The sequence below is a fragment of the Phoenix dactylifera genome, chromosome 4 (assembly GCF_009389715.1).
Source record: "Phoenix dactylifera cultivar Barhee BC4 chromosome 4, palm_55x_up_171113_PBpolish2nd_filt_p, whole genome shotgun sequence".
NCBI lineage: Eukaryota > Viridiplantae > Streptophyta > Magnoliopsida > Arecales > Arecaceae > Phoenix > Phoenix dactylifera.
Genome location: NC_052395.1, coordinates 4,150,245 through 4,294,118, shown reverse-complemented (window position 1 = coordinate 4,294,118; position 143,874 = coordinate 4,150,245). Strand labels below are relative to the sequence as shown.

Genomic DNA, 143,874 nt, shown 5'->3' with positions numbered 1-143,874 from the left:
TTAGTTCTGTTCCCCTTATGAGCATAGATCGTCATCAGCCGACAGTTCTTCATCGGACTCTTCCAAAACTATTCTTAGATAATGGTTGAAAAAAAAGGAGATTTACATTTTTGTCTGGCTGAAGACATAAAACTTAGCGCTCTTGGGAGGCAACTCAACATATGAATATCTTCTATAAAAAAAAAAAATTACTAACATGCAGGTTTGGGAGATTTTGCCCCAATTTTCAATTTACCTATCCATATCAGGTAACTTCTCCTCTGTCCTCTTACTGCTTTAATTTTTCTTTAACATTGAGGACAATGTTAGATTTAGGTTTGGGGGTATTTTTAAGCATTTGGAATTTTATATAAATTTTTTTTTTTTTGGAAATTAAAAAAAAATTAAAAAAAAAATAAATAAATACAACACACAAGGTATATAAAATCTAAGAGCCCGATGACTAGTTGGAAGTAGTGCAAAGTGAGTTCTTTTTATTAAGTTTCTTTTAGTGAGTTGTAAGCTAATTAGTGCTTTGAATTTCACAACACATCTGACCTGCATTTTCTAAGGTATAGGTTCGACATTGTGTTGAGAATATGGTAGCAACCTCGAATCCTGATGAACCATCTTTTTCTGATCCAAAAAAAAAAAAAAATAATTGGTGGATTTAGTCAGGTACATCGAAAAGGGCTACCTATTGTAAAAAGGCCAGCGGGCTTGTGATGAGGAACCCGAGCATAGGTCCGTAGGGGAGTCTTGATGCCCGACACCTCATGCCAACTGGTGTGAGAATTGTCGACTAATTGCTCGCTACATGGAGGAATCATCACAGGAGTACAAGTGCACAATATATACATTATCATTTCCCTTTAATGCAAAAAAAAAAAACACAAAAAAAAAAATTGAAAAAAAAGATGTATATTGACCTTAAGAAAGACAATAGTGTGAAAGCCGTCGTTGTAAAAATTCGAGTAAACTGGAATATTACAGATAAAGCCCATGAGGTATTAAAGTAAACATCCACAGCTCTCGAAATCCTGCAGAAAAGATGATTTTGAATCAGCAAATAGGTCTTGTTCGACCAATTCTTGGAAACTACTAATATTAGCGATATTTTGGAGATCCAAAACCTTAGCTTGTGCATGGTCCAAACTTCACTGAGCACTCAAGTATAAATAAGTCTTACAACTTCCTAACGGAAAACCTAATAACTTCAACTTAAATTGCATACTAACCTAGAAATTGGGCTACTTAGTAATTAAAACCTTGTGTGCTTTTTATCAGTTATGTACTTGAAATTAGACTTTCATTTCATAAAACAAATTTTATTTTGGGATTGAAGTTTGTGGGTAACTTCACTGCAAACCCTCACGAGACAACACTCGTCCACTAGGGTAACCTAGGGGTTTAACGGCTTGTTGCACGTGCTAAGTGCAATCGTAATGCTCTACGAAAGTGAGTATTTATCTTAGGATATTTATATAATAAATAACACTTTTGCTCTCTCATTTTATCATTTCCGCACTGAATTGCTAGAGACTAGCAATAAGCTAGTTGGGGGGTGTGATGAGAGCACAAAAGTGCGACCTATATGTCACCTAAATTAGTATTATTGCTAACCGATAATGATAAATTTACTAGATTAATATTATATTTGGGTTTGGCACAGATTTTCATAAATTAGAGATAAAATACACATTGAGTACAAATTTGACTAAAGAAGGACCCCTTCCCAGATCCGACCCGGTTAAAGATCGGGTCGGGTCCGAGTCGGGTTCGGATCCGAATCGGGTCCATTTTGTTTGTGCTCTTGGGAAAGAATTTTGGAAAAATCCAATTTGGCCATATCATATCTATGAGGTGCCGGGTGACCCATAACTTGAAAGACTTGCAATTAACCTCCATTGAGATTAGATGACCCGTGACGAATTAAGTCCGTCCGTCTGCAATTCAAATTTCATATCACACTATTTTTTTTATCTATATGACTGATTAGATGGAACTTGGTGTCTTCCAGCTCCCATCCACATCAGCGATCCGGCGTCCCCCTCTCCCGAATTCGAGATCCCCGCGACCCAATCCCAGCCGTGCGCCCATTCCGTGATCCCAGCGCCCCGTATCCATCTTCCACGGCATCCTCCAAGTCACCCCGTGCGAAGAACAGGGGAGAAGAGGGAATCCCTCGCCCGTCCGCCTCTTGCGCGTCCCCACCTTCCGCTTCCGTGCTTCCATGAATGGCGTCCTCCATGCGTTCCCCTCTTCCCAATCCGCAGTGCCCCAGCTGTTCACCGTCCGTGATCTTCTTCTTCAGCGTGCCAGCAATGATCGCATCCCAGAGATCTCGCCAAAAACGCGTCTTCAGCGCGTCCCCATCGCGTCTCTAGCCCGTCCGCATCTCAAGCTCTTCCGGCTTCAGCCCTTCCACTGCATCGCATCTCCTTCCGTTTGTGATCAAGGAACCGCATCTCACCGCTTCCCGAATCAGCATCCACCGCATCCGTGTCAATCTCCTCCACGGATCACGCCAAGATCGCTCCTCCTCCGCCCAGCAGCCGTCCACGAAGCTTCCGCCCGTGATCACCGCATCCAGCTCCTCACAGCGCCCGGATCACGCCAAGATCGACTCCTCCCCGCGATCTCGCACCGCGTCTGCCATCTCCCTTCCGCATCAGGCATCCGTCCGCGGCTATAAGAGGAGAAGGAGGAAGAGGGAAGGGGGTGTGCTCGGTTGGGGTGGGAACCAAAGGAGGTGGGAGCTCGGCTGGTTCAAAGAAGAAGAAACAGAGCAATGCTCTGTTCTTGGGAAGAAGAAAGAAAAAAAAACGGTGTTTTATGTTGAAAGTTCACCGTGGGAGAGAAAGGGAGAGGAAATAAGGTTTCTTGTTTTTATTTTATTTGCAAAATAGGAGAGTATTAAGCCTTCTAATCTCCACTTTTATTTGTAATCAGTTTTCTTTTTATGAAATCCATCAATTTTCTTTTATGCAATCTATGTTCTAAGTTTCAGTTTAATTCCTGCAATTTATTTTATTTGTACTGAAAATCTTATTTAAATATTTTTCTTTGCTGCTTGACCGCTACTCTGCATTACATTCTCAATTACAAAGTTTTTTTTTTCTTTCTTTTGTTTATTTTTCAAGTAGAAAACATTCTCTAGTAGACCAGAGAATCATTCAAACATCCCCGACGTAATGTTTTCCTTTGATCATTCAAAAATCAATTTTGAATCCGAGTGAACGTTTTTATTTTTAAGCAACTCCAATCGCCTCCCTGTGGATCGACCTCTTACAACCACTATTCTTCGAGTAGGAAAGGTAAGAGTAGAAATTTAAATTTAACTTCTGTTCGTCGGTTCTAACAACGATCTGTCTAGCATATTTTTAGGTAGACAGGAATCGGACGAACAAAACCTTTGCTCCAGTAGCTAGACTTGAGGCCATTAGATTATTATTAGCGTATGCATGCTCTAAGGACTTCAAACTATTTCAAATGGATGTAAAAAGTGCATTTTTAAATGGGTATATTAATGAGGAGGTATATGTAGAACAACCTCCTGGTTTTAAAAATCATCAATACCCTAATCATGTATATAAACTGAACAAAGCACTTTATGGTTTAAAACAAGCACCTAGAGCATGGTATGAGAGGCTTAGCAAATTTCTATTAGAACATAAATTCTCTAGGGGAAATGTAGATACAACACTGTTTCTGAAAAAGCAAAACAAAGATATGTTATTAGTACAGATTTATGTTGATGATATCATTTTCGGTGCTACTAACAATCGCCTCTGCGAAGAATTTGCTGATTTAATGCAAAGTGAATTTGAGATGAGCATGATGGGAGAGCTGAACTACTTCCTCGGGCTTCAAATCAAACAGTCTGAAGGAGGCATCTTCATCAATCAAGCCAAATATATCAAGGAGATGCTCAAGAAGTTTGATATGGAGGGAAACAAGTCAATCAGCACCCCCATGAGCTCATCATGCAAATTAGACCAAGATGAATCAGGTAAATCTGTAGATCAGAAACTGTATAGAGGTATGATAGGATCCTTATTGTATCTTACTGCAAGTAGACCTGATATTATGTTTAGCGTTTGCATGTGTGCTAGATATCAGGCTAATCCTAAAGAATCACATCTAGTTGCAGTTAAGAGAATTTTTAAATACTTAATAGGAACTAAGAATATAGGATTATGGTACTCTAAAGAATCTAGCCTAAACTTAATAGGATACACAGATTCAGACTTCGCTGGATGTAAGCTTGATAGAAAAAGTACCAGCGGGTCTTGTCAATTTCTAGGAGAAAACCTTATCTCATGGTTTAGCAAGAAACAAAACTCGGTTGCATTGTCTACTGCTGAAGCTGAATATGTTGCAGCCGGGAGTTGTTGTGCTCAAATCTTGTGGATTAAACAACAACTAGAAGATTATGGCATTAAACAAGATAAAATTCCCATTAATTGTGATAATACAAGTGCCATTAATCTAACTAAAAATCCAATTCAGCATTCAAGAACTAAACACATTGAGATAAGACATCACTTCATAAGAGATCATGTATTGAATGGTGATGTGACACTCCAATTTGTTTGTACTGATGATCAATTAGCAGATATTTTTACAAAACCCCTAAGTGAAGAGAGGTTTAGTGTGCTTAGGAGGGGATTAGGAGTGATTGATCCATCCTAGTGGTAGTTTCCACTAGATTCATTGATTTTGATGATTAGATTGTGGTTAAAATAGAGTTTCTTTTCACTGATCATCAAATCAGATCATACTGTAGTGTTTTTTCCTCATTTGGCACGAATGTAGCATGATTTTTAGGTGCGTGCCAAAGTTAGAGACGACTCGAGTAAGTTTCAGAGTCGGCTCCTGAGGGAGAGTCGACTCGCGCATTTGCGGGAGTCGACTCGCAGAGATGGCAGCTGAGGGGGAGTCGACTCACATATAGTCGGGAGTCGACTCGAGGTCTACAGGCGCATAAGGAGAGTCGACTCGCGCATATTCTGGAGTCGACTCGAGGTCGAGTCGACTCGCGACTCAGTGGAGTCGACTCGCAGTCGGGATCCGACTTTTTAACCCTAACTTTGTCGTTTCGAAAACACTTCTTTCTCAAGCCGCCACTGTTCACAAGCCCTAGAGCCGACTCCTAGGTCGTCCCCAAGGTTTTTTCCGTCGACCCTTCACCGTCCCCTAGGGTTTTCCTCCCTTTCTAGGTCGTCCCCGGTCGTCCCCAAGACTTTCCCGTCGGTTCTTCACCGTTCATTAGGTTTTCCTCCCATTTTAGGTCATTATGCCGCGTAAGACCATAGTCCGGAAGAGGTCCCGACCCGAGGCCGGTCCCGAGCGGCGCTCCAAGGCTCGGCACGATCCCGCGAGGCCACAACCTCCGGCTCGTTCCCCGCCTAGGGCGGTTCCCGCGAGGCCATTAGCCGGGAAGGCCGTCACCACCGGGAGATATGTCGACTTCGACTATCTCTCCCGGGAAGGGTTCACTATAGGTGATAGACTCAGGGCCCAGGGCTTAGAGTACTTCCTCACCTTAGATCTCCCCACATATCCAGGGCTCATTAGGGAGTTCTACGGTACCGTCCATCGGAGAGATGGGGGTATCGAGGGCACAGTAGCCGGTGTCCCTCTGTTCGTTACGGAGGATCTTATTGCCCACATCCTCCACCTTCCACTAGTAGGGGTGGCTCCCACACACCCTGAGGACAGGGTTGAGGCCCTTACGGCCGTTCTAGGGCATCCACCCCAGTCACCCATAGACGAGGTATCCGCTAGCTCACTACCGATTGAGATGCGGATCCTCTTGAGTATATTGTCTAGGTCCATCTTCCCTAAGACCGGGAGATTTGACTTTGTATCTGAGAGAGACCTAGCTCTCATGTTCTATATGCTTCATGACACCCCAATCAACTTCCCCAAACCCATATATCGATACATGTGTGAGCCACTAGACAGACCTAGGCTCACCCTACCCTACGGCATGGTCTTCACATTATTATTTAGGGAGTACGAGATTCCTATCCCTGAGGGGGAACCCTTTCGCGCATTGCGATGGACTGATCGCACGCGTGCAGGGACCCTACACAGGATGGGGTTTCGGAAGAGAGAGGGGATTTGGGTTAGGAAGTCATCCATCACCACACAGACCACCAGACCTTCCCCCAGTCCTGAGCCCGATTCTGACTTTCCTGATGTACCAGACTTTCCACCCACTTCTGCTCCTACCACTTCCGCCGGACCCTCCTCCTCGGCTCCACCACCCATGGAGGTCCGCATTGATCCTGAGCAGCTCCGGGAGCTGCGGCAGGAGATAGTCCGAGATCTGAGGGATGAGTTGCTTCGGGAGCTCCGAGGTTCGTTGCCTACTCCCTCTCCTGCGCCCACATCTTCCGCGTTGGTTCCTTCCCTGACAGCCGTGACTGACATGACGGCTGAGGTGCGGCAAGAGATATACAACATGAGGACCTTGATGCAGGCCCAGTTCCATAGCATCGGTGAGGTCACGAGCACCACTCGACAGATGCGGGATGACATCGGCCGTGACATGTCCACCACTACCGCGGGGGCCGAGCGCTTGTCGAATGTGCTCATCGACAAGCTGGACGGACTGCAGAAGTTGGTGCTCGAGCTGGATACGACACAGAGCAGGGCCATCCAGGCCATCATTCGCCAGCTCGAGAACGTCACCAATGCGGTCCAATCACTCGTGGAGCGCATGCCTCGAGGAGACACATCCTCGAGAGGAGGAGCCACATCCTCGAGAGGAGGAGCCACATCCTCGAGAGGAGGAGATACATCCTCGAGAGGAGGAGCTACATCCTCGAGGAGACCATAGCTACTTTTTGTGTTTTGTTTTGACATGTATTGTTTTGCTTTACTTATTGTATTCTGAAATGTACTTACATACAAATTAATACAATGAGTAGCCGCATTTTTCTTCAATACTGTGCCTTTTGATCTATGTTTGATTGTGTGTTCTGATTACCTCCTTTTTGATATGATGACAAAAAGGGGGAGAAATATGTATAAAATATGTAAAAGGGGGAGAAATATGCATAAAATATGTAAAAGGAATCAATGGAAATCAATAAAAAGATAAACTCTTAAAACACACAAATTTGTTCTAAGTGGATTCGGTACCTCGAGGCTCATTATCTCTCTTTTGGGGCTCCTAATGGAGTAATCTCCAGAATCTATTCAAGGGATATTCGGAGATTAGCTGAATCCTACTCAAGAACAAATTGACAGATTTTCCCTCTAAAAACCAAAATTTCAGTTTAAAAACTTCAAAGCATTAAAAGAAAATTCAAAGAATCAAAACAAAGTAGAATGCATATGTTGAGGGGGAGAATCTGAAATTTTAACAAAGCTAAATCATTAAAGATATATAAGCCAAACAATTGATTGCATAATATGAAGGCTTATATAATTCCAAATAAAAGGGGGAGCTTTAACTCCGAAATTTACTGTTTCACTCCTTTCAAGCTTGGATAAATTGAATTACCAGACATTTGAATTCATTTATGGATTTTATTTCATTGTTTATTGTGCAATTCACTTTACATATACTCAATGTTTTGTCATCATCAAAAAGGGGGAGATTGTGGAGTGATTGATTAAAACCCTATTTGATTTTGATGAGCTCAAAGCATTTGAGTATATTTCTTGTTTACTAATGAATTCAATTAAGTGTTTTCAGTGAAAATCTTCTCTAAGTGTCTCTAGACTTGGTTCATAGTATTTTGGATAAGTCAAGAAGTCAGCTTGAACCAAAGTCTGAGACTCGAGTCGACTCCAGAGTATCACGAGTCGACTCCAAGCGTATCAAGTTCACTGGCACGGGCTCGAGTCGACTCCGGATCGGTACGAGTCGACTCCGACTGAGAACAGACAGACGAACAGAAAGCTTCAATTCAAAACCTGTCAGCGAGTCGACTCCCGAAGTGCGCGAGTCGACTCCAATGTTTACCGAGTCGACTCCGGAGAAGTATGAGTCGACTCCAAGGAGTCACAGGCAGAAAAGTCAGAGAGCAGTTTTCGGGTCTGAGATTCGAGTCGACTCCAGTGGAACACGAGTCGACTCCGATGGTTGGCAAGTCGACTCCAAAGAAAGTGAGAGTCGACTCTCAGAGGAACACAAGGAAAAAGACAGAAAGCATTTTTCGGACTCTGAGATTCGAGTCGACTCCCGCAATACGCGAGTCGACTCCGAGACTCCGCGACCACAAAGAAGACAGAAGACCAAGTTACTGCCTCTGAGATTCGAGTCGACTCCTAGACAGCTAGAGTCGACTCCAAGGTAGCTTCACATCAAAAAGGCAGAAGACCAAGTTTCGGAAACTGAGAGCCGAGTCGACTCCGAGGAAGTTCGAGTCGACTCCAAGACTGGACGAGCCAAAAAGACAGAAGATAGGGAGTTCGGGCTCTGAGCGCCGAGTCGACTCCCAGGATTGACGAGTCGACTCGAGTGGACCAAATTCAAAAATAAATCTACGGACTCCATGGGATGAGCCGACTCCGAGAAAGCCAAGTCAGCTCCAGAAGTTGGCGAGTCGACTCTGGGTCAAGACGAGTCGACTCCCAGTCGCGAAGGCAACTTTAATTCAAATCTGGAACAGTTGCCGAGTCGACTCCGGAAAAGTATGAGTCGACTCCCGCTACAGACGAGTCGACTTCTGATCGCGCGAGTCGACTCCAACCCACCAACGAACACATTGTCAGGCTGTGCAGAGTGTGCAGAACGGGCAGAAAAAGGTGTCTAACGGCTAGTTTCCGTGGGGGTTGGTTTAAATAGCCACAGAAGACTGTAGCAAAGGAGAGAACAACCATTCCACTCCAAGTATTCAAGCATTCAATCTCTGCAACCTGTTCTTCAACGAAAAAAGAGGGAAGAGCTGCATTAACTGCATCCACCTACATCTTCCCAGCAATTAAAGAATCCTCCTCCTGCATTCAAGTCGACTACACATTCAAGAGGAGACCCGAAGTTTAAGAAGCCATTCCTCTTCTCCAACTTAAAAGCGTTTGAGGGCTTCTAAACTCTTTTCAGATTATATTGTTTTCCATCTGCTTTTGAGAAGCTTAGTTTTCTGTTTGTCTATTTTATTTACAACTTGTATCTGCTTGGTTCAATCGGGGGATTGAATCAAGGGTATTGAGGTTGGTTGGTGAGCCGAGTGTAAAACCAACGTGTGTAAGGGTTCGATTGTGATCCCGAGAAAACAATCGGGGTGGTTCTAGTCAGTGAGCCTGGAAAAACCGACCGAGTTCGTTGTGAGCTCGTAAAACAACAAGTTTGGTTGTGAGCTTGGAAAACAACCGGCTGCAATCCAAGGGGGTTATAGTGAATTCCCAAGTGAGACTTGGGGAGTGGACGTAGGAGCAAGGGTTAGCTCCGAACCACTATAAAACTTGGTGTTTGTGATTGATTGTCTCTCTTCTTCTTCCTCTCATATCACTCACAGCACATAGCAATTAATTAAACAACTTGCGATAGTTTTAATTAGTTCTTCACAACGTCTTAAATAGCTAAATTATTTTAAAACCTAATTCACCCCCCCTCTTGGGTTGTCTATCTGGGCAACAAGCTTCTTGACATTGAGGGGCAGGAAAGAGGCCGCACCCTCATCAGTCCGGGTCTGACAACCCGAGATGTAAGCTACAACCCTCCGGATGGGACTTTAGCCCCTCCAGATCAGGATTTTTAAATTTCAGAATGTGTCAATTAATAAAGTTACCCATTGGAATTTCTCCAAAGCATCTCTGAAACACCCTAATGGGCTCGACGCACTCCGGTCGCTCCCACAACATGAGTTTTGTATCGATAAATCTGTAAAGTCTTCCCTCGAGCTCGGCTCGGGACGCCCTGCAGTTTCGCTCGAGAGCCAAAGGGCCTCGCGACTGCAGGATCTGTCTACAAAGTCATTCCTCAAGCTCGGCTCGGGACGCCCTGCAGTTTCGCTCGAGAGCCCAAGGGCCTCGCGACTGCAGGATCTATCTACAAAGCTTCCCTCGAGCTCGGCTTAGGACGCCCTGCAGTTTTGCCCGAGAGCTAAAGGGCCTCTCAACTGCAAGATCTATCTATAAAGTTATCTCTCGAGCTCGACTCGGGATGCTCTGCAGTTTCGCCCGAGAGCCAAAGGGCCTCGCGACTGCAAAATCTGTCTACAAAGTCATCTCTCGAGCTCCACTCAGGATGCCCTGCAGTTTTGCCCGAGAGCCAAAGGGCCTCATGGCTGCAGGATCTGTATACAAAGTCGTCCCTCGAGCTCGGCTCGGGACGTCCTACAGTTTCGCCCGAGAGCCAAAGGGCCTCACAACTGCAGGATTTGTCTACAAAATCGTCCCTCAAGCTCGGCTCGGGACGCCCTGCAATTTCACCTGAGAGCCAAAGGGCCTCGCGACTGCAGGATCTATCTACAAAGTCGTCCCTCGAGCTTGACTCGGGGTGCCCTGCGGCGTCAACGGGGAGCCATTGAAGAGCTCCCCCAACTACAGTCTTCTACAAGTACGCCCTCGATCTGAGTGGGGGGTGCCCTATAGTGTCAACGGGGAGCTGCTAAAAAGCTCCTCCGACCGCAATATTCTACAAGTACGCTCCAATCTGAGTGGGGGGCATCCTGCGGCGTCAACAGGGAGCCGTTGAAGAGCTCCCCCGACCGCAATATTCTACAAGTATGCCTCCGATTTGAGTGGGGGGGGGGGGGGGGCGTCGTGCGACGCCAATGGAAAGCCGTCGAAGAGCTCCCCCGACCACAGTATTTAAGTATGCCCCGATTCGAGTGGTGTGCACCTTGCGTATCTACTGTGACGTCCCTTGAGCTGGGCTCGGGGCGCCCTGCATTGTGTTGATCGCAAGCTAAAAAGCTTCCGCGACCGCAGGTATCTACAATGACATCCCTTGAGCTGAGCTCGGGGCGCCCTGCATTGTGTCGATCGCAAACAAAAAAGCTTCCGCAAGTATCTACAACGACGCCCCTTGAGCTGAGTTCGAGGCGCTCAACGTTATACCAGTCGCGAGCCCCAGAACCTCCCATGGCTGTTGCCACATTGAGGGACGTATCATCCGAGCCCGGCCCGAAAAGCTCGGCAAACTCTTCGCCAACTTTGTGGGAGTTGCATGGCAACATGGAGATCGAGCTAATCCCTAAGCTACGCAATGCAGGTCTTACTAGTTAGGCACAAAGCCTCGAGCGAAGCAAGTTTAAGACATTATGCTAGATTCCAAGGTGGTGAAGAAAATCAACTTCATTCTCGTTGAAAGGCTAGGGCCCGATTACAAAAATGGCCAACCCTAAGGCCAGGCTAAATACAAAAAGGCCTAGATAGCCTATGTTGCCCAAGGTGACAAGCCAAGAGGGGGGGGGGGGGGGAATTGGTTTTTTTTAATTTTAACTATCTTACTTGTGTTAAATGATGAGTTAGTGAGCTTAAACAAATCACAATACAAACAACAAGAAGTATAGTGGTTCGGTGCTCTCCTTAGCACCTACGTCCACTCCCCAAGCGACCCCTTGGGAATTCACTATAATCCCGCGGATTACAGTTGGATTGTTTTCCGGGCTCACAATCCAAAAACCTTTACACTTTGATTTTCCGGGTTCACCAAAAACCTATGTTGGTTTTACGGGCTCACCAACGAACCTATACAATTGGTTTTACGGGTTCACCAACAACCTACGTTGGTTTTACGGGCTTACCAACAACCTATGTTGGTTTTACGGGCTCACCAACGAACCTTTACAATTGGTTTTCCGGGTTCACCAATCAACCTATTCCGTTGGTTTTGCGGGCTAACCAACCAACCTTTACAAGTAGTTTAATAAACAAAGGAAGAAGATTTAAACTCCTAGATGAGCAAATATAACAATATAATCTACAAAGAAGAGTTTAGAGAATATTTATCGCTTGATGTGACTTCTCTCTTCTTTGTCAAGGATGCTTCACTCTTCAAGGGTGGATGGAGCTCTTGATGACTCTTTGAATCTGCTCAACCACTTTCTTTTGATTCTTGAATGAAGCACTTGGATGAAGCTTGCCTTGCTAGGGTTCTCTCTTGAATGCACTTGATGTATTTTCCAAAGCTTGCTTCCTCTGATGAATACTCCCTCTTAAATACTTCTCCAACCTCCAAATAGTCCTTCCTGACCGTTGGATTGAAGAAACTAGCCGTTTATAGCCGTTGGGAGTCCAAAAAGCACTTCTGCACAACTAGCCGTTATGCTTCTGCCCGTGCTTGGGTCGACCCAAACTTTTCTTGGGTCGACCCAAACCTTGGGTCAGCTCAAACTTTTTCTTGGGTCGACCCAACCTTCAGAAACACAGAAACTTGGAATTCAGCTTTCTTTCACTTGGGTCGACTCATGCTTTCCTTGGGTCGACTCAAGGTTCAGTTGGGTCGACTCAACTTCTTCTTGGGTCGACCCTAACAGGGTTTCCAGAGAACCTTTTCTGTCTTCTGTTCTGTCTTGCCTTTGGGTCGACCCACACAGGGTTTGGGTCGACTCAAGCTTGGGTCGACTCAACTTCATCTTGGGTCGACCCTCTCAGTAAATCCAGAGAACCATTTTCTGAGTTGTTTTGAGGATCTTGATGTTTGGGTCGACTCATGCTTTCCTTGGGTCGACCCAACACACTGTTCATCTGTGCCATTTTTGCAGAAGTGTGCCAAATGATTTCTTGATGTGCCGGGGTCGACCCAATCATCCTTTGGGTCGACTCAATCCACACTTTGCTGCATCTCAAGGTTAGATTCATTCGAATAAACAATGAAATGTATCTATATCAATTTAAACAAATATACTGAGAGTAACAGACTTAAGAATGTAGTATCGATTTAACTTATAACATACTCTAGATAATTGCTTGTTAATCATCAAAATAACACTATCATCCTCAATCTCCCCCTTTTTGATGATTACAAAATAAAGAGTATGAGCCTATTGATACTTGTCTTTAAAATCAGTTTTTGAAAGGGCTTAACTTGCTGAATTTCAGCTTTTCATATATAAGAGTGAAGTCTCCCCCTATATCATTCAAATGTTGCCAATTTGACTTTTTAAATTACTCCCCCTTTCATTTATAATTTATTAAAGATGAAACTCCAAAAATTTGAGATAAAATATGAGTTTCAGGTTATGTATCGAGGTGTGAAAGGTGCGTGCCAAATTCTGAAATTATATGTGCCAAATTCTGAAATTTGATATAAATTTTTGACTTGATCATTTTCATTGTTGCAAATTGCTCCCCCTTGGATGTATATGCTTTCCTATATGATTTTCAATTTGTTTTACAAATTATTTCTCTTTCTTTCTTTACTTCTCCTCTTATTACTCTATCTTTACTTCTCCCCTATTACTCTTTCTTTACTTCTCCCCCTTTTTGTTATTCTATTTACTCTATCTTTACTTCTCCCCTATTACTCTTTCTTTACTTCTCCCCCTTTTTGTTATCATCAAATAGGTACATGGGAAAGGACACAATAAATAACAAACATTCAAACTTCATTGATCAAAATAGGAACATTTTAGTACAATCATGCCAAAAACAAAAGCAAATACAATGTTCCTCAATCAAGGTTCAAAATACATGATCAACACAAAATACATATGAGAACTAGATACATATCCTAGGCTCTAAACAAGATCGTGAGACTCTCCCGGATCGCTTGGCTACGGCTCTCCTGGGTTCCATTTCTCCAAGATCTTGAAGTAATCTACTGTTTGGAGATGATTGGAGAAGATTTGAGAGTGGGGAATAGGGTTTTCGGAAGAGGACAAAGGGTAAACAGTGCCCTAGATAGCTCACGGGTCCCCCTTTTAACAGTGGGGTCCCGATGTTGGGTCGACTCAAAAATTTTCTTGGGTCGACTCAACGTCGGGTCGACCCTATTCTGGGTTGGGTCGACCCAAGTTCAGAAATTTTTCCTTTCTCTTCCTTTTCGCTTCTAAAAAAAATTTTCCTTGTTTCCAATCCTTACAAATTCTTTCTGGGACAATGATACATGAGTAAGAAATCTATAGATTACAAGTTTGACTCATGTTTCATGGGTTTTTAGAAATGGGAGGAATGTATCATGAGACTGCTTGCTCCCTTTTATATCTCTTTTGGATGTCCCGTTTGACGATTCTGCTGCTAGTTTAGAAAAATAAAGGAGAAGGACAGGGGTCGCTAGGTCAGAAAAGCTCTAACTCAAAATTCGAATTCAGAAAACTCAAAATCTCTCCAATCACATATGCCTAATTCCCTCCTTAGCGTGCAGAATCTATCTTCACTCAAGGGTTTTGTGAATATGTCGGCTAATTGTTTTTCAGTGCATATATGCTCAATACATATGTTTCTATTTTGCACATGATCCCTAATAAAATGATATCTTATTTCTATGTGTTTGGCTTTAGGAATGAGATATTTAGGATGTAAGCCAGAAGTGATCTCTAAATGTAGATTCCAAAGATAGTTTTGAAATCAAGTGTAGATGGAATCCTTTTCAAGTTATTTCAAGGAGTATCAAGAATAATATTCAAAGAAAGCACGAATGAAAATCCAATACCCTTTTTTTTTAATATATTAAGTATATAGCAACATGAGAGCAATCTAATTAATTTTTAGAGTATAGTATAAGAGCAGATAAAGATCAAAATTTATATACTCGAAAAACATAAGATTATGTTGAATCTTTAATTCTTAATGACTTCAAAGTTCTTTCATGATATAAAAGTATTGGAGCATAGATACCAAAATATGAATTTATGCAATGTAGGATACATAAAATTCAGGACTTTGGAAGTTCTTTTAAAGCTCTCTTAAAGACTTTTTTTTACTCCTTTAAAGATCCTAGCATCAAAATCAATTAAAATGAATTGGCTCAGGATTGAAACACTAAAGTGCAAGCCAATAAGAACTCATAAGTAGATTCCAAGATAAATTTTCGAAACTAATACAGATGGAATCCTTTTCAATTAAATTTTTAGAAATAAATGATTTACCGATGAATACAGATGGAAATCCAACTTTCAAAAGATATTCAATGAAGCACAAAGTTTAATACCACTTTACATTTAGTATTCTTTGTCTCATCTTTAGATGCGAATTTATACGATTAAGTTCTATATGATCTCTCACTCTGAAATTTTCTTTCTTCCTCTTAATTAATCATTCCATTTGAGAGTTTAGAGTTTGAAGATAATTTTCAATAAAGAGATTGAGTATTTAAAGCTCCCCCTCAAAAGATGCATTTTCTTTCAAACCTTTTTTTTTGTTCTTTTATAATATCAAGAATGTAGAGTGATCTAGAATTTTTCAAAATTTATAGCAATCACTCTTTTTAATCTTTCAAGAATAAATTATATTTCCTCTTATTTTTTTTTGAATATATATGGAGATATTAATCAGAAAATAATTCTTTTGAAGCTCAAATTTCTTTCAAAAGTAATTACATTTTCTTTCCTATAAGAATTATTGAAGTGAGTTGAAATATTCTAAGCTTTAGGATCATTAACTCTCTTCTTAAAAATAGCTTTTCTTTTTAATGATAGAAGCATTTAATTATGTAGGAGTGTATATTCAAAATATTAATTTTTTAGTCATAGTTTTTCAGCAATGTATATATGAAGCACCATAAATCTTTTTAATATCAAAATAATATCATATGTTTAGAACCATTTATTTACAATCAAGATCATTGAAAAACACATCATTTAGACCAATTTCAGTACACTTATAAGATAAAAAATGATATGTTTCATATGCATATCGGAGCAAACAACCAAGGTATCCAAAGTAATTCTATTTTTCTTAAACCGTAGTTTTCATCTAGAAATCATATTGAGTTATTTCCCAAAATGATGCAATCATTGAAGCATATAATGAAAGTTACAAAAATGCAATGATAGAAGCATTTTTAAATTAAGTTTAAGCTTTTATACAAAATCAGATTCTGAATTTCATAAAAATTTTCAAGGAGGCTTTCAGGATTATAATTTGAGATATGCATCTTCTACATTGTAGCTTATCTTAAATTATTAAGATTGAAAACACATATTTCAAGAACATTAGAGCACATCCAGAATCTTTGTAATTCATATTAAATTTTGGTATAAATTGGAGGACATTATGTACTAATGTTAGGCAAGATAAAAGATAAATCGGAATCAATTTATTTTGCCTAATTTGCAAATTCAAATTATTCTTTTTTTTTATTTTTCAAAATATATTCATTAAAACAAAATAATGTTGTTGTTGGTAATAACATGTTTCAATCAAATTTTATAGGCATGAAGCATTATAAGTTATATTTAGGAAAGATCTTTGTTATTTGAATATTGAAAACATATAATTCAAAACATCATGTGACATGCAAAATATATTATGCATTAAAATATTAAGAACAAGCATGTCAAGGATCAAAATCAATTCTTTTCAAATAAACTCCCCCTATTTAAATATAATCTTGTACTGATTTCATCCTTAAAGTGTGTTTTCAAGTGATTAAAAAATTTGACTTGATTCTTCTTATATACTTTCATTTACTTTGTCTTTCATTTTTACCTTCTTATGCTCTATACTCTATTTGCTCCCTATCCGGTGGAGTTGGAAGGGGCACGAGGTACTACCACTAGCCTTCCTCTTGTGCCGTCCCTAATATACCCTACACCGAATAGTTGGGTCAAATAGTGCCGGTACTACCACTAGCCTCCCCATTGGCACCATCCCTATGATGAGCAAAATAGAAATGTTAAAATGTTCACTTCAAACTCTTCCTGTTTAAGTGTAATTAATTACGGATTTTATCCCTTTCACAAGTCTCACAAATGTGCCGAATATATTATGCTTGTTTTTCTTTTCCTTAAGATTGAAGTATTTGCCTTTACTTAGATTTTACTTCTCTTGAATAAGATCCATTTTCTTTTCTTTATCTCTCTCTCTTTTTGTTATTCTCAAGTAATTTACATGAAAGAGCAGAATAAAGAAATAATCTTATATATCATATAGATGTATATCATGCAAACAACATTTTCATTATGCTCAAGAATTCATAGCTTCTCACAAGTCAATTCAAATCAGCATTTTAAGCATATACTTGTGTATTTGATGGTTATGATATAGGCAAAGGAACATTTTAGTTTGAGCAAACCATGAATCAATTTCTAAAAGCATAAGTCAATTAATACATATACAGACATGATATCAAGAAATTAATAATTAAAGATTTTAACCATGCCACAATAAGATTTAAGTTATAGACTTTGCTCAGCTAATTTATGAGAGAGGTATCTAAAATTGCCGATTCATTCTATATTCTTCAAGTCAAACTAGATTTCTTATGTGTGAACGTTTGGCTGAAGAAGGTCCTCTCTCTTGTTTGCATGTGAATGTTTATTGTATCTTATGTGGAGGTGTCCTTCAAGTTGAAATCTCTCATTTTCTTGCTCAAGGATCCTGCATTATTAACAAACTTCTTTTCTTTCTTGAAAGAAAGTCATTAGTTGCTTCAAGATACAAAACATTCATACAACATATTTCTTAACTAGATGACTCAACATAAGATATGACAATAATTGAATGTTGAGTCACTTTACTCAAGAGATTGCCTAAATATAAGCAAGCACATGTCACTTGAACTAAAGAGATAGTTTCATTAACCAAGATGGTTCAAGAACAAGCATGTAAGGCAATAGGAAGATTCATCAAGGTCAAATCAATTTTTTATTTTCAGAATTTTAGATTCTATTTGCTTAAGATAACTATCAATAAGACGTGCTAGCTAAGTTTTAATCAAATTATCTTAAACAGTTGTTTCTATCAAAATTCAGATTGTTACATAGAATCAAAATGATAAACTATATTCTCAATAAAGGATCTAGTTTTAATAAGAATAGTATGAATTGATATCTCTACAACTAGTATCTTTTCATTGAATATTCTATATGCATTGCTTGAAGAGTAATATCCAAAGAAATATCTGTTTTATCAGATTTGACATTATTTTCATAAGAACATATCAAGCATGACATGTATGACTGAAAAATATAAAAAATATACAATATATCATTTTCTATTTTTCAGAAAATCAAAAGGAGTTTTCTAATAGAAATCATATGTATGACAAGCAATGATGATAGCTTTTAACAGAAATCATTTAAGTAGATGACTATCATACAACATTGTCTTTTTCATTTCTTCAAGGATTCTATCAACTCTATTTTATTTCTGGTGTTCTTGGTGTAGAAACAATTGTATTCAATATTATTTTCTGTGCACAACTCAATAAGAAATTGGTTTTCAAAACTATGCCATGATACAATTTTATTTTCATAGTTTGCAAACCTTTTTCATTTGAACCCTTTTTGTGAGTTTGTGCCAATGCAGAAAATATTTTAATTTAAGTGCCAAGAACAAAACCAATATTAGCTTTGAGAAATTTTCCACAATTACAAAATCATAAAGCTTATCTTCTAGGTTCACAATCCTAGAGATCCAAATAAGTTCTTATGAAGAATTTTCAAAGGCTAAAGGTGAAAACAATATTTTCAGATTTAGAAATGATTCTAGTTTATTTTTCTAGATGACATACATAGCAAACTTTGACCTTGCAAAAATTAATCTAAGTGAACCAATGACAAGGTCTTTTGAGATTAAGTCCATACTAGTATGAGTTGATTTTATATGCCAAAACTAGACTCTTTAATCTTGGTATTCTTAATGCATATATTTAAAAAAAATATACCAAGTAGACATTCTTATGTTTATAATCAATAGAAGATAATGCCATGGATAAGAACTCTCAATCAAGCATATAGAGAATTCAAAGAGTTATTCTAAGAGTATTGATTAAGCAAATTATCCATCAATAACTGAAGCATAATATAGAAAGATGGAGTGATTTGGATATATTTTCTTTTCATACCAAAAGTATCACTTATATCACAGAAATGATTAATACTAGCTACAATTTCAATATGAGAGGATGCAAGGATTACTAATTTCATTATTTCTTCCATTTTAGTCACTCTTCTTAATTATATTTTAAGTCTCATTCTTTAATATATGTCTAGAACACCCAATGTCTAAATTAACATTTTTTTGTTGGAGCCTTGAGTGCTAGACACACCTGCAGAAAATATTCAGATTTTCAACTTAGGAACCCAAGCTCTTTTGGGTCCTTGTAGGTTAGCTATAATTGTTTCTTTTGGAACCCATATTCTCTTAATAGCTATTTTGTTTATTAGTTTGCAGGTTTTAGGATTACAAGAAATGTATTTCTGCATACTCTTATTAAATTTAACAAACATAGATTTAACATGAGTAGTAGATAAACTTACAATTTTCTGTTTTTGCCTTTTAGGTTCATCAAATTTGTAATGTATAGATTTAGAAACAACAGAAGAGATTTTGCTTAGCTTTTGTTCCTGTTTATCAACATTATAAGAATCTGTTTTAAAATAATTAGAAACTGTTTTAACAAATATATTCTTGAAAGATTTTTGGGTGTACCAAGGTTGATATCCCAATCCAACTTTATCAAATTCAACTATTTGATTATTTATCATTAGGTTTAATTTTTCAGAGCTGAAAGTAAATCTTTCAACAACAGGTTTCAATTTGTCAACTTCTTTAGTTAATCTTCTATTATCTTCTGAAAGCAATTCATTATTTTTCTTAAGTTTATCATAGCTTTCAGTGAGAAGTTGGTTTTTCTGATTTAGTTCTTTATTTTTCTCAATTAAGATTTTAGTTTCATTAGTATGTTTCTTAATTAATGTTTCATAATAATTAGACAATTTCAGTTTTTCATTTACTAGGGTTTTCTTTTCATTCGTCAGGTTCTTATTTTTACAAATGAGTTTCTTATGTTCTTTCATTAGATCAAGAAATGCATCATATAACTTATCAAGTGTAAAATCATTTTCAATTTTATCATATACTTCATATTCAGAAGAGGAGACACTTTGTGTTTCAATACATACCTCGTCCTTGTGTGCCACAAGGCTTAGGTTCTCAATATCAGCTTGCCTCTCATCTTCTTCAGAGCTAATTTCAGATTCACTAAAAATGTTAGTACTTTCATATTTAGCCTCTAGCATATTCCATATGTCTTTAGCAGTTATGCAAGAAGATATGCAATTAAACTCATTCTCATCTAATGCACAATATAACAGCTTCATGGCTTTTGAATTTTGTTGAGCCATTTCCTTATCATGATTAGTGCTTGTGTGTAGCCCATTGACTATAATACTCCATAGATCATAATTATGTGCTTGAATGAAAATGCGCATGCGTGCTTTCCAATGTGTGTAGTTTATGCCATTAAATAGTGGAGGTCTATCAATTAATTGTCCCTCACTCATAGAACATCCCACTTGGGTTGTCATGATCTTTAACTCTTGATTGTGAGATCAATAATTACTATTGGAGCACCTTGCTCTGATATCACTTGTTGCCCAAGGTGACAAGCCAAGAGGGGGGGGTGAATTGGTTTCTTTTAATTTTAACTATCTTACTTGTGTTAAATGATGAGTTAGTGAACTTAAACAAATCACAATACAAACAACAAGAAGTATAGTGGTTCGGTGCTCTCCTTAGCACCTACGTCCACTCCCCAAGCGACTCCTTGGGAATTCACTATAATCCCGCGGATTACAGTTGGATTGTTTTCCGGGCTCACAATCCAAAAACCTTTACACTTTGGTTTTCCGGGTTCACCAAAAACCTATGTTGGTTTTACGGGCTCACCAACGAACCTATACAATTGGTTTTACGAGTTCACCAACAACCTACGTTGGTTTTACGGGCTTACCAACAACCTATGTTGGTTTTACGGGCTCACCAACGAACCTTTACAATTGGTTTTCCGGGTTCACCAATCAACCTATTCCGTTGGTTTTGCGGGCTAACCAACCAACCTTTACAAGTAGTTTAATAAACAAAGGAAGAAGATTTAAACTCCTAGATGAGCAAATATAACAATATAATCTACAAAGAAGAGTTTAGAGAATATTTATCGCTTGATGTGACTTCTCTCTTCTTTGTCAAGGATGCTTCACTCTTCAAGGGTGGATGGAGCTCTTGATGACTCTTTGAATCTGCTCAACCACTTTCTTTTGATTCTTGAATGAAGCACTTGGATGAAGCTTGCCTTGCTAGGGTTCTCTCTTGAATGCACTTGATGTATTTTCCAAAGCTTGCTTCCTCTGATGAATACTCCCTCTTAAATACTTCTCCAACCTCCAAATAGTCCTTCCTGACCGTTGGATTGAAGAAACTAGCCGTTTATAGCCGTTGGGAGTCCAAAAAGCACTTCTGCACAACTAGCCATTATGCTTCTGCCCGTGCTTGGGTCGACCCAAACTTTTCTTGGGTCGACCCAAACCTTGGGTCAGCTCAAACTTTTTCTTGGGTCGACCCAACCTTCAGAAACACAGAAACTTGGAATTCAGCTTTCCTTCACTTGGGTCGACTAATGCTTTCCTTGGGTCGACTCAAGGTTCAGTTGGGTCGACTCAACTTCTTCTTGGGTCGACCCTAACAGGGTTTCCAGAGAACCTTTTCTGTCTTCTGTTCTGTCTTGCCTTTGGGTCGACCCACACAGGGTTTGGGTCGACTCAAGCTTGGGTCGACTCAACTTCATCTTGGGTCGACCCTCTCAGTAAATCCAGAGAACCATTTTCTGAGTTGTTTTGAGGATCTTGATGTTTGGGTCGACTCATGCTTTCCTTGGGTCGACCCAACACACTGTTCATCTGTGCCATTTTTGCAGAAGTGTGCCAAATGATTTCTTGATGTGCCGGGGTCGACCCAATTATCCTTTGGGTCGACTCAATCCACACTTTGCTGCATCTCAAGGTTAGATTCATTCGAATAAACAATGAAATGTATCTATATCAATTTAAACAAATATACTGAGAGTAACAGACTTAAGAATGTAGTATCGATTTAACTTATAACATACTCTAGATAATTGCTTGTTAATCATCAAAATAACACTATCATCCTCAGCCTATTTAGAAAAAGCAAAAAGAGAAAAGGGAACTCGAAAAGAATCATCGGCTTGAACAAACTCCCGACCTGGCCGCAGCAACAGCTTCTGCAGCATCCCAGACCATCACCCTCTCCGTGAGCTCGCCCGACTCGGCGAGCCTGCTCCTTCCAGATGTCATTCTCCCTGACGCCCGTGGGCATAAACAAAGCGCATCCTGTAGCGGAAGCCCTTCGTCACGCCGGTGATGAGGTTCTTCAACCTCTCCTTAGACCGAGCTCTATCCGATGCAACCACCTCATTATGTCAGGCCATCAGGGTCTTATTGCTGAAGACCATCCCTGTAATTTCTCACAGCAAGAATGGTAGCCAGGAAAGGAGATAAAAGTAAGAGGAATCGAGTGAAGGCTCCGAGACTTCCTCCCTCAAGGTCTTATATAGCCTACTTCAATGGCTCAGATTGGGTTAACTAAATGCCTAATAGTTGGATCTCACCGCGTGGCATGCCTAGAGGCTCCCTTGGCGAACCTAGGTCATAACATTGAAGACCGGAGTAATTATGAGAGCCACTTCGGGGGACGGGCCACTGATGCCTGACTCTTCGCCTTTCACTCAGGGACGCCTTGAAAAAGAGCACCCACATAACTCTCGAAAAAATTCCTACGGCCGCTTCTGCTCGACCAACATGGCAGCTTAACTCACTTCTATTCTCGAGCTGGTGCCAACCCTCGAGCGGGCTTCTAATCTCAAGCTGGTGCCAACCCTCGAGCGGCTTTCTATTCTCGAGTTGGTGCCAACCCTCAAGCGGCCTTCTATTCATGAGCTGGTGCCAACCCTCGAGCGGACTTCTATTCTCGAACTGGTCTCAAATCGGTTTCTCTTGTTCACCAGCATCGCCCTTCGAGCCGGGCTCAAAGTGACCTGCGATATGAAATGAAGACTTCAAGCTTGTTCGACTACAGGGTTATCTCCAAGCTGAAAGTAAATTCCGAGCATAAGTACTTCGGCAAACACCGAACGCAGCTCCTGCTATGCAAGATAGGCCCAGACCTAAGCTATGCAGTTTGGATTTTGATAACCGGACACAAAGCAGGACGAGCTCAAATGCCCAGCCAGGTTTCTAAAGCAGGGTAAAACGAGCTCAAATACTTGGTCTATGGTATAATATGCTGAAAGAAATGCATACTTTATTGATATCAAAAAGAGCCAAGGGCCAAATACAAGAGAGCCCGACCTCAAGGTTGGGCTGAATACAAAAAGCCCAGGCGGCCGACTTTATAGAAATAAACACAAAAGCTAGTCGACCTGGACAACCTCTACACCGACATCAGGAGTAGCTTTTGTTTCGATAGCAGCCTCAGGAGTGGTTTCCATGCTAACCTCGAGGGCAGCTTTAGTTTTGACACCAGCCTCGAGAACAACTTTTGATTCCATCCCAGTGGCGACTTTGGAGACGATCTCTGGCCTAGCTTCGGTAATGGCCTCTACGGCACCCCCGATCACTTCAACAGGTTTGTCCAGATTCGGCTTAAGGCCACTAAGGTCGACTCCAGGGCAGAATCATTGGGCTTGACCATGACAATTCTCGAGGCCCTGAATTATGGAAGTGGTAGCCCCCTCCGCCAGCTCATCAAGGTACTCCTCCGACTGGCGGAATCTCCTAACGGCCTCACGGGCAGACTCCTCCATGAAACTTTCGAGTTGCCTGACCTTTAGTCTCAGGGCCTCGGCCTCACCCCGCAAGCCGACCGGGGCAGCTTCGAGCTCGAAGATATGGCCTGCGGCGGACGAGCAAGCCCAAAAGTGCTCGGCATATCTTAAATCTGGGCGAGCCTATCTTTAATCAAGACTTTGGCTGTCCGTACCTACTTCCTGGCCCTTTGAAGCCGTTGTGCGGCAACTATGGACTTCTCCTCGGCCTCGCGCCACTGTTGCTCAACAACCGCCGCCCGCTCCTCGGCCTCTTGCTGTCACTGCGTGGCAGTTATCGCGCGAGCCTCAGCCTTCTGCCTCCGAAGCTCAGCATGCTTCATCCTCGGCCCGAGCGCCCTCATATCCTCCCGGCAGGTGAGCATGCCAGACACTAGCATGTCAACTATATGGAGGGACTGGCACAAAAGATAAAATATCAGTGGAGGTCGAGCACTCGCAAAAGAAAATGAATGAGGAACAGGAGGGCTGCATCACTCACATGGACACTGGTTGAATAAACATGATGAACGAAGTCGTCAAAGTCCTCTTCCATTAGAGCTCGATCGCGTGGGAGCATAATACTGTGCACGAGATCGTGAGCAACTTCGCTGGATTCAAGGGCCATGTCGTCCTCGGACATGCGATACTGATGCTGCAATCGCCTCCTCCCGAAATCGGAAGGAATGGAGTCGACCCCAGCTGAGGTCAGAGCCTCAGGGGGAGCCAAAACCCCGGTTGAGGTCGGAGCCTCAGGGAAAGCCACAGCCCCAGCAGGAGTCAGGGCCACGGAGGGAGTTGGGAGCTCGGGCCTTCTCCCCATCTCAAGACTCGATTCGGGTAACTGGACGGCTTCTCTAGCCTCTTGAACTCGGCCGACGGACACGACTGTCACTTAGTCATAAGGGCTTCCTTCTGCCGCCAATGGGGGCACCTCGGCCTCCACTACAAGAACCTAATCAGATCTAGCTCAAGCAGGGGCAGCAACCTCAATCGGGGCAAGCTCACCCCGCTCAATTCCAAAGCCAGAGGTAGCTCTGGCTTTCTTTGGCCTCCTTTCAGACTGAGCCCCCTCCGAGGCGGCCACCCTCTTCTTATACCTGTCCATTAATGTCTCAGCGCTGAAGATCATCCCTGCAATATTTGGCGACAAAAGATCTTATTAAAATTCGACATGGAAAGAGAAAAGGAGCAACTATGCTGCCCTCACCCTCGGGGCAAGCCAGGCTCAGGCCAACATTTACTAAGGCCTCCTTGCTGAGCAGGACGGAAAGCCGTGAAGTTCCTTCCAGTTCGAGCAAACTGTCTATAATGCTCTGCTCGGACTGTGATAACTGTGGGAGCCTGTTATTCACCGAGGCCAGCGAAAAGCTTCAGGTTGGATTAAACCCTCACGATCGCTCGGAGGAAATAAAGAAAAATTTATCCTTCCACTTATGAATGGAGGAAGGAATGCCCTCGAAGAGCTTGCGACCTCTCCATGGGGAGAAATACCACCACATTTATCTGCGGGGTTGTTTTTTAATATAAAGCAACTCTGAAAGACACTCATCAAGGAGGACATACCATATGTAAGGCAGAAGGCGAGGAAGCCGATTATCATTCTCTACGAGTTTGGGGCGAGCTGTGCGGGCACAAGACGGTAAGCCGTCAGAAGCTCGTCCACGAACCCGTGTAGAGGGAACCTCAGCCCTGCTCGGAGCGTCTCTACGTACACCCCGATCCAACCTCTAGGCGGGTTGGTGACTCGCCCTCCGAGGTCTGGGAGCTCGAGGACAAACTTAGGAGGAAAGAAGAACCGAGCTCAATCCGAGCCCAGATCTTCATCACTCATGAGTGAGCCGGTCCCATATGGACCTGGGCCCACCTTAAGCTTAGCCTCCTCCACATCGGAAGAAGCCTAGGCTCGCGATGAACCTGCACAGAGCATCAGGGCCCTCGTAGGTGAACTCATTGCCTTGGTCACAGAATTATAAAAGGAGAAGACAAGAAACTCTCCGAGTGACCGAGAGGGGGATAAAACGCCTACCCGAAAGTTCACCAAAGAAGATGACCGAGAAAAAGAAGAATGATCGCCGGGGATCGAAAATAACGCTCGACGCAAAGGTCGACGGAAAGCTCCCCAAAATACCCAAGGAGAAGCTCGAACACCCCGACGATGGTGGCCGGAAAGAAAGGAGGTAGAGGCAGGAAGGACCAAATAACGACCCTAGGGTCCCCTCCAGGCCTTATATAGCCCACTACGACGGCTCTGATCGGATAGCCTAAGCAATCAGGCAAGCTAAACTCCGCTGCGTGGCAGACCCCGAAATGACCTCAACAAATCTTTTCGGATCGCAGCACTAAATGCCGATCATTATGGCGAGGTATTCCAAAGAGCAGAACATTAATACCCGGCCTCTCGCGTTCCATCAGGCAAGGCGCTTCGAGGGACGAAGCATTAATAATCGCCCCCTCGCGTTCCATCCGGCAACCCCTTGAAAAGGAGCGCGCACGTGGAACATTAAGAAGCTCCCACGACGGTTTCTGCTTGGGGTAACGTGGTAACCTAAGCCACCTAAGCCCGGCTCCAAAAGCCCGACTCAAAGCTCTCAGCTATAAGATACATCAAGTGTCCCCTACTCGGCGTACGCCGCTTCGCAGGCGCTTGGCGACATCGCAGGACAACCAACAATCCGACTACTTCCTTCGCCCGACCCATAAAGCAATCCGACCTTGGAAGTCGAGGGACAAATGATGGGGGGCAAAATGGATCGTCCCGCTCGCAACGATGGGACCACTCACTTTTAGCCAAATGGGCCCAGCACCGAGTGAGTCGGATATCGGCCCTGCCAAGAGCCAGTCTGAGCCCAGACTCCGTCGAAGGCATAGTTGACCTTGACCGAATCTCTCTGCTGCCACGACCTGCAGTAACCTTCTGATGCTCATGATGACGTCCCAAGCCCGAGCTTCGGACACCCCAGAAGCTTCTTCGACTTTGGGGTGCCTTCTGTATTCGCCAACCCACCCCAACCAAGCTCGGAGCGCCTTTTGTATTTGCCGATCTACCCCGACCAAGCTCGGGGTGCCTCCTGTATTCGACAACCCGCTCCAACCAAGCTCGAGGCGCCTCCTGTATTCGCCGACCCGCCTTGAGCCTCGAGCTCGGGGCACTTTATTGAGGAAGCTAAGCGGACCTCATCAAATATGTGATGCGACCTCTCACCGAGCCCAACCTCACCAACAGCCGCATCTACTTGCGTGTCTACACTCGCCTGTGTGGCCGTATACTGCGACACCATCACGCCATGCTTTGCTTCCTAGCACACGACAGTCAAGGATAGCACCATGCTACTCCAGCCATATCCTGCTACGATTGTCGATGCCTTACCACTCACAAGGACGGATCGTGCCATGCGCCACAAGCAAACTCTGGCTGCGCGCCATCCCCACTCATGATGGAAACGGGCCATACCTTCGCCACCTGGGACTTTTTGGCTGGACCAACTGAGTACCACACTAACTTGATCGTCAGAGGGCCCTCACCGAAAGCACCGATGAGGTTTTGTGCAGGTACACTGCCGATCGCGGGAGGTGGCTCTCATCCTCTTCCTTCACACTCCGGCAGCTCCCACGACTCCTCCGGCGTAGTCACCCTCAGGCCAAATTTGAACCACAATAGGAGGAATCTTGGAGATAACACCACGTCATTATATCACTCTAATTCCAAAAAAATATGGCTAGTATGTTGCCACAGATGCAAGGTAGCATTCATACATGTCACCACTTAAATAGGATGGGCCCATGGCACCATGATTCTCATCAGTTCACCTTGAAAGAGTCATACCACATGTGATAGAGTTATGCCTATCGAGTAATCAATTGATTCCAAAAACTCAAAGATCATAGATGGATGGCCGATGTATATTTCAGTATCAAGAGACGACATGAGGATCAAAGCAGAGGATCAAAGCAAAGCGACGATCGGGCAAAAATGGTCATGCACTCTAAAATGATGCTAAGTAACTAATTGATCCCTAAAGCTTAAGCTAATAAATGGATAAACTCATGAGTACGTAAGTATCATTAAGTTTTTTTTCCTGTCTAATGCAGGATTATTATCACTTTTTATGGTAATACGATCATGTTGTTCTCTAATCTAGGCCCATAGCACTATACCATTATAACATTTCTATATTTTTTCTTGGATGCAACTTTTTTCTTTCTTTCTTTCTTTCTTTTTTTTTTTAAGTACAACGACGGTTCACACCCTATAGGTATGGATGCGGTTAAGAAAATCAAAAAACAACAAAGCAAATAAAAAACCCGGTATTCTGTCCCGCTCTTCCACACAATCCACCAGAATGGTGGCCGTATAGGATACAACCTAATCAGCTGCTCTATTCGCTTTTCTATCGGTATGTGTGGTCTGATGAGCACCACCAACTTTTTTCTTAATGGAAAGGCAGATGTTCCAATTAGCCAAACGCACTGTGCACTGACCAAATCAAGACCGTATCTACTAGAAACACTTTTTTCTACAGAGCTTGTGACGCGGACTGTCCGCGGCAAGGCACATCTTATGCTGACAAAGAGCTTCCTACGCGGACTATGGGCACCAAGATTTTGCCTTCTAGCTTCCTCTTCCAGAAGTGCACCAAATGATAAGAGGCAATTGAACACAAGACTCAGAACTTTGAATGGTCGTCAGATGCTGCTCCTCCCTTTCCACCGTTGTTTTTTCCCCGGTCAGGAGGATGACTTGGTCAATTACTCCCATCTCCATGATTGATGCTTCGTGAAAGTATAAACGACATACTCGCAACCGCGTGAGAAATTGCTCACCGCGCGGCATTGCATCCAGTGTTCAATTGGAGATCTCTTTCGTGCCACGTGAATACTCTTTTTCAATCGTCCTCACGTTCGAGTTAGTAACAATTATGTGGTGCCTGCATGGGAGTTTCTTCGGCGTGGGTCGTGGGAGGGCAAGAAAATGTCAGTAAAAGTAGTCTCAATCGTGTGCATTTTGGAGGTCCGGATTGTACCTTTCGCATTCCTTCATGGTTGGATCGTGCGCATCCATCATTGGATCATCCGCCGATCGCCTTGACATCTGTGCAGATAGCTAAATGATAGAGTTCCGAGCGCTTTGAGATATGCATGGTGGTTGATCTAATAGTAGATTCATGCGAGGGAAGGTGCAAAAGATAAGACCCGATCCCTCTTTTCAAGGGGAGGAATGGTTCAATCTGCTGACTTGTTCAATATTCTATTGGCAATTGATATGAGACTTGCAAGTTACCCTGCGTGGTGGTTTAACTCATGTCTTTATGTGTTTCTCCAACATGAGTGGCTTGACACATCAGCTCAAATTGTTGGTTGATGTTTGCTATTGGATAATATGTAAAGGTCAAGGAACATAGCCTTGGAGTTTTCATATTTATAATTGCTATATTTCATGAAATGCTATGTTCAATATTGAATTGACTGAAGCATCAAAATAGTACTGGTTGGATTGTTGATGCTTAGCCGATTGGATAAGACAATTTTAACCCTATTATCTCGAAAATATTGTAAGGTTCGATATTTTGTATGGCAAATTTTACATGTCCAACAGATACGAAAAATGTATTTACAATAGAAAATTTAGTCCATTGCCAAATTAAATTGATCAGTCTCAATCAACTAGTATTAAATAACTATTGGGACTTGTTCCCCAATTTTGATTTTCATGTTTTAATGATGGATGATCGAATGTATAGAAATTGTCTGCTATTAACTAGAACAAATTTAAGCTTGGGTTTTTTCCTTTTTTCAGGGGTGGGGCCGTGGGGGTGTTGGGGCAATTGTGCCAATTTTGTCCAACATAAACTAAGGTTCCATAACAAGGGTATGAATGTAATAAATAGTTTCAATACTGTCAAAAAGATGAATTTTTTTAGTTGGACTAGATCTATCGCTATGCTCGTGGACCCATCCAACTACGAACCAACACACACAAAACGCACATGTATCGCTCCATTTTCTCTCGTCTCTACTTTCTCGTATTTGCATATGTTGGTTCATGGTAAGACTGGCCGCCAAGTTGGTGAACGTGGTCCATCCAATAATCTCTCCTCAAAATCAATGTCTAAGGTTTCATTGAAAGAACCAAGCTCAAATTTTGACAGTCAAACACAAATAAGATAATAAGAAAAAAAAATACTTTTGGAAGAGCATATACTAACAAAGCTAATTATGGGCTGAACCTGGGAACAACAAAATATCAAATTTTAAATAAGCCTAACCGAAAGCCTAAATAAAAATGAATATATTTTAAACTTGAGGCCCAACCAACGATTAGCCCTATCCACCAACATATCACCAAAATGACATGTCCAATGCGAATAGTATATTTTCTAAAAGATTCAAAGAGATGGGGGGGCAAAGGATCAATCATAAGAAAAGAGATCATGATCAATGTAAATTTATCCTATTGATTAACATGTGGCATATCCATAATTTTATTTTTATTTTTATTTTTTGGTTAAAGATAGGAGGGGAGGAGAGGGGCAGAACCTCAACCGCGTAGCGGCCCCTACTGACCCCTTCTTCCATCAGAGAATGTTTGATGTGGATCGCAAGTTTCCGTGTGCCCTCCCCAACCCGCGGAAAATCCTACCACGTATGAGGTTGTCACTCCGGCATCACCTCAGTACTGATGGAAGGAAAGCATATCTATACTTTTGAACACCACCAAGAACGACAATGTCCAAGTGGACCCTCTTCAAATAGAAAATTCTCATTTCTGAGGGAAACCGCGTCCCTTTATTCCCCATCAATCAAGAGAGACACCCATCACTGGCGAGTTCACCCCCCTCCCCCGGTTCTGGCATCTCTTGCCGCATGTGTGGTTGTGCTTGTGAATCTCCAACCTCTCCCAAGCGTAAGCAGAGGGGCATATTGTGATGTCACTATCCTCTCTTTTTTATCTCTCTCTCTCTCTCTCTCTCCTCTGCGGGTCAGTAGGTTGGAAGATTCTTCTTGGTCAGTTCGAAGCACCTTCCCTCTGTGACCTGCCCTTTATCGCCACTCGTCTATGACTAGAAGAACTGGAGACAAGACAGGAAGGGAGGAAATGGTCAGCAGTGGGCTCTCTCTAATCTCTTATCTAATCCCCCATTGCCACTATGACCAAAGACCGGTCTTTGGGAGACAAGGAATAGAAAACAGAGCGAGGAGCACGCTTTTCTAAGTCAAGCCCCCCTCTAATTTACGAGCGAGCCAAAGCCTTCCATCCGAACGCGTTATCTCCCGCTCACTTCCGCGTTTATAAGCCACGCCCTTGGTTCATTCGCCTCCCCATCACTCTACCAGCAAACGCTCCTTCCTCTCTGCTTCTCTTGCCTACTAACTCAAATTAAAAACAGGGGAAGTTTTGAGATTCCCCATCGAGGTTCTCTTCTTAAGAGAGCGCGGTTGATGGTAATACTCCTAGTGGATCCAAACAACGCCATCTGTTGTTGCTCTGGATTTCTTTTCTCCTATAACCACTGCCAAAGATAGCTTCTTTTTGGTTTGAACACCATTCCTCTGCTTTCCATACTTCCTGGTTCTATTTTTTTTCTAGCTTTATCTAATACCTTTTCCACTTATTTTATCCAAATTTTGCTTCTTTCTAGTTTCGAAAGTACTCTTATTACTACTTATTAGTGTATCTGTGCAATTTTCTACTATTCTCCTCCCAATTCAGCTGGCTCCTGCACTACCACTGCTCTTCTTGTGCAGTAATCTTCACTCGCATCCAATATAAATACGATCCTTTAGTCATATTATTTTAAGACTAGGTACACGAGGAAGACGTTACTTCATAGCCATTGCTTTACTCTAATTCAGAACATAATTCCAATCTCCCACGCATTTGCTCTGCGTTCTTTGCCTGGTGCCTTTTTGTACTCCCAGTGTTTCTTCTTCAGCACTTACTAGAGGCCAGAATGGAGAATGGAGCAGGGAGTGATCGAAGTCTGCTAGTTGCTGAACTGACTCAAATTCGGGAGCTAGCGAGGCAAATGGAGGCGCATCTCGATCAGCCCTGTCCGATCGAATTCTGCAAACCTTTAGCAGAAAAGATACTGTCTTCCATTGACAAGTCCATTTGTATGGCCAAAAAGAGTGATTCAGAGGGCCAGCAGCAGCAGCAGCAGCTTGCCGGCACTGATTCCCCACGCTCTGCCACCGAGAGCCCGCACAGCGAGAATTCCAATCAAGCCTTCAGGGATTATGACCGCAAAGAGATGTCCAAGAAGAGGTACAAAGAAATTCCCCTGCTTCTTATCCAGATAGATTGAGATTTAAGGCTTGAAATCAGAACTATAAGCCAGCCTCGCTAACATGGCTTCCCCATTCTGTGCAAACTGTAGGAAGACACTGCCAAGGTGGACAAGCCAGATCAAGGTGTGCCCAGGGGAAGGAGTTGAAGGGCCTTTGGACGATGGCCATAGCTGGAGGAAATATGGGCAGAAAGATATACTTGGAGCCACATATCCAAGGTTAATAAATAATGATACTTATCTAATTATTTTCCACCTCTTAAGTCCCAAACTCTTATCCTTTTCATAAAAAAATACTACTACTGTTTCAGCATGCCTCAATCAATGACATGTAGCTAAGGATAAATGCAAAAATACAAGTATATTCGCATTTCATGCTATAAAACAGGAGAGAAAAGTATTTACAATCATGGGCTATATTGATGGCCAGTCTTAAACATCCTTCCCTTCCCTCTAACCAGACATTGTTGCACCTCTTTGCAGAGGCTACTACAGATGCACACATCGCAACACTCAGGGCTGCCTAGCAACAAAACAAGTGCAGAGATCCGATGAGAACCCGTCGGTCTTTGATGTCACCTACCATGGGACTCACACATGCCACCAGAGGTCCCAATCAGTCCCAAAATCAGCATCCCGGGAACGAGAGCTGAAACAAAACAAACCTAATTCCCAGGAGCATTCCCAGCAGCAGCAGGACCAAAACCTGCTTCTAACCTTCCAAAGAGACCTCAAAGTAATAACCCAAGGCTTGGGCTCGGAAGCTCAGGACAAGAGCTCTTTATCCTTCTCCTTCCCCTCCACTCCAGTCAGTGGCGTAAAGGCTGAGGACCTTTTCTTTTCCTCCCCTTCAGCACTGGATAATGGTTTCACGGGCAGCTTCTCTCCATCATTCCTCTCGCAAACATCAGCGTCCAACTATTTCTCAGTATCCCCTTGCAGAATGAGTTACCATGGTGGGGGGTTCAATCTTCAGACAGCCGAGTCCGACCTCATTGAAATAATGTCTGCTGCAACCTCAGACACAAATTCTCCTCTGATGGACTTGGATTTCATGCTTGAACCAGTGGAGTTCGATCCAAAATTTCAACTTGATGTTTCCAGCTTCTTCTCATAAGGCTCCAAGAGAGAATACAATGGACATAGGTTATTAGATACGTCCTTAGCCTGAAATCCTGGCTACCAAAGGAGGAAGTGCCAGAAGTAGCTCAGCCTGCAGTAAGTCACCTCCATCAGGGGCCAAGTGATTTTATTTTCTGGCTAATGTAGTAGAAATAGAAGAACTCTTTCTTTCTGTCTCTCTTTTTTGGATTCTGTAGCTGTGGCTGTTATTACTTTAATTAATGAAGATCAATAAAGCTCCTTTGATCATAAATTCAGCATGAATTCTTTTTGATACTGCTTAGCCAACTTTTTATGGTTGCTCTGTTTCCCTCTTCAGTCTGCTCGGAAGAGATGCTAAATATTGGCAACCCTAATGTAGTTAAAGGTTTTAAAAAAAAAAAATTCTCCGAATGCTTAGACCCTTAATTTTACCTGAATTCCTTTCCAAATATAAACTTCCACTGATTCTGTACTAATTCATAGGCTTTATGTTACAATAATAAAATGATAGAGAGGAGGAGAAGGTTTAAGACATGAGGCAAAACTGCGGAGTTTTAGTTTGCTCAACATGAGCAGATCTCAAGGTCCTATTTAGAATCAGACAGCATTCTTCTATAGACTTTCTTGTTCTGAATGACCACAAGTTATGTGCATTAAGTATATACATAATGCAAATCAACAATTGCTAGGTGATAAACTACGAGCAATACTATACCTTGCTAAAGTAGAGACATCATCAGAGAGTCTGCTGACTGGATCACAATCTTTACCATTGAAAAACCTGCAACAACTGAATAACACTCAAAGGAAGTGTGTTATTCCTAATAAAATTCTCTTCAGACACAAAATTGGTGTTATATGGGGGGTTGCATTTCATGCTCTGAATCTTTAATAGGATTACCAAAACCATCGCCAGAAAGGTTTGTCACACATTTACATGGAACTGAAACTATAATTTACAGTGAATCATTTATGCAAATCAAAGGCAAAAGATTGTCGGAATATGGATAAAAGATCACTTAAGAAGTTCCGTTATGTACTTTATACATGTTCAGTTTATTGGAGGTCATTGCTGCTTTCCTTCATTATGCATGCACAAAACACGCGGAGCTTTCTAGTAATGCAATAATAAAACAAATCAGCCAATTAATGACAATTTCACTAACTAAATTGTTAAGGAGGTATGACGCAAGCTTAAAAAAAATTACCGGTCTGCTCGCTTGCAAGGATTATATTCAGACACTTTACATTTCATAAAGTTCTGTGGTGCTGCAGACATGTAGTCACGTCATGTAACAAATGGCTTACCTGCAATATTTTGGCCTAACCCAGCTGAAATCAAAGTAAAGAAATAAGAAGAGAAAGATAACTACTTGTTCTCAGCTCTAAGGTCCCAAAATTCAGCAGAACCAATTCTGAGAACCTCAAAGTACTTTCTGCATCTATTTCAGTCTAATGCAGACCATATAGAATCTCCACATTCTATGAATCATCAAAATAGCACATGGATATATTTGTTTGCAGTCGCGTGATTCGTATGAAGCTCAAAATCTGGGGAAAGAAAGAAATTGTTTTTCATTGTTGAGATGTCATTAGTTCACGAGCATTTCCATGACAGCAGGTGGCAAGCCATGCCAAGAGATCAATCAAGCAAGAAAGCACGGTTATATTGATTCCATATAAAACAGGGGAAGAGCAAAAAAAACAAGAGATGGGCAGATGAAGAGACATACTTGTGGACCCAACAAAAGCGAGCAAGAAATAGAACCCGAAGAGGGTAAGTTTTGGCGCGGTCTAGGATCCGGCGATGAAGTACAAGAACCCTAGGTGGGGAAAGAGGGAGGCAGCGAAGGCCACGCTCTGGCAATCAACGTTCGGTGCCCAGGGATGATGACATTTTTGCCCCGTTAGAAGAGCTCCTCCTCTTGCTGCTGTTGAAGCCGCCGGGGGTCTTGTGGTTGGAGGACTTAAGAGAGGTGGGAGTCCCGTGAAAGCGTCGGAGGTGGAAGGGGTTTGCTGTGGAAGAAGAGCAGCTGGACGCGGCTGGCGATCACTCTGGCTTTGGGTGCGGGAATCAGGCGGGGCTGACGCGCCTTTCTAGGACGCAGCTGCCTGCGGTCGCAGGCGGGATGATGTAATAAATGGATAGGTGTAGAAGGCAGTAGATAAGGCGTGGACCTTTTTCTCATTAATAATAATAGCACATCAAAATGGGACTTGAAATAGTTGATATGCTGTCATGCTGACATTGACAATGAGATGTCCCATGTAAGTATCTATTTAATTCACAAGAAAAAACATTTTGGGGTGGCTATCATGCGCACATGGTGCACCAAATATATCGGACCCATATCAATTGATTTGGCAATTCAAAAAGTAACCCTTTATCCAGCAATAAATCTCACAAGTTGCACCGGCCTCTTTTTGCCGTATGGCTAAAATTTGTTCGTGTGCAACGGCCTGTAGAAAAGCAATTGGATTACGAAAAGTTAAAGCAAATTGTAGATGAAAAATGTTTATTTTTTTCTTAAAGAGAAAAAAAGAATGGAGCAATCCAACCTTAATCCACTATGGACAAAAATCAATAAATCACCATGTATATTTTACAAGATAGACGGATGAATGCATCACTATAAAAAAAATAATTTCATACATATAAAAAATAAAAAAATAAAAATAAATTAAAAATATTTTAATATGAAGCAGCAAAAAAGTTAATATTTTTTTTAAAAGAATTAGAAAGTATAGCTCCTAACGAATAAAATGAAAGAAAAGGATTCAAGTTATCAAGCCCAATTAGATTGGGTTAAAAGTTTAATTGAGTTTGATATACAATGACGAGTTGCCTAGAGTTGTGTCACTTGTCATAGCATAAAGAAGTAAATAAACCATTGATATAACAACTCTTGTCCACAATAGAAAATATATCTTGTAATCGCAATCTTAGAGAGAAAACAAAGTAAGAAAAAATTGGACTTAGAGAAACTACTAATGCAATGGTTACATTACCCACTAAATTTGCCTTACCAGCATCCGTATCCATTTAAAATTTTGCTATCTAAATCCTTTCCAAACCCAATTAAAAATTAAAAAAAAAAACCTCAAACCCATCCTATCAAACAAATGATAAATCCATCAGATGCCCAATTAATCAAAGTTATTCGGATCAAGTATCCAACCTGAAATTACAAAAAATGGATAATAATATTAACTAAAAATGGATATAAATATCTTGGCAACAATCTAAATATAAATAAATTTTCAAGCTATACATATATATATATATTGGATTCGAGGCAAATTTCAAACCCATTCCAAATCGTAATGTATTTTAAATTTAAATCCCGCAAGGCCCAATGAAGTCCATTGTTTTTTCTTTTATTTTTTGTGCTTTTTTCTTCTTTTTTGTGAGAAGAAGATGGCAAGGCCCAATAAGTACCCTCACAAAAGAAATCAAGAGCGATTTGCTAGGCTTTAATCCAGATGTCTGGCACTGTCAGAAACGGACTTTATAATTAACCCTTATAGGATTTTGTTAAATAAATTCTATAGGGTTTGGAATGGATCGAATATCTAAAAAATTCTGCTCTGGTTGAATTATGGTAATTTATAAAACAACGATTTGCACAAATATGAAGCCTGGCATCCAGAAGCTTCAAGAACCTGTTATACGCACTATGTTTCATCTCCCACATGGCAACATTTCGAAAACTCAAGCAACTGATTTGTGTTTTTTCCCCTTTCTTTTGACAAGAGAAAGTAACCCAAAATTTAAATGAAACATACCTTCCGCTACTAAGTTACATCGGCACATCACCTCTCGGAAGAATGGGGTTTAGATGCAAGTGATACATAGGACCATACAGTTGCGACCATTATGCAAGAAGGCTGCAGCTTTTCTATCTTAATCAAAGTAGGCGACGTTCGAGAGAAATAAAGTACAGCAAGACAGCGAATAGCCTGACTGGTCTTCCTATTGCTGCATCCCGTTGCATTCAAGAGCTGCCTGTTCATGCCATACACCATTTAAATTACACTGCCATAGCCTAACCATGCCATCAGCTCCTGTCGATGCTAACGTCATACCACTCATATCCCACTCCAATTGCCATACCTACAATGGAAACCACAAAAAAAGAAAATAGACAGATAGATTATCCCACTCCAATTGCCATACCTACAATGGAAACCAAAAAAAAAAAAATGGAGCATGTGTTATACACACACACACAAACAGATAGATAGATAGATAGACAGACAGACAGAGAGAATGTTCATGTACATCAGCATCATGGTATCAATAGAACATAAAACAGTGTCTCAAGATATGAAAGATTGAAATTTAATGAACTCTAAAAGGTACAGAAACACTTAGCGAAGGTAAAAAGAGGCAAATTGAGTAGAGATTGGTGGTATTAATAACTTGCAAGAGTATGAACAAGATATTCTGTGCAGCAACTAACGCCAATAAAGAAAGGTTGGGATTTTAGAGTACATGTTTGCACAAGAGAAAGGTATACATGAAAACGTTAGTGCTAGAAGACGGAGATGGCTTTCACATGAGGAGAGAGTTAAGAGCATGAAGTCAAGAAGTCCATACATAAGTTGCAGCATCCAGACTACCAATCATATAACAGAGGCAGCTTTGGCAGGGATGCAGAGAAAAAAACAGCTAAGTACAAAAATAATGAAAAAGTTTACCTTCCTGGCATATACAGTTAGGGGAAAAAATTGTTAAGAGAACACAGGTTGAAATTATTTGAAGGTGCCGCTTAGGCAAATTTTTAAACCACCGCCAGTAAGTTAAAGATTGGGGAGAAAGAACCTATGCATATAATCAATATACCAATAAAATGTATTTAGCGAGTGATGAGGAGAATCAGGGATATTGGATGCACATATCATCCATGTAAAAAGACATGAGGAAACTAGCATACTGGCCATGGAGGTTCTAGCAGCAAAGGCTTACCGAGTCAACTTCAGGCAACTACATTCACAGATCCACAAATTAATGGTATCTAATAATGGGAAGACCCTCTGGTGCATTTTATGTGCAAACAATATAATGTTAATCATGAGAAACAGAAAGGCTGAACAACCAACTGATGGAAGTAAAATAAGGATAAAATATTGGTCAAACCATCATGCCGTGTGCAGCTTTAGTGGTTTCTAGAAAGGATTCAACATTCTCAAATAATGTAAGATCATTCTAAAAGTGAACATTTTCATACCTCGCCGTCATGGCCAGATAGTAAGGCAACCTTCTCCTTTGAGAGTCTCCCATCAGACTCAGGATTCAATCCTACATGCCATATTGCAATCCCCTTGCAAGTTGCAACAGCTATAACTTCGTAAGGTCTACAAGACATTCATAATCTCTCATCAACAAATGGGTCAACAATTTATTGCAGCTATAAAACTGAGAGACAATGTGCACTCAAGAACAGGAATGTGGTAATAAAGTGAAAGAGCAGAAAAAATGTCCTGGAGAAAATTTTGGTGAATAAAAACATCTAAGTTGGTAAAATGCAATCCAATTTGAGCATAGTTGGGTTCAATCCATGAATGGGAAAACTGGATTTCACAAATTCTTGCTTAGGTCTCTTAACTTGGAATATGGAACTTCCTAAGTAGAAGCATGAATATTTTGACCCATATAATACCACAGATAACATCACGTTTGTAGCTACAAAGAATTGTCTTCATATTAGACTGTCAAAATAATGTAACTCGTGTACAATAACCATTTCTCAGTTCAATTCACATTGGTATTATGTGCAAAGCTATGTAGCATGATTCACTGTCAAAATAATATTAATGATGCTAGAGGGATTGATCCTTTATCATTTCCTTTTCAGGGTTTGTTGAGGATGAGTTAGAAAACATAGAGATAAATCATGACAAATGAACTAAATTAGTTTAACATGCTAAGAATTAGTGACTGCAGGGAGTTTCTCCTGTGATACTGAATTTCAGTTAACAACTCGCGATATTTGTGTACTTCAAGCATACAAATATTCTCACTGCAACATTTTCTAGTTATTATAATAGGTAAGTCAAAACTATGCATTTTCAAAGTCTTCAGTCATTATTGATGACAACGATTTGCATTTAAGTGGTTATCTTTAGTATCTTTGCCCCGCCCAAGAAAGAAGGATAAGCATGTGCAGATTAATTTAAGGTGTTGGTCCCTTGAAATTTAATAAGATGGATACAACGACACAGCTATCTTCAGCAAGAACAGATGATGGCATTGGTGCATGTTAAGCTTCTGGGTTATTTAGTACAGTGGACATAAGGACATCAGTAGGAGGGCAATGGTGACAACATAATGGTTGTTTCTAATGTCCTTTCACAAACATAAAAACCAAATTATTATCTATGCAGCACTATAGGCAATACAAGGATTAAAAAACTGATCTGTGCCAACTCTGCTGGACTGGTGCCAAAACAAGACATGCATGTCTGCCATCGTACCTTGGAGTATCATAGGGTATCAAACATGTTGGCCCTGTCACCTTGTATCGAGACATGCTGGTCACTCTGTAATGAGCGCCTTTGTGTGTTTGTGAGTGCTTCTCATGGCATCACATATGCCATGAAGCCATTCACCAGCACATCCACCAACACTAGCATTTAAATCCTTGTAATCACTTATAAACCTGACAGAAATAACTTGGCACTACATGAAAAAACAATAAAACATAACAACCTCCTCAGCATTATAACACATTTTCTAATATTCAAACCTTAAATTACGAGACAAACAAAATATCCTATTCATTGCTTCTCCATTTAATAAGGAATGTCCTATTAAAGATGTAAAAATCAATAAAACAGAGCTAATCTGCAAGGTTGCCAATCTAGCCAGTGTCATATGGCTATGAAATATTCTCGATATTGGCAAAAGAAAATCAGAAGAAAAATATTAATTGACATGCATGTATATAAATTTGATTATCTGCCATAATCAAAATTTTGAGCCAATCCTGTAACAAGAACATATGCAGGCTATATCAGCTTGCTTGTGAAGATGTACCTGCCAATGTTAGGAGCCCAAGCTACAGCATGTACCCTATCGCCCTTGTCACCTGGTAAAGCCAGCTCTGCAACTGGCAGCCAACGCTGATGAGCCTCTTCAAACTCCCAAATCTGTTTGAAGTTACAATGCATGAGAGGAAGCACATTTCCATTTTATGAGCAACTTACTCATACAGCGTGTAAATAGATACTTTAATAAGAAAATTAACATTAGAGAGAAATGGTGCTCACGCACAGGCAGAGAAGAAGCTTGTAATCATGGTTAACTTATCAACCTAAAAGAGTAATCATTAGTTCATAGATTTTCAAAAAAAAAAAAAAATCATATTAAGATTTCAAAACTTTATTCAATGAAAGCATCTTCCTGCGAATGGATATCTGTTACCACCCAATACAACAATAATTTGAAAGACCTGGTTGGTAAATAAGCAGATATATTATTGTAATGACTGTAGTGACATTTATAAAAACAACACACCAAGCAACTAGACAAACACGTAGATGCAAATGCACACAAAGCCACATGTGCATATATGTGAACACCGTTATGCATGCATACATCATCACGGGGACATGCAGCAAGCTGACATACTATAATAATTGACAAAGTTTTTCACATCTCCTTATGTTTAGCTTTATGAATATTTCTTTATAATTTATTCCTATCATGAAATAAATTCTTGATCAACACAAGCTTCTTCAAATCCATTGTCAACAAAACGAAGCAATAGATGAATATGCATATAATTATAATCAAACCCATTAAGCTTTGATCCCGTTATATGGGGCCAACTTAGTAAGTGCTGAGTACTTATATATTACTTGTTACATCCAAAATCATCACAGGGTTTTCCGTATCCAAACACCTCTGCTAATTAGGGCCTTTTCACATTTTTTTTTCTTTTAACTATACATGTTTCCACCAATGAAGAGTTGAAATTTATTAGCGGACAGCCTCCATAGTTCTTCACCCATGTCAAAAAGTATAAAATCAAAAAATGCATCATAAGTAATCACATGCTCTCTTATAGGCACTTTCACGCAATTTCATCCACCTCTATGCATAATTATATATAAGGGAACAGACTTCAGCATGGCCAACAAAAGCATGCAGTGCATGTGTGCATGAACTCTTAAAACACAACCTATATAATAATTTAGTCACCCATCCAAAGCATTGATGCATCATAAGTAATCATGTGCTCTCTTATAGGCACTTTCATGCATTTCATCTAGCTCTATGCATAATCATATATAATGGAACACATTTCAGCATGTCCAACAAAAGAATGCTTTGCTGCATGTGTGCATAAACATTTAATATACCGCCCATATAATAATTTAGTCACCCATCCAACGCATTAAACCAATCTACAAGCCATTTTGCTGGACAAGCAAGAGTTATATATTCGTAGTAGCTAACTCAGTTGGGACCATTATTATCAAAAGAACAAATAACAAAGAGTTGCATTGACTGGTCACTCACAATCATCAGATAGTGAATAAATCATTATGACCTACAATATATTGAAAAAGCAGCCAATGATCCAAGCTATCCTAATAAATTAAAAATCCAACTGCACATCCACGCAGAAAGTGCATGCTACCATTCCACAAACCTTAGAGGAATTGAATTGAGGCAGATCTGAATTAAATCCCAGGACGAAACTTGACTGCTGGCTTTCACCCCTGCGTGGATTCCATGCAATGGATACGTTCGCACACGATGGCTTTCCAAATCTTGAAACTGAATCAATCACATTCTGAAACTCTGCCTGCCAGCAAAAGAATTGCAGGGTAAACATTACTCAGTTCCTCAAAAAGAAGAACAGATACCACCAAAAAAAAATCAGCTATAATTATTTATGACACTATTTTAACAAATATTTCCAGTACTGTAAGTGTGACCAGTGAAATGCATTGAAATACTTGTCAATCAAAAAGTTATATAATTGAGGCAAATCTATGTGCCCAGCAATTCCAAATTTTCCTCCCTGAAAATGAAGCCATTAGCCAAAATTGCTATAAATACTGTAGGCTTCAACAAAGAATGCACAATGAAAGACACCAGCTTATGTATCATCAAAGATAATGAAGACAATTTTTCACTGATAGATAAACTTATAGCCAGTGTTTCAAATTCTTTTTTAGGAGAGTTACTGTTTCAAAATTCAAGCAGCCATTTGAATGCTGGCTAAGCAACATTTCAGGTGTATGATGCAAGAGGGGAAATTAATTTAAATATATATAAATATAATTAAAGAGAAAGTGATTAAAAATGAAAGAAATCTTCAAGGAAGGATGATTATTGCAGTTTGTGCTTGAATGATATGTTGAATAAGTAATAGAGAATATCAAAGAATACAGACTATGCATATGATCAGGCAACTGTGAACATGGAACAAATGTGTCAGAGAGAGATTAGGTTCTCTTGATGAACAAAGAGATAGATATGCAAATGTTGGAAGAGTGAGACAAACATAAGGTAGTGGTTATAAATGTAAAAAACAAGGAGCCAGGAAACCATAGGCAAAGGAAAAACTTGAAAGGGGTGAATTCAACCTTTAGAAATAAATTGTTGCTGACTAAAATTAGAATTAGAAAATTATGCCATTATGAACACCGGATTTGATGACAGATCTTCATCTAGAAATATTTCAGGAGATTTTAAGGTACTCAATATGTGCATAATACCTGGTTCTAGAATGTTGAGATTCAAAATGTAACTGAAGGAAAGAAGTTCCTTTCAGGGGCATGCACATAATCTTAGAAATTAATTTCAAAAGAAAAACCTAAAATAGAAGATATGAAACCTAAGGAGAGAGCACCAATTAATTGATAAAACCAAATCCCGGCTTATAATCTATTGCCTTGTACTGAATTGGCAAAGTAGTATGGCTTTCTAGATTCCTTCATGATTCCCTCAATCAAGTTTTACCCAGCTGAGTAAGACAAACTGTACGGTACTATACTACCCACCTTGCAGCCACACTCATGACCTCAGCATGACTTCATGGAGAGCATATCTTGTGTAACTAATATAACTCTTGATGTAATGATTTAAAAGAAATATCTTGTTCTTTAAATTGTTCAGAGAAGGATGGTAAAATCACTTCTTACATTTCTCATGACTCACAAAGAATGTGAGATCATGACCATATTTGTGGCAATAACAAGCAACAGCAACTGAGGTCTTTTTTTATCACTTTTCAACCCATTGTGTTGTGAAAATCTCTATTTTCACCTGTTACCCATTTTGACTTCTGTAGTCACCATGGAACCACATAGCAACAGCATGCTATGTTAACCTTTAATGTTAGTATATTTTCATGTATTTATTGTTTTTCATTTTAAGTGAATAGAATGAAGAATAGATAAACCTGAAGTTGCCACTTGTTTAATTCCAAAGGGTCCAAGAGCTCATACACCTTCACATGTCCATCTGAATATGCTGCAACCTACATAAGATCACCTATAAATTAGTAATAATATCAGAGAGAATTGCAGCCTTAGAATAAGCCCAGATTCAGAAGCTTTTATATAAAAGTGAACAACAATTAAAGACAACTATGATTCAGTACAAACATAAATAACAAGCTTTATATCACCTATTTAGGTCTCTTATAGGCCATCCAGTGTAACATTTACAAACCCAGAGATCAATCCTGCATTATAGAATGCCAAAAGGGGAATATTTCACTTTAAGCAAATAGCTCTGCAAACCACTATCAATCATTCTTATATACAGTAATTGAGTATCGTAATTAAATTTTGTGACCATCATATCATGCTATACATAACCAAGAAGACTCGTCCCAACCTTTTTCAGAGTGTTTATGGATCCTTGTTCTCCGCTTATTCCTGTTAGCGTTTATATCCTTGGTCGAGCATTCTTCAATTGATGGTAGCAACTTCCATCCATGCACAAGTCTCTGGTCTTCCCCACTTCCACGACCCTTCAACACAAAATTCAAATCACTCCTCATTGTTACCACCTCAGAATTTCTATTGCATGTGTACATATAGGCTAACCACATTCCCTCTTCAAGAGGTGCAACTCCGTTGTTTTCTACATTAAGTCCTTTTTAAACCTATAGTCCTAACATTACCATGTATTCTCATCATTGTGGTAATAATCTTATGTGCATGGGCCAATTTTTCCACTAATATTTGAAACCATATAGCACTACAAGCCTTACCAAGTTATAGTTTTCTCAAAGAATTCTCTTAAGCTTGTATACTTTATCTGCTCAGCTCCTTTACATTAGGCATGTCTTATCAAGTCCTAGGTGAATACATTATTATAGATAGAATAAACACATTTTAGTTTGATCATCAAATTTGACTGAGTGGATTCATCTACTTGAATTGCACTCCAAGTACCATGTTTTAGTTTTCTAGTCAAGATCCATATCTTTCTATTTTATATTTAACCCTGTTTATATCCCAACGAGTAACATTATATCATTTTTTTTATTAATTAGGATGGTGGCTAGCTGCCCTACGTCTATTAACTGAACCTTTGTTGTATTTCCCTTTATAAGAAAATCAATATTCCAAATTCAGAGCATAATGAACACTCATGAGATGCACAGCCACCACCAGTCCTTTAACCTTTCAAGCTGCCGACAAATAATGGGGCTGAAAAAAGATGATCACAAATTTACCCAGCCTTGGCCCATCTTTACTAGTTTCAAATGAAAACTCACATGTTCTAGTAAACATACGATTTCAGAATCAACCAAGTTTCGTTTGGAATTAAGTAGTTCATTATATAATTATATTCGTAATAATCAAAAAAAAATTTATAATTCCAATGTTTTGCATTAATTACCCCTTTTATTTTTATTCTATGACTGTCTGAACTCAAATACAAAGTACATAGTGAAGTATTAGAATATACATAACTGAAGGGGATCACAACAAATCATGGTGAACATGCAAGGTCAAGGTGACACGAAGGGGCATGACAACCCAATTATAAGAAGACTGATGTGTTGGAGGAGATGCCTCAAGTGATTAGCTTCCTAATTTTGTTCATGTCAGAATTAGGTAACTGCAAGCCCCAGCAGTTCCTTTCTCCATACTTCCCACCACACTGTAGGAAAAAGTTAGTCATTTCTTTTGGTTTTTGTTGCGAATGCACGGGTGGTTTCCACATAAACAAGCACTCCACAAAGTAGGTTTCAAAAGTTACAGCATATCTAGCCTACATGCTTAAGTGATTTTATCAACAAATCAGCCACTAACATCACACCATGAATGTTCACGATGCAGGTTCGAGAAGATAATAGCATTTAATAGAAACATTTTCCAATAATCAGATGTCTAAGTCTAACATTACTGAGAGATTTTTTTTTTTTTTTGTGCTCAACAACGAGAAACAATTCAAATGACAGACTAAGCAATGTCACATACATCTCTTTGAATTAGATCTACTACAAGCTTGCTTGACTGCTTCATCTACTAGATTATTTGGACACACCAAACTCATAAATTAAATGAAGCTAACATTTATTATTGCAGTTTGAGATCAATTATACAAAGGTTTGAATGTGCAAAAAACAAATAGAATGAAGTTTAAATCTGTTCTTAATCAGAACTCTAATATTTTAAACTTTTTTCTAAGAAATTACAACTGCAAAGTTCTGCAAGATTACTTATTTTATCTTCACAATTCATTTGAGAAGCAAATCATAATAAACTACTTTTAACTAGAACTCACCATCTTCAAACTTGTTGAATATACGCCAAATTGAAGGTCAAGTACAATAGCATTGCTGCTTTCAAAGGTCTTGCACATCTTCCATTTAAGAGGTTGAGTATCTAACAGAAATTGAGAAATGAGCGATCAGCTACCATAGATAAAAATTTGATTTTTAATGGACTTACATTATGAAAAAAAATAAATAATCATTATTAACAATAAAAAACAAAGTTGAGTGAAAGAACAACACTAGACTTAAAAAAAGAAAAAATGATTCAAGAGAAGAATTATTATCGCCATCATCCAATTAAGTGGGTCCAGCTATGGAGAAGAACTCTAAGGCAGCAAGGCTTCATCGAAGGAAAAGGCAGGTATTATAATTGGCTACCAACTTGACATCAAACCTTTACAATCCTAGCCAAAGCAACGGGCCATAGAGTGACCCACCATGAAATCAAAATGAATAATTGCAAGAAGGAGGACTTACCTTATCGGCATAGTTTAAGCTTATAGAAGAAAAGGCAAATTCTCCAAATTATTCTATAAACTTGGAAAAAATATAGGTGAAGGTGAAAAATTATAAAGTTTGTCGTGAGTAATTGTACCAATCTCTAAGGTACAAAAGACAGTTAAACCAAAACACAGATTTGAATATATATATGAAACATTTCATAAGAGCCTAAGGCGTAAAAATCCAATTTGAGAGAAGAAGGTTTTCATATCACCTTGATAAGTAGGAGTTTCAGGAAGATACACATCCTCCATGCCCATCTAAAATCCATATATACTCATGAGCAAATACATCAACATGGTCTTTTGGCCAGTCCCCAACTCAGAAATATCTTATTGCACAGTTAGGGAAGACCTTACTTTCAGTTTAGAACTTATGCCTTAATGCCCAGTCAAGTTATTAAGATATTGTTGTAATATTCTCTTCTATATTATATTCCGGAAAGAAAAGTTGAAAAGCATGCAAGATCAAAAAGACGTTGATGATATAAAATTGCAGGCAAAGAATTTAAAAAACCAAGGAATATGACATCAAAGCAAAAATTTAATATTCAACTATGTTTACTTCCACAAGTAGGACTGCTTATCAGCCTCAAGTTTGTAAAGATCTCTATCGACTGATTTACAGGTCCAGAGTAGAAGAAGAAATCATGTGCACAGTCTAAATACTTGATATGTTCTCATGTTATCAAGCCACTAATATAATGCAATAAATGTCAACCTACGATTACAAAATAATATGGCAAGGTGAGTGTTCAAGTATCAGAAAAACAAATAAAATAACAAACAGCACACAGGGATGACCACAGGATGATAGCTCAAACTCCAAAGAAATGCTAAAAGAATATCAGCAAAGATTAAATTGCAAACCGTCTTCTACTTCCTCCCACAAAGACAATGAAGCATCAGCAGAAATGCAAGCAATAGCATCACCAAATTCTGGAGGAAGCCAAACAATATTCTTAATGCTGCTCGCATGCGCCTGTAGGAAATATAATGAAGAAAAGCATCAATTTTTGTTTGAAGGCAGCCAAACATAGGACCCATCTATAACTAATCGCCTTTGAGAGGAGGTAAGAAAACTTTATAAAGCAACCTATATTTGCATAGTTTATTGGAATTTCGGGTTTTTGCGTACATATCCTCCTAAATATTGAAATTTGCATGAATACCCTCCTAAAATTGATATTTGCATATATACCCTTATAAAATACTTATTTTGCGTGTGCACCCTTTTTTTTTCTTTTTCTTGCACATATGCCCACACCATCTAACGCCGTCAAGAAATTAACGGTTTAAAATTAAAAATAACTGAAATATCCTTAGTGGATAGATATGCAAAAAGAAACATTTAGAAGTGTATGCATGCAAATAACAACTTTGCGAGGGTATTCGTGCAATTTTATATATTTAGGAGGGTTTACATGCAAAAAAATTCCAACTTTATTTTTTTTCATTTCAACTTATTTTAACACTTGAATTTGTCTAATACCTACTCCTAAATATTTCTATAAAATTATTGCTCAAGAAAAGTATTGATTTGACAATTAGATAACAAAAAGAATTATAGAAGTTTTTTCACTAATTATGGAATTATTCTCCTTTATTCTTCTTCATTTATAACAACCATTATATCTTATTTCATCAAAACACAGCTTGTAATATTTATTATTATAGATTCATATACAAAGGCATATATTAGAATATAAAAAAGGATTAGAATCTCTTAAAGGCGCACGATAGATTGCAATGATTAAGCTTCCTTGCTATTGCTATGCTTATGGGTGGAAAAACAACATCAATCATCTCCAAGCAATATTGTTGAGAGATTTTGAACCAAGGTACGTTGAACCGGTACCGGTAGGCATACCGGTCACCTACCAGATAGGTTCGTACCGGAATCGGTCCGGTACAAACTGGTTTTCTTGTTCTTTTTCGGTTCTCGTCCGCGCGCAGATGCGGGGGCAGCACGCGAGCGAGCGCCCGCGCAAGCGTGCTACCCCGCGTGGCTGGGGAACCGCACCCGAGGTGATTCCCAGCACAGGGAATCGCGCCCGCGCGCGTGATATCGCACCGCACGCGAGTGGGAACCGCGCGAGGCCCCGCGCCCACGCGGGGCTCTTTGCCCCACGTGCGGGACGCTCTGCCTTCAGGCCACGCGCTGCACCATAGCGCGCACTGTAGTTAAAAAAAATGGTACCGATGCGAATCGGCCGGTTTGCACCGATATGGACCGGTACGAGATTGGTACGCAATCGGTACGCATGCGTATCGGCCGGTATCAGCCCGAAAATAGTTAGAATCGGTATTCACGCTGTCCAGATACCGATTCCAGGCCGAACCGATCTGTACGGACCGGTTCGGCAGACCATGCTTTGAACCCTTCAGACTTATTAACAACCTCCGCGGCCATGTGATAGAAGATCACCCCCTTACGTTGTGTACCTTAAGCCACTTGTTCTTAGAGCGTCAATTTTCTAGAAGAAGAAAAGATCTAGTGTATGGGGGCCATTTTGTCACAGTAATATTAAATCAGCCACCAGCCTACACATGAAAAATATTTCAGCTCTAAAAGATAAATATTGCAAACCTCACACACTAAAAGATAAATATTGCAAATCTCTTACATCACTTTTTTTAAATAACTTATAAAGCTAAAGGAAGGACCTGGCCATCCTCATGTAAAAAGGATACAATGAAGAGCTATCTATAGTGGAGAAGAAAATCGAGAGAATGGTTTTGATTTTGGATAAAAAAGTGAAAGAGAAGATCGAGAGAGATCGAAGAATTTGTAAAAGAAGGTAGAGATATTAATTTCCGGCGAGACTCATTAACCTATTACCTACTTCAGGGGTAAAAAAATCATAATTTAAATTAATTTTTGATTTAAATAAATATAATTTAGGCTAATCATGTCAGCTGAATTGCTATATCAAAGGTATTCGTACAAAAATAGTACGTAAATATCGATTTGGAGGGTATTCATACAAATTTCAATATTTAGAAGGGTATGAAAAAAATACAAAAAAAAAATTACGTGTATACCCTCTTAAATATATGAAATTGTATGAATACCCTCCAAATTGCTATTTGCATGTATATCCATATAAACTTTTCTTTTTGCATGTTTACCCATTAAGAGTATTTTCATCATTTCAATTTTAAACCGCTAATTTTTTAACGGCGTTAGATGACATGGGTACATACACAAAAAATTGAAAAAAAAAAGGTATACATACAAAACAAGTGTTTGGAAGGGTATTCATGCAAATATGAATATTTAAAAAGTTATATACGCAAAAAAACCCTAGAATTTTAATCACACAAACAATGTAAAAAATTAACTTATATAACTAGCTGGAAAGGATTCCTCTTCCTTCTTCACATAATAACCTCTTTCTTTTTATTTTAATTCTTAACTCAAACATGTCTTCTGTCTGCTCTATGACTGTAAAAGACAATGAAACAGAACTAATTAATACAAATAGTGGTTTTACAATTAATGTTTGCATATACTTCCAGTCATTATGGTTCACTTTGTCAAGTTGCAGCTTGAATGTTGGAGAAAAAGCAAAGGTGAACCAACTAGGATGGACTGTTTAATATTCAATTTGATAATGTGATGTTATGGCCAACCATGTGAACAAGGTTAGTTATAACTTAACAGGAAAAGTAGTTACTATAGGAGATCCTTCAAATTCATGTTTCCATATGAACACATAATCTTACAGAATGGTGTTCAAATTAAATCAAGTTGGTCTTTGAAGATTTTATTTCCAAAAAATTGACTTTCACCTTTCTACAGCTACAACATGCTAACAAATTGCAGGAATTGTCGGTGCAAAAGAGTGGGACTCTCAAAGAAACGATCCATGAAGAGAGTAAGTCAAAAAAAAAAAAAAGAAATTTGATAATTCTACTTTAGGTCAAGACTTTTGATTCCACAGGATGTGGTTTTGGTAAGTTTCATGGCACGGCCTGTGCAACCACCAACCCTTTGTAAGACCATTACAAGCTCTACACTATTGAATCCAAAGGAATACTCTCGAAATTAAGAGTAGCTAATTTAGGTTTTATTTGGATGGACGAGGGCGACACAACAACCGGTTAATGAGAATCTGTATCAAATGATTCACCAGTTTCTGCATGTTGGACGACGTGTTCAGACTGATAGTGGCCTGACGTATTGAATGTGATAAGAGCAAGATTGTAATTGGGAACAAAGCAAGCTAAAGAACATAACACCGAGTCGATAAGGTTTTTTTGAAGTTCCACGCATACTACAACAAGAGATCATAACAATCCGCAGCAAAGAAACCCTAGAAAGAAATCGAACCGGAAACTGATTTCTTTAGTTTTCTTTGAGCTCTCCACGATCAGAACAAGGTAGATGACAATAATCAGCCGAAAAAGAAACCCAAAACAAGCATTTTTCTTAAAAAGAGAAGAGGAACATTGTTGATTAGCTCTTCTTGAAGCGAATTCCGCAGATATCGGAACAGGAGAGAACACAATAATCAGCAGAAAGGAAATCCGAAAGAAAAACAAAATAAAGAATTCCACACCGATACCGTTATGTCTTCTTGACGCCGTAATCAGCGGAGAATAAACCATAAAGCACATCAAAAAGACGAACGAATTAGGTTTTCTTGCATCGAAAACCACATATATCAGAACAGGAATATCAGCGCATAAGAGAAACCCTAAAACAAGAACAAGATAAAGAATGAAGCATCGATGTGACTAGGTTTTCTTGACGCGAAATCTTCCATGATTGCAATGGAAAAGGATAAGGCGGTGCGGTTCGGAAACGCTAGGGTTCAAGGAGGGCGAGGTGGCACAGACCTTCCATTTGGAGGAACAAGAAGAGGAGGAGTCGTCCAGGGAGTCGTGGATGGAGATGGAGCCGTCGACGAAGCCGACCGCTAGCCTCTGCCCGCAGTAGTTCCAGCTGCAGCAGAGCGCGCCCTTCTCCACCGTCGCCACTTCCTTCTCCATCGTCGATGTTTGGTGTGCCGACTTCAAAGGAGGCCGCACCCCAACACCGGTCCCTGAAGCCCTGGACAGCGGTCCAATAAATTGATCATATAGATAAAGGGAGGATTTTTCGTATAACCCCTCTTCCTGTATAAATTGATCATATAGAAAAATCCTACCGCGCGCCCAGCCCCGCTGCTTAAAGCCCCGGCCAGCGGTCCAACAAGTGCCACTTTTGCGCATAACCCCTTTTATCGTATAAATTAATTACATAGAGAAATCCTTCTTAGGTCTTCCTTGTTTCATAATGAATGGCACCCATTAGCATATATATGGAATGAGTGCCAAACCGGGATTTTGTGTGCCATGATGAATTCTAGTTGGTAGGAATAAATGTTGTAGATGCTAATTATAGCAGGAAAATCAGCAAGTATATTATGTTGTTGATTTTGATCAAACTAGACTTAGTAAAGTGAAACTAAGTTATCATTAGGAGTGCAATCGAACCGAGTTGAGTTGAGTAACTAGAGGCTCGAACTCGATTCGATTCAAACATTTTGGACTCAGAAATTGATCAAGCCTTAATATTCAAGCTTGAACACGACTTGATTAAAAAAAAAGAGGCAATATTCGAGATCGACTCGACTCAACTCGAATATAAATTGAGTCATACTCAAGCTTGAATTAGAGCTTAATTTAAAAATATGGTTAAAACAAAATATAACATAATATTATAATTTAAATTATTTAATTAATAATAAATAAAAAATATAATATTATTAAAAATATATATACTCGAATAGGCTCGCAGGCTTTCAAGTGGAGTATTTTGCTTCTCAAGCTTGACTCAAAAAATTGTCCGAGCAATTTGAGCTCGGTAATAATCAAGTCGAGTCGAGATCGAGCAACTCGCGAACTCCTCAACTTATTTGTACTCTTAGTCCATGCTTTCTTATGAAAAAGTCCTTGTTTTTACTCATAGCCAGTGCAAGCCACTAAATAACCAACTACATGTTGCCATGTTAGTGCATAGCCTTGGGTGAGCACTTAAGCATAACAACAATCTTCTTTCAATTGAAAGTTTTCTTCTAATACTAAGTAACGGTGTTATTGTGTTAATTTTATTGTTACCCAATCCATTGATATGCTTGGTTTGGATTGAAATTCATAATCTACGATTACTTTTTACTTAATGCATTGGATTCACGCATAGTCACAAAAAATTTGGAATTTTTTTTAAAATCTAGAGGAAAGGAGGAGTCGACGACCGGCGCATGTGTCAGAGAGAGAAAGAAGGGAAGAAAGAGATCAGGCGAGGAGGAAGAGGTGGATGAAGAGACGAGCAAGGTGGGAAAGAGAGAGGAGTTGTTGGCAGCAATTTTGAGCAAATGGGAAGAGGAAGAGGGAGGGAGGGAGGGGAAAGAGATTAGGTTTTAAGGTTTCTTTTCGCCAACTCTATATCCATCCTTTTCATGGCCTTTTCACTTCAAAATATATTAGAATTATATTATTTAAATTAATAAATTCCAGAATGAAGTGCATGGTATAATATCTACAAATAGAATATTTAATAAAAATATTTATACTTCAGGTCCAGCTAGGATGAGTTCAAAAGTATGAGTCTAGCCCAATTTTTAATCGAGTGCAAAAATCGAAACCTAGCTCGATTTATCGGGTTTAAAATTTTAGCCTGAGCCTCCCCTAACCCTCTCTCTCTCTCTCTCTCTCTCTCTCTCTCTCTCTCTCTCTCCCCCTCTCTCTAAAATAGATAACTTCTACCTGTTTGTCCCTCTAATTCATTAGCCTGCCTGCTTCCAGCTATATATTAGTTCCCAGTGAGCAAAGTAATTGGTAATTTATACATTAGTAATATATTTTAATGTGCAAAATTTTTGTATGATGATGATACTATTCCTATCATTCTCTAGACTTTGACATGTGCGATGCATGTGCAAAGAAACATGATGGATGGCTAAAGTCTCGATCTTATTCAAGATCTATATGTTAGTCATAAATAATAACATGCTAAGATTTAGAATCACAAATAATACCGTATTCAAGTTTAAGAGATATACCTGCGGAAGACATATTGAATACGTTCCTCAATCACCTGGAATAATAGCGGCTGGATCTTCCCTTCCTTGCTCCTCACAAAAGATAGCCGTCAATGGGGCAAGCTATCAACCATATGGAGAGGAGAGGGGGACCTAGCCTATATATAGAAAACATAGAGGAGCCTTCCCATTAAAGGCTCCAAAACCCTAATTGGGTTTCCTGGCCTACATACTAAAAGTACCACAATAAATAGGACTCAATCCTATACATCCAAGGTGCACCAAAGCCCATAAAACAAAATGATCACACATCATATTGGGCTTAACCATAGTACTATTCTGAGCCATACGTCTAACCCGTTTTATAAAACAAAAATATGCAATCAGTGTAAGCCCATATTTTGAAATTATTCTAACATTCTCCCACTTGGGCGAACACGGATTGTCATATTAATTTAAAAACTTTGTTATGAAAACGACTCTCGGGTTAGACTACAAAAGTGGCCACACATATAGCTCAAATGATAATCACCTTGGATACATGATCCGGTCCAACAAGAACATCAACATTGAGCATGGAAGTCGTTACACCATTTAATCGATGTAAGACCACTCCACAGCTACAAATGCTAACATCCTTATCGACATGGATCCCCATCCTCCAACCAATGTGGTAGTATGTAGTATGAAATTAGCACCAAAATGTGATCAAAGGTGTGCTAATTCATATCGGTCCTCATAAATGCTTCAAAAGAAGCCATATGTCTCAAAAGAGACTCACATCATGTCTTTATGCATTATATCTCGAGATCAAAATGATATCATAATAAAAGACATATGTGCAATGCATGCTCAAACATAATTATAATTTCTGTGCACAAAATACAGAATTATAAATAGGAAGATAAATATTTTTATAATTGGAAGAGGCTGTACCCGAAGCATATGGGTTGCCTACGTACCCTGTAAAGGGGATCAAGCCAAAACATAATTCTTTTACATAAATAACTCCCACTAACCAAAAATATCAAAGGTTTCCACAATGCCCATATTGGCAATATGTGTCTTAAAGACTTTCGGTGCGAGTCCTTTAGTCAATGGGTCTACAATCATTGCCTCTGTATTTATATGCTCTATTTTTGTCTGCCCTTCTTTAACTTTATCTCTGTCTATCAAGTACTTGATGTCTATATGCTTAGAGCCACCAGAACTCTTATTATTCTTTGAAAAGAACAACGCTGCGCTATTATCACAGTAGATGGTAATTAGTCTCGAGATGGAATCAACAACTTTCAGTTCTGAAATAAAATTCTTTAACTAAATGGCTTGAACTGTAGCTCCATAACATGCCGCAAATTCATCCAGCATAGTAGAGGAAGCCACTAGAGTTTGCTTAATGCTTTTCCAAAAAATAGCACCACCAGCCATCATAAAAATATAACAAAAAGTTGACTTCAGATCATCTTGACATCTTGCAAAATCAGAATCCAAGTAGTCTACCACCTCAAGATGATCTGACGCTGAAAGGTAAGCATATAACCTTCAGTCCTTTTTTTTTTAAATATCTCATAACTTTCTTAGCTGCTTTCCAATGCTCTTATCCTGGATTCGATTGAAATCTACTAAGGACACTCACTGCATAGGCTATGTCTGCTAACAACGAGAAAGAACAACCAAATGGAAACAGCAACTAACTATGGCTCTTGGCCCATATCTCGAAGAGTAAGATAAAGGCCTATTCATGCAAACTTGAGCATACATCAGGCTCCCTACAACACTTGCATACGGTATGTTCTTCAAAGATTTTCTTTCAAGTTTATTCTTTGGACATTGGGATTTGCTAAACTTATCCCCTTTTACAATAGGTACATCACTAAGTGCACACTTTTGCATATTAAAACTCTCTAGGATGCGTCATATGTATGTCTTCTGTGAAAACCAAACAAGCTACGGTCTCTATCACACTGTATTTCAATTCCAAGTACAAAATAAGCTTCACCAAGATCTTTCATTTCAAAATTAGCAGATAATATTTTCTTTGTCTCATAAAGTAACCTTAAGTCACTACTGGCAAGTAAAATATCATCCACGTACAAAATAAGAAAAATGAATTTTCTCCCACTGATCTTGAGATAAATGCATTGGTCCACTGTATTTTCAACAAAAACAAGAGAAGCACAACTTCATCAAATTTCAAATACCATTATCGGGATGCTTGCTTGAGCCCATATATGGATTTGTTCAACTTACACACCAAATTTTTCTTTTCCTCTACGACAAAACCTTCAGGTTGCCTCATGTAAACTTCTTCATAGAGATCTCCATTTAAAAACATTGTCTTAACATCCATTTAATAAAACTCCAAATTATAGTGTGCTACAAGTGCCATGATAATTCTAAAGAAATCCTTGGATGAAACCGGTGAAAAAAGTCTCATTATGGTCGATGCCCTCTCGACGAGTGAACCCTGCAACCAATCTAGCTTTTTGTGGTTCAATATTCCCTTTTGAGTCTTACTTGAATTTGTAAACCTATTTGCAACCTATGGCCTTAACATGTGGTGGAAGTTCAACAAGTTCCCAAACTCCATTTCTCTTTATAGAAAGCATTTCATTTTCCATGGCATTCAGCCATTTATCTAAATCAGGTCTTGTTAATGTTCATTAAAAGAGACAAGATCAATATTATGCCCAATATTAAAATCACTCTCGAGTAAGTAGACATTATAATCATTAGGCAAGGCAGACCTTCTTTCCCTTTGTGATCTCCTAACCTATAGTTCAGAAAATGACTCAACTGTAGTTGGAGGAGGAATGTGAGGCTCTTCTTAATGCCCAGGTTCTTCATTAATTGTTATAATCGGCTGAGAAATAACTCTTTCTTATACAATGAGAATTGGAACTACAACTTGATCCGGTTCAGCAAAAGTTTTCTTTAATACAGAACTCCCACTAGTACCAAGTGCAAGAAAGAATTTTTTTTTTTTTATAATGGACTTAATAATTCTGGTGCCATGATTAGGACTATAGAACTTATAGCCCTTTGATCTATAAATTCTGGTGTAGATTTGGGGTCTAATTTCTTTTCAGTAGGATTATAAATCCTAACCTCAACTGGGCAGCCCCAAACTCTAAAATAGGCTAAATTGGGTTCACGTCTTGTCTACAATTCAAAAGAAGTTTTCTCAACAGCTTTACTAGGAACCTTTTTCAAAATGTATACGACAGATTTTAATACTTCACCCCATAAGAATTCTGGCAAATTTGTTTTACTAATCATACTGCTAAGCTTATCCTTCAGAGTCCGATCATGCTTTTCAAAAATACCATTTTGCTCAGCTATTCCTGGCATTATGTATTAAGGAACTATCCCACATTCTTGTAAAAATCTCGCAAAATCATCCAAGTTCTGACTGGACTCATCATACTTACCATAGTATTCACCACAACGGTCAGATTTTACAATTTTAATACTCTTCCCACATTGCTTTTCTATTTCCATTTTAAATATTTTAAATTTCTCAAGAGCGAGAGATTTATCATTACTCAAGTAAACAAAACTATAATGCGAGAAATCATCAATGAAGGTTATGAAGTATTTGTTCCCACATATAGTAGAAAGTAACGGTCCACTAATATCGATGTGAAAAAGATCCAAAAGAACCATTGCTCCTAGTGGATATCTTCCTTATAGTTTCAGACAGTTTTTCCTAATATAATCTACGTAAGTGTAAATATCTGAAAAATTCAGAGAGGGCAGAAGTCAGCTTTCATCAATCTTTCCATTCGCTCCTTTGAAAATGTGACATAAATGCTTATGCCACAACACAGAAAATGGATGTTTATTGATGGCTTAAAATATGTCAGTTGCATCAAAACCAACAGAGACTCGATGACCAGATCTTTCGTTCCAAGCAATTGGGGAAATTGCATTTTGCCATTAATAGTAGGTATAGTACAGACCTTATTGCAGGTGACTATATCATGAAATTGGACCATAAAACGACCATGCTAGCAGGTTCATATTGAATGTCATGGTTGCCAAAAGAGATAGGGCATGCCAATAAACTGTAGTAAGACTTGTGGAGTCCGCCACATATTTAGGACATATCAATTAGCTGTAGTAGTCCTCATGGAGTCTGCCATGATTTCAGGACATATTAAAGATGTTGGATGAATCTTGACAAAAATGTTGAGATGAGTTGACCTTTGTATTGGTTATGAAAATGTCACATATTACTTTCTCTAATGTTTTGATTCCTTAAAGATTAATTTCAAGTTTGAACCAACTTAGGGGCTTTATTGTTTCAGTAAAAGGCTTGACCAAGATGGGGAGTCTGGAGCAAGTCTTCTTTCTTCAAAATATTTTCTATTCTTTTCCCTTTTTCTGCCCCGAACCAGCCTAAATCTGCTTCAAGTTCTACATGCATATAGCATCAACTATCAGAAGTAGCCACCAGCCTGAATAAGGGTTTCTGGTCCAACTTAGCTCAGATTTGATTATATGGCTCGGTCTGCTCTTGAAGCACCCCCTATAGTCCCTTTCCGATGCTCAAATCAATCTCTTAATTGTCTATAAACATGCTGTCTCAATACTCAGCTTTTATAGAGCCCTCAGCTTACTAACCGTGACCAGTCTACTACTAAGTGCAGATTTTTTATCACCAAGTTGGTCTGTTGCTCACATCACTCCATCCATTGCTGCTAAGTATGGATCTGTGATCAGCGGGCGGTTTGTTTTCCATATCAGTTCAACTGTTGTTTGATTCCAGAAACTCATCATCATTTGTTTTTTTTTTTTTTTAACTTGAAAACCCTCATTAACTTCTGCCTAGAAAAGCCTAATGCTTATCGACACTTTCAGAATTCCCCAATAAAACCTAGTAGATGAGCTTGGGATCTATCTGTTTGCCTACATAAAACTTAAACCATTACTTGACTATCAAAATTGAAACCGAAGCCTAGCTCATGACTTGAGAGGATCTGCAGATTAGTGAAGAGGTGCTGAAATTACTAGTGCATTAGAGAGGTCGTAGCTCGGTGCTGCTCCTCTAAAGCAAAATCTAAACCCAAGAAAACTCAGTGCTATTTCCATGCCTCGTTTCCATCTCACATAATTATTTCCAGTCAAGGTTTCAACGACAGACATTTGGCTTGATAGGGAACAGGCATTCAAAAACTGTGGAAATAACATATTTTATTTAATATCATCCAAATATGATGCATGCAATTAATGGATGATAACATATCTATCTAATCAACTTGGGCTATTAATTAGATAGTCCGTAATCAACTTGAAAAACATAGAAGTCTAATTACGGTAAGAGCCTTGGTGCATCATTGTAAAGTCACCTTTGGGCTAACAATACAACATGCTATAAGGTACTCTTAAAACATATCATGAAGCCAATTAACAAAGTCACATCAGCTTTCGAAACACCATCGCCTTTGGACAGAAGAATGATTCTAGGCTAATGCAATCCCATTAATCACTTCATGTCATTTTTCTAAATCATCATACACAATAACACCTTCGGGCAAGATATTGCATGCAATAATCTAGAAAAATGCAATGTTACCCCTTTTTCTTTTTTTCTTTTTTTTTTTTTGAGAAAATTAGATAAATATCACTGAGTGTGCCACTTTGGTGGCTACCACCCACTTCAATTTCAAAATATTCTCTTAATGAAAAAATAAGGATAGTCTTTATGCCCAACAAATTTTAATCACAAAATGATAGTTATGTGATAAAATCATAACTATTAAACATGTTATAGTCATAATCAAAATCATATGTGATCTAAACAAAAAATGTTAATCACAAAATTCAAGGCATATATGGTAGCAAGATATGTCCAAAATTTAACACTTCAATAATTAATATGCATGAGGGCCTAATTCAAATTATTCAGTATTTAAACAATAATTAAATGGGTTGCTAACTCTTTGCCCCAGGCCGAAACCCATTCTGATCCATTAAGATAAAATGCAAATGAAATAAACATGGGCTGACTAAATAAAAGGCCCAACCTGCAATCATGGACTTATTCAGATTGGGCTTTGCAAGCCCAAAACCAAAGCCCAAGCTTAAGCCCTAGCAAAAGAAAAAACCTAAGCAATTCTCTCCCTCTCCATCTTCTTCCTCTTCAGTCTTCACGGCCGCCGCCTTTTTTTTTTTTTTGGGGGGGGGGGGGGGATGGAAGCAACCCGTGGCTGCCTCCCATGGCAGCCACTGTGCCGGCCACCACCCGTGGCCGGCGACCCCCCGCCGGGCCGTCGCGATGCCCTGAGACGGGCGGCCGGCAGTGGGGTGGCCGGGAGAAGGCCCCCACGGCCGAGCCTGGCGGCGTCCCGGCGAGGCCCCACGGCCTGCGGCCGGCCGTGGGGTGGCTTGGGACGCGCCCGCGGCCCGCAGCGGCGGCGGCGTCCGCCTGCTGTGGCGCTGTGGGGCGGCCGTCCGCCCGCGGTGGTGGCGGGCGAGCCGCCTCGGCCTCCTTCCGCCGGCCGTCGCACGGCACAGAGGCGCCGGCCAGCGGCGAGGAAGGCCCCTTGCCATCCTTCATCTTCTTCTTCTTTTAGCCCATGAAGAGAGGAGTTGTAGAACGGGAAGAAGATGAAGGATGTATGCGGGAGAAGGAAAACAGAGTTTTTTTTTTTTTAATCCGAAAATAATATACAATGGCAGATTTAAATTAAAATCAAACCTGATATTTGATTATCAATGAAAAATCTGTGTATACAGATTTATGTAGAAGATCCATTCACCGATGCATAAAATTAATCCGTAAGTCTAGATGAAATCATAATTGTGTATGAAGGACTCTAATCTTAGCATGGAGACTCTGATACCAATTGTTAGTCATAAATAATAACATGCTAAGATTTAGAATCACAAATAATACCGTATTCAAGTTTAAGAGATATACCTGTGGAAGACATATTGAATACGTTCCTCAATCACCTGGAATAATAGCGGCTGGATCTTCCCTTCCTTGCTCCTCACAAAAGATAGTCGTCAATGGGGCAAGCTATCAACCATATGGAGAGGAGAGGGGGACCTAGCCTATATATAGGAAACATAGAGGAGCCTTCCCATTAAAGGCTCCAAAACCCTAATTGGGTTTCCTGGCCTACATACCAAAAGTACCACAATAAATAGGACTCAATCCTATACATCCAAGGTGCACCAAAGCCCATAAAACAAAATGATCACACATCATATTGGGCTTAACCATAGTAACATTCTGAGCCATACGTCTAACCCGTTTTATAAAACAAAAATACGCAATCAGTGTAAGCCCATATTTTGAAATTATTCTAACACTATATAGATAGGCACACTTGTTCAAATATTCTTAAAAGCCATGGATGTGTATGATACAAGAGATACGTGAACGGCATCCCTTCGTAGAGTATACACTACAAGGGCTGCTGGTTGCTTTAAGAAATATGGACTATGAAGGTTCTCGAAACAAATTGCATGGGCTTGCCTTGATGGGTAGACATACTTTAGGAACGGATTTGTCCCACTTCTGATTGAATAAGGGTGGCCCCGCCAGCCAACAAAATTAGTGACTTTCATTTGCCATATAGTTCCTCAAAGCTTGTACAGTTCTACTAAAAAAAAAGAGAGACTGGCGGATCTCAAGATGGCTAGATTGCATCTCAAAGTATTTTTTGGCATTCTAAGTTGTTGCAAACTACTGTATCAGGTTCACATCACATGACATATGGAGTGGGAAATGGAGCAGTGCAGCTTTTTAACAAATAAGCCACCCAGGGCACAAGATTTAAAGTATGCCGCACGACTCAAATTGCAAGGGACATTTGAACATGAATGAATATTAACCTATGTGTCTGGTTGCCATGTTATGACAACCATGTCTAAAGTAATTAGTTTCGTATTTAGCCCTTGTTACGTATGGCAAGAAGAGCCATAGCTCCATTCTTTTGGGTTATGCGTTATCAAGTAGATTGGATTGCCTTCTTCGTGGCATACTATTTAGAAAAATTTCTGTAAGGAAGTTTCAATTTTGTTTCTTTTCCTCTCTGTTGTTTTTATTCTTTATGACTCTTATAGGTGTGCTCCTAGCTACACTAATAGCGTGAGGTGCCGTAGTATCAAAAAAAAAAAAAAACAAAAAAAAAACAAAAACGAAAACAAGCAAACAAGCAAGCAGCAGCAGCAGCTTTGCTCGCGGCAGATACCAGAACTCTTGCTGCCTCTCACAAAGATGCCTCGGGAAAAAAATCTTCTAACTTGATCCGAATCTTTCTGGCTAAACGAGAATGTAAGACTCAACCTAACTAATATAAACCAGCACAAAAGATAAAATAAAATAATTAATTTATTTTAATGATGAGTTGAAGTTTGTAAAGGATCCATCAAAGATGGCATCCACTGCAACGATAAGTAAACCGAGTACCGCCAATATAAGAGTTGAAGACCATCGACCATCCTCCCCATCCACCACTCAACCTTTCTTCACTCAGAGACACGCCAGACGAGCACAACACAGCAGCTAGCCCATGGCGGCGGGAAGCCGAACCCCCCACGTCGCTATCCTCTCAAGCCCCGGCATGGGCCACCTCATCCCCCTCGCCGAGCTCGCCAAGCGCCTCGTCCTCCACCACGGCTTCGCCGCCACCTTCATCACGTTCTCTGACTTCTCCTCCCCGGCGCAAGATGCCTTCCTCAACTCCCTTCCCCCTGGCCTCTCCTCCCTCTCACTCCCCCCCGTCTCCCTTGACGACCTCCCGGCCGATGCCCGCATCGAGACCCGCCTCTGCCACGTCATCGCCCGCTCCGTCCCCCGCCTCCGCGACATCCTCGCCACCCTCAAAGCCACCACCCCCCTCGCCGCCTACGTCATCGACATATTCGGCTTCGACACCCTCTGCATCGCCAAAGAGCTCGGCGTTCCCCACTACATGTACCGCACCACCAACTTCACGGTGCTCTCCCTCCTGTTCTACGTGCCCACCCTTCACCGGACCACCTCATGCGAGTACCGGGACCTCGCCGAGCCGGTCGTCCTCCCTGGGTGCGCGCCCATCAGGGGAGAGGACCTTCTGGACGCCATGCAAGACCGGACCAACGAGGCCTACACGTGGCTCCTCCACATCTCCGAGCGTTCAAGAGAGGCCGAGGGAATTCTGGTGAACAGTTTCGTGGAGATGGAACCGGTGGCCTCCAGGATTCTCATGGAGAACGAACCGGGGAGGCCGCCGGTCTGGCCGGTCGGGCCGCTAATCCGGGCCGGTTCGAACGACGGCGAGGAGAATTGCTCCGAGTGCTTGGAGTGGTTAGACCGTCAACCTAGTGGGTCGGTTTTATTCGTCTCTTTCGGGAGTGGTGGGACCCTGTCCATGGAGCAGCTGAGGGAGGTGGCCTTTGGGCTGGAGATGAGTGGGACCCAGTTCCTGTGGGTGGTCCGGTGTCCGAGCGACACGGGGGCTTATGGGGCCTTCTTTGGCGACAATGGTGCTGAGGACCCACTCAACTATTTGCCGGAAGGGTTCTTGGAGAGGACCAAGGGGTCCGGTTTGGTGGTCCGGTTCTGGGCTCCACAGGTTGAAGTGCTGAGCAACGGTTCGACCGGGGGTTTCTTGACTCACTGCGGGTGGAACTCGACCCTGGAGAGCGTAGTCCACGGTGTGCCTATGATTGCCTGGCCGCTGTACGCCGAGCAGAAAACGAACGCAGTGATGCTGTCGGAGACCGTGAAGGTGGCGATGAGGCCGGAGGTTGGGAAGGACGGCGTGGTCCGGAGGGAGGAGATATCGAGGGTGGTGAAAGAATTGATGGAGGGGGAGGGAGGGAAGGCGGCGAGAGACAGGATGGCCGAGCTCCGGGAGGCGGCGGCCAGGGCCTTGACGGAGGAGGGATCGTCTTACAAGGCGCTCGCCGAGGTGGCTGGAAAATGGAAAGCTGGAATAGCCGCGTGAAAACCGGATGGCGTTTAATTTCTTTGTCTGCTTGCACTTTTGTCGAGCAATAAAATAAAACTGTTTCCTCAGTTTTCCCATGTTGTCCTTCATCCGTTTGGCTTTTCTTTTTTTTTTTGTTAAAGATCCGTTTGGCTTTTGCTGCTCTCTTCGCATCAAGCGTAGATGGGCGGACGTGATCTTTGGAATCGTGCATTTTTTTTATTATTATGATATTTTAGGGAACTAGAATAATTACGCATTTAGAAAAAAAATTATTTTTTTTGCAGAGGCTCCAAATTTTTTTTTTTGTGGACAAGAGCAAAAGCGCAATTAAAATGATGGAGCACTATGCAATAAAATTTTTTTTGATAGCGACATGATACCAGACGGCAAGTGGGCCTTTTTGACAATGAAATCATAGAGATCGACATTTTGTTTGTAAAACTTTGTTCCTTTCCCTCAATATACTTCTTCTCTTACTCCCATGGTTAACCAAATATATCAAAAGTACTTTTCTAGGTATCCTCTTCCTAGGAATCTGATTCCCAGGAATCATATTCCTAGGAGGGAAAATACTTCCCGCGAACCAAACGAGCCCTACCTGTAAGTTCAGCTTTGATTCAATAAATTAGGAAAAGTATCTCACCTGCTCCTTATGCCCACAAAAATTGACTTGTTTGAAAGTGTGTGATGAGAGCACAAAAGTGCGTTATACACGTTGCTTAAATTAATATTATTGCTAACAAATAATGATAAAAGGGCTGCATAAATTTTATATTTTATTTGGCACAGATTATCGTAAATCAGAGTTTAAATGTGCATTTGGTTGACTTCTAGCCTGATTGCACTGGAACCGAATTGAACCTGGTCAAGCATACTTGCACAGGGACATATGGCAGCCATCCGGAGGCAGTGCAAGATGGATCCACTAAGGGTCTAATTTCATCATCCGGGAGGATCCAAAAGCCCGCAACACCATCCACGTCTGCATCTGATGCTTCCGGACCCGTTTCAGCTCCAACGTCGCAGCAACTGTGATCAAAGCCTCCTCCTTCTGTGATCAGCTCCTTCTTCCACTCGAACCCGTGAAACTTCCCAGCATCCCGTCCACCGTGTCAGCCTTCTCCCACGTTCCCATCCATTCCAGCCGAGATCAGCGCCTCCCAGCCTTCCGTGACCAGCTCCCGTGCACAATCCCAGCGTCCGCCTCCTCCTCGAGCCTCATGCGTCTCACCCTCCACGTCACCTCCCAGCGCGGCATCTCCTCCGGGTTATCTCACATCCGAGCCCAACGTCCGCTTCCACCCGTATCAAGCTCCCAGCATCCCGTTCTTCAGCCACACCTCTTCCGCATTCACAGGTTCTCCCAACGCGTCAACCGTGATCTGAGCGTCGATCCCACGCAAGTCCAGCTCCCGATTCGTCCGCTCATCCCGCGATCGCCTCTCCCGTGATCAACCACCCTCTCCAGCATCCTCCCAGCCGCGATCAACGTCCGAGATTCCTCTCCGTCCGCCCATCTTCACCGCGTGCGCTCAGGGGGGATCGGATACTCTCGGCTAAGAGAGAGGGGCATTCGGGGGAGGGGGAAGGCTCCGATTTGAAGAAGAAAACAGGAGGAAGAACAGGGAGCCGGCTGTTGCGGTTGAGGGAAAAGAGAAGAAGGAAACAGGGCATGCCCTGTTTCCGAAAAGAAAAAAAAAAAAAAGAGACGGAAAGGCTAGAGAGGGAAAGGCTAGTGTTTTTGTAATGGGAGGCTAACACTTTTGGTCAAGGGTGATAGAAGATCCCTTGATAGTTTGCTTTCTTCAAGTAAATTCTGAACGATTATTTTCTTTGATTTACATCTATTATATGCTCTTGGTTCTTGCATACTTATTTGTTAGATAGATCTTGTACGGTTTATATTTATTGATGCATGGGTTGTTTCGATTTTTGATTTATCGTAGACGTAACCGGCACGATAAATACTTGAATGTTGAATTCATGTTTTCAAAGTATATATTCCATGCTTAGAACTATTCTATCTAATTAATCCTTAATCAAGAATCGCAAAAATTTAATTGTTGAAAATAACATTATCAAGGGGGAATCCAGATCCCTAGCCTTCTCTATATTTTTGAACGTTGTTTCATTATTTATTATTCTATGCTTTTAACTTTTGAAGATCAACTAAAAATTACATCTAAAAATTACGCTAATAATCTATAGATCGTTTCCTGAGGAATCGACCTCGGACTTCCGAGTTATACTACTAGTGCGATTCTCCTGCACTTGGGAGAACAGTTTTATTTTTGCACCAAGTTTTTGGCGCCGTTGCCGGGGACGGCTGAGTTATTAGTATAATTTTAGATTTAATTTTTACCTTAGTAGTTAGTATTTTTCTTTTGAAAAAAAAAATTGCATCTTTACTACTATTTTTAATTCCCTGCACAGTTTGCATCAAACTCTGATATCATAGAAATTAGCCGTCTGATTTGACTCAAATTTGGGTAGCTAGTGCAAGATATATTGTTAGATAATCTGAACGGTCAGATTGACATTCTGACCTTTTTAAGACCATCAGATTAATACAAAATCTTGCTGCTTTCTATTTTAAATTTTCTGCATTTAATTTTTTTTTTTTTAGAATCAGAATTTTATTGTTATCATATCTCATTAACCCTTGTTGCTAATTGAAAATTTAAGAAAAAAAAAACTTTAAGAAAAGATCAAGGGTGATTATTCAAAACTAAAAAAAAAAGAAAAAAAAACCTAAAATTTCAAATTTCAAATTTCAAATTTCAGAATTCAAATTTCAAACGTCAACTCATAAAATTTAAAAAAAAATAATTAATTTGCTTGATCACCTATTCAATGAAATTTAATGTCATGTCATAAAACATTAAAAAAAAAATCTCTTGATTGTTGCATATAGTATAAGGCATCAGCATAAAATATTCTAAGGGCCGAACCTATTTAAAAAGATAAGGTCGGAATTTCATCATTCGTCCTTAGCCCAAAAATTACCCCAGTGCATAAATATCCTAAGCTTAACTAAAATCAACTAGACGTTGGCCCCTAAGGACATTCGAGCTCAATAGGACGAAGACCACCGAAAGTTGCACCAATTTCGCTCTGTGGCTTAGTTGATGTCTAGGCAAGCTTTGTCCCTATAAGGAAGACAGTTCATCTGTTCGAGGTAAGTGGGTTTTAAGTGGGACCTTTGCGAACGCATCGTGACCCCTCCACTTACCTGGGAGCTTACCTGGTCAACTCGGTTCATTAGATCGGATTGGAGGCTTAGGTGCCCTCTTCAAACCAGTTAGGAGCTGTCTAGAAATTTAAGAAAAACATTAGAAATTGAGGTGTAATGTTTTGTTGCATGTTTAATTGTAAATAGATTTTCGTTTTAGGGTATCTTTAGTTGGTACTTATATTTATTTAAAAAAAAAAGAGAGAGGAAAATATTTTGCATGCTAAAGTGGAATAGGGACGACACCGGTCGATTAAGTCGTACAACTTTAGAGCATCTCTTAGGACATACCCCTGAAATTCCTTCTCAATATCTCACACCTTGTGAGATGGCTGATTTAAATGAAGATGCGGGGAGTCACCACAATCGAGAACGAGAACCCCATGTTATGACTCTAAGACAATACCTACAACCGGCTAGGACTAGTCAGCCTTCATGCATAATTTTTCCTGATAATATAGGACATTTTGACATCAAACCAGGGGTAATCCAATTGCTGCCCAAGTTTCATGGGTTAGAGTCCGAAAGTCCGTATCTTCATTTAAAGGATTTTGAAGAATTGAGCATTACATTTAGAGTGCCAAACATCACCGAGGATGTCCTCAAGTTGACATTGTTTCCTTTCTCTCTAAAGGATAAGGCCAAAACATGGCTAAACTCTTTGCGACCTAGATCAATAAAAAATTGGCAAGATATGCAGAGAGAATTTTTAAAGAAGTTCTTCCCCACACAAAGGACCAACTTTTTGAAAAGACATATCAGCAATTTCCAACAAAAAGATAATGAAACATTTTATGAATGTTGGGAAAGATTTAAAGACCTTCTTCTCTCATGCCCTCATCACGGGTTCGAAACTTGGAGAACCATTAGCTTCTTTTATGAAGGTTTATCGCCACAGCTGAAACAGTTTGTAGAGACCATGTGCAATGGTAGATTTTTAGAAAAACAACCTGATGAGGCATGGGAGTATTTGGATTCCCTTGCTGAGACTGCCCAACTTTGGGATAACGGGGATAGAAACAACAAGTCTTTGTCTAAGCCTACTAGCTCTGTACAGGGAGGCCTTTACAACCTCAGAACTGAGGATGATCTTCACGCTAAAATGGCAGCCCTCACTAGGAAGGTAGAAGAAATTGAGCTTAGGAAGGTTGAGCCTGTCAAGACTATAGAGCTTAGAAACGAGTGTTGTGGTATCTGCGATATATCGGGTCATACTACTACAGATTGCCCCACCATACCGGCATTCAAGGAAGTCTTACACGATCAAGCAAATGCTATGAACTCCTACCAAAAGCCTTATAACGATCCATACTCGAATACCTATAACCCTGGTTGGAAGAATCATCCAAATTTTAGGTGGAGAAATGATCATCCTCAACAGTCACACCATTCAGCTCCTCCACCTGCACATCCTACTTTTGCATCACCACCCTCTCAGAAGCCGAATATTGAGGATACCTTGCAATCTATACAAACTTTTCTACAAGGTCAAGCTAATATCAATGCTCAAAATACTCAAAATTTTGAAGATATAAGGAACCAATTGTCGATGTTGACTACCGTCCTAAGTACCCAAGAGAAGGGTAAGCTTCCAGCTCAACCCCAACCTAATCCACAAGTGCACGGTAGTAAAAATACGGCTCCTTCTAGTTCGCATACAGAACATGCAAAGAGCATCATGACTTTGCGTAACGGAAAAGTCATTAATCAGACCGTCCCATTGAGACCGCAGGTCACTTCTAATTCTGATGCTCCCAAAGCCGATGAAAGGGACAAAGAAGAAGTTGAGGTCCCAACTTCTACCGAGAAAGTTGAATGTCCTTTTTCTCCACCTTTTCCACAACGGTTAAAGCCGTTGCAAAAGCTCGAACCTAATTCTGAAATTCTTGAGCTTTTAAATAAGTAAAGATCAACATACCTCTTCTTGATGCAATCAAACAAGTACCCTCATATGCCAAATTTTTGAAGGACTTGTGTACTGTCAAACGCCGATTAAATGTTAAGAAGAAGGCATTTTTAACTGAAAATGTGAGTGTTATATTGCAGCACAACATTCTTCCTAAATATAAAGATCCAGGTTGCCCAACCATCTCATGCATCATAGGTGACTTTAGGATAGAGCGAGCATTGTTAGATTTAGGGGCGAGTGTGAATTTATTGCCATATTCTGTATATGAGCAACTTGGTTTAGGTGAGTTGAAGCCAACCTCCGTCACTTTGCAATTAGCTGACAGGTCAGTTAAAATTCCAAGGGGGATTATCGAGGATGTATTAGTCCAAGTAGACAAGTTCTACTTTTCTGTCGATTTTATTGTATTGGACACACATCCGGCTTTGAACTCACAGTCTCAGATTCCGGTCATTTTAGGACGTCCATTCCTTGCAACTTCTAATGCATTGATTAATTGTAGGAATGGCGTCATGAAGCTTTCTTTCGGTAATATGACCTTAGAACTGAACATTTTTAATGTGTGCAAACAACCCAATGATTCCGAAGAGAGTAAGGAGGTTGATTGGGTTGAAACCATCGCAGAAGATTATTTGTTAGCTAAAGCAATTAACGACCCATTCAATGATAGCTTAATTGATTGGTGTCCTAATGGAACCAATGATGATGATTTGTCAGTCACACCTATTGTGGATAATCTGGATATCAAGATGGTCAATGGATGGAGACCAAAAGTAGGAGAATTTGAGAGATTGTCGCCTCGAGAGGTAAAAATAGTACCATCCCATGAGCAAGCACCCAAGCTCGAATTGAAACCCTTACCAAAGGAACTTAAGTATGCTTTTCTTGGACCCGAAGATGCTTTTCCTGTAATCATCTCGTCTGGACTTGATCATACCCAAGAAAGAAAATTAATTGATGTTTTAAAGAATCATAAAGGAGCCTTAGGGTGGTCTATTGCCGATTTGAAGGGAATTAGCCCCTTAATTTGCACGCACCGGATATATTTGGAGGACAATGCCAAAACGACAAGGCAAATGCAACGAAGGTTAAATCCTACAATGAGAGATGTGGTTAAGGCAGAAGTCCTCAAGTTGCTTGACGTGGGTATTATTTACCCAATTTCCGACAGCAAGTGGGTAAGCCCTACTCAAGTCGTTCCTAAGAAATCGGGTTTGACGGTAGTAGAAAATGAACAAGGTGAACTAGTTCCAACTCGTGTCCCGACGAGTTGGCGCATGTGTGTTGACTACCGAAAGCTGAATTTGGTCACACGAAAGGATCACTTTCCTCTACCCTTCCTAGACCAAGTATTGGAGAGGGTTGCAGGGCATGATTTCTATTGTTTTCTCGATGGCTATTCGGGATATTATCAAATTGAAATTTTACCGGAAGATCAAGAGAAGACTACCTTCACTTGTCCTTTTGGCACATTTGCTTTCCAACGAATGCCATTCGGGTTGTGTAATGCACCTACAACATTCCAAAGATGCATGCTCAGCATCTTTGAAGACATGAACGAGAAATTTTTGGAAGTGTTCATGGACGACTTCTCCGTTTTTGGTGACACATTTGATGATTGCCTGTCACATTTACAAGCTGTCCTAGCTCGATGTATGGAAAAGAATTTGATACTGAATTGGGAGAAATGCCACTTCATGGTGCCAAAGGGAATTGTCTTAGGACATATTGTTTCATCGAAAAGCATGAAAGTAGATAGAGCTAAGACTGATTTAATTGCTAAGCTACCTGCACCCAAGACGGCTAGAGATGTTAGATTATTTTTGGGTCACGCCGGATTTTATAGGAGGTTCATCAAGGACTTTAGTGTCATATCTCGACCATTATGTAATCTCCTATCCCTTGATACACCGTTCAATTGGACTGAAACCTGTCAGGAGGCATTCGAAAAGTTGAAGTCTATGCTTAGCACTGCACCCATTGTGCGACCACCTGATTGGTCATTACCTTTTGAGATTATGTGCGACGCTAGCGACTATGCGATAGGAGCTGTCCTAGGACAATGCAAGGATAATAAGCCATATGTCATTTACTATGCAAGCAAAACCTTAAACGATGCTCAAATGAATTACACCACCACCGAGAAGGAATTGCTTGCAGTAGTATTTGCCTTAGATAAATTTCGCTCTTATATCCTTGGTGCTCCTATTGTTATCTTCACAGACCATGCAGCATTAAAATATTTGCTAGACAAGAAAGAGGCCAAACCACGCTTAATACGATGGATACTTCTACTCCAAGAACTTGACATCACTATTAAAGATAAAAAGGGAGTAGAGAATGTGGTTGCTGACCATTTATCACGGCTAGTTTTTCATGATTCAGTGCCACAGTTTTCCATCAAGGACTCATTCCCTGAAGAGCAGTTGTTTGCACTTTCTAGTATACCATGGTATGCAGATATTGTAAATTTTCTTGTTACAAGCCGGATTCTGGAGCATTGGAGGTCGATAGATAGAAAAATTTTTTTGCGCGAAGTGAGGAATTATTACTATGACGAACCCTATTTATTTAAATATTGCAATGACCAAATTTTTAGACGATGCATACCGGATCATGATATACAAAGTGTACTTTCTTTCTGCCACACTGATGCTTGCGGTGGATACTTTGCCTCTAAGAAAACTGTTGCAAAAGTTTTGCAATGTGGTTTCTATTGGCCCACTATGTTCAAAGATGCCCACGAGTTCTGCAGGACATGTGATCCATGTCAACGTGTTGGGAGTCTAACTCATAGGCAAATGATGCCTCTTCAGCCCATTACTGCTATTGAAATTTTTGATATATGGGGCATCGATTTTATGGGCCCATTTCCACCGTTTTTTGGATATGAGTACATTTTAGTTGGGGTCGAATATGTATCCAAATGGGTAGAAGCTGTCGCTTGTAAGACCAATGATCACAAACCCGTCCTAAAGTTTTTAAAAGAAAATATTTTTTCACGATTTGGGATGCCTAAGGTTATAATTAGTGATGGTGGAAAACACTTTTGTAATAAGCCTTTTGAGACATTATTAAAAAAGTATGGTGTCACCCACAAAGTTGCTACCCCATATCACCCGCAAACTAGTGGCCAAGTAGAATTAGCCAATAGGGAGATCAAGCGTATTTTAGAGAAAACGGTGAACCCATCACGAAAAGATTGGTCCTTGAAACTATCAGATGCATTATGGGCATATCGTACTGCATACAAAACCAATCTTGGCATGTCTTCCTACCGGCTAGTCTACGGAAAAGCGTGTCATCTGCTTGTAGAAATAGAACATATATTGTATTGGGCAATTAGAAAATTGAATTTTGATTTACAAGATGCCGGTCTAGCTAGAAAATTGCAATTGAACGAGCTTAATGAGATTCGCAGAGATGCTTATGACAATGCTAAAATTTGCAAAGAACGAATGAAGATCTTACATGATAAATCAATTTTAAAAAAATCTTTTGAACCTTTGCAAAAAGTTCTTTTATATGATTTCCGCTTACATCTGTTTCCTGGTAAGTTGCGATCGAGATGGACAGGTCCTTACATTATAAAAACTGTTTTTCCACATGGGGCGGTTGAGATTGAGAATCCACGGGATGGTAGAATTTTTAAGGTAAATGGACATAGGTTAAAACCTTTTCTTGAGAATTTTGCAGATGAAGAGGACTCCTTTTCCTTAGGGGAGCCTTCTTATGACTGAGCATGAAGGCAAAGGTATGTGTATATTAGTTAGGATTATTTTTCTAGTTTTGTAGGTTTTATTTTTTGGATATCAACAGGTCAAGGTATTCTTCTTCTCTTCAATGTTATTTTCTCTACTGTCTTTCATTATAGCTTTCTTGTATCTATTACATTGAGGACAATGCAATGTTTTAAGTTGGGGGGAGGGAAGTATTTTGAAAAAAAAAAAGAAAAAAAAAGCATTCTTTTCTAAGCAAATGCACATGTATTTTTATATTGAGTTTGTGTAACTATTAAGGCAAGGAATACATGCGTACTATGACTGATCAGAGACCTATTATTAGATCCCCGCATATGTATTTAATGATTATAGGAAGGCCTCAGGAGTTCACATTTGTTTAATGCATTTATTATTAAGCCATATCTGTAAAAGAAGTACGAGTATCCTTGTCCGTACTATAAGGTTCTTAATTTGGTTTTCACATAAAGATAGAGATTGAATACCCCGGCTAGATCATCTAAGTGCCTTATGTTCCGACCTTGGTTGACCTATAATCACGTTGCAGTCACATTATATGGTTCAGTTTACCTTCCCCATCTTGAAAAAAAAATTAAAATAAATAAACAAATAAATGAGGAGATGACAAGTCTAACCTCGTGGCGTAGTCTGGTTCGAGTAATTAAGCCCGAGGGGTGTTTCACCTAATGCCTTGAGCCAACTGGATCAGGAGTCATTGGCCGAAAACTCGCTACATGGACCTTGCTAGAGCCTAAGGGGGTTGGACTATTGTAATCACCATTGGTAAAAAAAAAAAAAAAGAGCATGAATAGGGTTGGTCGGGCTGAACCCAGTGACATGTGGTAATGGCTGGTTTGACTCCATTGTATTGGACCTTTGTGTACTTTGGATATTTAGTTGGGATTGATAGCTCCTTCTTTTTATGCGAACCATTCTTGACAATTTTAGACAACATGAGATATTCCGAAAATTTGATGGATCAGGCTCTAATAAACTATAGTAAACACTTGTGAACTTGAGTAGTGCACCTAAAAATTCAAGCAGTGCTATGTTGTGGTGGAGGTATTAGTGCTCTAAGAAAGTCATACTCTTTTATGCACACTACACTTTCATATTTTCCTTGTTTTGATAGTTGCCATGCTTAAAAATATATATTAGTTACATGAGTATTAGCTTAAAATTTAGGACCTCATGTCATATTATTCATGATGTTTGCGGGTAACATCTCTACAAACCCTCACGAGACAACACTCGTCCGCTAGGGTAACCTAGGGGTTTAACGGCTTGTTGCACGAGCTAAGTGCAATCGTGATGTCCTACGAAAGTGGGTACGTATCTTAGTTTTGTGTTTTTAGCTTCAATAAAAAGTCATAGGTTAGACCACACCTTTTGTGCTCTCATTATTGTTTGCGCGTTAATTACTAGAGACTAGCAATAAGCTAGTTGGAGGGTATGATGAGAGCACAAAAGTGCGTTATACACGTTGCTTAAATTAATATTATTGCTAACAAATAATGATAAAAGGGCTGCATTAATTTTATATTTTATTTGGCACAGATTATCGTAAATCAGAGTTTAAATGTGCATTTGGTTGACTTCTAGACTGATTGCACTGGAACAGAATTGAACCTGGTCAAGCACACTTGCACAGGGACATATGGCAGCCATCCGGAGGCAGCACAAGATGGATCCACTAAGGGTCTAATTTCATCATCCGGGAGGATCCAAAAGCCCGCAACACCATCCACGTCTGCATCTGATGCTTCCGGACCCGTTTCAGCTCCAACGTCGCAGCAACTGTGATCAAAGCCTCCTCCTTCCGCGATCAGCTCCTTCTTCCACCCGAACCCGTGAAACTTCCCAGCATCCCGTCCACCGTGTCAGCCTTCTCCCACGTTCCCATCCATTCCAGCCGAGATCAGCGCCTCCCAGCCTTCCGTGACCAGCTCCCGTGCACAATCCCAGCATCCGCCTCCTCCTCGAGCCTCATGCGTCTCACCCTCCACGTCACCTCCCAGCGCGGCATCTCCTCCGGGTTATCTCACATCCGAGCCCAACGTCCGCTTCCACCCGTATCAAGCTCCCAGCATCCCGTTCTTCAGCCACACCTCTTCCGCATTCACAGGTTCTCCCAACGCGTCAACCGTGATCCGAGCGTCGATCCCACGCAAGTCCAGCTCCCGATTCGTCCTCTCATCCCGCGATCGCCTCTCCCGTGATCAACCACCCTCTCCAGCATCCTCCCAGCCACGATCAACGTCCGAGATTCCTCTCCGTCCGCCCATCTTCACCACGTGCGCTCAGGGGGGATCGGATACTATCTATAAAGCTCCCTCTCGGCTAAGAGAGAGGGGCATTCGGGGGAGGGGGAAGGCTCCGATTTGAAGAAGAAAACAGGAGGAAGAACAGGGAGCCGGCTATTCCGGTTGAGGGAAAAGAGAAGAAGGAAACAGGGTATGCCCTGTTTCCGAAAAGAAAAAGAAAAAAAAAAGAATAAGAGAGGGAAAGGCTAGAGAGGGAAAGGCTAGTGTTTTTGTAATGGGAGGCTAACACCTTTGGTCAAGGGTGATGGAAGAACCCTTGATAGTTTGCTTTCTTCAAGTAAATTCTGAACGATTATTTTCTTTGATTTACATCTATTATATGCTCTTGGTTCTTGCATACTTATTTGTTAGATAGATCTTGTACGGTTTATATTTATTGATGCATGGGTTGTTTCGATTTTTGATTTATCGTAGACGTAACCGGCACGATAAATACTCGAATGTTGAATTCATGTTTTTAAAGTATATATTCCATGCTTAGAACTATTCTATCTAATTAATCCTTAATCAAGAATCGCAAAAATTTAATTGTTGAAAATAACATTATCAAGAGGGAATCCAGATCCCTAGCCTTCTCTATATTCTTGAACGTTGTTTCATTATTTATTATTCTCTGCTTTTAATTTTTGAAGATCAACTAAAAATTACATCTAAAAATTACGCTAATAATCTATAGATCGTTCCCTGAGGAATCGACCTCGGACTTCCGAGTTATACTACTTGTGCGATTCTCCTGCACTTGGGAGAACAGTTTTATTTTTGCACCAGTGTGGCTTTCCATAAAGCTTTATAAATTAGACATATCACTGTACAATTATTTAAGAACTAGCAAAAGAATTTAACATAGGATTACTAGTCTGCTGCGAGCTTTCAGCGGGGCTTATCCTTGCATGATTGAGGATGAACAAGCTGGAGAAGGGGAGAACGATGGATTTAAGTCTTCCTCAACTCTCTGAAGGGGAAAGGGGATAGAGACTTCTCAGCTTAGGTTTCGCCATTTCCATGTTGAAGCAGCGGAAGTATTCTTCTTTGGTACGTGGTGGAAGAGAGACGGGAATATTTACATGAATGGGGTTTCTTGTATCCAATAGTCCTCCCGAAAATGGATGTTCTTTCCATTTCTTAGCTCGAAGGAGAGGCAATTCCAAAGGCCGAGAGGTCGTGTGTCATGAGTTCATCTGCATGTGACGCTCTTCATCTAAAAGGTGGCATAAAATTGTCTACCAACCAGGAGTTTGCTAGCTCGGCGAGGCGTACGGATTACTACGGGCTGTGAGATATGGACGGATATTGAGGAGACCATTGGTCATGTTCTTTTGGAGTGCCCCAAGGTTAGAAAGATATCGAATAGGTCATCGGTACCTTTACCCCAGTCGGTGGAGTCGGTACAGGACTTGATTCACCTACTGAGAGTTTCCATGCGGAGTCCCAATTCTGCTGAGATGAGGATCCTCAGAGCATACTTGGCTTATTATATATGGCTGGACAGGAATGCCGATCTGTTTAAGGGTAGGAGGTCGTTTCCGAGGATGGTGGTGGATAAAGCTATGCTACACGCGGGAGAGGTCACCGTATCTGCCGCATTGTTCTCTTCCAGAATGGCCAGGGACATTTGGGGTGCTCTTTCTGCTGTTACAGCACCCAGATTTGCCCTAGTTTCTTGGGTGCCCCCATCCTTTGGTCATCTCAAAGTGAACTTTAACGGTAGCAACGTGTCTGGAGGTGTTGGATTTGTAATCAGAGATTCTTTTAGCAGACTGGTAGCAGCTGGTGGTCGCCATATGTCAAGACTCACTATTAATGGGGCAAAGCTCTTGATGACCCAAGGATCGATTTAAAGATTGATTTTGATGATCACAAAACTTTGAAGTATAATTACTAATGTTTGTGTTGCAAGAAGAAAGATATTTATTTTGCTAGAAACATAACAAATTGGAAGAACACAAGAAGGCCTCCAAAGCTCTCAAGAAAAGTTGGAAGAAAGCTACAATTTATTGGCCCAAGTCTCAAGTTCAAAGGATTCAATTTAGAAGAGCAAGTTTTAAGAAAAATTCAAAGGAAAGGCACTCGAGTCGACTCCTACAGTTCCGAGTCGACTCCAAGGAGCAACAGACAGCCGGACAGAAAGATTCATCTCAGAACCTGTCAACGAGTCGACTCCTGAAGAGCGCGAGTCGACTCCGATGCTTGCCGAGTCGACTCCAGGGTAGTACGAGTCGCCTCCAGGGAGTCACAGACAGAAAGACAGAGAAGTTATTTTGGACCCTGAGAGCCGAGTCGACTCCAGTGGAACGCGAGTCGACTCCGATGGTTGGCAAGTCGACTCCAAAGAAAGTGAGAGTCGACTCTCAGAGGAACACAAGGAAAAAGTCAGAGAACGTTTTTTTTCGAACTCTGAGATTCGAGTCGACTCCCGCAATACGCGAGTCGACTCCTAGACACCGCGACCCCAAAGAAGACAGAAGACCAATCTGCTGTGTCTGAGAGCCGAGTCGACTCCCGCAAAATTCGAGTCGACTCCAAGGCAGCGCGACCCCAAAATACAGAGGATCAGTTTTCGGACTCTGAGATTCGAGTCGACTCCCAGACAGCTCGAGTCGACTCCAAGGCAGCGCTACACCAAGATGGCAGAAGGCTGTGTTTCGAAAACTGAGAGCCGAGTCGACTCCGGAACAATTTGAGTCGATTCCAAGACCAGACAAGCCAAAAATACAGAGAATCAGTTTTCGGGCTCTGAGAGCCGAGTCGACTCCAAGAGAATCCGAGTCGACTCGAGGAAGAAAATCAGAAAGTATGTCCTCTGAATTCATGAGATGAGCCGACTCCGAAGATGCCAAGTCAGCTCCAGATGTTGGCGAGTCGACTCCGGGTTAAGACGAGTCGACTCCCAGTCGAGGATGCACAATAATTCAAATTTGGAACAGTGGCCGAGTCGTCTCCAGTAAAGCACGAGTCGACTCCTGCAACAGACGAGTCGACTCCTGATCGCGCGAGTCGACTCCGATCCCAACGGTAATATTGTCAGGAAGTGCAGACTGTGTCCAACGGCTCTATTTTTGTCTCTAACGGCTATATTCTTGTTTCCACGCCATCTAAAGCTATAAAAACAAGAAGAGAGCTAGGGGAGAAAAAAATGGAAGTGGGAGAAAACATTTAGAAAAGAGATTACAAGGAAAATCTCCCATAAGCACAAAAAGGGCCATTCAAAGTGAAATAGAGAGAAGAAGAGCATCCAAGTGAATCCCAAAGCTTCCTCTTCATCCGTGTGCTGCCTCGGAAATCCTCTACTTCGTGCCAAATCAGAAGAGGGTCAAGTAAAGAAGAAGCCGAGCTCCTTCATCTTCAAAACTCGTTTGAGGGCTTCTCTTTACTCTCTTTGTTTATATTGTTATATTTGCTTATTTAAGAAGCTTTGATTTGTTTTACACTTTGTTTTAATATCCTGTAACTTGATTCAATCAAGGGATTGAATCAAGGGGTTAAGGGTTGTTGGTAAGCCAAAGGGAAAACCAACGGTGTTAGATTTGTTGGTGAGCCGAGGGTAAAACCAACGTGTAAGGGTTCGATTGTGATCCCGGGAAAACAATCGGAGTGGTTCTAGTCGGTGAGCCTGGGAAAACCGACCGAGTTCGTTGTGCGCTCGTAAAACAACAAGTTGGGTTGTGAGCTTGTAAAACAACCGGCTGTAATCTGTAGGATTATAGTGAAATTCCCAAGAGGACTTGGGGAGTGGATGTAGGTGCTGGGGTGCACCGAACCACTATATGTTTGTTGTGTTTGTAATGCTTCTTGTTATTGTCTAACATACACACTTACTCACTTAGATAAATTGCATGCTTAACTATTATCCGCGAATTCTTTAGTAGCAAGCATATTCAATCAAGTCACATTCTATACATCAAACTGTTGCTAAGTTTAACTTTCACTGTGCATCTATACAACTTAGCATAATTAATCAAAAACTTTTAGAAGTAGGTTAAAAGTTTTAAAAGACCCAATTCACCCTCCCTCTTGGGTTGTATCTACTGGGCAACAAGTGGTATCAGAGCGGGTGCTCAAATATTATTTGTAGTCTTAACCGACTAGAGCCAAAGATCATGACAACCCCACATTACGTATTACTTGCTGAGGGACTTTCCACAAACAGACCTCCACTGTTTGATGGATCTAACTATATTCAATGGAAAGCTAGAATGAAAATCTTTACTCAATCACAAAACTATGAGTTATGGAATGTCATAACAAATGGCCTACACACACCCACGAAATTAATTGAAAGTATGTTCGATAAAAATTTGGCTGAACTAAATGCTAAGGCTATGAACCTTCTCTACTGTGCATTTAATAAAAATATTTTCAACCAAATTTGTATATGTTCATCTGCCAAACAAATATGGGATACTCTTGAAGCAACTTATGATATTTCCGAAGAACCCCATGTTAGTCTACTTGAGGATAATTGCAAGACTAACATTGAGCATGCAGGAAACACTCTAAATCAGGAAGAAAGATTCAAAAGCTTCCTAAAGACAAAGAAGAAGAGGAAGGTAGAAGAAAGGAAGAAAGAGATAAAAAGAAAGAAAGCCTTGACCAAGAAAGAGTCAAGCAAGAAATTAAAAGTTAGGAGCAACAATGATGATATTAGCTCCAAGGAACTACAAGTGGTAACTAACTCGTGCTTTATGGCACAAGAAGACAAGGTAAAATCTGAATCTACTCTTACCTCAAATAATTTTCAAGAAGAATTCTCTTATGATGAATTATTAAATGCTTTTCATGATTTGTATGGTGAATGTAGAAAATTAGCTGTGAAGAATAAAAATCTTAAGAAACTAAATCTGAAAATTTCAAAAGAAAGAAATTCTAATGATGAAATACAAGATAAACTAAATTCTGAAAATGAAATTTTAAGGTTAAATTCAGAACAATTAATTCAGAAAAATCAGAATTTAATTAAAGAAAATCAAAACTTAAGTAAAGAAATTAACCAATTGAAGTCTTTTATTAACAAATTTACTGTAAGTTCAGAAAGATTAAAAATGATGTTTGAAAGCCAACATGCAGATTTTGATAAATCAAAATTTGGCTTAACTCCTTCACTTAGCAATAAATCCCTAAAGAAAAAGGTTATCAATTCACCAAGCAATCCATTAAATAAGATAACTTATTTCAAACATGAAAAGAATGGGCATAACAACTTTACCTATCGTTCTAACATAATTAAATCAAGTAGTAAAGTTATTACAATTAAACAAATTTGGGTTCCAAAAGGAACTATATGTCCTAACTCTCAAGAACCCAAGCAAGCTTGGGTACCCAAAATGAAAATATGAGGATGTAGATTAAGGTGTGCCAAGATACCCATGAAACAAATAGAACTTTCATACAAATGGGTGTTCTAGACACACATTAAAGAGTGAAACTTAAAATACACTTATGAAAAGTAATTAAAAAATAATAATAATGAAATCAGTAATCCTTGCATCTCATCATTATTTTTGCTTTAGTATTTGATATGAATTGCTAGTATTGATCAATTTTGTGATATAGAAAATACTTTTGGAAATATAATCAAATCATTTCATTTTATAGTATACTTTACTCACTATTGGATAAGTTGCTAAATGATTAATCAATTTATTAAGAACAACTCTATGAATTCTCTATATGCTTGATTGAGAGTTTTTATCCTTGGCATTATTGTTTATTGATCTTAGATATGATAATGTGTACTTGGTGTGCATTTGAATATATGCACTATGAATATCATGATTAAAGAAACCATCCTTGGCACATAGAATCAACTCATGCTAGTATGTACTTAATCTCAAAAGACCTTGCCATAGGCTTACTTAGATTATCTACTTAAAGGTCAAAGTTTTGCTATGCATGCTAACTAAGGAAACAAACAAAAATCATTTCTAAATCTAAAGATGTTGTTTCCATCTCTAAGTTTTCAAAAGCTTACATTGGATTTGTTCTTGGAAAATAAAACTGAAGTATTTTTCTGTATTTACTAAATCTTGTAAAAGCGTTTCAAATGAAAAAGGTTTCCAAACTGTGAAGATCATGGCACAGTGTTGAAAACCAAAATCCTGATTAAGGTTATACAGAAAATAATATTAAATTCAATTATTTCAGCTCCAAGGACATCATAAGTAAAATAGGGTTAATAGAATTCTTGAAGAAATGAAAAAGACAATTATGTATGATAGTCATCTACTTAAATAATTTTTAAAAGACTATCATCACTGCTTGTCATACATATGATTTCTATTAGATCTATTTTTGATGAAAATTTTGATCTTCTGAAAAATGAAAAATGAACCATTGCATATCTTTCATATTTTTCAGTCGTACATGTTATGCTTGATATGCTCTTATGAAAATAATGCCAAATCTGATAGAGATATGTCTATCCTTGGATATCATTCATCAAGCAATGCATATAGAACATTCATGAAAAGATTCTAGTTGTAGAAATATGAATTCATTTTATTCTCTATGAGACTAATGATTTATTATCAAGATACTAAAATTAGATTATATATGTATATGGTTAATCTTTTACATATAACAATCTGAAAACTTGTTAATAATTAGAACCAAATTGAGTTTTTCATAAATGCACTCAATAAAAAAAAATTGATAACTACTAAAAGACTAAATCAAGAAAAGATGAAATAGATCTTGATAAAATTCTTGCATGATTAGAAGTAAAGATCACCATTATCATCTGCTTGCTTTATGAGCTTTATATTCTGTCAAATGAATGTGTAGAATACACTCCTATGTGGTTATTTCATTAAAAAGGGATCTATGTAAAATAACCACCTTATTTGAAAACACTCATTACAAATATGATAAAGCAATATGTGATTTGGAACAAACATCAAAAGCATGATATATAAAAGCTTAAGTAACCTTTTTGATAGAAAGTAATAGTGATAAATCTATGCATCAAAAAGAAGAATTTGTGATATCTTATTTGCTCAAAGTATGCATTGATGACATCATTTTTGGTTCTACTAATGAAGAGTTATATGAAGATTTTACTTAGCTCATGTAAGGTGAGTTTGAAATATATATAATGAATGAATTAACATCTTCTCTCAAACTCCAAATTAAGACAAACAAGAAAGGGAGATCTTCATTGACCAAAGTTAGTCCACAAGAAAACCCTTATAGAAGACTGGCATGAAGAAGGTATATCTATGACCCCATCTTGTAGAATTTGAAAAGGATGAGCAAAGTAGATCTATTGTTTAAAGCTGTATTGAAGTATGATAGAATAATTATTTTATCATACAGCTAGTAGACCTGAATGTATGCTTATTATGTGACCTTATGCAAGACTTCAATCCAACTTTAATGAATCATATTTTGAAAGAAACAACCGTTTAAGATAAGTTGATTAGAACCTAGCTAACATATCCTTTTGATAATTATCTTAAGCAAATAGAATCTAAACTAAATTGATTTTGGAAATAAGAAATTGATTTGACCTTGATAAATCTTTCCATTGCCTCACATGCTTGTCCTTGAACTATCTTGGTTAATGAAACTATTTCTTTAGTTCAAGTGATATGTGCTTGCTTATATTTAGGCAATCTCTTGAGTAAAGTGACTCGATATTCAACTATTATCTTATCTTAAATTGAGTCATCTAGTTAGAAATATGTTGGATGAATGGGTTGTATCTTAAAGAAACTAAAGACTTTCTTTCAAGAAAGAAAAGGAGTTTGGTAATAATGCAGAATCCTTGAGCAAGAAAATGAGTGATTTCAGCTTGAAGGACACCTCCACATAAGATACAATAAACATTCACATGCAAACAAGAGAGAGGATCTTCTTCAGCCAAAAGTTCACACATAAGAAATCTAGTTTGGCTTGAAGAACATATAATGAATAAGTAAGTCTAGATATCTCTCTCATAAATTAGCTGAGCAAAGTCAATAACTTTAAATCTTATTATGACATGATTAAAATCATTAATTGTTAATCTTTTGATATCATGTCCATATATGTATTAATTGACTTATGCTTTTGGAAATTGTTTCATGGTTTGCTCAAACTAAAATATTTCTATGGATATATCATAACCATGAAATACACAAGTATATGATTAAAACTTTGATTTAGAATGACTTGTGAGAAGCTACGAATTCTTGGGCATAATGAAAATATTGTTTGCATGATATACCTCTATATGATACATTTGATTATTTCTTTATTCTGCTCTTTCATGTAAATTACTTGAGAATAACAAAATGAAAGAGAGATAAAGAAAAGAAAGTGAACATTATTCAAGAGAAGTAAAGATCTAAGTAAAAGGCAAATACTTCAATCTTAAGGAAAAGCAAAACAAGCATAATATATTCGGCACATTTGGAAGGAATAAAATCCATAATTAATTACACTTAAACAGGGAGAGTTTGAAGTAAACATTTTAACCTTTCTATATTGCTCATCATAGGGATGGTGCCAATGGGGAGGCTAGTGGTAGTACCCGGCACTATTTGACCCAACTGTTCGGTATAGGGCATATTAGGGACGGCACAAGAGGGAGGCTAGTGGTAGTACCTCGTGCCCCTTCCCAACTCCACCGGATAGGGAGCAAATAGAGTATAGAGCATAAGAAAGTTATAAATGAAAGACAAAGTAAATGAAAGTATATAAGAAGAATCAAGTCAAATTTTTTAATCACTTGAAAACACACTTTAAGGATGAAATCAGTGCAAAATTATATTTAAATAGGGGGAGTTTATTTGAAAAGAATTGATTTTGATCCTTAACATTCTTACTCTTAATATTCTAATGCATGACTTAATACATAATATATTTTGCATATGGCATGATGCTTTAAATTATGGATTCTCAATATTTTGTAATGCTTCATGCTTGGACAATTTGATTGATTGTTTGAAATACTACATAAAATTTTTGTTGGGTAAGAAAATTCAGATTTGTCATTCACAATCATCGTTAAAATATGAAAGTTGAAATGAGAAGAGAAAGATATCTCTATTTAGGCAAAATGAATTGATCTTGATCTATCTTTCTACTTGCCTAACTTTGATACATAATATCCTAATACTTGTTAAAATATCCTCCATTTTGTATCGAAACTCAATACTAAATACAAAGATTCTGAAAATGCTCTAATGTTATTGAAATATGTGTTTTCAATCTTAGTAATTTAAGATGAGCTACAAAGTAGAAGATACATATCTCAAATTTTGAGAGCCTTCTTGGAAATTCTTATGAAAATTCAGAATCTGATTTTGTATAAAAGCTTAAACTCAATATGATTTCTAAATAAAATCTTAATTTAAGAAAAACAGAATTAATTTTGATGCCTTGGCTTATTGCTCCGATACGCATCCGAAACATATCTTTTCTTATCATTAAAATCTACTAATATTGGTCTAAATGATCAATGATCTTGATTGCAAGCAAATATTTTTAAATATATGATTTTATTTTGATATTAAAAATATTTATTGTGCTTCATGTATACATTGCTGAAAAACTATGATTAAGAAATTGAGTTCTATAAATATATATATTTCAATGATCATCTATATGTTTTTCTCTCCGACATTATTAAAGACAAAATAGAGTGAATGATCTTAAAGCTAGAAATATTTCAGCTCACTCAAATGATTCTAAAAGAAAGAAAATGTAAATGCTTTTGAAAGAAACTGAGCTTCAAATGAATCATTTTCTGATTAATAATTCTATACATTTTCTCTAAGATTAGGAGAAAGCATAACTTGTTCTTAAAGGATTAGGAAGAGTGACTACTATAAATTTTGAATAATTCTAGATCACTCTACACTCTCGATATCAAAAGAAAAGAATGATTAAAGAGGAATGCATCTTTTGAGGGGGAGCTTTAGATATTCTAAAGATACTTTAATTTGATGCATACCTTGAATTTTATGGATTGATTTTGATGAACCTCCTTATATTGCAAGACATGCTTTAATTACCTTGAGATGAGTTCTATAAAGGTTGTCTTATCTCAAACCTTGAGTCTTATGAAAATAAGCTGAAACTTATAGAAAATAATGCTCTCCAATATTTATCATCTGAAATTTAAATCTGAAAATTTTTACGATACACCTTGAGGCTTGTTATTTGGTTAGTATATCCTATGCATCAATCATGAACCAAATTACAATTCAAATAGTTGATCTTAAGAGCCTCTAACTTAATGAAAAAGGGGGAGAATAATGTGTTGAATTTTCTAGAGTACCTCATAGAAAATCTATTTTGGAATTCACTAATGAGTCCTAATTGGCTTGCTCTTTAGAACTTCAATTTTGTGCCAATTCATATCTCTATATATATATCAAATTGTGCTTATTTTCTAAAAGAATAAAAGAAAGTTTGTAAAAGAGCTCTAAGATGTATCAAAAACTGAATTCATATTTTGGTATTTGTGCCCCAATGCTCTTATTATCATAAAAGAACCTTGAAGTCATTAAGAATTAATGATCCAACATGATGATATGTCTTTCAAATATATAAGTTTTGATCTTTTACTCTGAAAATTAATTAAATTGCTCTCATGTTGATAAAATACTTAATAGATTGGGCAAAAGGTCTTAAATGAACAAGCTTTCATACTTATTAAAGAGAGGTTAGATTTCCACTCATGTGTTTTCTTGAATATCATTTGTGGTACTTCTTGTATTAACCTAAGGAAGATTCCACCTATACTTGATTAGAAAACTATCTGTGGTATCAAATTAGAAAACTTCTTGAAATCACATTCGATGTGTTTTGCTCTGAAATTATCTTAATTGGCTCTGATCTATACTCATTAATCTGATTCTAATATTATTGCCTTGAGTTATATGATTCATATATGATTAATCTTATTTGAGTATTCTGATCTTTGTGCTTAATGTTTCACTATCTTTTTGATGTTGTCAAAAAGGGGGAGAAATATCTAAGTATATGTTCATAATGCTTTGTGTTTTGTATTGAATACAAATCAGCTTAAATTGAAATATGTTGATTGTGTTAAGCTGATTAAATCTAAAGCATTATCATGAAGTATGTTCTTAAATATATATGTTTTTACTTCATGCAACTTAGCTATGCATTACTTCTAGAACACAATATATCTTATATTGCATATACTCCAAGTTTTGTCATCATCAAAAAGGGGGAGACTGATGACCCAAGGATCGATTTAAAGATTGATTTTGATGATCACAAAATCTTGAAGTATAATTACTAATGTTTGTATTGCAAGAAGAAAGATATTTATTTTGCTAGAAACATAACAAGTTGGAAGAACACAAGAAGGCCTCCAAAGCTCTCAAGAAAAGTTGGAAGAAAGCTACAATTTATTGGCCCAAGTCTCAAGTTCAAAGGATTCAATTTAGAAGAGCAAGTTTTAAGAAAAATTCAAAGAAAAGGCACTCGAGTCGACTCCTACAGTTCCGAGTCGACTCCAAGGAGCAACAGACAGCCGGACAGAAAGATTCATCTCAGAACCTGTCAACGAGTCGACTCCTGAAGAGCGCGAGTCGACTCCGATGCTTGCCGAGTCGACTCCAGGGTAGTACGAGTCGCCTCCAGGAAGTCACAGACAGAAAGACAGAGAAGTTATTTTGGACCCTGAGAGCCGAGTCGACTCCAGTGGAACGCGAGTCGACTCCGATAGTTGGCAAGTCGACTCCAAAGAAAGTGAGAGTCGACTCTCAGAGGAACACAAGGAAAAAGTCAGAGAACGTTTTTTTTCGGACTCTGAGATTCGAGTCGACTCCCGCAATACGCGAGTCGACTCCTAGACACCGCGACCCCAAAGAAGACAGAAGACCAATCTGCTGTGTCTGAGAGCCGAGTCGACTCCCGCAAAATCCGAGTCGACTCCAAGGCAGCGCGACCCCAAAATACAGAGGATCAGTTTTCGGACTCTGAGATTCGAGTCGACTCCCAGACAGCTCGAGTCGACTCCAAGGCAGCGCTACACCAAGATGGCAGAAGGCTGTGTTTCAAAAACTGAGAGCCGAGTCGACTCCGGAACAATTTGAGTCGACTCCAAGACCAAACAAGCCAAAAATACAGAGGATCAGTTTTCGGGTTCTGAGAGCCGAGTCGACTCCAAGAGAATCCGAGTCGACTCGAGGAAGAAAATCAGAAAGTATGTCCTCTGAATTCATGGGATGAGCCGACTCCGAAGATGCCAAGTCAGCTCCAGATGTTGGCGAGTCGACTCCGGGTTAAGACGAGTCGACTCCCAGTCGAGGATGCACAATAATTCAAATTTGGAACAGTGGCCGAGTCGTCTCCAGTAAAGCACGAGTCGACTCCTGCAACAGACGAGTCGACTTCTGATCGCGCGAGTCGACTCCGATCCCAACGGTAATATTGTCAGGAAGTGCAGACTGTGTCCAACGGCTCTATTTTTGTCTCTAACGGCTATATTCTTGTTTCCACGCCATCTAAAGCTATAAAAACAAGAAGAGAGCTAGGGGAGAAAAAAATGGAAGTGGGAGAAAACATTTAGGAAAGAGATTACAAGGGAAATCTCCCATAAGCACAAAAAGGGCCATTCAAAGTGAAATAGAGAGAAGAAGAGCATCCAAGTGAATCCCAAAGCTTCCTCTTCATCCGTGTGCTGCCTCGGAAATCCTCTACTTCGTGCCAAATCAGAAGAGGGTCAAGTAAAGAAGAAGCCGAGCTCCTTCATCTTCAAAACTCGTTTGAGGGCTTCTCTTTACTCTCTTTGTTTATATTGTTATATTTGCTTATTTAAGAAGCTTTGATTTGTTTTACACTTTGTTTTAATATCCTGTAACTTGATTCAATCAAGGGATTGAATCAAGGGGTTAAGGGTTGTTGGTAAGCCAAAAGGGAAAACCAACGGTGTTAGGTTTGTTGGTGAGCCGAGGGTAAAACCAACGTGTAAGGGTTCGATTGTGATCCCGGGAAAACAATCGGAGTGGTTCTAGTCGGTGAGCCTGGGAAAACCGACCGAGTTCGTTGTGCGCTCGTAAAACAACAAGTTGGGTTGTGAGCTTGTAAAACAACCGGCTGTAATCTGTAGGATTATAGTGAAATTCCCAAGAGGACTTGGGGAGTGGATGTAGGTGCTGGGGTGCACCGAACCACTATATGTTTGTTGTGTTTGTAATGCTTCTTGTTATTGTCTAACGTACACACTTACTCACTTAGATAAATTGCATGCTTAACTATTATCCGCGAATTCTTTAGTAGCAAGCATATTCAATCAAGTCACATTCTATACATCAAACTGTTGCTAAGTTTAACTTTCACTGTGCATCTATACAACTTAGCATAATTAATCAAAAACTTTTAGAAGTAGGTTAAAAGTTTTAAAAGACCCAATTCACCCCCCCTCTTGGGTTGTATCTACTGGGCAACAGCTCCGGATAGCGTGGACGAGCTTATCTTATGCGAGGCGGATACTTAGTGCTCCGAGCGGATGTATCTCGACGGGGATTTATCTGTGGTGATTGGCTAGATCCGGAGAGAGGACTGGTATGGTGATGGTCATCCCTTCATCCGAGAGACCCGCAGACTGGCTTAAGAGATGGACGATTTTCAGGCAGCACATATATTTGAGAGGCAAATAAGGCAGCAGATTGGGTCACTTCCTTTGTTGTCCGGCATGCCGGAGAGATCTTTTGGACTTCAGCAGTAGACATTCTTTCTTTTTTGTTTCTTTTACTTTCTCGTGATTTGGCAGGATGTACTCACGTTAGAGTTTTATAAATTATTATTTTTATTAAAAAAAAAGCGATAAAATAACGTGTGTCTATTTTGACTGTTTCCTCAGTTTTTGCATGCTGTCATTCATCCGTTTGGCTTTTGCTGGTTTTGCAGGATGCACTCACATTTTGCTGGTTTGTTATCATCAAGCGCGGATGGGCAGACGTGATCTTTGTTTAAGAATCGTAGATGTTTTTATTATTATGATTTTTCAGGAAACTAGATTAATTACGCATTTAGAATTTATTTTTTTTTTGTCTCCTTTTTCTTTTTTCTTTTTTTATTATGGACAAGAGCAAAAGCGCAATTAAAATGATGGAGCACTATGAAGCAACAACAAAAAAAAAAAAAAAAAATGATGGCGACAGGATACTAGACGGCAAGTTGACCTTTTGAAAATGAAATTGTAGATACCGAGGATCTGTTATGGTCAAGCAACTTGCTCATATTGGTTGCACAACTTTGGTCAACATGTTCATCATTAAAGTTTTGTTTCAATATCCTTTGTATGTTTACATAATTGTTATGTAGGTCAAATCTCAATAATTGGATTAAAGAAAACGAGACGGATTTTTGATCTCTATACTGGTTTAGCCGGTTAAGAGTTTTCAAAACTTTATGGAAATTTAGAATACTATCCTTCATATCCCGATATCTTGAAATATCCTCAGCAACTCAGCATCTGCTACCGCCTCCTTCTCCATCCATGATTCTTTCTCACTTCTCCAACCCAAACCCCATTACCAACCCAACGAAGTTCCTCCTCACCCAAAATTCCCCCTGAATGGAGTCCACCCAAAAAACAATTGTAACGGTAAGAAGAAAAAAAATATGGCTTATAAAAAAAATAACTCGGATTTAGTTGGAGTTTTCAAATAAAAGAGATAAAAAGTAATTTTAATATAGAATAAGATTTCATACATTATATGAAAAAAAAATCTATATAAAATATTGAAAAAGTTAGATTTGATTGAGAATTGTAATAAATTTTTCTTCAAAAAGTGCTCTTAAATTTTAAAATAGAATGAAATAAATTCTTCCCATCTATTAAGAGCATAATAAATATTACTTTTAGCATGATTGACTGTCAAAATAATATTAATGATGCTAGAGGGATAGATCTAGGGCTGGAAGTGGGCTCGGGCCGGCCCGAAGCCCATCGGGCCGGGCCGCCCGCGGGCTGGGCTATGGGCTAGGCTCAATACAGTTCGGGCCGGGCTCGGGCTGAATGATTAAGCCCATATCTATTTCGGGCCGGGCTCGGGTATATCATTGGCCCGGCCGGGGCCCGTCCAAGTCAGAGGCCACCTCCAGCCCGAATCGCGGGCCCGTCTGCCACCCGGCCCAAACCCGAATCCCCTAAATGTAATCGCCTGAATCGACATCGCGGGCAGCGGCTAATTTAGCAGAGGCGGAGCGGTCCGAGTGGACGAGCAGTGGCCGGTGGAGGCGACGAGGCGACAAGCACTGAAGCTAGGGTTTCTCCGGTCGTCGTCGTCGTCGTCGACCGTCCAAGATCTTCATCTCTTCGACGGTCCGTCGTGGTGAAGAGGAGTCCCGACCACCCTATCATCGGCGAAGCTAGGTTTTGAGGTACGATTACCTTCGTTTTGGTTAGGATTTGCAGAGGCGCAGAGTGGACGAGCGGCGGAGGCGTGGAGCTAGGGTTTCTCCGCTTTTTCTTGTCAGCTTGTCGCCGGTCGCCAGCCATCGTCGTCGACCGCCAAGCTCGGCGAAGCGGGGAAACCCTAGATCTGAGGGCTCTTCGACCGTCCATCGCGATCTTCCATTATCTTTATTTGTTTTGGGATTTGGCATTTAGTCCGCTCATGCAAGCTTCACTTGAATTTCTATCAATTTTGATTCTTTGAATGTCAGTTTTTGCCTTTTGGTTTTGGTAGTTTCGGACCTTCGGTACTTCCAAGCTCCAGCTTTAGTTTCAGTCATTTTGGCATCACCGAGAAAATTCACTCAAAATTGTTTACTCTGGATATTATACATTGTTAGTGGCTATTGCTGACATGAAAACAATGGGAAAGATTCTCAAATTAGCTTATAAACAAATGGCAAGCCCATGGATGTATGCCTATGTTAAATTTTTGGTTCTTTTCCTTGCAATATTTTTTGGATATGGTGCAAATTGTTTTGTATTTCTGTTGCATTTTTACGGTTACCGTATACGGTATATCATTCTACATCTTCAGGCTACATAGTACACTTGTCATTGAGGTTGACATGTAACTCTTATTAGAATATTTTTAATCTTTGAGTTAACTGCAATGTTGTGCATCTGTAAATTTTAGTATCTGACAGGTCATATTGTATCTACTTATAAATGTCTGTAAGACTGTAACTTCTTGTTTGAGGCATGATGAAGCTACATTGTGATAAATAAATTGTCAATGGTTAGTAATTAATCTTGCTTTACATGAATCATTTCTATTGGTTTTGGTATTTCTATTGCTATAGTTTTGGTATTCCATTATCTTCAATAGTTTTGATATTCCTATTGCTATAGATTAAATGATATTTTTTTTGTGGTTAAATTTGTAATGTTTATTTTTTTATTTGGGCAGATTATTTTTACTAATGTCTCATTCTAAAGTGGGTGAAAATGAGACTGTTGAAGATTTAAGGAATGAGGATGATAGAAATGAAGATACTGCTGAAAATGTTTATGACAATTCTTCTAGAAAAAGATCTTGGGTATGGAATCACTTTATCGAGGAAAAAAATTCTGAAGGGTCAATAGCTAAGTGCAAATATTGTAAAAAAATTTTAAGTGGGAGCACTAAAGGAGGAACGAGTCATCTAAAACGCCATCTTGAAAATGTTTGCAAGAAGTATCAAAAGAATCCGACTAATCAGTTGCTCTTACTACCAAGTTCAAAAGATCCGATAAAGGCTTTCAAATTCAATCAAGAAAAGAGTAGAAAAATTCTTGCAAAATTTATCATATGTGCTGAGCTTCCATTTCGTATTTTTGAGCACACTGTTTTTCTAGATTTTATGAGATCTCTTCAGCCATTATTCAAAATTATGGGTCGTAAGACTGTAAAACATGATTGTATGGCTTTGTATCAAAAAGAGAGAAAAAAATTGCATGATATATTCAAGAACCTAAGTTCTCGGGTTAGTTTCACTACTGATATTTGGACATCTAATCAGAAAATTGGTTACATTTCTTTCACAGCACATTACATTGATTCTGATTTTACTCTGCATAAGAAGATTATTAGTTTCAAGAAACTCCCATACCCTCACACCAGCTTTGCAATTGAAGATGCTGTAAAAAAATGTCTTGTTGAATGGGAATTGGATTGTAAAATATGTGCTATTACTTTGGATAATTGCAGCACAAATGATGGTGTAATGAGAAGGCTCCGAGATCACTTTTGTTATTCAATGTTGTTTAGTGGGGAGTACAGTCATATTAGATGCTGTGCACATATATTTAATATTATGGTTCAGGATGGAATGAAAATCATTCATAAAGCTATTGAATGTATAAGAGAAATTGTTAGATATGTCTCTGCATCCCCATCTCGAATGCAAGCATTTAATGAAATTCTACAGCATATGAGACTTCCTGCTAGAAAAGGACTCACTTTGGATGTTCCTACAAGATGGAATTCTACTTATGAAATGTTGCATGATGCACTTGGTTATAAAGATGCTCTTATTAGATATGCAACTGAGCATTCATGTGTATGCCCCACCAATGATGAATGAAAAAAGGCTTCTATAATTCTTAAATTTTTAGAAGCCTTTCTTGATGCCACTAAAGTATTTTCTGGTTGTAAGTATCCCACATCCAATTTATACCTAAAAGAAGTTTGGAGAATTAGGGCTTTGTTGATGGATGAAAGTATCGATACTGATGAAACAGTGAAGCAATTAACAAATGAGATGCTAAAAAAGTTTAACAAATATTGGTCTCGGTGCAATAATTTATTGGTAATTGCTTCTATTTTGGATCCCAGATCAAAGTTGATATTTGTAGAGTTTTGTTATCAAAAGGCATTTGAGTTGGAGGAGTGCAAGAAAAAGATTGATGATATCCGTGCTTGTCTTTTTAAATTGTATAATGAGTATGTAGATGCAACAAGAATGCATCCCTCTATGAGTTCAAGTGAGCGAATATCTAATTTTGGTGGACAAGTGATAGTCCCTAGACTCTACCACAAGTGCATGGGTCATGACAAGTAGAATAGGGCAAAAAGAGGATCGTTTCCACAAGGAGGCGATTCAAGTACCAATTTATAAATTTTCTATATTATTTAGACAACCCCAAATTGATGTGACTGACTGCAATTTCTTGACCTGAAAAATCAAATGTGAAAGGTTCCTAGGGCTTGGATTTCATCAATTGAATTCCTTCAATGAATTTAAATCTGATTGTTAATATTCTGCTAATTACAATGACCGAATCTCTTTTTTTTATGTGATATCCTCTTTCAAGGTATAACACCTATACCTATATTAATCCTATGTCTACTTTCGTGATCATAGAAATTAATATAAATTCATTATGATCTGTGAAATTCTTGATTGTAGGTCACAAGGGTGTGCATTTATTTCTAAACTACACCACCAATGTTTGATAAATTCACCAACTAATATCGAACTTCAACTTTCGTTACTTCATTCAACATCTTAAGCATGCAATTCATGGCCAGTAAATTGCAAGAATGAAAACCGAAATCATCAAATTGCAATTAATAAAAGATATTCAATACAACCATACTCAATTCATATCAAAAATTCAATGACTACGTCCTAGCCCTAGGATAAGAAAACTAGCAAATCATAACTAATAAATCAATCCAATTATTTCTCAAACATAAATTCGCATTCAACATTCTTAATAACAATTCAGCAAATAAAAAATAAAAATATATATATATATATATGAGAAAGGAAAAGAACTCTGTATTTGCAAAAATCCTCCGTTCCGTTCTTTCTCCCAGAATTCCAGCTTTTTCTTCCTGTCGGAATTTCTAGCTTTTCCTCCTCTCGAAATTTCAGATTCTCTGCTTCTTTTTTTTTTTTTTATCTGCTTCTCCTCCTCTTCGTATCTGCTAGCTCTCCTTCTCTTTTTCGGAATTTCCTTTTTTTTGAATTTTAAAACAGATTTCCTCCCTATCTGCTAGCTGAAATCCCGAAATTCTAGGCTGATTTTTAGACTCGACTCCCAGCTGGATTTAGAGCACCAAAACGATATACTTTGGAGTTGGACCCTTCACGAAAGTTTTAGATATAGTTCTCAGCTTTCCAACGCATCTGGGTTTGCATTATTCTGACTTATATAACTCCAGATACAAGCTGAAAACCGAAACAGGGTCTGGGCCGCAGTAAAATTCTGGACAGATTCAGACTTCTCCATTTCGGCTAAGTTTTGGACTTTAAAAAGGCAGAACTTGGTTTTGTGATCTTCATAAAAGTTTTAGGTCTCCATCTTATCTTTCCTGCAAGCTAAACAACATCTGAAACGGAGGTCTGTAGCTCTAGTTAGAACCCAAAAACCAAACAGTGTTCTGGGTTGACTAGACCAGCCCAATTTCAACCAATTCAATAATTAAACACCTGCAAAATACCAAAAATTTTCAAGAATTAAATAAATATAAAAGACACCTAAATTCTAGACAAATGAGCTAAGAACATACAAAACACTCTAAAACAAAATAATTAAGACTAAGAAAATGTGTGAAATAAATTCCCACATCAAAGACCCCCAAACTTGAATGTTTGCTTGTCCTCAAGCAAAAGAAAAACCATAAAAACAAAGGACAATAACCATAGTCAGGCTCAACTCATCACACCCAAAGGACCTATCATGCAAACATCAAATCTTCAACTTAGTACATAAACAATAGCAAATAAAGGAAAACTAAGCATACTCACATTCTCTAGATCAAATATCCATATATAATTCCAAACTCAATCATATTTATCATGCGACCAACACAATTGAATCATGTAACAACTCAACCTGCAATCACCCCTTCTCACTACTACAAACAAGGTAGCAAACTAGAGAGTTTTTTTTTTTTTTTTTGCAATTTATTCTTTGTCTTTAAGTTGTCACTTGCCTTTTGACGCGAATACAAGCATTTGTGATGGATGCACCCGGTTACTCAACAAGTCACATACTTAAAGTGCTTTTGCATACTCATATTTCAAGTTGCCGTTTGACGTAAAAGTAAACATTGGTGATGAATACCCCTAGTTACTAAGCAACTCAAAACATTGGAGTAGTAAGAACTTTGTACACATTTATTTATTCGACTATCTAATCATTATCACTCTATTTACTTAAACCCTGTTTAGGACTAGATCAAAGGGGATAATCACAAGAAAAGCATCACACTCATCTTTTATGCATAATCACACAACTCATACAACTTTGCAAGGAAAGATGTACTTCAATAATCCCAAAGGAAAACAAATATGCTTACTCTTGCTTTATAAGATATTGCCTATCCTAAATCAAAATTCAATGCTTAAACACAATAAAGAACCCAAAAGTGTAATGTTGATCCTAGATAAGTCTCACACAAGTGCAAATGCATGTTCATCTCTCCTAATCTTTCACATAAAAATTTGGTTTGGAAGACATGGATATGATCACCAATTAACTTGCATGAAAGTGAACAAACCAGAATTTCGAAAAAATTTTCTTTCTCAAACAAACATAACCTGTACCAACATTCAGCATAATCAAATATCCACTCCCCCAAATTTTCACATTGTCCTCAATGTGAAAGCAAAGAAAAATGGAAGACTAATACTCCCCTTTTAGCAAGGCTGAACACAATGAATGTCCGACTGAATTGAACACGAACTAGCTTTTTGCTTGATTTTTCTGCACCTACACAACACAACCAAAAAGAAAGGGGTAACAACAATAATTATTCAAAGACTTAAATAAAAACAACAATTAAAACATATAACAAAAGACAAAAGAAAGGATTTTTTTTTTTTTTTTTTGTGGTTGGGTTGCCTCCCAAGAAGCGCTTGTTTACAGTCATTAGCTTGACTTCCACACCATCAACCATAGGTAGGATTCTTCAAAGAGTAAATCACTCCTTTAGGAACCACATTACTAGCAAGATAAGGCTTCAAACGCTGCCCATTAACCTTGAATGCACCAGTGACCTCACTACGCACCTCAACAGCACCATATGGATACACTTTCGTTACCGTGAATGGGCCAGACCACCTAGAACGAAGCTTGCCTGGAAATAACTTAAGTCTTGAGTTGAAGAGTAATACTTGCTGCCCAATTTCGAAGTTTCTAATCTGAAGATGTTTGTCATGCCAATGCTTTATCTTTTCCTTGTAAATCCGAGTATTTTCATAAGCATCCAACCTAAACTCCTCCAACTCACTCAACTGTAACAATCTCTTTTCTCCCGCAGCTTTCAAATCCATGTTCAAATCCTTGATTGCCCAATAGGCCCTGTGTTCCAATTCCACTGGTAAGTGACAAGACTTTCCAAAGACAAGTCCGTAAGGAGACATACCCAAAGGTGTCTTGAAAGCTGTCCTATAGGCCCAAAGTGCATCATCTAACTTATTTGCCCAATCCTTTCTTGAACTGCTCACAGTTTTCTCCAAAATTTGCTTCAATTCCCTATTTGCAAGTTCCACTTGCCCATTTGTTTGGGGATGATAGGCAAGTGCCACCTTATAAGTAACTCCATATTTCTTCAACAAAGCCTCAAATGACCGATTACAAAAATGGGAGCCTTCATCACTAATAATAGCTCTCGGCACACCAAATCTTGAAAAAATATTTTTCTTCACAAATCTCATCACCACTCGAGAGTCATTAGTTTGAGTTGCAGTAGCTTCAACCCATTTAGACACATAATCCACTGCTACCAGAATGTACTGATTATTGAAGGAAGAAGGAAATGGGCCCATGAAATCAATTCCCCATAAATCAAACAGTTCAACCTCCAAGATATTGGTCAAGGGCATCTCATTCTTTTTCGAAATGTTGCCAACCCTCTGACATCTATCACACATGCTCACATATTGTCTAGTATCTTGATACATGGTCGGCCAATAAAAACCAGATTGCCATACCTTTGCAACTGTCTTAGAGGTACTGAAATGTCCACCACACTCCAAGGAATGGCAATGGTCAAGTATATCCTGCATCTCATCTTGGGGCACACATCTTCTAATCATCCCATCTGCACAGTGTTTATAGAGTAGCGGTTCTTCCCAAAAATAATGCTTCACATCCCACAAAAACTTTTTCTTTTGATGATAGCTCAAATCGGGGGGAACAATGCCACTCACCAAATAGTTCACCAAATCAGCATACCAGAGAATGACTGAAACTGCCAACAACTGCTCATCTGGAAAGCTTTCATTAATGGGCACCTCATCTGCTCTTGACTGCCCCTCTAATCTAGACAAGTGATCTGCCACCACATTCTCCATGCCTCTCTTGTCTCGAATCTCAAGATCAAATTCTTGAAGCAACAGCACCCACCGAATCAAGCGCGGTTTGGCATCTTTCTTTTTCAGCAAGTACTTAATTGCTGAATGGTCCGTATATACGATTACCTTGGAACCTACAAGATAAGATCGAAACTTGTCAAAAGCAAACACAACAGCAAGCAATTCTTTTTCAGTAGTTGCATAATTCAACTGTGCATTATTTAAAACTCTACTAGCATAATATATAACATGCAACTTCCTGTCTTTTCTCTGGCCGAGAACAGCACCCAGAGCGAAATCACTAGCATCACACATTAGCTCAAAAGGCAAACTCCAATCTGGGGCTGCCATAATTGGTGCTGACACCAACTCTTGCTTCAACCTGTTAAAAGCATTCAAATAGTCCTTATCAAAATCAAACACAACATCCTTATTCAACAGATTACAAAGAGGTTTAGAAATTTTAGAGAAATCCTTAATAAAACGCCGGTAAAATCCTGTGTGACCAAGAAAACTTCTAACTCCCTTAACATTTATAGGTGGTGGCAATTTTTTAATAATTTCTATTTTTGCTCGGTCCACTTCAAGGCCTCTTGCTGAAATTTTGTGGCCTAAAACAATACCTTCCTGCTCCATAAAATGACATTTCTCCCAATTCAAGACCAAATTGGTTTCCTCACAGCGCTGCAAAACTCGAGATAAGTTATCTAAACAACTATCAAAAGAAGATCCAAAAACAGAAAAATCATCCATGAAAACCTCCATGATCTTTTCAACAAAATCAGAGAAAATAGCCATCATGCAACGTTGGAATGTAGCAGGTGCATTACACAAACCAAAAGGCATCCTACGGAATGCAAAAGTACCATAAGGACAAGTGAAGGTGGTCTTTTCTTGATCTTCGGGGGATATAGAAATCTGGTTATACCCTGAATAACCATCTAAAAAACAGTAATACGCATACCCAGCAAGTCTCTCAAGCACCTGATCAAGAAAAGGTAAAGAAAAATGATCCTTACGGGTAACACTATTAAGTTTCCTATAATCTATGCAGACTCTCCACCCAGTTACTGTCCTAGTGGGAATTAATTCATTATTTTCATTATGCACCACAGTCATCCCACCCTTTTCAGGTACTACCTGCACTGGACTAATCCATAAACTATCAGATATAGGATAAATAATCCCTGCATCTAACCATTTAAGAACTTCAGCCCTAACTACTTCTTTCATGTTCGGATTTAACCGTCTCTGATTTTCAACAATAGGTTTATGGTTATCCTCCATTAAAATTCTATGCATACACAATGAAGGGCTAATTCCTCTAAGGTCTGATATAGTCCATCCTATGGCTTTTTTTCTCAATCTCAAAATACGTATCAATTTGTCAAGTTGCTCATCAGACAAAGAAACACTCACAATCACAGGCAAAGTATTATTCTCACCTAAAAATGCATACATGAGATGTGAGGGTAATGGCTTCAACTCCAGAACTGGTGCTTGCACATTAGAAGGGGGAGGGGGTGGCTTACCTTTGCCGATATCCTCAAAATAAATACCTCTCTTCTTTGGCTTAGGACATGTAGCTTCTAATGCACACGCCACTTTAGCAATCTCTAGATTATCATCTTTACTTGTCCCTACACTCACTAAACAAGTCTCAAGAGGTTCTTTAGTATTTTCAGCCCTAAAAAACTCTCTGGTCGACTCATCTACAACATCAACTCGAAAAACATGATCAGTAAAAGAAGGATATTTAGTAGCTTCAAATAAATTAAACTCTACCTCTTCTTCACCAACCTTCAAAGTCAACCTACCATTCTTAACATCTATGATAGCTCCAGCTGTGGCTAGAAAGGGCCGACCTAAAATGATAGGGATTTCGGTGTCTTCTTCCATCTCCAAAACAATAAAATCAACTGGAATGATAAACTTCTTTACCTTGATCAGCACATTCTCAAGAATACCTAAAGGATATTTGACCGATCGATCAGCTAGCTGCAAAGAGATGGTAGTAGGCTTTAACTCCTTCAATCCAAGCTTCCTAGATACAGATAAAGGCATTAGTGAAACACTAGCACCTAAATCACACAAAGCTCTAGAAAAATCAACATCACCTATAGTACAAGGAATAGAAAAACTCCCTGGATCTCTTAGCTTCGGTGGAAGCTTATTCTGGATAATGGCACTGCATTCCTCCGTCAAGGCAATGGTCTCGAAATCTTCCAATTTCCTCTTCTTAGACATGATCTCCTTTAAAAATTTTGTATATGCAGGAATTTGTGCTAAGGCGTCTGCAAAAGGAATATTAATGTGAAGCTGCCTAAACACTTTCAAAAATTTCTCAAACTGTTGATCAATTTTATTCTGCTTAAGCCTTTGAGGAAAAGGAATGGGAGGAACATAAGGTTCGACTGGTGGTAGTGGGGATGGTGTCTTGGCTAGGTCCTCAACTTCTTCACTGACCTTCTTGCTCACCTCTTCATAGTCTACTTTATCACCAACTATAGTCTCACTACTTACCTGACCAAGTTGCTTACCACTTCTCAAGGTGACTGCCTTGCAATGCTCCTTCGGATTGACTTCTGTCTTACTAGGTAAATTACCCTGTCCACGAGAATTGATGGAATTGGCTAACTGCCCCAATTGCATCTCCACATTTCTATTGGAACTCGCCAACTGGTCAACCTTTGCTTCCAGTCTCTCAAATCTCTCTGAACTGGCATTGGCTAACTTCTCAATAGCTATCTCCCAAGACTGTTTACTTTCTGGTTGGGATGGTTTTGGTTGGAAACCAGGAGGATGGAGAGGTCTAGAACTGCTACCTTGGTTACCTTGATCTTTCCATGAAAAGTTAGGATGATTCCTCCATCCTGGGTTGTATGTGTTGGAATAAGGGTTGTTCTGCTGTTGCTGCCTATTATAATTAGACACAAATTGAACCTGCATACAATCAGAACTCATGTGAGCTCCTCCACAGCAATCACAACTCAATACAGGACTAGAAACGGAATTCACATTACCCAGCTTACCGAACATTTTTACTAGAGAATCAACCTTGGCATTCAACATGTTTATGCCATCTACATCATACATACCTGGAACTTTCTTAGGCATACATCTTTCATTAGACCACTGATAATTGTTAGAGGCCATTTCTTCTAACAACTCATATGCCTCTTCTGTTGACTTACTCATTAAAGTACCTCCTGCAGCTGCATCTATAGTAATTCTGACTGAATGTGTTAATCCATTATAGAAAGTCTGTACAATCAGCCAATCAGGAAGACCATGATGTGGACACTTCCTCTGCAAATCCTTAAACCTCTCCCAGGCTTCATACAAAGATTCACCATCAAACTGAGCAAAACTGGTAATATCATTTCTAAGTTTGGCAGTCTTACCTGGGGGAAAATACTTACTCAGAAAAGCTTGTGACAAGGCATTCTAGGTGGTGAAAGAGTTAGGCGCTTTGGAATTCAACCAGGCCTTGGCTTTATCCTTTAGAGAAAATGGAAAAAGTCGGAGTCGAATAGCATCATCACTAACTCCATTCATCTTGATTGTATCACAAATCTCCAAGAAATTGGCAAGGTGTGCATGTGGATCCTCAGAAGGTCCTCCACCAAACTGCTCCTGCTGCACCATCTGGATGAGACCAGGCTTAATCTCAAAATTATTAGCATTGACTGTAGGTCTCACAATACTGGGTTGAGCACCATTGACATTCGGCACTGCATAGTCACTCAACAACCTTTTATTCTGGTTATCTTGATTATCTGCCATGGCTACTGCTTGTTTTTGCTTTATCTCTAATCTTTGTTGTTTCCTTAATGCTCGTAGGGTTCTCTCAATTTCTGGATCAAAAGGCTCAATTAGCTCACAGTTTCGTGGCATACACTAAATATAGAAAACGTAAATTAACAAAAAGAACAAAACAGTCTAAATTAATGCAGAAAATTATTTGTATTGATATTAAAAACAATCCTCCCCGGCAACGGCGCCAAAAACTTGATAGTTCCTAGACTCTACCACAAGTGCATGGGTCATGACAAGTAGAATAGGGCAAAAAGAGTATCGTTTCCACAAGGAGGCGATTCAAGTACCAATTTATAAATTTCCTATATTATTTAGACAACCCCAAATTGATGTGACTGACTGCAATTTCTTGACCTGAAAAATCAAATGTGAAAGGTTCCTAGGGCTTGGATTTCATCAATTGAATTCCTTCAATGAATTTAAATCTGATTGTTAATATTCTGCTAATTACAATGACCGAATCCCTTTTTTTTATGTGATATCCTCTTTCAAGGTATAACACCTATACCTATATTAATCCTATGTCTACTTTCGTGATCATAGAAATTAATATAAATTCATTATGATCTGTGAAATTCTTGATTGTAGGTCACAAGGGTGTGCATTTATTTCTAAACTACACCACCAATGTTTGATAAATTCACCAACTAATATCGAACTTCAACTTTCGTTACTTCATTCAACATCTTAAGCATGCAATTCATGGCCAGTAAATTGCAAGAATGAAAACCGAAATCATCAAATTGCAATTAACAAAAGATATTCAATACAACCATACTCAATTCATATCAAAAATTCAATGACTACGTCCTAGCCCTAGGATAAGAAAACTAGCAAATCATAACTAATAAATCAATCCAATTATTTCTCAAACATAAATTCGCATTCAACATTCTTAATAACAATTCAGCAAATAAAAAATAAAAATATATATATATATATATGAGAAAGGAAAAGAACTCTGTATTTGCAAAAATCCTCCGTTCCGTTCTTTCTCCCAGGATTCCAGCTTTTTCTTTCTCTCGGAATTTCTAGCTTTTCCTCCTCTCGGAATTTCAGATTCTCTGCTTCTTTTTTTTTTATCTGCTTCTCCTCCTCTTCGTATCTGCTAGCTCTCCTTCTCATTTTCGGAATTTCCTTTTTTTTGAATTTTAAAACAGATTTCCTCCCTATCTGCTAGCTGAAATCCCGAAATTCTAGGCTGATTTTTAGACTCGACTCCCAGCTGGATTTAGAGCACCAAAACGATATACTTTGGAGTTGGACCCTTCATGAAAGTTTTAGATATAGTTCTCATCTTTCCAACGCATCTGGGTTTGCATTATTCTGACTTATATAACTCCAGATACAAGCTGAAAACCGAAATAGGGTCTGGGCCGCAGTAAAATTCTGGACAGATTCAGACTTCTCCGTTTCGGCTAAGTTTTGGACTTTAAAACGGCAGAACTTGGTTTTGTGATCTTCATAAAAGTTTTAGGTCTCCATCTTATCTTTCCAGCAAGCTAAACAACATCTGAAACGGAGATCTGTAGCTCCGGTTAGAACCCAAAAACCGAACAGTGTTCTGGGTTGACTAGACCAGCCCAATTTCAACCAATTCAATAATTAAACACCTGCAAAATACCAAAAATTTTCAAGAATTAAATAAATATAAAAGACACCTAAATTCTAGACAAATGAGCTAAGAACATACAAAACACTCTAAAACAAAATAATTAAGACTAAGAAAATGTGTGAAATAAATTCCCACATCAACAAGGTGATATAAGTTCAGTTTCTTCCAAAAAAAAAATTTGGTATGGATTTTGCTCAATTTAGAAGTCAGAGTTTTTCAAAACGTCCTAAGAGATCCGAGTTGGATAGTTATTTGGATGATGATGTGTTTCCTGATTTGGAGAATTAGGAGTTTGATATCTTGGCTTGGTGGAAGAGCAATGCAGCAGTCTATCCTATACTATCAAGAGTGGCTTGAGATGTTCTAGCTATTCCAGTCTCCACTGTTTCATCTGAGTCAGCATTCAGCATTGGTGGTAGAGTTGTGGATCAGTATCGAAGCTCTTTGAGCCCTTCTACCGTAGAAGCCTTAGTGTGTACCCAAGATTGGCTTCGTGAACAATATGATGAAGGTATATAAATCTTTTAAATTTATCTAATATTTTTTATTTGCTTATTGTACTTATAATTTAAATATTTATGATTGATTTGTGTGTTAACTGTTAACAGTTGCAAAATGCTCGAGTTCTGTAACGTTGAATGTAGATGACGACACCCTGGACTCCTGGAGTGGGCAATTTGGGAGAACTGAATGACGTTACCCTCACCAGATCTAGTTCATACCTAAAGTATCAAGTATCAAGTATGTTTGTTGATGGAGTATTTTCATGTGGATTATGGTTATTTCTCTATTACATGGATATGATGAATATATTATTGTGCAGGGAGGGAACAACGACTTCAGGCCGATGATTTTTTTTATCGTCATGTTTTTGATGGAATCCTTTTGTTTGGTTTCAGTTGTATCGTTGCAGTTGGTTGCATACTTGCATGGAATGAATTTTTTTGCAAGTTATCTTCAAACCATCAGATGCTATTTTGTTAATGATCTGTCTGATTGCCTACTTAGTCCATCTCATATTTGATGGAATCCTACTTGGATCTAACACAATTCCAATGACTTTTGTGGTCGTAAATTTCTTTTGCAGATAATTTTTGTTGATTTGTTCTATTTTTGTCACTTGCCAAAAAAAGAGAGAGAATTTTATACTGATGGTTTTGGGATGTTCATAAATCAGGCTTGTTTCATAGTCTTGACTGAAATGAGAGACAAAATGGAAAATAAACTTTCTTTTGTTGTCCAAGCTCTTTTCTTTTTTCTTTTTATTGCAGATGGCTGCATTTGTGTGCCTGTCCCTTGATGTAGGACTTGTTCCCCTTCTATCATTGGTGATGTACAGGTCTATGTATGGCACCGGGGTGCTGGAAATCTCAGCTGGTGCTGTCAACTGTGTCAGCTGGCAGTGATCGACTTCTTGTTGCAGTTACCAAGACCTTGATGCCCCAGAGGACGAAGTGACTGTTATAGACTACAGGAGCTTGTAGACTCTTCATTCCTGTTATACATTGGAAGGATATTTATATCATGATCGGAATACAGGCTCAAAAGCATTACTGTAGTCTAATTGCAATGGACTTGGTTCGTTTGATGAATTGATCTTACATTTGTGCCATACAGCTATGCGAGACCCTTTGGTCATGTTCTAGTTTGTTGCAGGAAGAGGTGACATTAATCAATCGAACTTGATCCGGGCGCATGATGTGTTTGCATATGGAATATCATATATCTGATAGTCAGATCGTGTAATTGTTTTTTCACGTCAGTTTCCGAAGCTGGGTTTCTTTGACCATTCCTTCGTTAATTGTACATTCTTTTACTTGTTCTTTTGTTGGCGTACACAGCAGACAGCCTCCAAAAATATGAGGCCACCATCTGTGGCGATAAGCCATGTACTTTGACATTTTTTAGTTCTTCCATTTATTTCCCTAATTGATTTAGTCTACTTTCTGCAGGCATGTTGATAATCTTCTACGTTTCCTTCTAGGTGATATTTTGTTCTTGTTCGCATGTTTTGGTTTTTTCCGTTTAGGGATGCATACTATCCATTAATTTTAGTACAGATGAAGGGTTTTATGCTGTTATTTTTTATGATCACTGTGGAAAGTGCCAGTGCAATGCTGATAAATTGAGGCTTGCAATCAGGTTCGTCATCGGGCTGGCCCAAACGGGCTCGGGCCGGGCTCGGACCGGGCTCGGGCCTCGTTCCTTTAAAATTGTTCGGGCCCCGGCCCGGCCCGAAGCCTGGAAAAAAATTTCGGGCTGGGCTTGAGTAGGGGTTTGGCCCGGCCTGGCCCGGCCCACTTCCAGCCCTAGATAGATCCTTTATCATTTCTTTGTTGAGGACGAATTAGAAAACATAGACATAAATCATGACAAATGAACTCAATTAGTTTAGCACTGCTAAGAATCATGACAAATATTCTCACAAGAAAGATAAGCATGTGCAGATTAATTTAAGGTGTTGGTTCATTGAAATTTTATAAGATAGATACAACGACACAGCTATCTTCAGCAAGAACAGATGATGGATGACATTGGTGCATGTTAAGCTTCTGGGTTATTTAGTACAGTGGACCATAAGGACATCACTAGGAGGCGAATGGTGACAACATAGTGGTTGTTTCTAATGTCCTTTCACAAACATAAAAACCAAATTATTATCTATGCAGCACCATAGGCAATACAAGGATTCAAAAACTGATCTGTGCCAACTCTGCTGGACTGGTGCCAAAACAAGACATGCATGTCTCTCATCGTACCTTGGAGTATCATAGGGTATCAAACATGTTGGCCCTGCCACCTTGTATCGAGACATGCAGGTCACTCTGTAATGAGCGCCTTTGTGTGTTTGTGTGTTTGGCTCGGACAGGAGATTTAGGAGGAAGAGGAGGATGAGAGGGCGATTGGGAGTGGTGTCTTTCGATGGTGGAATTGAAGGGAAGAAATAGAGGGAATTGAAGAAAAAGGACAGCAAAACCTGCCGAACCGGGCAGTTTCCCCGCATCGGCTTAGCCCCATATATTTCCGGGGAGAAACAAGGGGGAAGAAAGAGAGAAGGAATATCTACACGAGGAAGGGGGAGATCTAGGGTTTTGAAGAAGGGACATTGATGTGAAAACTTATTTCACACATTTTTTTAGTCTTAATTATTTTGTTTAGAGTGTTTTGTATGTTCTTACCTCATTTGTCTAGAATTTATGTATCTTTTACATTTATTTAATTCTTAAAAATTATTGGTATTTTGTAGGTATTTAATTATTGAATTAGGTTGAAATTGGGCTGATGTGAAGAGGCAAAATTCGGGCTAGGCCTAGAGAGCAAGTCCTAGTTGGGCTGGTCTAGTCAAACCAGAATATTGTTCGATTTTTGGGTTCTAACTAGAGCTACAGACCTCAGTTTCATGCGTTGTTTGGCTTTCTGAAAAGCTAAGATGTAGGCCTAAAACTTTTATGAGATCCCAAAGCCCAGTTCTACCGTTTTGAAGTTCAAAACTTAGCAGAAAAAGAGAAGTCCAAATCTATCCAAAGTTTACTGCATCCCAGACCCTATTTCGGTTTTCAGCTTGTATTTGGTGTTCTAGAAGTCAGAATAAAGCAAGTCCAGGTGCGTTGGAAATCTGAGAACGAGATCTAAAACTTTTGTGAAGGGTCCAACTCTAAAGTGTATCGTTTTGGTGCTCTAAATCCCGCTGGGAGTCGAGTAATAAAATCAGCCTAGAATTCTGGATTTCAGCCAGCAGATACAGGGGAAATCTGTTTTAAAATTCAAAGAAAGAAGAATCGGTTGGGAGAAGAGGAGGGCCAGCAGACCCGAGGGGGATGGCAAGCAGATAAGAAAGGAGAAAACTCAGAGAATCTGGAATTCTGAGAGGAGGAAAAGCCGGAAATTTTAGGAGGAAAAAAAGCTGGAATTATAGGAGAAAGAACGAAGCAGAGGATTTTTACAAATGCAGAGTTCTTTTCCTTTTTCTGATTCTTTTTATTTTTTAATTTGCTGAATTGTTATTAAGAATGTTGAATGTGAATTTATGTTTGAGAAATAATTGGATTGATTTATTAGTTATGATTTGCAAGTTTTCTTATCCTAGGGCTAGGACACAGTCATTGAATTTTGATATGAATTGAATATGGTTGTATTGAATATCCTTTGTTAATTGCAATTTGATGATTTCGATTTTCATTCTTGCAATTTACTGGCCATGAATTGCATGCTTAAGATGTTGAATGAAGTAACGAAAGTTGAAGTTCAATATTAGTTGATGAATTTATCAAACATTGGCATGTAGTTTAGAAATAAATGCTCACCCCTGTGACCTACATTCAAGAATTTCACAGATCATAATGAATTTATATTAATTTCTATGATCACGAAAGTAGACATAGGATTAATATAGGTATAGATGTTATGCCTTGAAGGAGGATATCACATAAAAAAAAGGGATTCGGTCATTGTAATTAGCAGAATATTAACAATCAGATTTAAATTCATTGAAAAAATTCAATTGATGAAATCCATGTTGTAGGCGCCCCACGCCGGAACCCACTCACACCAGCGCCGCCACCGACGTCGGACAAGCAAGAGAGATACAAACGGATAAGCACTCTCTCGCTCCCTCGACTCCGGACTCAAGGATTACCTCTTCGCTCCGCCTACGAAGGGCAAAAGATTACCCCGTGGTATCAGTAGGGTAAAACACTTGAGCACCGCAACGGATTATCAAAGATCAAAGGAAGAAGAAGGAAGAAAATAGCAAAGCAAACACAAAGATGTAACGAGGTTCGGCTACAAATAGCCTACGTCCTCCACCGCTCCAAATCTCAATAAGGATGAACTGATTACAGAGATAGCACACACCCGAACGATCACAAGCGATCGATCTACAAGAGATTCACACAGAATTCCCTTTGCACAAGAAGTAGGATCCCAATCCTCTTCTTCTCTAGAACCCTAGCCTCACAAACAAGAGTATCTCTCAAATATACAGCCAATCCCCTTAACCCTAGGGCTCTCATGAGTCCTATATATAGTCTCAAGACCTTCAGATGATCATAGCCGTCGAAACGCGAACAAAACACCAAAAGAAACTCATCCGTATGATTTCCCGCGAGCCCGAGTCGACTCGGCTGAAGTCCGAGTCGACTCTGGCACGTCTGAACAACTTCCAGTTTAACTGGCACGATCTCGAGTCGACTCCACTGTATCTCGAGTCGACTCGACGATGCTCCGAGTTGACTCGACTGTAGTTCGAGTCGACTCTGACAGTCCAGACAGAAACATGGTTTTTGCGGCTTTCTCCTCTCGGGTCGACTCGACAGACCTCGAGTCGACTCGACTGTTCCCGAGTCGACTCGACTGTAGCTCGAGTCGACTCCGACAGTCCACCAGACGGAACTATTCAGAATTGATTCTCCTTCAATTCTCTTCATCACTAAAGGTCTCCACATACCCCAACAATCTCCCACTTGGAGACCTTGGGTATATTCTCTTGTTACTTGGTTCTCCTCTGTGCTCCCACTGAAACTGGATCATCCTAGTGAAATCGGTACGATGCCTCCTCAACGTTTTCAAGCATGAAGACCAGCAGAAGCTGAACAGCTCCTCAGCTTCTCCACCGTGACGACCTTCGTCAACATATCTGCAGGATTCTGACTTGTATGAATTTTCTCCAACTTGACGAGTCCCTGCTCGAGCAATGACCTCACGAAGTGGTACCGTATGTCAATATGCTTCGTCCTTGAATGAAAAGCTGAATTCTTCGCCAGATGAATTGCACTTTGACTGTCTGAATATAACATGCAATCCTTCTGTTCCTTCCCAAGCTCTTTCATCAAGCCTTGAAGCCATATTAGTTCCTTGCACGCCTCTGTGGCTGCCACATACTCCGCCTCCGTAGTCGACAATGCAACAACTGGTTGCAACCTGGAAATCCAACTGACGGCTCCACTGCCCAAGGTGAACAAGTACCCTGTCGTGCTTCTCCTGCCGTCCAAGTCCCCTGCCATGTCTGAGTCCACATAGCCCTGTAACCGGATCTCAGAACCTCCATAGCACAATGACATGTGCTCAGTGCCTTTCAGATACCTCAGTATCCATTTGACCGCGCGCCAATGCTCCAAGCCTGGGCAGCTCATGAAGCGACTCACAACTCCCATTGCTTGAGCAATGTCTGGTCTCGTACACACCATAGCGTACATCAAGCTCCCCACTGCCGATGCATACGGGATTTTTGACATATTGAGCTCCTCCACCCGCGTCTTCGGACTTTGCCCTTTTGAGAGCTTAAAATGGGTACCCAGCGGTGTGCCAACAGGTTTGGCACCCTCCATGCAGAATCTCCTGAGTACTCGGCTGATGTACTCCGCCTGAGATAGTCTGAGGATATGTTTAGACCTATCTCTGCTGATCCGCATCCCAAGGATCTGTTTTGCTGCTCCTAGATCCTTCATTGCAAATTTTCTTGACAGCTTCAGCTTCAATTTTGCAATCTCATGCATGCTAGCTCCTGCAACTAACATGTCATCAACATATAATAGCAAGATAATGTAAGATGTACCGAAGTCCCGGAAGTAGCAACAGTGATCCTCCTGACATCTCCTGTATCCTATCTCAAGCATGTAACTATCGAACTTGAGATACCATTGTCTGGGTGCCTGTTTCAAACCATAGAGGCTTTTCTTTAGTTTGCAGACTAAGTCACCCGTGCCAGCTGCAATGTATCCCTCCGGCTGCTGCATATATATCTCCTCATCGAGATCTCCGTGGAGAAAGGCCGTCTTCACATCAAGCTGCTCTAAGTGAAGATCCTCTACTGCCACCATGCTCAGCACCGCTCGAATAGTACTCATCTTGACTACAGGAGAAAAGATCTCTGTGAAGTCGATACCTGCTCTCTGCTGAAATCCTTTTACAACCAGTCTGGCCTTGTATCGCTTCTTCCCGCCTTGCTCTTCCTTCAGCCTGTAAACCCATTTGTTTGACAGTGCCTTCTTCCCCTTGGGCAGATCCACCAAATCCCACGTTTGATTCTGCTCCAATGACTTCATCTCATCATCCATGGCCAACTCCCACTCCTTCCTGGTATCAACCTCCAATGCCTCCGTGAAGCATTCAGGTTCGCCATTATCTGTGAGCAGCAAATAACTAAGAGTCCCATTATACCTTTGAGGAGGCTTCCCATGAGTACTACGAGTGGACCTTCTTAGTTGTGGAGGGGGTGCCATTGCTTCAGGTTCTTGCTCTGACTGAGTCTTCTGACCAGAATTTGTAGACTCCTCTTCAGGATCCACAAAACACGGTTCAACAGGTTTTTGTTTCTGATTCAGTGCTCTGCTGCATTTTCTCATTGAATACCACATCATTACTACGAATGATCTTCTTGTGTTCGGGATCCCAAAGCCGGTACCCAAACTGTTGACCTCCGTATCCAACGAAAATACACTTCTTTGATTTGGCGTCTAGTTTGCTTCTTTGACTGGAATCAACATGGACATAACTGGTACAACCGAATACTCGTAAGTGCGCCAAATCAATCTTCTTCGCTGTCCATGCTTCCTCAGGAATCCCAAATTCAAGTTTCTTTGATGGCCCTCTGTTGATCAAGTAGGCAGCAGTGTTAACTGCTTCCGCCCAAAACTGCTGTGGCAATCCAGCATGTATCCTCATACTCCTGGCACGCTCATTAATTGTTCTGTTCATCCTTTCAGCAACTCCATTTTGTTGTGGTGTTCCTGGAACTGTCCTTTGCCTGACGATCCCAGCATCTGCACAGTAGTCCTCAAACTCCCTGCTACAATACTCACCACCGTTGTCCGATCTCAGGCATTTCAACCTCTTTCCTGTCTCGAGTTCTACCATCGCCTGCCATCTCCTGAAGACCCCAAATACCTCTGACTTGTGCTTCAAGAAGAACACCCAAAGCTTCCTGGTAGCATCATCAATAAAAGTAACATAGTACTGAGAGCCACCAATGGAAGAAACTGGGGCAGGCCCCCACACGTCCGTGTGCACGAGATCTAGCTTTTCTTGCTTCCGAGGTTTACCTTCTTTGTTGAATGAAACACGCTTCTGCTTTCCGAGAACACAATCCTCACAGAAGTCCATCTCAACACTCCTGAGACCCTGCAGCTTTCCCAACTGGTGCATCACCTCCAGTCCCTGATAACTCATGTGCCCAAGTCTACAATGCCATAACTTGGTGTCCACATCTGCTGCAACAACTCCAATAGAGTTCTCCGTGCCGTTGGTGACATAAAGTGTCCCAACCTTCTTGCCACTAGCCACCGTCAACGAACCTCTGGATATCTTCCACTGATCAGCTGTGAAAGTAGCCTTGTACCCCTGGCTCGCCAACTGTCCAACAGAAATCAGATTCCTCTGCAGTTGAGGTACGTGCCGTACGTCCTCAAGCTCAAGTGAAGATCCAGAAACCAACTTCACTTCCGCGCTTCCCCTTCCTTGTATGGTGCAAGGCTCTCCATCCCCTAGGTAGACTTTGCCAAAGTCTCCCTTCTCATATCCTCCAAGAAGCTTTCGTTGGGATGTAGCATGGAAAGACGCGCCCGAGTCTATCACCCAAGACTCGTCACAGGTAGACAAAGATAGAACGAGGGCATCCATATCACCGTCTTCAGCAAGATTTGCCAGATCCTTGCTGACTCCTTCGGTGTGGTCGCCTTGCTTCCCTTTAGGAGATTTGCAATCCCTCCTAAAGTGCCCCGTCTTCCCGCAGTTCCAGCACTTCGCTCCCTTGTTCTGAGGTGCTCGAGACCTGCTGGATCTCGACTTCGAGTCACTTCGAAATCGACCGTCCTTCTTTTGTCTTCCCCGGTCAGAGGTGTTTAGTGCACTTCCAGACGACTCCGTAGCTCCAGAAGATTTCCTTCTTGCTTCTTCACTCAGAAGCACTCCCACAACGTCATCAAAAATCAACTTCCCCGTTGCCGAAGAGTTGCTCACCGCCATCACCAGGCCCTCCCAGCTATCAGGCAATCCGGAGAGGATTAGCAATGCCCGAATCTCATCGTCAAAACTAATCTCCACTGACTCCAACTGGGCCGTGAGTCCATTGAACTCGTTGAGGTATTCTGCTACGCTGCCGCCATTTTTCATACGAAGATTAAACAACCTCTTCATGAGAAATACCTTGTTTGATGCTGAGGGTTTCTCGTACATCCGCGACAATGTTGCCATCAACTCCATCGTCGTCTTCTCGTTTTTGATGTTGAATGCCACTTGGGATGCAAGTGACAATCTGATGGTGCCGAGCGTCTTCCGATCGAGGACCTCCCAGTCTTCATCGAACATCTTCTCTGGTTTCTTTGCTCTACCTCCAAGAGGTAAATAGAGATCCTTCTGGTAAAGGTAATCTTCTATTTGCATCTTCCAAAACCCGAAGTTCGTGCCATTGAACTTCTCAATTCGCAACTTCCCTTCATCCGCCATTGCAGAATAACCAATAGCTCTGATACCAATTGTTGTAGGCGCCCCACGCCGGAACCCACTCACACCAGCGCCGCCACCGACGTCGGACAAGCAAGAGAGATACAAACGGATAAGCACTCTCTCGCTCCCTCGACTCCGGACTCAAGGATCACCTCTTCGCTCCGCCTACGAAGGGCAAAAGATTACCCCGTGGTATCAGTAGGGTAAAACACTTGAGCACCGCAACGGATTATCAAAGATCAAAGGAAGAAGAAGGAAGAAAATAGCAAAGCAAACACAAAGATGTAACGAGGTTCGGCTACAAATAGCCTACGTCCTCCACCGCTCCAAATCTCAATAAGGATGAACTGATTACAGAGATAGCACACACCCGAACGATCACAAGCGATCGATCTACAAGAGATTCACACAGAATTCCCTTTGCACAAGAAGTAGGATCCCAATCCTCTTCTTCTCTAGAACCCTAGCCTCACAAACAAGAGTATCTCTCAAATATACGGCCAATCTCCTTAACCCTAGGGCTCTCATGAGTCCTATATATAGTCTCAAGACCTTCAGATGATCATAGCCGTCGAAACGCCAACAAAACACCAAAAGAAACTCATCCGTATGATTTCCCGCGAGCCCGAGTCGACTCGGCTGAAGTCCGAGTCGACTCTGGCACGTCTGAACAACTTCCAGTTTAACTGGCACGATCTCGAGTCGACTCCACTGTATCTCGAGTCGACTCGACGATGCTCCGAGTCGACTCGACTGTAGTTCGAGTCGACTCTGACAGTCCAGACAGAAACATGGTTTTTGCGGCTTTCTCCTCTCGGGTCGACTCGACAGACCTCGAGTCGACTCGACTGTTCCCGAGTCGACTCGACTGTAGCTCGAGTCGACTCCGACAGTCCACCAGACGGAACTATTCAGAATTGATTCTCCTTCAATTCTCTTCATCACTAAAGATCTCCACATACCCCAACAATCCAAGCCCTAGGAACCTTTCATATTTGATTTCTTAGGTTAAGAAATTGCAGTCAGTCACATCAATTTGGGGTCATCTAAATAATATAGAAAATTTATAAATTGGTACTTGAATCTTCTCCTTGTGGAAACGATACTCTTTTTGCCCTGTTCTACTTGCCACGACCCATGCACTTATGGTAGAGTCTAGAGACTATCAAGTTTTTGGCGCCGTTGCCAGGAAGGATTGTTTTTAATATCAATACAAATAATTTTCTGCATTAATTTAGACTGTTTTGTTCTTTTTGTTAATTTACGTTTTCTGTATTTAGTGTATGCCACGAAACTATGAGCCAATTGAGCTTTTTGATCCAGAAATTGATAGAACCCTACGAGCATTAAGGAAACAACAAAAATTAGAGTTAAAGCAAAAACAAGCAGTAGTCATGGCAGATAACCAAGATAACCAGAATAAAAGATTGTTGAGTGACTATGCCGTGTCGAATGTCAATGGTGCTCAACCCAGTATTGTGAGACCTACAGTCAATGCTAATAACTTTGAGATTAAGCCTGGTCTCATCCAGATGGTGCAGCAGGAGCAGTTTGGTGGAGGACCTGTAGAGGATCCACATGCACACCTTGCCAATTTCTTGGAGATTTGTGATACAATCAAGATGAATGGAGTCAGTTATGATGCTATTTGATTCCGACTTTTTTTATTTTCTCTAAAGGATAAAGCCAAGGCCAAGTTGAATTCCAAAGCGCCTAACTCTTTCACCACCTAGAATGCCTTGTCACAAGCTTTTCTGAGTAAGTATTTTCTCCCAGGTAAGACAGATAAACTTAGAAATGATATATATTACCAGTTTTGTTCAATTTGATGGTGAATCTTTGTATGAAGCCTGGGAGAGGTTTAAGGATTTGCAGAGGAAGTGTCCACATCATGGTCTTTCTGACTAGCTGATTGTACATACTTTCTATAATGGATTAACACATTCAGTCAGGATTACTATCACTACAAGAAAAAGAAGCTTTGGCGACGCTTTTTAAGGTCTTTACCGACGCTTATAGGCGTCAGTATATTTCTTCCTGACGCTTTCCAAAGCGTCGCCAAAGCGTCGGCTATGTAAGAGTGGAAAAAATATTTGCCGATACTTTCCAAAAGCGTCGCTAAAAAGTCTTTTAGTGACGCTTTTAAGCGTCGTTAAAAGCCCCAGATTACAAACGTCACGCAGTTAGCGGCGCTTTAAAGCGTCGGCGTTTAACTGTATTTTTTATTTAGCGACGCTTATAAGCGTCGTTATAACTATTTTTTTGAAAAAAAAATTATTTAAAAAGATTTTTTCCTTTTAGCAAGTTTTAGAGGTCAGAGGTGAAGGGGGATCTCTGCCGAATCACTATTCAGCAACACGCTAAGAGAGATGCGTTGATGTAGAGATTAAGCAACTAGAGTTGTAAACCGTTTGAAACGAAGGGGGAAAAAACGGAGGAAACAAAAGCCTACAGAACAGAACATAGAGCAAGGGAACGAACCTAGGAGTGTTCATCCGGATGACGAGCTTCTCATACTCATCCAAATAGGCACATTCCATCTCCTCTCCCTTCAACACCTCGAACGCCATTTCTCTGAAAAAATGAAACTCCCTACTCTGTCCTTTTGAACACTCCTTCCTCCCGCTCCATCCGCCCCTTTCTCCCGCTCGAAGGCCCTCGCTCTTCCCTCTCGCTAAAGAGGTGAAGCCTCTCTGTGGGTGATGTCCAGATTTCCACCCTTGATGCGTTGGATTTCATCCCTAAGATAACCAGAAAAGAAAAGAAAAGAAAAGAAAACTTCTTAGCATCAATAACTAAGAGAGACGGAGAGGAAATCGAACTTGGGACTTCTACTTATTTGATAAATCTGTTGTATGACAATAGAACTCTGCCTCTTCTCTGAAGCTGCACCGACAAAACAAAAACAACCAAAAACACTAGTTAATCTTTTGGTTAACAAAAAAAAGCCATGAAGAGAAGCCAGAAAAAGAGGAGGGGAGCCGAAGATGAGGCCGCCTTCCATGGGGCCAGCCCACCAACCGCCGCCTGGTGTGATGGAGAGAGAGGAAGAGTAGTAGAGGCAGAGGAGGTCAGAAATGGAGAGGGAAGAGGGGGATTTGAGAAAGAGGACTTGATTGGAGAAGGAGATGGCTTCTTGAATCTGGAGATCGAGAAAGAGTAATGAAGAGAGGAGGGGAGGGGGGTGCGGCGACTGGAGGGGTTAGGGATCGCTTTTGAAAACGAGCGACGGAGAGAGAAGGAGAGGGGGTTAGGGATTTGTAAGGAAGAATGGGCCTTCGATGACGCTTTGTAAAGCGTCATTCGGGGGGGCGGGACGTGGGTTTTTTTTGGGAAAATTTGGCCTCTGACGACGCTTTTGAAAGCGTCGTCATTTCAAAAATGGCCTCCGACGACGCTTTCAAAAGCGTCAGCCTTTTTTTATTTTTCGACGATGCTATTTAGCATCGTCTTAGCCCACGAAGCGTCGTCTATTGCTGACGCTTTTTAAACCATTGACAAATTGTGGTGCTAGACCAAAGCGTCAGGACAAAAGCGTCGTTAAAACCCACTTTTCTTGTAGTGTATAGATGCAGTTGCAGAAGGTACTTTAATGAGTAAGCCAACAGAAGAGGCATATGAGTTGTTAGAAGAAATGGCCTCCAACAATTATCAGTGGTCTAATGAAAGAGGTATGCCTAAGAAAGTTCCAGGTATGTATGATGTAGATGGCATAAACATGTTGAATGCCAAGGTTGATTCTCTGGTAAAAATGTTCAGCAAGCTGGATAATATGAATTCCGTTTCTAGTCCTGTATTGAGTTGTGATTGCTATGGAGGAGCTCACATGAGTTCTGATTGTATGCAAGTTCAATTTGTGTCTAATTATAACAAGCAGTAGCAGCAGAACAACCCTTATTCCAACACATACAATCCAGGCTGGAGGAATCATTCCAACTTTTCATGGAAAGATCAAGGTAACCAAGGTAGCAGTTCTAGACCTCCCCATCGTCCTGGTTTCCAACCAAGACCATCCCAACCAGAAAGTAAGTAGTCTTGGGAGATAGCTATTGAGAAGTTAGCCAAAGCTAGTTCAGAGAGATATGAGAGACTGAAAGCAAAAGTTGACCAGTTGGAGAGTTCTAACAGAAATGTGGAGGTGCAATTAGGATAGTTAGCCAATTCCATCAATTCTCGTGGACAGGATAATTTGCTTAGTAAGACAGAGATCAATCCGAAGGAGCATTGTAAGGCAGTCACCTTAAGAAGTGGTAAGCAACTTCGTCAGGTAAGTGGTGAGACTGTAGTTGGTGATGAAGTAGACTATGAAGAGGTGAGCAAGAAGGTCGGTGAAGAAGTTGAGGACCTAGTCAGGACAACATCCCCACTACCACTAGTCGAGCCTTATATTCCTTCCATTCCTTTTTCTCAAAGGCTTAAGCAGAATAAAATTGATCAACAGTTTGAGAATTTTTTGAAAGTGTTTAGGCAGCTTCACATTAATATTCTTTTTGCAGATGCTTTAGCACAAATTTCTGCATATACAAAATTTTTAAAGGAGATCATATTTAAGAAGAGAAAATTGGAAGATTTCGAGACCATTACCTTGATGGAGAAATGCAGTGCCATTATCCAGAATAAGCTTCCACCAAAGCTAAGAGATCCAGAAAGTTTTTCTATTTCTTGTACTATAGGTGATGTTGATTTTTCTAGAGCTTTGTGTGATTTAGGTGCTAGTATTTCACTAATGCCTTTATTTGTGTCTAGGAAGCTTGGATTGAAGGAGTCGAAGCCTACTACCATCTCTTTGCAGCTAGCTGACTGATCGGTCAAATATCTTTTGGGTGTTCATAAGAATGTGTTGATCAAGGTAAAGAAGTTTATCATTCCAGTTGATTTTATTGTGTTGGAGATGGAAGAAGACACTGAGATCCCTATCATTTTAGGCTGGCCCTTTCTAGCCACAGCTGGAGCTATCATAGATGTTAAGAATAGTAGACTGACTTTGAAGATTGGTGAAGAAAAGGCAGAGTTTAATTTATTTGAAGCTACTAAATTGTCTTCTTTTACTGATCATGTTTTTCGAGTTGATGTTGTAGATGAGTCAACCAGAAAGGTTTTTAGGGCTGAAAATACTAAAGAACCTCTTGAGACTTGTTTAGTGAGTGCAGAGACAAGTAAAGATGATAATCTCGAGGTTGCAAAAGTGGCATGTGCATTAGAGGCTACATGTCCTAAGTCGAAGCAGAGAGGTATTCATTTTGAGGATATCGGCAAAAGTAAGCCACCCTCTCCCCCTTCTAATGTGCAAGCACCAGTTCTGAAGTTGAAGCCATTACCCTCACATCTCAGGTATGCATTTTTAGGTGAGAATAATACTTTGCCTGTAATTGTGAGTGCTTTTTTGTCTGATGAACAACTTGACAAATTGATGTGTATTTTGAGATCGAAAAAAAAATCATAGGATGGGCTATATCAGACCTTAGAGGAATTAGCCCTTCATTGTGTATGCATAGAATTTTAATGGAGGGTAACTATAAACCTATTGTTGAAAATCAGAGATGGTTAAATCCTAACATGAAAGAAGTAGTTATTGCTGAAGTTCTTAAATGGTTAGATGCGGGGATTATTTATCCTATATCTGATAGTTCATGGATTAGTCTAGTGCAAGTAGTACCTAAAAAGGGTGGGATGACTGTGGTGCATAATGAAAATAATGAATTAATTTTCACTAGGATAGTAACTGGGTGGAGAGTCTGCATAGATTATAGGAAACTTAATAGTGTTATCCGTAAGGATCATCTTTCTTTACCTTTTCTTGATCAGGTGCTTGAGAGACTTGCTAGGTATGTGTATTACTTTTTTCTAGATAGTTATTTAGGGTATAACCAGATTTCTATATCCTCCGAAGACCAAGAAAAGACCACCTTCACTTGTCCTTATGGTACTTTTGCATTCCATAGGATGCCTTTCGGTTTGTGTCATGCACCTGCTACATTCCAACGTTGCATGATAGCTATTTTCTCTGATTTTGTTGACAAGATCATGGAGGTTTTCATGGATGATTTTTCTATTTTTGAATCTTCTTTTGATAGTTGTTTAGATAACTTGTCTCGAGTTTTGCAGCACTATGAGGAGACCAAGTTGGGCTTGAATTGGGAGAAATGTCATTTTATAGTGCAGGAAGATATTGTTTTAGGCCACAAAATTTCAGCAAGAGGCCTTGAGGTGGACCGAGCAAAAATAGAAATTATTGAAAAATTGCCACCACCTACAAATGTTAAGGAAGTCAGAAGTTTTCTTGGTCACGCAGAATTTTATCGGCATTTTATTAAGGATTTCTCTAAAATTTCTAAACCTCTTTGTAATCTGTTGAATAAGGATGTTGTGTTTGATTTTGATAAGGACTGTTTGAATGCTTTTAACAGGTTGAAGCAAGAGTTGGTGTCAGCACCAATTATGGCAGCCCCAGATTGGAATTTGCCTTTTGAGCTAATATGTGATGCTAGTGATTTGGCTTTGGGTGCTGTTCTAGGCCAGAGAAAAGACAGAAAGTTGCATGTTTTATATTATGCTAGTAGAGTTTTAAATAATGCACAGTTGAATTATGCAACTACTGAAAAAGAATAGCTTGCTGTTGTGTTTGCTTTTGACAAGTTTTGATCTTATCTTGTAGGTTCCAAGGTGATCGTATATACGGACCATTCAACAATCAAGTATTTGCTGAAAAAGAAAGATGCCAAACTGCGCTTGATTCGGTGGGTGCTGTTGCTTCAAGAATTTGATCTTGAGATTCAAGACAAGAGAGGCATGGAGAATGTGGTGGCAGATCACTTGTCTAGATTAGAGGGGCAATCAAGAGCAAATGAGGTGCCCATTAATGAAATTAAGCTTTCCAGATGAGCAGTTGTTGGCAGTTTCAGTCATTCCCTGGTGTTACTAGTGGTCCAAACCGAGAACGATTGGCACAGCGGTGTGAACGGGGTTCCCTTGGAGTTGGGTTGGTTGCGCTCCACCTTCCACCGGAAAACCTGCAAGCAAGCCTCGCACCACCACTGGGGTAGTGGGGGCCCTCCGACGATCAAGTCAGAGAGGATTGAAGGAGAAGGAGAGATAGCAGTAGCAGGTAAGAGAATGCTCTGGAAAACCTTTTCTTACCTCCCCCCTTCTCCCCCCAGCCGCATATATACCAGGCTGGGGGGTCCTTCTGGGGGGTTGGTCATCGTGTAGCACGATGGAGCTGCCACTGACATGGCCGTTACAGGGCGTCGTGGGGCAGCGCTGGGTACGGCCATGACAGGGCGTAGTGGAGCTCCGCTTTGTACGGCTGTTACAGGGGATCGTGGAGCAGCGCCGGATACGACCGTTGCAGGGAGTAGTGGAGCAGAGGGCCGCGGCGTGCTTCAGGGGAACAGCCTGTCGTTGTCGAGAGATTACCGACTCGGGGTCGGACTGCTGGATCAAGGGGCAGCCGACTCGGGGTCGGGCTGCGAAGCCGAAGATATCCGACTCGGGGTCGGACTGCTGGATCAAGGGACAGCCGACTCGGGGTCGGGCTGCGAAGCCGAAGATATCCGACTCGGGGTCGGACAGCTGGATCTAGGGGCAGCCGACTCGGGGTCGGGCTGCGAAGCCGAAGATATCCGACTTGGGGTCGGACAGCGGGATCAAGGGGCAGCCGACTCGGGGTCAGGCTGTGGAGCCGAAGATATCCGACTCGGGGTCGGATTACTGGATCAAGGGACTGCCGTAGTCTTCCTGGGTGCGCGTGCCGGTCACGTGGGGCGTGGCGGCTAAGTTCCCCCGTAACAGTAGCCCCCCACTTCCGAGCCTGGAACCAGGAGGGGAACGGGTGAAGGGAGTGATGCTTCGAGATTGCCGCCATCCCTCGGAAAGGCGCGCGCGCTTCGAGCTCCCCGCCTCCTTTATGGCGTATAGCGGTTGTCGCTGATCTGGCAGTCTGCAGATTTCGGCGGACATCCTTCCTTAATGGCGTCGATTCGCCTTTGGGGCGCGAGCGATCCTTCGGCAGCCAAGCGTCCTCTGGCGTCACCGAGGCGTCACCCGCCTTTCCACCTATTTAACCGGGGGCCCTCCCCCGTCCGCTCTTCTCTTCACAGGCATCTTCGAGTTTCTCCCTTGTGCTGCTGTCGTTGTCGTCGGACTGTTCGCTCGCTCCTCCTTTGACGCTCTCGGAGCCGTTCTTCCTTCCCTTCCGGTGAGTTGCCCCATTCTTCAATTTAGGGCTCTCCATACTTTCTCCTTCCGTATTAGTGTACTCCAGTCGTTCCGGTCCTTTCCCCCTTCTTGACCCCGTCCTGACCGTAGATTCACTGGCCATTAGGTATGGACGAAGTGAGAGCGGACCGCATTCAGTCGGAGCTGGCCTCCGAAGACTTAGATAGGTTCGTGGCTCGGTACCACCTTCCCGAAGCCTGCAACGTTACGCTCCCGGGGCCTGAGGAGAGGATGTCCCATCCTCCTCCAGGGAAGGTCGCCATCAATGAGGGCATCCTCCAGGCCGGGTTCCGCTTTCCCCCCTCGGACTTAGTCGTGCAGGTGCTTCGGGGTTTAAGAGTGGCGCCGACGCAACTGGTGCCGAACTCATGGCGCGCCCTGACGGCCTTCCAGATTCTCTGCCGCATGCACGAGGTCCCCGCCACCCTGAATGTCTTTTGGGAATGCTACGGCCTGAACGGCCACCCCCAGGACAGAGGGTGGTGGTGCTTTGCGGCGCGGCGAGGGTGCGGCCTCGTCAAGGAGGCTCCTTCCTCCATTCATGGCTGGAAGGAGCGTTTCTTCTTCATCGACGTAGATCCCTCTTGGGAAATCGGGGCAACCTGGGAGACGCCGATGAAGTCCCCGATTGGCCTATCGAGGTTGTCGAGGGAGGAATCCAATGGCGTCGCCGTCTTGAAGGGGTTGGTCGCCGAGGGCCGGCTCCCCCCGGTGGCTCGCCTTATTTCCGAGGATACTTTGGTGAACGTCGGTCTGAGCTCGATGCCCGTCGACCGTGAGCCTGCCACCGCTTCTTCTTTTTCAGCTCTTTTCTCCTCTTCCGTTTCTTCCTTCCATCAGTTTCTCAGTTTCTAACCACCCCGTCCTTTTTGCAGAAATCGACGACGTCATGCGGTCGGACAAGGCAAAGGCTGTCAGTAGGGTGTCCCTACTGGAAGCGGTCCGGAAGAAGAAACGGACTCCTCCGAGCGGGGTCCCCCCGGCGAAGAAGTCCCGCCAGCAGGCGACTCCGATGCCGACAGACGGCTCAGGGCCCAACGATCAGGGGGACGCTGCGGGCTCAGACCGACAATTGACACCGCATCAGCCCTCTGGTGATGAGACTACTGCTTCTCCGGAGGTGTCACCCGGGCGCGCCCGAGACGGCCGGGTCGGACGCGATCGATCCCCAGCCCGGCCTTCGACTCGGTCGGCTTCGGACGATACGAGAAGGAGGGGCACGCCGAGGCCTCGGCCGAGCGGGACCCTGTCGATTCCTGGAGCGGCCCCCGCCCCGAGCACGGTCAGCATGGCTCTTCCCCAAGCGATGGGTAAGGGTAAGGCTGCAGAACCACCGTCCGGCTCCGGGGCGAAGTCTGGGTCAACCTTCACTTTCGCCGACGCCCGAAACCTCATCGAGACGGTGCTGCTGGAGAGCGACCATAGGCGGGTCCGGCAGATGGGGATCCCTGACGTCGGAGCTGCCAGCTGCGTCTGTCTCATGTCGGTGAGTGTCCTTTTGGTCGCTTTCGTCATTTATAGGCTCTATTGATGATCCCCGCCTGACGCCCTCATTTTTTCTGTTTCTTAGCTCGCTCAGTACATGATCCGTCTGGAGGAGAGCCACGAGGAACAGGCGAGGCTTCTGGCGAGGGCCGAGAGCCAACTGAAGGCTGTAGAGGAGGGAGGCCAAGCTACGGCGGGGAGGACGACCGGGGACCTCGAGACGAGGCTCCAGGTGGCTGAAGAGCGGGTACTCGGCTTCGCTGCCCTCGAGAGGCAACTGTTGGAGACTCAAGAGCAACTCAAGGTCGTCTCGAGTCTCGAGGGCGAGATCAGGAAGGCGGAGGAGCGGGCCAAAAAGCAGTCCCGGAAGGCTGCCGACTTCCGGGAGAGGTGGGAGAAGGCCCAGCAGTCAGCCGACAACGCCCGCAACCGAACCCGGTCTCTTGAAGCCAAGCTGGGCGAATTGGAGTCGGCCTTGGAGGGGTCCCGCGCGAGCGACCAGGAGCTTCGTTCGCGCCTGGAAGAGGCTGAGGCTGCTCGCATTGCTGCCGAGGTGAAGCACAAGGAGGCTCGGGCTGATCTGCTGAGGGTCTCCTCCGAGGCGGACGACCGGATTGTGGCGAAGGTCATGGAGGCAAAGGCTCAGATTACGGAGCGAGCAGAGGCAGCACTGGCCGAGAAGAGCGCGGAAATCGGGCGTCTGGCGGTACAGGCCTATCGTCAGTCCGCCGAATTCACCCGTGACATGTCGGAGGCGGTACAGGCTTATCGTCAGTCCGACGAGTTCGTCCGTGACATGTCGGACGCGGGGTCCGACTCCTTTGTCTTAGGCTTCGATGAAGGCTTGGCAAGGGTGTCGGCTAAATACCCCGGGCTTGACCTGAGTGGGGTCTCCCTCCTCGACTCCCCTCCGGCGCCATTGCCTGCTGATTCTCCTGCCGCCTCCCTACCCCTTGCGGACGTGCCCGACGTTCCCGACCCAGGGGCTCCTCCAAGCTGACCCTCTGTACTTTTCTTTGATCTTTTCTTTGTATGTTGGCGTTTTGCCATGTTGTATGGGTCTCGGCCCTGAAGCAATGAAAGTTAATACAAACAGAGTGTTTCTTCATTTCACTTTCGTCCTTCCTCTTTTTAACTCTTGGTAGCGTCTCGCCGACTCCTGACTCTCGAAGTTCTTCCGGCGCTAGGCCAGGCATCCGAGGGTTAGGCCTCAGGAGATTCTTCCGGCGCTAAGCCAGGCATCCGAGGGTTAGGCCTCAGAAAATTCTTCCGGCGCTAAGCCAGGCATCCGAGGGTTAGGCCTCAGGAAATTCTTCCGACGCTAGGCCAGGCATCCGAGGGCTAGGCCGCCGGAAGAAATTCTTCCGGCGCTAAGCCAGGCATCCGAGGGTTAGGCCTCAGGAAATTCTTCCGACGCTAGGCCAGGCATCCGAGGGCTAGGCCTCAGAAAATTCTTCCGGCGCTAAGCCAGGCATCCGAGGGTTAGGCCTCAGAAAATTCGTCCGGCGCTAGGCCAGGCATCCGAGGGTTAGGCCTCAGGAAATTCCTCCGGCGCTAAGCCAGGCATCCGAGGGTTAGGCCTCAGAAAATTCTTCCGGCGCTAAGCCAGGCATCCGAGGGTTAGGCCTCAGGAAATTCTTCCGACGCTAGGCCAGGCATCCGAGGGCTAGGCCTCAGAAAATTCTTCCGGCGCTAAGCCAGGCATCCAAGGGTTAGGCCTCAGGAAATTCGTCCGGCGCTAGGCCAGGCATCCGAGGGTTAGGCCTCAGAAAATTCTTCCGGCGCTAAGCCAGGCATCCGAGGGTTAGGCCTCAGGAAATTCTTCCGGCGCTAAGCCAGGCATCCGAGGGTTAGGCCTCAGGAAATTCTTCCGGCGCTAAGCCAGGCATCCGAGGGCTAGGCCTCAGAAAATTCTTCCGGCGCTAAGCCAGGCATCCGAGGGTTAGGCCTCAGGAAATTCGTCCGGCGCTAGGCCAGGCATCCGAGGGTTAGGCCTCAGAAAATTCTTCCGGCGCTAAGCCAGGCATCCGAGGGTTAGGCCTCAGAAAATTCTTCCGGCGCTAAGCCAGGCATCCGAGGGTTAGGCCTCAGGAAATTCTTCCGACGCTAGGCCAGGCATCCGAGGGCTAGGCCTCAGAAAATTCTTCCGGCGCTAAGCCAGGCATCCGAGGGTTAGGCCTCAGAAAATTCGTCCGGCGCTAGGCCAGGCATCCGAGGGTTAGGCCTCAGGAAATTCTTCCGGCGCTAAGCCAGGCATCCGAGGGTTAGGCCTCAGGAAATTCTTCCGGCTCTAAGCCAGGCATCCGAGGGTTAGGCCTCAGGAAATTCCGCTCGTTGGTCGGCCAAGGCTGGCGCAAGCCGAGGCGACCGGTCGGGGCTTCAGGCTAGTCTGCTCCCGGGATGATCATCGGGTTAGCCTGGCATCTGAGGGCCGAGCCTCGGAAAATTCCGCTCGTTGGTCGGCCAAGGCTGGCGCAAGCCGAGACGATCGGTCGGGGCTTCAGGCTAGTCTGCTCCCGGGATGATCATCGGGTTAGCCTGGCATCCGAGGGCCGAGCCTCGGGAAATTTCGCTCGTTGGTCGGCCAAGGCTGGCGCAAGCCGAGGCGACCGGTCGGGGCTTCAGGCTAGTCTGCTCCCGGGATGATCATCGGGTTAGCCTGGCATCCGAGGGCCGAGCCTCGAAAAATTCCGCTCGTTGGTCGGCCAAGGCTGGCGCAAGCCGAGGCGACCGGTCGGGGCTTCAGGCTAGTCTGCTCCCGGGATGGTCATCGGGTTAGCCTGGCATCCGAGGGCCGAGCCTCGGAAAATTCCGCTCGTTGGTCGGCCAAGGCTGGCGCAAGCCGAGGCGACCGGTCGGGGCTTCAGGCTAGTCTGCTCCCGGGATGATCATCGGGTTAGCCTGGCATCCGAGGGCCGAGCCTCGGGAAATTCCGCTCGTTGGTCGGCCAAGGCTGGCGCAAGCCGAGGCGACCGGTCGGGGCTTCAGGCTAGTCTGCTCCCGGGATGATCATCGGGTTAGCCTGGCATCCGAGGGCCGAGCCTCGGGAAATTCCGCTCGTTGGTCGGCCAAGGCTAGCGCAAGCCGAGGCGACCGGTCGGGGCTTCAGGCTAGTCTGCTCCCGGGATGATCATCGGGTTAGCCTGGCATCTGAGGGCCGAGCCTCGGAAAATTCCGCTCGTTGGTCGGCCAAGGCTGGCGCAAGCCGAGGCGACCGGTCGGGGCTTCAGGCTAGTCTGCTCCCGGGATGATCGTCGGGTTAGCCTGGCATCCGAGGGCCGAGCCTCGGAAAATTCCGCTCGTTGGTCGGCCAAGGCTGGCGCAAGCCGAGGCGACTGGTCGGGGCTTCAGGCTAGTCTGCTCCCGGGATGGTCATCGGGTTAGCCTGGCGTCCGAGGGCCGAGCCTCGGAAAATTCCGCTCGTTGGTCGGCCAAGGCTGGCGCAAGCCGAGGCGACCGGTCGGGGCTTCAGGCTAGTCTGCTCCCGGGATGATCATCGGGTTAGCCTGGCATCCGAGGGCCGAGCCTCGGAAAATTCCGCTCGTTGGTCGGCCAAGGCTGGCGCAAGCCGAGGCGACCGGTCGGGGCTTCAGGCTAGTCTGCTCCCGGGATGGTCATCGGGTTAGCCTGGCATCCGAGGGCCGAGCCTCGGGAAATTCCGCTCGTTGGCCACGCGCCTGTCGCTTGCCACTCGACGGGATTTCTCCGTGTCCAGCTACGATCGTGTTTCTCCTCCTCTCCAAGCGTCACCTGGGGAACACCAGAAGGGCATTAAATGCTAATTGAAGCGTTACCTGGAAAATCGGGCCGCCAGTTGCTGCTTGCAAGGAGTGTCAGTTAAGCGGCCGCGATACGCACGTTCTTCGAGGCGGATGCGGCCTGGGCGCGAGCGGAGATACGTGGACCGAGGGATACATGCCGCCCGGAGTGTCCTTGGATAGCCTTGATTTTGTCCGGGTTTGCTTCGATACCCCGCTGATTGACAATGAAACCAAGGAACCTCCCGGCCGAAGCGCCGAAGGCGCACTTCGCCGGGTTCAGCTTCATGCGAAACTTCCGCAAGGTGGTGAAAGTCTCCTCCAGGTCCGCGATGTGCTGATCTGCATGGCGGCTCTTCACCAGCATATCGTCCACGTACACCTCCATGTTCCGGCCGATTTGCTCTTTAAAGATTTTGTTGACGAGGCGCTGGTAAGTGGCGCCAGCATTCTTCAGACCGAAAGGCATCACCTTGTAGCAGTACAACCCCCGGTCTGTTATAAAAGCAGTTTTCTCCTCGTCCTGTGGGGCCATCATTATCTGGTTGTAGCCGGAGAAGGCGTCCATGAAAGACAGCAGCTGATATCCGGAAGTCGCGTCGACCAGTTGGTCTATCCGCGGAAGCGGAAAGCTATCCTTGGGGCATGCCTTGTTCAGGTCGGTGTAGTCGACGCACATCCTCCACTTCCCGCTCGCCTTCCGGACAAGTACGACATTTGCCAGCCACTCGGGGTAACTCACCTCCCTTATGAATCCTGCCTCCAAGAGCTTGTCTACCTCCTGGTCGACCACCCGGATCCGATCCGGGGCACAGTGTCTCTTCTTTTGCTTTACTGGTCGGTGGGTCGGGTCGACGTTGAGGGCGTGAGAAATGACCTTCGGGTCGATCCCGGGTACATCGGCCGCCGACCAGGCAAATACATCGGCATTGGCTCGGAGGAATTCCACCAACCGGGCCCGAGCTCCCGAGTCGAGATTGGCGCCGACCCGGACCGTCCGGTCTGGGCGGCCTTCCTCGAGGGGAACTTCGACCACACCCTCGGCTGGCTCCCCCTGCCGCAAGGCCACCTCGTCTCTGGCATCAAGGGACTCGACGCTTAGGGCTTCCACGGGCTTCTTCCCTTTGAGAGTCGCTAGGAAACATTGCCGTGCGGTCGGTTGGTCACCTCGGACCTCTCCGATCCCAGCCGCCGTGGGGAACCGCATGAGCAAGTGGTACGTAGAGACCACCGCACGAAGGGCGTTCAGTCCAGGTCGTCCGAGGATAGCGTTGTAGGCCGAGGGAACACGGACGACCAAGAACCCGAGTCGCACCGTGGCTTCTGCGGGTGCAACGCCCGCAGTCACAGGCAGCTCAACGACTCCTTCGGCCGGGACAGCGTCACCAGTGAATCCGATGAGGGGGGTGGATGTTTTGTGCAACAATTGTCTGGTCAAGCTCATTTTTTGGAAGGCCTCGTAAAACAAAATATCAGCTGAGCTTCCACTATCAACAAGAACACGCCTTACATCATAGTTTGCCATAGTGAGGGAGATCACCATGGCGTCATCGTGGGGAGTCTGAACCCCCTTTACATCCTCATCAGAAAAGGTGATTACATTACCGACCCTCTGCCTCTTTACGATGGCCGTCCCTGACGCTTCCGCCGAGCCCCCTGCGTTCCTCACGGGCCGTGAGCAGCCCCCAGTGATAGTGTGGATCACGCCCGCAACGGGTCGATTCTGCTCCCGAGGCTCCGGAGGAGCCGGGTCGGCCGGACGCGGGTCCGCGGGGGGACGTCGGTCGTTCACATATCGTCCGAGACGCCCCCGGCGGATGAGAGCCTCGATCTCGTCCCGAAGCTGGAAGCAGTCTTCGGTGTCGTGGCCGTGGTCCCGGTGGTACCCACAGTACACCCGGGAGGGCCTCCTCTCAGGGATCTTCCGCATCTGTCTCGGGGCCAAGAGGTCCTCCCGCCCCTTGATCTCCATAAGGATCTGGGCCCGGGGAGTCAGGAGAGGGGTGTACCGGTTGAAACGTCGGGGCGGAGAACGAGGGCGTGGGGCGCCGTGGTTCCTCGCCGGCGACGGGCTTCTGCGCCGACGCTGGGGCGTCGGGCTCCTCCTCTGGCGTGCCTCTTTTCGCCTTTTCTTCCCAAGCTTTGGAGGGATCTCGGCGGCCTCCTTGCTCCGGTGGGCGGCCGCCTCCTCGGCGTCCGCATACTGGTTCGCCCGGGACAACAGCTCCGGGAAGCTCCTCGGCAGGCGTTTGTCCAGGGAGAAGGTGAGTCTGCCCTTCCGGAAGCCGCGCTTCAGGGCTGAAAGAGCTACCTCCTGGCTCAGGTTCCGGACCTCCAGCGTAGCCTTGTTGAAGCGGGTGAGATAATCCCGCAGGCTTTCTCCCTCGTTTTGCCGAACATCAAAGAGGGAGTCGGAGACCAGTCGCCGCCGGCTACTGACGGCGAAATGAGTGATGAAGAGGCGAGTGAACTGGTCGAAGGACTGGATTGAGTTAGCCTCCAGGCCGGCGAACCACGCCCTTGCCGGGCCACGGAGGGTTGCTGGGAAAGCCTTGCAGAGGAGAGGATCTGATGCTCCGTGGAGGAGCATAAGGGTCCTGAAACTCTCGACGTGATCCCGCGGGTCCGCTGCCCCGCATAGGGCTCGATCGCCGGCATCTTGAACCCCGGCGGATTCGGGGTCCGCAGGATCCTCGAGGCTAGCGCCGGCTGGGAGGAGATCTCCAAGTCGGCGAAGGGATCTTTGGAATGGCCCTTCAGGACCTGGAGTTGTCGGTGGAGATCGTCCACCCGCCGGTCCAGGGAGCGCGACCGGTGGGCGGGAGACAAGGAGCGGCAGGAGGGAGACCGACTGGAGCGCGGGTTCCTCGAGGACTGGGGGATCTGGGAATGCGCCCGGGTCCGCCTCTCGTACCCCGCGCAGCTCCGATGAGAAGGTCCCGGCAGAATGGAACGCGCTCGAGAATCCTCCTCGCGCCGGCGCTCCTCCCCATGGGAGAGGAAGGAGCGCGGGTTGAGGAGAGCAGGCGAACGCTCAGGCAGCAGCGGCTCCTGAGCCCGCTGCGGCGCCCGGGACATCACACCCTGCAAATTCTGCACCGCCTCCGCGAGGGTGCGAACCTGCTGGGCTAGCTGGTCGAACTGAGCGGCTTCGACCGTCTGAATAGGCGGTGGGGCGGTGGAGTGTTGCTGAGAGCGCGTTGGAGATGCAGCGGCCTCCCGGCCGGAGGCGCGAGAGGCCCCGCGACCGGAAGCGTTGGAAGCTCCACGACCACCTCGCCGTGCCATTACGATCGCTCTGAGATCCGACCCTTTCTCTAGCGCCAACTGTTACTGGTGGTCCAAACCGAGAACGATTGGCACAGCGGTGTGAACGGGGTTCCCTTGGAGTTGGGTTGGTTGCGCTCCACCTTCCACCGGGAAACCTGCAAGCAAGCCTCGCACCACCACTGGGGTAGTGGGGGCCCTCCGACGATCAAGTCAGAGAGGATTGAAGGAGAAGGAGAGATAGCAGTAGCAGGTAAGAGAATGCTCTGGAAAACCTTTTCTTACCTCCCCCCAGCCGCATATATACCAGGCTGGGGGTCCTTCTGGGGGTTGGTCATCGTGTAGCACGATGGAGCTGCCACTGACATGGCCGTTACAGGGCGTCGTGGGGCAGCGCTGGGTACGGCCATGACAAGGCGTAGTGGAGGTCCGCTTTGTACGGCTGTTACAGGGGATCGTGGAGCAGCGCCGGATACGACCGTTGCAGGGAGTAGTGGAGCAGAGGGCCGCGGCGTGCTTCAGGGGAACAGCCTGTCGTTGTCGAGAGATTACCGACTCGGGGTCGGACTGCTGGATCAAGGGGCAGCCGACTCGGGGTCGGGCTGCGAAGCCGAAGATATCCGACTCGGGGTCGGACTGCTGGATCAAGGGACAGCCGACTCGGGGTCGGGCTGCGAAGCCGAAGATATCCGACTCGGGGTCGGACAGCTGGATCTAGGGGCAGCCGACTCGGGGTCGGGCTGCGAAGCCGAAGATATCCGACTTGGGGTCGGACAGCGGGATCAAGGGGCAGCCGACTCGGGGTCAGGCTGCGGAGCCGAAGATATCCGACTCGGGGTCGTATTACTGGATCAAGGGACTGCCGTAGTCTTCCTGGGTGCGCGTGCCGGTCACGTGGGGCGTGGCGGCTAAGTTCCCCCGTAACACCTGGTATGCTGATTTGATGAACTATTTGGTGAGTAGTATTGTTCCCCCTGATTTGAGCTATCATCAGAAGAAAAAGTTTTTATGGGATGTGAAGCATTATGTTTGGAAAGAACCGCTACTCAATAAACATTGTGCAGATGGGATGATTAGAAGATGTGTGCCCCAGGATGAGATGCAGGATATCCTTGACCATTGCCATTCCTTGGAGTGTGGTGGACATTTCAGTACCTCCAAGACAGTTGCAAAGGTATGGCAGTCTGGTTTTTACTAGCCGACCATGTATCAAGATGCTAGACAGTATGTGAGCATGTGTGATGGATGTCAGAGGGTTGGCAATATTTCGAAAAAGAATAAGATGCCCTTGACTAATAACCTAGAGGTTGAACTGTTTGATTTATGGGGAATTGATTTCATGGGCCCATTTTCTTCTTTCTTCAACAATCAGTACATCCTGGTAGCAGTGGATTATGTGTCTAAATGGGTTGAAGCTACTGCAACTCAGACTAATGACTCTCGGGTGGTGATGAGATTTGTGAAGAAAAATATTTTTTCAAGATTTGGTGTGCCGAGAGCTATTATTAGTGATGAAGGCTTCCATTTTTGTAACCGGTCATTTGAGGCTTTGTTGAAGAAATATGGGGTTACTCATAAGGTCGCACTTGCCTATCATCCTCAAACAAATGGGCAAGTGGAACTTGCAAATAGAAAATTGAAACAAATTGTGGAAAAAACTGTGAGCAGTTCAAGGAAGGATTGGGCGAATAAGTTAGATGATGCACTTTGGGCCTATAGGATAGCTTTCAAGACACCTTTGGGTATGTCTCCTTACAGACTTGTCTTTGGAAAGTCTTGTCACTTACTAGTGGAATTGGAACATAGGGCCTATTGGGCAATCAGGGAGTTGAACATGGATTTGAAAGCTGCAGGAGAAAAGAGATTGTTACAGTTGAGTGAGTTGGAAGAGTTTAGGTTGGATACTTATGAAAATGCTTGAATTTACAAGAAAAAGATAAAGCATTAGCATGACAAACATCTTCAGATTAGAAACTTCGAAATTGGGCAGCAAGTGTTACTCTCCAACTCAAGACTTAAGTGATTCCCAGGCAAGCTTCGTTCTAGGTGGTCTAGCCCATTCACGGTAACAAAAGTGTATCCATATGGTGCTGTTGAGGTGCGTAGTGAGGTCACTGGTGCATTCAAGGTTAATGGGCAGCGTTTGAAGCCTTATCTTGCTGGTAATGCAGTTCTTAAAGGAATGATTTACTTTTTGAAGAATCCTACCTATGGTTGATGGTGTGGAAATCAAGCTAATGACTGTAAACAAACGCTTCTTGGGAGGCAACCCAACCACAAAAAAAAAAATCCTTTCTTTTATCTTTTGTTATATGTTTTAATTGTTATTTTTATTTAAGTCTTTGAATAATTATTGCTGTGACCCCTTTCTTTTTGGTTGTGTTGTGTAGGTTCGGAAAAATCAAGCAAGAAGCTAGTTCATGTTCAATTCAATCGGACATTCATTGTGTTCAGCCTTGCTAAAAGTGGAGTATTAGTCTTCCATTTTTCTTTGCTTTCACATTGAGGACAATGTGAAAATTAAGTTTGGGGAAGTGGATATTTGATTATGCTGAATGCTAGTGCTGGTTATGTTTGTTTGAGAAAGAATTTTTTTTCGAAATTCTAGTTTGTTCACTTTCATGCAAGTTAATTGGTGATCATATCCATGTCTTCCAAACTAGATTTTTATGTGAAAGATTAGAAGAAATGAACATGCATTTGTACTTGTGTGAGACTTATTTAGGATCAACATTACACTTTTGGGTTCTTTATTGTGTTTAAGCATTGAATTTTGATTTAGGATAGGCAATATCTTATAAAGCAAGAGTAAGCATATTTATTTTTCTTTGGGATTATTGAAGTACATCTTTCCTTGCAAAGTTATATGAGTTGTGTTATTATACATAAAAGATGAGTGCGATGCTTTTCTTGTGATTATCCCCTTTGATCTAGTCCTAAACAGGGTTTAAGTAAATAGAGAGATAATGATTAGACAGTCGAATAAATAAATGTGTACAAAGTTCTATCTACTCCAATATTTTGAGTTGCTTAGTAACTAGGGGTATTCATTACCAACGTTTACTTTTACATTAAACAGCAACTTGAAATATGAGTATGCAAAAGCACTTTAAGTGTGTGACTTGTTGAGTAACCAGGTGCATCCATCACAAATGCTTGTATTCACGTCAAAAGGCGAGTGACAACTTAAAGACAAAGAATAATTTGCAGTAAAACAAAAAAACTCTCTAGTTTGCTACCTTGTTTGTGGTAGTGAGAAGGGGTGATTGCAGGTTAAGTTGTTACATGATTCAATTGTGTTGGTCGCATGATAAATATGATTGAGTTTGGAATTATGTATGGATATTTGAACTAGAGAATATGAGTATGCTTAGTTTTTTTTTATTTGCTATTGTTGTGTACTGAATTGAACATTTGATGTTTGCATAATAGGTCCTTTGGGTGTGATAAGTTGAGCCTGACTATGATTATTGTCCTTTGTTTTTATGGTTTTTCTTTTGCTTGAGGACAAGCAAACATTCAAGTTTGGGGGTATTTGATGTGAGAATTTATTTCACACATTTTCTTAGTTTTAATTATTTTGTTTAGAGTGTTTTGTATGTTCTTAGCTCATTTCTCTAGAATTTAGGTGTCTTTTACATTTATTTAATTCTTAGGAATTTTTGGCATTTTGCAGGTGTTTAATTATTGAATTAGGTTGAAATTGGGCTGATGTGAAGAGGCAGAATTCGTGCCAGGCCTAGAGAACAAGTCCTAGTTGGGCTGATCTAGTCAAACCAGAATACTGCTCGCTTTTTGGGTTCTAGACCTTGGTTTCATGTGTTGTTTGGCTTTCTGGAAAGATAAGATGTAGGCCTAAAACTTTTATGAAGATCCCAAAACCCAGTTCTACCATTTTGAAGTTCAAAACTTAGCAGAAATGGAAAAGTCCGAATCTGTCCAGAAGTATACTGCAGCCCATACCCTATTTTGGTTTTTAGCTTGTATCTGGACTTTTAGGAAACAGAATAAATAAAGCCTAGGTGCATTGGAAAGCTGAGAACGAGATCTAAAACTTTTATGAAGGGTCCAACTCCAAAGTGTCTCGTTCTGGTGCTCTAAATTTAGCTGGGAGTTGAGTAATAAAATCAGCCTAGAATTCCGACAGGAGGAAAAGCCAAAAATTCTAGGAAGGAAAAAAAAGCTAGAATTCTAAGAGAAAGAACGGAGCGGAGGATTTTTGCAAATACAAAGTTCTTTTCCTTTCTCTGATTTTTTTTATTTATTTTTTTTATTTGCTGAATTGTTATTAAGGATGTTGAATGCGAATTTATGTTTGAGAAATAATTGAATTTATTTATTAGTTATGATTTACTAGTTTTCTTATCCTAGAGCTAGGATGTAGCCATTGAATTTTTGATATGAATTGAGTATGGTTGTATTGAATATCCTTTGTTAATTGTAATTTGATGATTTCGGTTTTCATTCTTGGAATTTACTGGCCATGAATTGCATGCTTAAGATGTTGAATGAAGTAACGAAAGTTGAAGTTCAATATTAGTTGGTGAATTTATCAAACATTGGCAGTGTAGTTTAGAAATAAATGCACACCCTTGTGACCTACATTCAAGAATTTCACAGATCATAATGACTTTATATTAATTTCTATGATCACGAAAGTAGACATAGGATTATAGGTACAGGTGTTATGCCTTGAAAAAGGATATCACATAAAAAAAGGGATTCGGTCATTGTAATTAGTAGAATATTAACAATCAAATTTAAATTCATTGAAGGAATTCAATTGATGAAATCCAAGCCCTAGGAACCTTTCATATTTGATTTTTTGGGTTAAGAAATTACAGTCAGTCACATCAATTTGGGGTCATCTAAATAATATAGAAAATTTATAAATTGGTACTTGAATCGCCTCCTTCTGGAAACGATACTCTTTTTGCCCTGTTTTACTTGTCACGACCTATGCACTTGTGGTAGAGTCTAGGGACTATCAAGTTTTTGGGACATACCTTAGGAAAACCGAAGAAGGGATGAAGCACGTCGAAGTCGCCGCCTCGCCGGACGTCGAAGAGACTCGCGGACGCGCAGAAGGGGCCAAGGGGGAGATCAATCTGGGAAGGAAGGAAGAGATCTAGATCTAGGGTTCCTCTCTAGAGTCCAACCTCCGCCTCAGCCGTTCGAAAATTGAAATATAGAGTATGGGCTATGGGCTCTATCTAGCGGGCTGAAAGCTTGTAGGCCTGCCCCTGCAGGCTGCGGGCTTCGGGCCTGCAGCTGTCGCCTATGAGCCTGCGGGTCTAAATGGGTAACCCAGATTCGGGTTGGGTCGGATCGGTTCTATTGATAAACGATTCAAACTGGACCCAAAAAAAAGGGTCGGGTTGGGTCGAGATTAGGTTGATCCTGACCTAATTCGAAAAATAAAATAGGTTCAAATTTAGGATCCGACCCGGCCCTGCGGGTTCTAAAACTCGGGTCGGGCCGGGTCTATACGAGTCGGGTCGGATCGGGTCTCAGGTCAACCCGACCCATTTGCAACCTTAATGTAAACCTACCTCTATAAGATAGAAATCTACCTTTTCAACTGGCTTATCTTTTTCTCAATTTTCTTTAATAGTGGCAACCAGTCATTTCTACAAAGTTCTTTGTTGCATAGAAGCAGTCCTAAATAGCAAATAAATAAATAACTTACCGCGACATTATCACTATGATATAACTTATAAAAAAGATATAACCATGATGAATAGTTCTAGATTGGATATGTCAGAAATTTTAGTTGATCTCACATATTCATGGACCTATCTAGTTACTAGATGAAGTTTTTAGAATATAGTGACTAGCTAGCTAACATGATATCAGAACCAGCACATACCTATTTGTTTTTACCACCATTCCCTTTCATAGATAACTGATAGTGAAATGGTGTGCAATATAAGCCCAAAGCATATCTACTTGATTTGGATAAGGTCATCGCACAGGATAAGAAGATAAGAACGTTCCACAAAATGGTAAATCAGGTCGTCTTGACAAATAGCTTAATATTTGTTTTTTTTTACAAGTGATAAGGCTATTATTCTTCTGTGCATCTCTATCGACAATGCTGTCGGGATCAACAAGTTGTCTCTCGGGACGCATGCTGTTGGATTAAATATTGTCAACATAAGATTGTTCAAATGCACAAAAGAATTTCGCATCTAGATCGGGTCATGGCTTTACACATAATTGCTATCACTTTTGATTAATTTGGGTCGTCATTTCTAGAATTCGATTTGAATTATTCTCGTTAGTACCTTTGTATATATGTCCCTCTCAACATCGATCATTGATTTATATTCAACAAAGATAAAACAAAGTGTCAATCATCTTGTTTATTAAAAAATATTAAATTATAAAAATCGTCTTAAGATTTATATTTATTATGCTTATATCCAGCCGTTTGTAAAATTTACACTTATATCTAATTAAATTAATCGCATTAGTAAAACTGTTTAGCCCATATGAAAAATTAAAATTGTTGTTCTTAGATTGCTGTTGTACTACTTAAAGTTATTTTGATCATTTTTGAAATTTTTTTGATATAGTATTTGGATTCAATTTAAAGTTAATGATTTTGACTAACGTTTTGTTAAATTATGAATTAAAATATTTAATAAAAATAAATCTCAGGAGGGCGGATGTAGAAAAAAAGAGCAATTATTTGTAATAATAGTTATAGAAAATTTTGTTATGGCCAAGCGACCTACTCATATTGGTTGCGCAACTTTGGTCAACATGTTCATCATTAAGGTTTTGCTTCGGTCTCCTTTGTATGTTTACATGATTGTTATGTAGATAACATTTCAATAGTTGGATTAAAGAAAGAGAGACAGATATTTGATCTCTGTATTAGTTTAGCCGGTTAAGAGTTTCCAAAATTTCACGGAAATTTAGGATGCCATCCTTCATATCTTGATATCTTAAAGTATCCTCAGCAACTCAGCATCTATTACCGCCTCCCCTCCATCCATAATTCTTTCTCGCTTCTCCAATCTAAACCCCATTACCAACCTAAAGGAGTTCGCCCTTTATTTAAAAAAAAAAGCTATATAAAAAAAAATTAAAAAATAACTCGAATATAGTCGGATTTTTTAAATAAGAGAGATAGAAAAGTAGTTTTAATATAGAATAAGATTTCTACATTATATGAAAAAAAAATCTATATAGAATATTGCAAAGTTAGATTTCTACTGATTGAGAATTATAAATTTTTTTTTTCCAAAAGTGCTCTTAAATTTTTAGATAGAATAAAATAAGTTTTTCTATTTATTAAGAGCACAATAAATATTTTTTTTAACATGATTGACTGTCAAAATAATATTAATGATGCTAGAGGGATTGATCCTTTATCATTTCTTTTGCAGGGTTTGTCAAGGACGAGTTAGAAACCATAGAGATAGATCATGACAAATGAACTCAATTAGTTTAGCATGCTAAGAATTAGTGACTGCAGGGAGTTTCTCCTGTGATACTGAATTTCAGTTAACAACTCGCGATATTTGTGTACTTCAGGTATACAAATATTCTCTCTGCAACATTTTACATTATCTTTAGCATCTTTGCCAAGCACAAGAAAGAAAGGTAAGCATGTACAGATTAATTTAATGTGTTGGTCCATTGAAATTTTATAAGATGGATACAGCGACACAGGTATCTTCAGCAAGAACAGATGATGACATTGGTGCATGTTGGGTTATTTAGTACAGTGGACATAAGGACATCAAGAGGAGGCGAATGGTGACAACATAGTGGTTGTTTCTAATGTCCTTTCACCAACATCAAAATCAAATTATTATCTATGCAGCACTATAGGCAATACAAGGATTCTGAAACTGATCTGTGCCAACTCGCTGGACCGGTGCCAAAACAAGGCATGCATGTCTGCCATGGTACCATGGAGTATCATAAGGCATCAAATATGTAGGGCTTGTGTGTGTTTGTGAGTGCATCTCATGGCATCACATATGCCATGAAGCCATTAATCAGCACATCCACCAACACTAGCATTTAAATCCTTGTAATCACATTGTAAACGAGACAGAAAAAACTTGGCACTACATGAAAGAACAATAAAACATAACAACCACCTCAGCATTATAACACATTTTCTAATATTCAGCCTTAAATTACGAGACAGACAAAATATCATATTCATTGCTTCTCCAGCTAATAAGGAATGTCTTATAAAGATGTAAAAATCAATAAAACTGAGCTAATCTGCAAGGGTGCCAATCTAGCCAGTGTCATATGGCTACGAAATATTAATTGGCAAAAGAAAATCAGAAGAAAAATATTAATTGACAGCCAACGCTGATGAGCCTTTTCAAACTCCCAAATCTGTTTGAAGTTACAATGCACGAGAGGAAGCGCTTTTCCATTTCATGAGCAACTTACTCAAGACAGCATGTAAATAGATATTTTAATAAGAAATTAACATTAGAGAGAAATGCTGCTCATGCACAGGCAGAGAAGAAGCTTGTAATCATGGTTAACTTATCAACCTAAAAGAGTAATCATTAGTTCATAGATTTTCAAAGAAAAAAAAATTCATATTAAGATTTGAAAACTTTATTCAATGAAAGCATCTTCCTGCGAATGGATATCTGTTACCACCCAATACAACAATAATTTGAATGACCTGGTTGGTAAATAAGCAGATATATTATTGCAATGACTGTAGTGACATTTATAAAGCCACATGTAGTTGCAAATGCACACAAAGCCACATGTGCATATATGTGAACACCGTTATGCATGCATGCATCATCACGGGGACATGCAGCAAGCTGACATATTATAATAATTGACAAAGTTTTTCACATCTCTTGTTTGGCTTTATGAATATTTCTTTTATAATTTTATATGGTTCTGAGCAAGTGATGATATACATACTGCAACTTCGAGATTCTTTAATGATGAGCGGTTTGATTTCTTCTCGGACATGCCAACTGCCTTAACCAAATTGTTAGTAGATATAATTATCGAAATATCATGACGAGGCCCTCTATGATATTTTCGATGTTGAGACCAGCTTGCTCCAAATGGCCAGGAGTTTGTATCCTCTCTGGTTCATGAAGGGAAGAGGTCTAATTTGAATCACCCACCATTTATATACTACATAATAATGAATGGTTAAACGGATCTTGTTTCAACTAAAGAGCTCTAGTTCAAATCACCCAGTGTCTGAATATCGTGCAACAATCGGTGCCTGAATTGTACAAAATTGAAAGGGAAACTTCTAGCCTTGTGATTACTACTTGTACATATTAACTTCACCCTATATATACCAAATGAAGGCTCTGTTTTGAGTACTTAGTCTGATTAAATCTGCAACAAGCTCTTTTACATTGCTCAGAGCAATATACAGATATGTGGGTACGTACGTATATAGTAAGTTATTATTTAGCACTTAACATGCACTAGTTGATCTTTCATCAAAGCTTTCTTATGAAAAAAAGTCCATGCTTTTACTCATAGCCAGTGTAAGCCACCAAATAGCCAACTACATTAGTAATATATTTTAATGTGCAAAATTTTTCTATGATGATGATACTATTCCTATCATTCTCTAGACTTTCACATGTATGATGCAAGTGCAAAGAAACATGATGGATGGCTGAAATCTTGATCTTATTCAAGATCTATATAGATAGGCACACTTATTCAAATATTCTTAAAAGCCATGGATGTGTATGATACAAGAGATATGTGAACAACATCCCTTCGTAGAGAGTACACTAAAAGGATCGTTGGTTACTTTAAAAAATTTAGACTATGAAGGTTCTCGAAACAAATTGCATGGGCTTGTCTTCACTATAAGAAAAGTTATGTATGCCGACATTTACCTACCGATGTTAGATAGAAGCAACGGTAATTTTGGCTCCAGCCGACGTTTCTAAATAGCATCGGCAAGTATATAATTACGACGATACTTATTAACGTTGTTGGAGGCTAAATAGGAAAAGAAGGGAAGGGATTAGATGATGCTTAAAAGTATCGTCAGAGTCCAAATGAGTCAGGACCAAGGACAACACTTATAAGCATCGTCGGAGTCCTGGACTTTACAAGGCAGCGCTTAAGACGACACTTATAAGTATTGTCGGAGGCTAACTCCCACATTGCGAAAACCCCAGCGCCCGACCTACACTAGCCATCATTTTCCATCGACCCTAGCCCCCTTTTTCTCCTCTCCGACGTCGACCGGCCGACCCCAACCCTGGATCGAGCTCTGCCTCCGCCCGAGTTATATTTCTCCTCCTCCCTCCTCTTCAGCGCTGACCGACCAACCCCAACCTCCGATCGAGCTCCGCCTCCGCCCAAGGTTTCTTTCTCCCCCTCTCTCCACTCTGGCGCCTCTTCTCCTTAATCATTTGTATGCTTTAGATACAATTTACAAATGTTTTTTTTAGGGTTGTTGGATTCCGCATTGGTTGGATCAACTAGCTGTGCCATGGTGTGCACAGGCCTAGTTCTAGGCACATCTCCCTGATTCCTTGTATTATCTAATTCTATAATTATTTTAAATTTATTATATGCAATTATTAGTTATTTTTAGGAAATAGTATCCAATGGTTACATTGTTCTAATGATCATGGCTCCCAGTCTCACCTCTTACAATTAAAAAAAAATGAAGAGAGAAAAGAGTATAATAAGATATGATAGCAATCAGGTGGTATGCAAAAAAAACAAAATTTACATTTAGATAAACCTGATTAATAATATCGCAGTTAGGACGTGCCAACAGGTAATTGGTTCTAGGAGAAGATGGAAAACTAAAAGAAACAAGGATTCTGAGTGTGTGAAACATTTTATTTCTGCTACATTGCTATCCAATTTATCCACTATGAGTGCATGATGTCAAATTTTATGTTATGGAGTGTCGTACGAAGATAGACTACTAAAAGGGCCTTTCCGTTGGGGATCCCGGTCCCAGGAGCATGGAGCAGTAGAGAGGTGTCCATATATGTATGATTTTGGCATATGATAAAACTAAATTTTGATAACATAAATTAATTTTGCACTTCATATTTGAGGCTTATGTTATAGAGTGCAGGCAATCTAGCTATCTGTCAATTCGTTTAACTAGCATGATTGTTGTTTAGCATGTGGTGATTTGATCTATCTATCATGGATGCTGTGAATTTCTACAAATTATCTTTTTTTTTTTGTGCCATTTCGATAGAAAAATCTCATGATATTATTGAGTAGAGGATGTTTGACTGATCACTATGAATCAGTCAAACTATATAAATGATAGAGACATGTCGTGATTATCCAAATAGTTAAAAGGCTAAGCTGAACAAGCATCAAGGAAAAATAAAAAAACCAATGCATGACTTGGCATCAACTAATTTTGCAATTCAGCAAGCAATAAACAATCACATACTCCATAATTACATGCATGATGCAAAGAAAATATTTTAGAATAATGATCAGCTGTGTTAAGTGAATGTATTATTCTATTTAATTTCAAATAATTTTTATGCCATCCTTCTTCGTACCCTAATTTTGTTTATCTTTTACATAAGCTGCAGTTTAATCAGTATTCTAATATAATGGACAAAAATTGGATAAATAAGTCGAGATTCAGTGCCGAATATTTGGATGGAGTTCAGAATTTTATTAAATTTGCTTTTGAGAAATCTAATATGAACGAAAAAATTTTATGTCCATGTCAAAAATGTGTAAATAATTCTTCTCTCGTTCCAAAAATTGTTAAAGAACATTTAGTGTGGAATGGTTTTCTAAAGAGTTATATATACTGAATGGGTATTTAATGAAGAGTCCATATTGTCGTCTCTGCGTAACCAACCCTCCTATATAAAATACACCTCTAGTTTTGGATCTAGTAACACAGAACGAAATCCTATAGGAGAAGATAATATAGGGGCTTACTCAGAGATGCTCTTAGACATAGTATTAGAAATTTAATAAATTTTAGTGAAGGACAAGAAATAGCTGTAATAGGTGATGAGCATACAGTTACTGATTTTATGCATGTTGAGGAATCTATATATTCTGATAATGACACAGTTCGGTATCATAACTTGGTGAAAGATTGTGATCAAGAACTATATCTGAGTTGTAAGAATTTTATAAAGATTTCTTTTCTTGTGCATTTATTTTATTTAAAATATTTGAATGGGTGGTTTAGCAAGTCTTTTACTATGCTTCTTCAATTATTAAAGTACGCATTTTCGAAAGGTATTAATTTGCCAAAAAAGTAGTAAAATGGTTGGATCTTGGATGCAAGAAGATACACAGTTGTGCGAATGACTGTATTTTATATCGTGATAAATATATTAACCAAGAGTCGTTCCGAATATGTGGATCTTCATGATGAAAAAAATATAAAGAAGACGAGCATGATTTGTTGAATGAAATAGATGCTACACGGACTAAGAAAAAACCGGCTAAAGTTTTGAGGTATTTTTCTCTCATACCTAGATTGAAAAGAATGTTTGCATCATCGAAGATAGCTTCCTTGATGAGATGGCATGATGAAGGTTATACAAAGGATGGAATATTAAGACACCCAGTGAATAGTTTAGAATGGAAAGCATTTGATTATACGCATCACGAATTTACTTTTGATGTTCGCAGTGTCAGGCTAGGTTTAGTTACTGATGGATTTAGTTAATTTCGAATGATGAGTTCTACATACAGTAATTGGTCGGTTGTTTTGATTTCATATAATTTGCCACCATGGACGTGTATGAAATAGTCTTTACTCATTTTGTCAATGGTTATTCTAGGTGATAAGGGCCCTGGTAATGATATTAATGTTTTTCTGTAGCCTTTAATAGAGGAATTGAAGCAGTTATGGGAGGGTATTGATGCATTTGATGCTTTCGCTGGCCAAACATTTAAATTGCGTGCAGCTTTTATCTAGACTATCAATAATTTTTCTACATATACTAATTTATTTGGTTGAAGCACTAAGGGGTGTATTGTATGTCTTGTGGAGATTCAATCCATTCGTATTGGTTAAAACATAGAGAAAAGTTCTGTTATATGAGCCATCATCGATGGTTAGAAGCGAGCCATCTATTTCGATTTTAGAATAATCTGTTTGATGGTACCATAGAGTTGCGATCTGCCTCTATTCCACCAACTAGAACTGAAGTTCTTAAACAAATGCATGGCACCAATTATATACCCAGTAAGGTCTCCAGATGTTCAAAGAAGAGGGGAATGGAGGATGCTGGCTGCTTAATGAACAAAGGGTTAATAGCAGAGGTTTTTGAGAATGCTGACAACTTCTTCGAGAATCATGACAACATATAAGGATAGAAAAATGATGATGACACAATGGCAGCATCTACATAGAAATATTTATAAAAAAAGGAGCATTTTTTTGATTTACCTTATTGGGATTATAATCTTCTTCGACATATTGATGTGATGCATATAGAGAAGAATGTTTGCGATAACTTGATTGAAACATTGTTAAATCTTGATGAAAAGACCAAAAATAATTTGAAAGCACGTCTTGATTTAAAAGACATGAGTATAAATCAAGAGTTTTATCCGAAAGAGTTTGCCAATGATAAATTTTTTATACCTCTGGCATGTTATACAATGTCTACTCAAGAGAAAGATTGTTTTCTAATGGTTTTGAAAAATATGAAGGTTTCAGATGGGTATACATCGAATATTTCACGATGCGTAAACCTTAAACAACGAAAACTTTCAAATCTTAAAAGTCACGATGGTCATATTTTGATGCAAAATATCTTTCTATTGGCTTTAAGATTATCAATGCTGGAATAAGTTTTTGCAATTGTTTCTCAATTTTTCTGTAGTGCTACTTTAGGAACGGATTTGTCCCACTTCTGAATGGACAAAGGGTGGCCCCGCAAGCCAAGAAAATTAGTGTTTTCCATTTGCCATACAGTTCCTCAAAACTTATACAGTTCTGCTCGGAAAAAAAAGAGAGAGAGACTTGGCGGATCTCAAGGTGGCTAGATTGCATCTCAAAGTATTTTTTTGGCATTCTAAGTTGTTGCAAACTACTGTATCAGGTTCACATCACATGACATATGGAGTGGGAAATAGAGCAGTGCAGCTTTTTAACAAATAAGCCACCCAGGGCACAAGATTTAAAGAATGCCGCACGACTCAAATTGAAAGGGACATTTGAGAAAGTGTCAAACTAATTTGAATTGGGGAAACTTGAACTTGAATGAATATTAACCTATGGTGCCTGATTGCCATGTTATCACAAATTCTTGTCTAAAATTAGTTAATTAGCTTTTAGCCCTTGTTACGTATAATAAGAATAGGGGTGGCAAAATATGACCCGACCTGCCAATCCGACCCGTCATAAACAGGTTTGGATTGGGCCGAAATAGGTTCGGGTCGTAAACAGGTCGACTCGTTTAACCTGTTTATTAATTAGGTCGGATACGGAATTTAGATGTCTGACTCGTTTACACCGTTTAACCCGTTTAACTGTTGGGCAGGTTAAACAGGTCTAAACAGATTAAACGGATTAAACAGGTTAAACTGGTCTAAATAGATCGGGTTGGGTAGATTAAACAGGTTGGATTGGGCAGGTTAAACAGGTCTAAACAGGTTAAACGGGTCGGGTTGGGCAAACAGATTAAATAGATCAGGTCGGGTTGGGTAAACAGATTACCTATTTATTAAACATGTTAAATAGATCGGGTCGGGTTATTTGTTTATTAAACATGATAGGTTCAGATTGTAATTTCTGACCAATTTAATAAACAGGTTGGATTCATGTTTATAATTTTCTGACCCGACCTGCATGTGATCCGATCTATTTATGACCTGATCTGACCCGATTTCTACCCCTAAACAAGAAGGGCCACGGTTCCATTCCCTTGGGTTATTCATCTTCTTTCACGATTATCAAGCTTTGGCTCGCGGAAAAGATGCCGAAAACTCTTACTCCCTCTCACAAAGATGCCTGTGGGAAAAAAAATCTCCCAACTCCTACTCTTCTTGACAAAACCATTCTCTAACCTATTAAAAAATAAAAACATCAACTACTCTCAAAGTCAACACTATCCATCTCTAACCAGATAACAAGAATGTAAGACTCAACCTAACTAATACAAACCAGCACAAAAGATAAAATAAAAAATATATATATTTTTTTAATGATGAGTTGAAGTTTGCAAAGGCTCCATCAAAGGTGGCATCCACTGCAACGATAAGTAAACCGAGTACCGCCAATATAAGAGTTGAAGATCATCGACCATCCTCCCTATCCACCACTCAACCTTTCTTCACTCAGACACACGCCAGACGAGCACAGCCGCCAGCCCATGGCGGCGGGAACCCGAACCCCCCACGTCGCCATCCTCCCAAGCCCCGGCATGGGCCACCTCATCCCCCTCGCCGAGCTCGCCAAGCGCCTCGTCTTCCACCACGGCTTCGCCGCCACGTTCATCACCTTCTCTGACTTCCCCTCCCCGGCGCAAGATGCCTTCCTCAACTCCCTTCCCCCTGGCCTCTCCTCCCTCTCACTCCCTCCCGTCCCCCTCGACGACCTCCCGGCCGATGCCCGCATCGAGACCCGCCT

The 143,874-nt window shown here is 41.1% G+C and overlaps 8 protein-coding genes, 2 long non-coding RNA genes, 3 other non-coding genes and 1 pseudogene across 16 annotated transcripts in view; 9 read left to right on the top strand and 5 right to left on the bottom strand.

Annotated features, from left to right (window-relative positions):
* Window positions 1-30,772: 30,772 nt before the first annotated feature.
* Window positions 30,773-33,326, top strand: LOC103695902 (probable WRKY transcription factor 41). Its single transcript, XM_008777349.3, has 3 exons — window positions 30,773-31,922; window positions 32,035-32,163; window positions 32,428-33,326. Exons 1-3 carry the CDS (start codon window positions 31,609-31,611, stop codon window positions 33,059-33,061), a joined length of 1,077 nt encoding a protein of 358 aa, XP_008775571.1. The 5' UTR covers window positions 30,773-31,608; the 3' UTR covers window positions 33,062-33,326.
* LOC103695901 lies at window positions 32,281-35,710 on the bottom strand. 3 transcript variants are annotated; one of them, XR_003383211.2, is made up of 3 exons: window positions 35,373-35,710; window positions 33,764-35,290; window positions 32,281-33,157 (listed from the first exon to the last, which is right to left on the bottom strand). It is a non-coding gene; the product is annotated as an uncharacterized LOC103695901 (long non-coding RNA). The 3 variants fall into 3 exon arrangements; XR_602319.4 differs by having other exon boundaries at window positions 33,764-34,599; window positions 34,782-35,701; XR_602318.4 differs by having other exon boundaries at window positions 33,764-35,702.
* A 941-nt stretch (window positions 35,711-36,651) lies between these two features.
* LOC103695903 (protein SEH1) lies at window positions 36,652-51,408 on the bottom strand. Of its 2 annotated transcripts, none has more exons than XM_008777351.4 (8): window positions 51,152-51,408; window positions 47,177-47,288; window positions 45,815-45,915; window positions 43,470-43,547; window positions 41,709-41,864; window positions 40,088-40,200; window positions 38,280-38,406; window positions 36,652-37,225 (listed from the first exon to the last, which is right to left on the bottom strand). In XM_008777351.4, the coding sequence occupies exons 1-8, from the start codon at window positions 51,302-51,304 to the stop codon at window positions 37,163-37,165; spliced, it is 903 nt and encodes a 300-aa protein (XP_008775573.2). In that variant the 5' UTR covers window positions 51,305-51,408; the 3' UTR covers window positions 36,652-37,162. The 2 variants fall into 2 exon arrangements, with proteins under 2 accessions (XP_008775573.2, XP_008775572.2); XM_008777350.4 differs by having other exon boundaries at window positions 36,652-37,162; window positions 51,152-51,404.
* Window positions 51,409-61,729: 10,321 nt separating this feature from the next.
* LOC103695904 (hydroquinone glucosyltransferase-like) lies at window positions 61,730-63,360 on the top strand. Its single transcript, XM_039125357.1, has one exon. The coding sequence runs from the start codon at window positions 61,866-61,868 to the stop codon at window positions 63,282-63,284; it is 1,419 nt and encodes a 472-aa protein (XP_038981285.1). The 5' UTR covers window positions 61,730-61,865; the 3' UTR covers window positions 63,285-63,360.
* Window positions 63,361-64,158: 798 nt separating this feature from the next.
* On the top strand, window positions 64,159-88,409 carry LOC120110398. Its single transcript, XM_039125220.1, has 9 exons — window positions 64,159-64,200; window positions 67,400-67,624; window positions 67,751-68,396; window positions 68,435-68,692; window positions 68,870-69,355; window positions 69,803-70,063; window positions 70,634-70,686; window positions 71,065-71,634; window positions 88,344-88,409. Exons 1-9 carry the CDS (start codon window positions 64,159-64,161, stop codon window positions 88,407-88,409), a joined length of 2,607 nt encoding a protein of 868 aa, XP_038981148.1.
* Window positions 67,242-67,350, bottom strand: LOC120110716. Its single transcript, XR_005511853.1, has one exon. It is a non-coding gene; the product is annotated as a small nucleolar RNA R71 (small nucleolar RNA).
* Window positions 88,410-90,796: 2,387 nt separating the features above from the next.
* Window positions 90,797-91,961, top strand: LOC120110397 (zinc finger BED domain-containing protein RICESLEEPER 2-like). The gene has a single exon (XM_039125219.1). The coding sequence runs from the start codon at window positions 90,819-90,821 to the stop codon at window positions 91,959-91,961; it is 1,143 nt and encodes a 380-aa protein (XP_038981147.1). The 5' UTR covers window positions 90,797-90,818.
* Window positions 91,962-95,201: 3,240 nt separating this feature from the next.
* On the bottom strand, window positions 95,202-100,472 carry LOC120110396. Its single transcript, XM_039125218.1, has 2 exons — window positions 100,171-100,472; window positions 95,202-100,056 (listed from the first exon to the last, which is right to left on the bottom strand). The coding sequence occupies exons 1-2, from the start codon at window positions 100,470-100,472 to the stop codon at window positions 95,280-95,282; spliced, it is 5,079 nt and encodes a 1,692-aa protein (XP_038981146.1). The 3' UTR covers window positions 95,202-95,279.
* On the top strand, window positions 99,973-100,079 carry LOC120110703. The gene has a single exon (XR_005511844.1). It is a non-coding gene; the product is annotated as a small nucleolar RNA R71 (small nucleolar RNA).
* A 2,029-nt stretch (window positions 100,473-102,501) lies between the features above and the next one.
* On the top strand, window positions 102,502-103,449 carry LOC120110429. The gene is made up of 3 exons (XR_005511369.1): window positions 102,502-102,631; window positions 102,729-102,861; window positions 102,944-103,449. It is a non-coding gene; the product is annotated as an uncharacterized LOC120110429 (long non-coding RNA).
* Window positions 103,450-112,955: 9,506 nt separating this feature from the next.
* On the top strand, window positions 112,956-116,365 carry LOC120110395. The gene is made up of 4 exons (XM_039125217.1): window positions 112,956-113,192; window positions 115,124-115,306; window positions 115,479-115,586; window positions 115,745-116,365. Exons 1-4 carry the CDS (start codon window positions 112,956-112,958, stop codon window positions 116,363-116,365), a joined length of 1,149 nt encoding a protein of 382 aa, XP_038981145.1.
* LOC113461145 lies at window positions 113,349-113,459 on the bottom strand. Its single transcript, XR_003383212.2, has one exon. It is a non-coding gene; the product is annotated as a small nucleolar RNA R71 (small nucleolar RNA).
* An 87-nt stretch (window positions 116,366-116,452) lies between the features above and the next one.
* LOC120110394 lies at window positions 116,453-130,311 on the top strand (annotated as a pseudogene).
* A 12,767-nt stretch (window positions 130,312-143,078) lies between these two features.
* Window positions 143,079-143,874, top strand: part of LOC103695907 (hydroquinone glucosyltransferase-like) — a 2,078-nt gene continuing 1,282 nt past the window's right edge. Inside the window, exon 1 of the mRNA XM_026800706.2 lies at window positions 143,079-143,874. This exon is cut by the window's right edge and continues 1,282 nt beyond it. Coding sequence (XP_026656507.2) covers window positions 143,618-143,874 — 257 coding nt within the window. The 5' untranslated portion in view covers window positions 143,079-143,617.

Excerpts from the sequence above, each read along its gene's own strand:
- LOC103695902 (XM_008777349.3), top strand. The coding sequence starts at position 31,609 with ATGGAGAATGGAGCAGGGAGTGATCGAAGTCTGCTAGTTGCTGAACTG. Across the intron at positions 31,923-32,034 it reads AAAGAGATGTCCAAGAAGAG|GAAGACACTGCCAAGGTGGA; the intron begins GTACAAAGAAAT and ends TGCAAACTGTAG. Across the intron at positions 32,164-32,427 it reads CTTGGAGCCACATATCCAAG|AGGCTACTACAGATGCACAC; the intron begins GTTAATAAATAA and ends ACCTCTTTGCAG.
- LOC103695903 (XM_008777350.4), bottom strand. The coding sequence starts at position 51,304 with ATGGAGAAGGAAGTGGCGACGGTGGAGAAGGGCGCGCTCTGCTGCAGC. Across the intron at positions 45,916-47,176 it reads GTGGGAGGAAGTAGAAGACG|ATACTCAACCTCTTAAATGG; the intron begins GTTTGCAATTTA and ends AATTTCTGTTAG. Across the intron at positions 40,201-41,708 it reads CTCAATTCAATTCCTCTAAG|ATTTGGGAGTTTGAAGAGGC; the intron begins GTTTGTGGAATG and ends AACTTCAAACAG.
- LOC103695904 (XM_039125357.1), top strand. The coding sequence starts at position 61,866 with ATGGCGGCGGGAAGCCGAACCCCCCACGTCGCTATCCTCTCAAGCCCC.
- LOC120110398 (XM_039125220.1), top strand. The coding sequence starts at position 64,159 with ATGGCAGCCATCCGGAGGCAGTGCAAGATGGATCCACTAAGG. Across the intron at positions 67,625-67,750 it reads TGGCAGCCCTCACTAGGAAG|GAAGTCTTACACGATCAAGC; the intron begins GTAGAAGAAATT and ends CCGGCATTCAAG. Across the intron at positions 68,693-68,869 it reads ATATGAGCAACTTGGTTTAG|GACGTCCATTCCTTGCAACT; the intron begins GTGAGTTGAAGC and ends CGGTCATTTTAG.
- LOC120110397 (XM_039125219.1), top strand. The coding sequence starts at position 90,819 with ATGTCTCATTCTAAAGTGGGTGAAAATGAGACTGTTGAAGATTTAAGG.
- LOC120110396 (XM_039125218.1), bottom strand. The coding sequence starts at position 100,472 with ATGGCAGATAATCAAGATAACCAGAATAAAAGGTTGTTGAGTGACTAT. Across the intron at positions 100,057-100,170 it reads AAGGATAAAGCCAAGGCCTG|TTTTGCTCAGTTTGATGGTG; the intron begins GTTGAATTCCAA and ends TGATATTACCAG.
- LOC120110395 (XM_039125217.1), top strand. The coding sequence starts at position 112,956 with ATGGCAGATAACCAAGATAACCAGAATAAAAGATTGTTGAGTGACTAT. Across the intron at positions 113,193-115,123 it reads ATACAATCAAGATGAATGGA|TGTATAGATGCAGTTGCAGA; the intron begins GTCAGTTATGAT and ends CTTTTCTTGTAG. Across the intron at positions 115,587-115,744 it reads AAGACCATCCCAACCAGAAA|GATAATTTGCTTAGTAAGAC; the intron begins GTAAGTAGTCTT and ends TCTCGTGGACAG.